At 37.6% G+C, this 136,366-nt stretch overlaps 1 protein-coding gene across 1 annotated transcript; it reads left to right on the top strand.

The window, feature by feature from the left end:
* The first annotated feature begins 23,486 nt into the window (after nt 1–23,486).
* Nucleotides 23,487–90,075, top strand: SLC26A7 (solute carrier family 26 member 7). Its single transcript, XM_040073454.1, has 18 exons — nt 23,487–23,676; nt 38,285–38,395; nt 42,071–42,243; nt 49,944–50,108; nt 57,850–58,002; nt 59,377–59,459; nt 60,969–61,116; nt 63,091–63,204; nt 66,459–66,536; nt 68,052–68,147; nt 74,864–74,970; nt 77,134–77,200; nt 80,801–80,938; nt 82,659–82,707; nt 85,367–85,467; nt 87,748–87,802; nt 87,892–87,995; nt 90,007–90,075. Exons 1-18 carry the CDS (start codon nt 23,487–23,489, stop codon nt 90,040–90,042), a joined length of 1,968 nt encoding a protein of 655 aa, XP_039929388.1. The 3' UTR covers nt 90,043–90,075.
* The last annotated feature ends 46,291 nt before the right edge of the window (nt 90,076–136,366 follow it).

The following is a 136,366-nucleotide window of genomic DNA, read 5'->3' as shown; positions in this document are numbered from 1 at the left end:
GGGGCTATGATAGGCTCCAGGGAAAAACAAACAAACAAAAACTGCTGAAAGTTTGGATGTATGCAGAACACGCTCCCTCTGCTCCTACTGTGACTCAAGGAGTAAGATGTGCTGGCAGCAGTGTGTCTGGGTACATCTGCTGGTGGCTCCCCCTCGGCTGAGTTATGCTTGGGTGTGACATTGTGTGACAGTGGGAATTACTGGAGCTAAATGCACAGGTGGCAGTAGAGTCATGGGATCGGGAGGGGCACTCCCTCTGGCAGTGTGGGCTGTGGATTTTGTCCAGTTCCTCCCTCAGCAGCACTGGTTGCCTTGCAGTTGATGGATTCAGTGGTGTGACAGTGGCTGAGTGAAGGCAGGCAGTGTCCCCTTGGTAGGCAGTGCGGGGGATCGCAGTGCACATGAATAGAGGTGTGTTCAGGGCAGTCCTGCTCAGACCCTGCAGGGGTGCAGCTCCTTCCTGCCAAAGGAACCAATGATGAATGTCCTGGAGACCATGAGTGTGGGCATCAGAATGACCCATCTGCATCACCTGGGTAATTTGGGCTGTCATCTGCCAGACTTACATAGAATTGTAAGTACAACTATTTTTAGTCCTTGAAACACAGCCTGCCTCCATCTCCCAGCGGATCTCCAGGGATGCATTTATGAATGACAAGCAGCCTGTGTTTATTACTTAATCTGTAAGAAGTTAAGCAGACTTCAAAATAGGATCTGAAACAGGGAAGGCATTTTCTGTACTTTCCTTGGCTCCAGTGAGAATGCTGACCCACCAATTCCTTTGTTTTGAGCGACTAATAAAAGCAACAGATGGGTTATGATTGATCACTAGAGGCATTATGATAGATGTATTTTTGAAAGCAACTACAATCCTTAGCCTCTGTATGTCAGAAACAGTTGTATAATAAAAAGAATTATTCATGAACAAAAATATTTGGTAAAATTCATAATAAACTGATGCAGTCTCTGTGTTGAAAATTAAATAAATACCTCAAGGTGTTAAAAAGCTTTATACTCTTTACAAGTTAGAAAAATTGGAGTGCAAAGACATATAGTAAGCAGATTAAAAAACATTCCTAGGAGCTGTATTTTCTGCAAAGGCTGCCTGAACTTCATCAGTTTTGCAAATATTTTGCCATGATATATGAAGGAGTTAGACGCATTAATAATCTGACAGTGCTCTGTTTGTCCAGAAATTAAAACCTTCCTGATGTAATGCTGTTTTATTTTTTATTGCTCTTTTTTTTCTTTTGAAGGATAATGTTATGAAAACATTTGAGCAAGATTTCTTATTTGAAATTATTACGTAAAGCTGCACTTTGGCAATTGCATTCTAGAAGGTATATGAATATTCTTTTGAAAAAGCTAAGGATGTGGAGATTTTAAACTAATAAATCTTCCATATCTATATCTATATCTATATATATCTCCTCCAAAATCAAAATATGAGTAAAACCTCAATAGTATAAAGATGTGATATTTTGTGATTAAATCCTAATAAGGCTCCAGTAAATGGGGAAAGAGTGAGGGACATCTAATGAAGCACCATTTTTCTTCTAGCTGTTTGCCGAACGTTGGAGCACAAAAAAACCAGAAACAGAACAAGGAAAGTAGTTGTGAACTGGGGATGCCCTCATGAAATGCACAAAATTATTCAGTGCTGAGGAATATTCTGGGCGCTGGTGCCTGGCTGTGCTGCATGTTGTGCCCTGGCTGGGGGGAAAGTGACTGGAGCCCCAGGCAAACACCCGAGTGTCCTTTTACACTTCAGTGTTTTCAAGGGTGGAACCATATTAATCAGCAGCCTCCAACATTCAGAGTTTGGTGAGCTCCCTGAGAGTGTTCTGTCAGTTCACTGACAACTACATTGCATCTTCTTCACTGGTTGGTGGAACCGCAGATTATGTCAATGGATTTTAAAAATTTTATTTTGATCTCTGGTATATTTATCACTATTAGACACACAGTGCTTAATGTTGCTGATTCCATTGCAGTGCTTGGTGTCTGCTTGATCTGCTGCTTGCCTCTGTTATCCAGCTGCTTCTGAACATTTTATTACAACTTTTGCAAACAACTCAAGAATTAGAGTCCACTTGGAGATTTTTTGAGAAAAACTACAGGGAGCAAGGAGCTGGAGAATGTAATGCAAGAATGCCTTAAATTCAAGTTGAAAAACTGCTGTTCAGTAAAAAACAATGAAGAGACTATTAAGGAAAATTATTCTGCTGATCTTCTAACCCTTTGCGCTTTAGACTGTTTAGTTGTGACAATCAAGTAAAAATTTTGTTTTAAATAGAGAAGAAGCTGCATGCCACACCTCTGATAGAATCTGCAAAACCTGAGTAGATGCTGTCACTTGTAAAAGAACCTTAGCTTTCCCCATCTTAACAAGTGATATGCCCCGTTTTGCGGAAGGACACATTACAAAAACTGTAAGGGTCTTTTTCTAGTTAGACCATTTGAGAATTTTCTTATTTTTCTTGAAATATTTTTGATGCTGTCATAATTATCCACATCATCACTATGTCCTACTTGTGCCTGGCTGAGAGCCTTCTGTCTACTACTCTTGCCACAGACATCACTGGAAATAAAAATAAATGTGAACTAACTTGTGTGCATACAGATTCTTCAGGAAGGACAGGCTGGGAAGGTGAGGAGGAGAGGGTTAGCTTAGTGCTCCTCTGTGGGACAGGTGCTGGATGTGTTCATAGCTCATGGGTCAGGATCAGAGGGGTGGCCCAAGTGGGCTTGTAGTAAGTCCCTGTTACACACCAACAAACACATTTCATATTTCTATTAAGTTTACTAACAGTGTGGGCATTTTGCACAGTTTGAGCTCTCTGGCCAGCTCCAGAGCCTTAATCTGAAAATAAGGCAAAGCAGACTAAATTTGAAAGTTTTTTGCTTCATAAATACGTTTGATTATGAAATATCAGTAAATCCTCTGTGTCTGAAAATATGTCTGAAATTCTGTATCTTTTCTATGCAAGACTTCTTCACACATTTGAAAAAGAACAAAGACAGGTTATTTGTACAAGAAAGCAAGTCTCAGTGAGGATTTCTGGTAATCTCACTTCACAAGGATGCGTGTACCATTGAAGTTTGTCTGATGCACAAACTAAGCTGTTATTACCTTCACATACCACTCTGTGAAGGTAATAACAGCTTAGTTTGTGCATCAAAACTCATTAAAAATGCTACATGAGTATTGAAATTGTGTTTACAGATTTCAAATGCACTGGTATGCAACAGTTTGCAGTCATAAGACATTAAAAAATCCTTTTACTTAGCCCCATCCCTAGCAGTGTTCAAGGCCAGGTTGGATGGAGCTGCTCTGAGCAGCCTGGTCTGGTGCAAGGTGTCCCTGCTCGTGGTGGGGGGGTTGGAACAAAATAAACTTTAAGGTCTCTTCCAACCCAGACCATTCTATGAGTCTATGATCATTTCAAGGACTGAAATCAAATATATATTTTAATAAGTGGAGGGGGGAAATCCAATCCTGTACTGTACACTGTAAAAATAGATGAGAACTACTGACTATTATATTAGAATCTAAGTAAACAGGCCAAGAAGAGAATGGTAAATGTATAAAACTTGCTTTTTATTTATTTATTTTTATTTATTAAAGCACTGTATATGTTAATTATATATTGTTCAGAGTAAACTCTCACTAAATTTTAATTGAAGAGCCTTAAAAATTATAAAAGTACCTTCACTTCTAATTTTGCACATAGTACATCTCACAAACATTTCCTTTTGAAGTAATGAAGTGAGGGAATAGATAATCCATAACTAAACTGGGTAAGTCAAATTATATTTTAAATTTTGAAACTAAGAGTCTGCATGTTGCTTACATGCACATGGACATACAAAAGATACATAGATGTAAAGCACATGTTCTACGTATTTGGTACTTTTCTAAAGTAATGCCATAGTTAAACAAATTTCTGATGTCAGGGCTGAATGTATCACAGGTACATGACATTCTGTTCATTCAGTTAATGGCTTCAAGGATAGTTTAACCAAGTATTACTGGCACACAATGCACATGATATTCTTTTAATTCAATTAATGGCTTCAAGAATAATTTAACCAAGTATTTGAAGAACTATACACCGAGATCAAAGATATGTATTGAATAACTTTTTATCTCTTAAATATAATCACCTGTTTTTATAATAGCATATATCAAAAAGCAGGGTGGTGTATGTGGGGTGGTGTCCTGGTTTAGGGCAAACGGCCCCTTTCCCCAACCGGTCCGGGAAAGAACTCCCTCAGAGAAAAGTGGAAAAAACTACTTTACTTAACAAACAAAGTGTCCACAAGTACAAAGAATGAATAATATGAAACAATAAACCCTCTCGTTCTGGAGTGAGATGGCAAATTGAGAAAGTCCTTGCCGTGGGTGTAGCTGGGCTCTCTCTCCATCTCTCCTCAGTCCCAGTCTCTCCGGCGCTGCTGGAAAATGCCGAGGTCCAGGCCCCGGTGGGCCGCAGGTGCAGCCCCCAGTGCTCCCCTGGGTTCTCAGTCCAGAGCAGGTTTAAACAGTACCAAAACAAACAAACAAACAAACAAAAAAACCACACCCACAAAAAACCAAAAAAACAACACAAAACCCCCACAACAGTCCAGGGAACCTCTCTGCCCTAGCCAGCTAAAACTAACTAAAAGCAAAAAGATCTCTGTCCTGCGATCCCTCCAAGCCTCAGCCGAACATCCAGTCTGGAGAAGAATGTGGAGGAGTCAGGCAGTTTACTCAAAACAAGCTCCACGCTTCTCCTTGCTCCCCCTTTGCTCCCATCACCAGTCTTAAAGGCACAGAACTCAATATACAGCACAAACACGAGATGATTGGGGATACAAGCATCATAAAGTCATCCTAGGACAGGTGGGAATATGGGTCTCAAAGCTGGGAAAAAAATACCTGAGGAGGTTATTAGTGGCCTCAAAAACATATTTAAAAACTGAGCAAGTACCTTCCAACAGCTGGTTTACAAAATATCAAAATTTGATCACATTTTTCTAAATGCAGTTTAAAGTGAATGAGTAAATATGAAGCATGATTTTCATAGAATATTTTCGTTTTAAAGGGATTTCTGGTGGTCCTCCAGACTGACATCCAGCTCACAGCAGCACTAGTTTCAGACAGAGCAAATTATTCGGTCTTTTGTTTTATGAGCATCATCTTGTATGTTTTGGAAAAAGGGGAGGGAAGGCAACCAAGAACTCCATAGACACAGTCAGAAGAGAAATGCATGTCCTGTCTGTTTGCTTCAGGCTGCAGATCCCTTGTTTCTGTGTCCATGCCAGTCAAAGGGGCCACCTCAGAAATTTTTTTTATCTGAAGGTTTCCCCAGTAGGAGCTGAGTTTTTCAGTTTCTTGAGGCTCAGACTCCTAGGTCATAGTGAGAGACATGTTTGCTTGGGGTTTTCTGATAACTGTGATTGACAGAGCCAGCTGACAGACTAGAACAGCTTTAAAGGTATTTCTGCTTATTCAGCCTATTTATAATACTGGTGTGTTGTATTCAGTGGAAGTATCTCACCTGATGCTTATTCCTTTAAGCAAGTCTTTCATTCCATCCTTATTGTTAACTCTGCCTTTCTTGTATGAGCTATCATGCTTAGTGCTTTTTGGATAAATCATTTTATTGGAAAATAGCTGAGGAGTTACAGAGACTGTAATCTCCTTCTGCTGGGAACTGTTTGAGTACTGAAGAACTGGCTATCAGTTGTTTCTTGAGACTTCTGGAGCTCTCAGCTGTGTAGTGTGGTGTTTGTGAGCACATTCCTTGGCAAAGAAATCTCCTTACCATGTTTGGGCAGATGGGGAGTAACTCACCCTTCATTTCCTGCTTGAATTTCAGTTTGCCATTTTTTGTTTGCCATTTTCCATTTCCAAGGGTTTTTTCGTGATCAGACCTCCCTCCAGTTTAGCAGCAGCTGCACATCTCATTAAAGCAGTTTCTATTTCTTGTACCTCTTTAGTGAAGGTGTTACAAGACTGAACTGGACATTACTAATGACCTTTGTCACACAGCATTAGCTATCCTTCTCAGCAGATGCCTTGAACTTTTATAATTCTCCCTGAGCCTTTCTACATCATGGAACACCAGTCCCAACGAGCATGGAGTATTTCTGACACACTTTGTTGTGGCGTGGCATCAAATACTTTGTTAGTTGGATGTAAACTACACAAGTTATTACACAAAAATTGCTCATTTCATAGGCCCTTCACCTCTTTCAAAAAGACTTCTCCATCTCAGAATAGATAATAATCTCTTTGCATGTGCAATTCTTGCTGTGACTGCCAGTAAGAGTTCCACGCATACAATGCTTTTTTTCAAAATCTGGATTTCATCCATGAGTATCTGGTCTCAGTCCAGGGAGTTAATATCAAATAGTTTGCAGAAACTCTGTTATAACTCATAGAATGCGTAATGAAAAGAGTGACTTGGAAATGGAATGTCCTAAATTCCTTGGCCATCTCCCTCAGCCATCCAGTCCTCAAGACACATTTGCATTTTATTTACTTTCTGAAGCGCTGATAGCCCTAATTTTTCCCGAGATCCTCTTAAAGCTATAGAGTTTTGGGAGTAAAAGATTTGTGTGTTGGGTAATGAACTTTCAACCCCATATGAAATGATGTAATGCAGTTAAAAACTGCTCTTGAAAGAGACTGAGGTGGATATGCCTCATGCCAAATGTGGGTGACTTAAAGAGTCCCATTATGAAAAAATAAATGGAGCTTCATACTCATAATTACTTTAGCTGACATGTTTAGCTGAGCAGCAATAAAACATACATCATCTTAATATATATTGTTAATCTTTCCAATGATTTATACCATGCAAGCTGAAATTACCTCACCCAGTTATACAGAATGAAGTCAGTGAAAAGCAGCTAAGGATAATTAAGCTAGACAAAGCGGCAAGTAAGTTTTTCATTGCTTAATATATGCTATTATAAATTTTTTAAATACTAAAAGACAACATGAAATTCCTTTCTTTTAACCGTAATTGATCCTGCTGTGGATGCGTTCAAACAAGAAAAGATATTTCAGATATTTCATAACAGTAAATAAACATGGTTTTATTTCATTTGGAGAACTGTATTAGAATATGCAGTTCTTAGGGTAAGATCTCCAACCTTGACATTCTTCCGATAAATCATAGATGCAAAGCAACAAGCAAGAAGACTTTGCTGTTTGAGGGGTGTGTCTGAATACACTTCTTTCTGTACTGCTTGGGAGAGAACATTTTTGTTGAGGTGTGTTTCTTGCAGTCTGTTCTAATCTGAGAGAAATCAGCCTGGTGATGACAGGAACTGGGAATCTTTGTAATAGAAGAAAATTATGTATTCATCTACGTTTTCTACTTTTCTATTTAAGATGACTATTCTTTAGATAAAACACATGGAATTTATTCTTATTGGGATGTTTTCAAGCACTTTAGCATAAAAGGAGAGAATTATATTTTATTGTCTAGAAATATCCTTCTTTTCAATTTGGCCCTCAGGTCAGTTTTTTGTAGCATCCTTGTGCAAGATGGGCTTATAAGGCTCATATTTTTTTTAAGTACTCCATAATGAAAAATCAGATGAACAATTTCACTTAAAAAAAAAAAAAAAAAGGGAAAAATAGAGTAGTACTTCAAACCTAAGATTTAGAGGGAAAAAAAAATCCATGTTTTTAAATCTTTTATCATTGTTATTTGTCATTTTGTAACAACTCGGAGCAATATCTTAGTCCAAGATTTCATGGTTGGCTCTTTAGTCATGGTTATGCACTTGCTTAAGGCCAACCATCACTTATGTTCTGTATGCCAGTGAACACAGGAAAACAATTCTCTTAGAAGCAAAGGCCTGATATAATAAGCTGTTTCTGGTTACTCCTAGCTTTTGTTTATGATTAAGTTGTAAAGGATATGTTCCTATGCAAGCCTAACTTTATGAGGTGTTGTGAATTAAGCATCTATGCTGTCAGTGGAACACAGGTGCATCTTTGTGCTTGTTATACAGGTCACTGATTTGCTGTGGTAGATAAGGCCATAGAGGTTAAATGTTTTGTCTGCAATATGATGAATTGTACGACAGGAAAGAGAATTGCATTACACAAAGATGTAGGATGAGAAATTGAGATGGAATTGCAAATCTCTAGGAAGCCTTTGGATGCACAATACTGAGAAACAGGAAATCCTGAACCTGTTCAGCATGAGCATAAATATCTATGAAAGCAAATTAATTTTAAAGTGGGCAAAGTATTTGGATTTTAAAACTCTTATTTTCTGGTTCTAGATGATCTTAGATAAGAGGGTTTACAGTGCTATTCATTGAAGGACTGAGCATTTGTTTGGTTTCTTATACAGCTGCTTAACTAAAGGCTTTATTCTGGTTTATAATTTATAGTTTTATAAAGCATTTTACAGACATCAAATATAAATGCATTTTGGGTTCCAGTGTAGGCAAGCAAAAGGAAGATTGATGATGGTCAACACCTCGGAAACCCAAATCTCTTAAGAGCCATTTGAACGTGGAGCTACTCCCAGCCAACAGTAACATCTGGATTTCACAACAACTTAAATAACTTTCCAGATGGATGTTACTTATATTCACATTTCCAGAGACACAGTTGACATTGTGAAAAAAGAGTGAGAAGCTTGAGGATATGTTTACAGCATCTCTATAGGGCTTACCTTGTTCTTACTGGCAAGTCATCCATTTCATGGAGCTTGAGAGTCATGGAATTGTCATGGTTGGAAGGGACCTCCTGAGATCGTTTAGCATAACTCCCTGCTCGAGCAATTTAAATCTCTTGGCATGTGTCCTGGTTTCAGCCCAGAGCAGCAGGAGGAGCAATGGCCAAGACCATAATGTTACTTGATACCAACTTATGAAACTGCCAGGGGTGGGGGAATAGGATTCTCCCTTGTTTCCAAGATGAAGGACATTATTTTCCAGTGGGAAAAAGCATGGTGTGGGGAAGAGTCAGATAGCATTTGTGTTTTTCTGTGTAATTTTTTTCTCTATCATATACGTAACGATTTTGTTATTTATATTGTTGCTGTTACTGTTTTCTTATCTCATTGCTGTTTTGAGTAAGTTGTTCTTATCTTAACCCATGATTTTCACCTTTTACGTCTCCAATTCCCAGCTCCATCCATGGAGTAGAAAGAGGGAAGAGAAGGAGGGAAGGGTGAGCAATAAAGTGGCGTCTGGTTTGGGAGAGTCCTGGTTTGGGCACTGAAGTGGGGAGTACCATTCCTGAACCACAACAGTATGTTAGCTATAGATAGGAATCACATTTGCTTTCTGAAGATGTTTTACTGAATGTTGAATAGAGGGCAATATTAACAGTGTCTTGAATTCTGAAGCGAGACATTACTGATCTGCTGGATGCATCACACAGTGGGACCTTTCCAGGGAAAGCTGGGAGAAGACTGCTGCAGCCCACTGCCAGGCTCTCTGCTGGACCCTGCTTGGTGTGCATGGCTCGAAGAAATAACGTTTATCCTTTATGTGCTCCTCTCATTTTAAAGTTTCTGAAGCAAGCTGAGGGCAGTTTGTCCAGCTCAGGAGGGCAGCCTTTGTACAGAATGGAAGTGAAGGTATGTATCAGTGTTCAAGAGTGTAGCATGAGGATTTTTAGGGTTTTGTGGGGATGGAAAAACTTCTCGGATAGCAGTGAAGGGCTGAGTATGCAGAAAAAGGCAGAACTGATGTAACTTTATCCATACTGACTTTTGGCTCTGGTTTTTGAAGTGAAACCTCCTCAAAACTTTGCTCAGTTTCAGCCCAAAAGATGAAGGGAGTAAGCAAAAAATGAAGCAGTGTGGACACTGAAGAGTCTAATGCACAAGTTCATTTTCTGACCCTCAGTTACTTATCAGTATGGATGTCTTCCATGAAGTTCAATCCTAGTTAAAATATTATTTATATTGCAGTATTAACAATAAATAAATAATAAATTAATTCTTCTTCCTAAATTAAAAATAATCTAAGTTGTTCATTTGATTTCAGAAAACTTATGTTTTCTTCAGCAACACAACTGTCCACTCCTTGCTGAGGGTCGCATATGACATGACATAACAATGGCCCTGTCTTAAAGATCTCTGCATTTAAATATTAATCTTGAAAAAAAAAATTGAGTGTAAATTGTGCCCTTGGAAGTTATTTAGAAAGCACCAACACTGTACAGAACATCCAGCAGGAAAAAATTCAGCAGTACTTGGGGTATAGATTTGTGGAAAGTAATTTTGAAAGGTTGGTGTTACACTGGTGTTTCTTCAGAAAGCCTGCAGCACCTCTTATTTTCAGACGAAAATGAAACTAAGCTGAAATGTACACCTGCTACTATAGAGAAAATGCTGTGCTCCTGCCCGGCATAGTCATGGATTGGATGCTGTTGCTGTGCCATAGAGCAAGCAGGGAATGCACTCACTAGATCTGTCAGATTGCTCTCTTTGGTATTGTTTACAATAATTGTTAATTAGTTTCCTAGGATAGTACCTCATTTGCGGTCAAAATAAAATGTACACCAGATGGAGAGAAAATGAATTCCAAAGCAGTAATCTATTCATATACATAATTATTCCTTGTAACTCTAATGGTGGTGGGTTTGGCTGTTTAAACTCCAGCAACAGACAGATCAAGCAGATGACATTGTGTAACATTATTCAGGATTTTATTGGGTAAACCATAAACAATTGATATATGATCGCTTTTTGACTGGCTTCTTTCATGTGTTTTAATTTGATATTGTGATTAACAGTTTTTCATTTAGAGACTTTGAGTTCAAATTTTAAAGTTGCAGAAAATGTTTGGATGTGCTTAAAATGTTATTTCTAATATGTTTCAGCATTTTTACTATAAGTCCTGCCTTTCCTTAGTTCTGAAACTGTCTTCTAAAATGTGATGTATAGGTGTCTTGATTTAGAAACAAATACATTCTTAAAAATGAAGATAAAATATGAGGTTTGAAATCTTTGTAGAGCTGGGGTTTGGTTTTGTTTTGTTTTGTTTTGTTTTGTTTTGTTTTTCCCCCAGAAGAACTTTAAACTTAAAGAGTCTCTTAGACCTCATGGAAAAGAGTGAGAAAGCATGAATTACATTATCTTTGGAAATGCTATATTTATCTTCTGCCCACGTTTTTATTCCTGTGGGTTATTTCATTTGGAATCAAGATTATTGCTACTTTCTTTTATGCTAAGAATCTGATCATTCATGTAATTTCTCTCTCCCCTAAAATGAGAGGGTTTTGTTATTTCTCACCCTTTTGAAAGAATCATGTTGTTACAAAGATAAAACTGGTGATGGAAACATATTCCTACGTATGTAATTAGTAAGTAATTTCAGTGGGCATCTCAATGTGCTTGAATTTAAGGATGTGACTCCTAAGTAAGTCTCTTCAACTAATCCAAATTTACTTACTTTTGAAACAATTCTAGTATGTCTACTACTTCTATAGTAGATAACTTTAAGGATAAGTAAGTCAAACTTCCATAAAGAAGTAGAGACTTTTTTCCTACGTGGATATCTTTTTTGTGCTTAGAATAAAGGATAGCTGGAATGCAAACATTTCTGGAGACTTTTGGCTCTGTGATGGAGCCTATGGGGACTTTGAGCTTGATTTTTTCTCTTTGAACAATGAAACTGGCTGAGAGATGAACTTTTATACCACTGTCCAAACTGTAAGGGCTATCTTGGCTATGCTCTAAGTATTCTGTCACCTCCCTGAATCTGAATATTTCAGTAGGATGGTGTATAATGAACACATAATTCTATTTGGGTTTTTATGTAGAATAAAAATGTAAAAATGGCATACTAAATTCATATCTCCACCCCATTAAGATGACATTAAGAAGGCTATAGTGGATACCCAAATATATGGAGATGAAAAAAACATAGCTGGTTAGAGGACTTTATTTGTGCTTTGCCTTTAAAGGTCTTTAGAAATCAACATTTTATGTGCAATCGGATTGTACTCCGAAATACAAGATCAGATTATTTTCTAGTCTAGTCTAAGATACAACATTGAACATGATATAAAAGCCAATTATTTTAAATAAGTAGAGATCCTATGAAGGTTTTATTTTTTACATTCAATTAATTTCTGTAATGTATATGATGCTTTTCCATTGGGTATGGGATAAACCAAAATCCATCTATGACAAGGAGAAAAGCATATTACTGAAGTTTATACAATGCTGTCACAGAGCAAATATTCACATGTGCACTGGCACAATGTCTTGGCTGTGTAGGAAGACATCCACGCATACAGGTTAAACATTTAGAAACCTTGGGAAAATAAATACACATAGATAATTCTGTAGAATGTTAAAAATTATCTGTAATTTAGGTACAAAAATTGTTCTGTCCAGGTTTTATTGTTAAATGTACACATTCCAGTTTACACTGAAATATTTGTTCTGTTTTCTTTTTCAAAATCAGTTTCATTACAGCATGAAGTTTCACAATGTTTCCTGTTTGATATTATATGGACATTGGTTTAAGCTGTTGGCTTTTCAAGTAACACAATTTACAAATACATGTACAAATGTATAAAGCAACATCAAAGTGGTAGATATTAATTATACTGGCAGATAGAATAAGTCTTTGGTGGCAGACAGGGGCCTCATTTATCAGTCACTGGGATCTAGCATGGCTTGAGGTAGCAGAAAGTCAAAGAAGAGCTGGAAAATGGAATCATGGTGCAGCAAAGTGGGTGCTGTCTCTAACAGCTGCCCAAACCTTTGGGCTGCAGTGTAGGTTCTCATTACTTCTTTGTAGTTTTTTCTAGTTTGTGTAAAGGACAATCATGAGACATCTCACTGCTTTATCTTCTCATTACTTACTGAGTAATATTACCTTATTCTATTTATGGATGGACAGAGAGTATCTGAAACGCAAGAGAGGATCATGCACAGAGCTCCTCTGCCCGTGGAGACCAAAATGAGAGTTATACATGGCAAATTTGTGTCAGCACAAACAGGTGAAATTAGTCTTGTTTCTTAGTCTTAATTAGTCTTATACAAAATGCATGAGTAAGCATGCCAGATTTCTTTGAAGTCTGGAAAGGCCTGAAAAGTCTCTCTGAGTTAGTCAAAGTTTCTCCCTCTAATTCTGGTAACTAAGTTTTCTGTAGAAATTGTCCTGAGATGTGTTTCAAAGCAAGTTGGTTTTCTTTTTTTATTTACTGCATCTTGGAAGAAGTTTCACTTCTCTCCAATAAAATCCTATTACAATTTCAGATATGGTCAAATTAACAAAGAGTAATCATTGTTTGAAGCAACAATTCTGTGCTATATATGCCTTATTTTACGCACAATACAAATATTGCACGTTTCAGAATGAATGATTCATTTGAGGGAAGTAATTCTAAACTGGGAAAGTGTGAAACTGATCAGTGATTAAGAAACACCCAGTGAATAATTGCATCAGTGCATTTGAGCACATGGGGACAGGTTTTAACAGGGTGGAAGGGGAATGCCTGTATGGAATATGGGAGTCAGAACAAAGAAATCTTGCATAAGAGGAGGAAAATTATTTGTAAACCAGTGTAAGAGAAGACAATGGCAACATAAGAGCTAAAAAGTATAAATTTTAGAAGTAGCGATGGAAAAAGAAATATGAGGAGGAAATTTAAAAAAATGGTTTTGTCACTTGCAAAGATCAGGAACTAAACGAAAGCAACTGCTAAGTACCTGACTCAGCAAGCTATCCAGCCATATGCTCAAGTGCATTTTTACTTAACAAAGCACTCCACAGTCAATTAAGCAATCACTGGGGTCAGGACAAATCTTTCCATAACAGCTATGAGAATTTAATCTCTTACATTTTATTCCTTTTTAATTTAGTAACATGTAGGTTTTGTGTTCCCATTGTTTATGGGATTAGACAAAATGAGGCTGAGTCAATGATAAGGATTTTATAGTTTCTAAGTAAAATTTTAAATGCATGTATAATGAAAAGCACTGTCTTCCTGTTTACTTTCCAAAAAAGTATTTGAAAAAGTTGCATCAATCGCTGGGTTTCTGTTTTGGAAGTATGTCTTAAAAATACAGGGTTTGAAGTATGTGGGAGAGAAAATTGGCATGAAATTACCTCACTTGTGTGTACTCCTTCTCCATGACAAGGAAGGGTGGTAACTTTATAAAGTTTGGAGCTATCTAGGACAAATATTGATTATTTGGGAAAATGTAAAGTTCTGCAGCAGTTGTTCAATAGCAGTGGCACATTTCTCTTGCCCTGACGAGCATCCCTGCTCCCTCGGACAGCACAGGATGGTCGATGCCAGCCATCTTTGTCAGCTGTCCTCTACCCTCTAGCTGGTGCCATGTTCATATTCCTAGGAAAAACAAGACCTACTGTGTTGTGTGATGTAGATAATTTCCTTAGAGACCTGGGAAAGGGATTGTGTTCAAAACCTTGAGATGTTTACTTAGACTACCTAATTTACTATTATCTTTTGATAAATTATCTCAGTAACAGCTGATAATTAAGAAAGCATGTAACTACTGCCTTTTCTTCATCAATGAGGTCATTAGCAATCACATCAGAAGCGAAAAAGACTATATTCTAATTTGCATGAGAAGCAGAGTTGTAAAGACAGAGTGCATTGTTCAAGGTCACCTAGAAGAGATTTTTTGCTGTAAATATAGATCAATAACAATTAGGACAGACTGTCCAAATCATAGAGTTGAGGACATGCAAGCATGTTTGTGCATGGAATTACTTTTCAAAATAGTCAATTGTATAAAATAGTACACATTTGCATAAAATGGACAAGTAGCAGCATTTGTTTGGGTTTTCTTCTCAATTCTGTAATTTTATGCAAACTAAAATGGACTGTGGTTTGGGATTTGGGGACTATGGAGCTGTGTAATGGGCATTTTGAATAAAATATATGGATGTATCTAGATGGTATATATGAATGAGCAATTTTTTTAAAAAAAATTTTTAAGTACATTTTAATGGATTCTTAAGCACCTGGCATGTGAGTCATGATGTTCTCAGCTATCCAGCACCAGTGTACCAGTGGGTTGTTTTTCTTCCTACACTTTGGAAGAAATTGTTGAAGGAGTAGCAACATTCCTGATTTCAGGACACTTGGCAAGTATACTGGGAGATTTAATTTGAATTATTTGTATACTTTTGAAATTTGTGATCATTATATTTTTATAACCTATGGATGCACGTATGGGGAAGTTTAAAATACATTCTTTCAAACTGAAGATTTTTGTGTGTGTCTAGTCACTAAGTCCCAGGCAAGGATGAGATTTTTTACTGAAGTAAGCAAGATAGTTCAGTGCAGCTGTTTGTTGTGTGACTTTTCTGAGGTTGCTGTCTTGTAGTAGTGAAGTTGCTTAGAAAATTATTGCTCTTATGTCTCTATATACCTTTCATGCTTATTTCTGGAACTAGTAAAACCTGATGTTACAATTCAGACAATTATTAGTACAGATCTTTTTGTCTGCTCTTTAATTTGGCAGCAGTGGATTTCCTGTCTACTCACTGATGATTATTAAGTCAGCTTGGCAACCAACAGCTTTGGGGAGAAAAATCATTAAAATCTTTTTAGTCTCAAGTTTGAAGAATAACCTCTTGTTTTATTCAGTATCGACAAAGCATTCTTCATGTGAAAGTTTCTGTTAAGTGTACAGACTACAAGGTAGTGGTCCCATAAAATATCTTTTCAGATATTTTAAATTATGATGAGATAAGAAAAGACTGTGTGGATATGTAAATGCTTTTAGATTATTTATTTTCAAGAACTGTTTTAGCCTTCCCACAGGCTGCATGGAATTTGCTCAGCTGTGATCCTGGAATTCTGTTAGTTAGCTGTCTCTGAGGGCAGGAAGATATTAGCTACTTAAATACTGTATTTTAATTATTACACTTCATAGGCTTTCCTTTTTGAATGGCTGTTCTTTCTGTCATGTCCTGTAAAATCTATTACCACTGTGATTTATATTATGACAGCCTACAGATCTGGATTAATATGCTGCTTTATAAATACACTGTTAACTTAGTTTCCTCAGTGAGGTAATTAAGTATCTGTTTCAGCTGGATGAAATTAAGTTAATGAGTAAAGTATATGGACACTCTAAAATTGCAGGTTTTTCTGATTATTGCTTTCACTGTCTGATGTGTCACTCTAAAACACTTTACAACACCACAGTTATAAGGAAGGGTAGAAATGAGGCACTTAGAGGTTTTTGCACAGGGAGAGAAGAGTGTGCTAAGATATTTTATCACAGGCTACAAAAGAAGGGAATTCATCTGCTGAAGGGTCTGGAGGCAAGGTATTGCTGATTACTCAGAGAGTGATATCCTCTCTCGTTAGATTGCCAGAACAAAAAACTTACTACTGAAGAAAGGTTATGTATTTTGGGATAATCTGTGATTTAGTATTCATTCCACTGCCATGAGATGATGTAAACCTTGGTAGAGAGGAATGCAGTGAGGGGGTTAAGCACAAGAACAGTTTGTCCCTCCCGAGCAAGGTCCTGAGCAATGTGATCTGGCTTTGAAGTTATCCATTCTTTAAGGAAGTGTTTGGATGAGATGGCCTTCAGGTGTCCCTCCTCTCTTAAATTATTCTATGCTTCTACGGATATCAGGAGATAAGGTCCCTCAGGAATGCTTGTTTCATGATACTAGTTCCCAAATCGTTCTCTCATGAGACGATCCATAGTAAGTGAGCACCTAAATGTTCTGTGGTTGATGACATTGTGTTCATTCGGGTACATGGTAACTTGACAGGCTGCACTTCTTGAATATAGTTACATTTTAGACCTATCTGCTGTTTGTCTAACTCACAGAACAGAACCCTGTTGCGGGAGGTGATAAGGAAACTTTCCTGTCTGACCATCCAGGAGTTACTCAAACAGTCCCAGTCCCACCATCTGAGCTGGGAGCAAGGCCCCTCCAGAGAACGGAGGCTCCAACAACCCGATGAGTGCCCTGCATGATTCCCTACACGCTCCACACTCACATACTCCAACCAGGTTTTCTAACTGGCTTGACCCCAGGTTTCTCATATCAGAGTCTTAGACCTCTGGATCCTTAAAATAATTTAATCACGGTGCAACAACAGAATAACAGCTTGTGCCAAGAAGTGGAGCCTGAATAAAGGACTCCCTGGGGCTTTTATAACCTTACTTTAGGTGTACAATTTTCTGGGGCCTTCGTGTCGGTTCATTGACTCCCTTATGTCACCTGCCCTTTGCAGTTCATGGCCTCTTGCCATGGGCTCGTGCCACCCAGAGCTCAATCTGCCCCTGGCACCGCAGCTGCAGCCCGAGCTGCCTGCACTGACTGCAGTCTGCGTTCAGCAGGAGCTCGGGTCTGGCCCTCCCAGCTGCGTCAGCGTCCCACAGCCTCGGGTGGGCCCGGTCTCAGCTCCATCACGTACAGATTAGGCCTCAGACATGAGAATCGATGTTCTTCAGCACGTGCTTAAATGGTCAGGACACACTGCTTTGAAACGAAAGAGACTTTGAATCTTATTCTCTGGAGGTCAAGGCTAGAACTGAAAGCAGTGAAGGTCTGCTTCTGTGGTGCGGCTTCTCCGTTCCACAGGCTGCTGAGCACCCACCAGTCAATAAGTTACGCAAGAGAAGGGGTCACTTGAGTTCGAATTTTTGGTTTCCTAAGTTGAAAAGTTCTCCTTTATTTGTGTGGTTTATAGGCTGGTTTGTGCACTCAATAATCAGGAAATCTGGTTTACTTTCTCTGTCGTAACATTTGGTTAAGTGAAGTAATATGAAGAAACCAATGCTTGTGATTTAAATATTTTTTCAACATGCGTTTTTTGATGTTGAAACCTTAAACAGCACTTCTTTTGCACAGACAATTCTATGTCAAGGGTAGGGGTCTACCACAAAATATTTCTGTTAAATGCCAGTGTCTGTGTATATAGATTTATATATTTTGACTATCAATATGCATTCTCAAATTTAAGAGTTCCTAAATCTGTTTCTAGGCCATTCTGTGACACTTAACCCAGTTTAAAGAGAAAAAAAACCCAAGCTCTCTTTTACTAATTTGAAGGTAACCTCCAAATAGAGAGGTTTCTGCTAGAAACGACCTTAAAAGGAAGTGAAAAATTACATTTTCATTACAGATATTTTTCATAAGAAATGGACACTACTACATTTCTTCTTGTCATTTTAGATATGATAAAATTGTCTAAAACAATCACTAATATATATATATATATATATTTAAATTTCATTAGCACATGTATGGCAATTTATTGGCAGACAGCTGTAAGGATCACATCAGGAACAGAGTTTAAGAGGATGGCTACATTATTACATTATTTTTTGGGGCCTGTTCTCCCTTTGCCATTCATAAGATGTTCTCAGAGCAGACTGTGCCTGAACATTACAAGCTCCCATGGTTCAGTACCCTGCTAATCAATCTGTTGACCTCCTGTCTTAAATTTCTGACCAGTAAACTCATTTGAAATGTAGCGAGTAAAACATTTTTTTTAATGCTACAGATATCTGATTTTCAAGGAACTGTGTTAATAAACTACATAGTTAATATTATCCAGCTCGAAACCCATCATGTCACGACACAGCATCAGATCGGAACAGTGCTCTTGCATCCTGCAGTAGCCAAAGGAAAATACCAAGCAAAGCCACTCGATGTCACTGTTGCTTCACCGAGTTTTGCCTAGCACAGCATCCTTAAAAGTGCTGAAAACCCCATTTTCAGAGAATATGTTCAAGCAGAGCCCAAGCCTTTTGAGCCATGCCTGGCTTCTGTGTTGCCTCGATGTTACTACGTCCCCAAAGTCTTATAAATATTCTGTATGACGAGGGGATGGAGATGATAGCTTTATGTGTTTCGTGAAGGGTAAGAATCATATCTTTGTCAGTTTAGGTCCACAATCAAGTAATTGGTGACTGAAATCAGTACTTTTGAAGTTAATTATTATTGAAAATGCATTGCATCTAACTGTGGGAGATGAATTGGCAAGATTTGGAGTTTGTGAATTTTGTCTGGCTTTGATGCAGCAGAATTTCAGAGGGGGAAGTTGTTTAAATATCAGTAATAAATGATTTGCATACTTACACATATGCTTCTTCTCTGCCTAGTGTTGTGGTTTAACCCAGATTTACATAATACATGTGGTTGATAACCTACTTTTTTACAAATTCTCAAAATTCAGGAATGTTGTTTTGAACAGTATGGATTTCTATCACTGCTTTTGAGGTTTTGCATTTGTCAGCACTCTGTTCTAATTCCAGTAGCTTGTATAATATTCCCATATGCTGTGTTCTGCAATATATGAACTGCATGATTTGGTCTCTCTAAATTAGCTCCTATCACCCCCTTTTTAAAATTTGACTTTTGTTCCTATCCAGTTGTGCTTTGTCAAAATATTTAAAATTTTTCATAGCATTTGTCTAACAATTTTAGCCATAGTTGCTAAAGACACAAGCTTTATGTGACCAAGGATTTTGTCTGTCTTATTCTCCTAAATATTTCATTTAGTATTACCTTAATCCTTTAGCCATACTTATTTGACAGAAACAGAGCAGTACCAAAACTGAGTTCATAGAAATTTTTGGTCAGGATAGAGGAAAAGGATGAACCGGAATTAATTTCTGCACAGAATAAAAAGGCGAGGAAAGCTCAACCATTATGTATTCATTGTATATTAAGATCTGGATCAAAAAAGTGTTTTTGCCAGTGGCCAGCCAGAAAGGCGTGTGTTGCTTTGGATTAATGATAGCATGTACTTCCCTTTACCCAGCGGTGATGGAAGGGAGAACTTCAGGAAGTGAGTTGGATCCTCTGGATGCTCCTGGGGAGCAAGTGATGCACATCAGCAGGAGCACAGTTCATACTGGATATTTGCAGATATTTAGTTAAGTGATCCGTCTTCCTGAGAAGACTCACAAAGGGCAAGTCACACTGCAGAATCACAGTGATTAAGGTTGGAAGCGACCACAGTGGGTCATCTGGTCCAACCTCCCTGCTCAAGCAGGGTTGTTCCAGAGCACATGGCGCAGGGTTGCGTGCGGATGGTTCTTGGATATCTCCAGTGAGGGAGACTCCACAGTATGTTCCATTATTTCTATCTATTCCCGTCTTAGGTGTGAATAATTCATTTAAGTTCTGTGAGCATATGTATACATAAGTACAGTTTTTGAACTTTCCTGCCAGTTTATGTGAAGTCCAAAAGCAGTTCTCATGCAAATTCTCTGTCAGAGTTTGTCAGAAATATTTCCTTTTGAGGTATAAGTTGGAGTAAAGTGTTAGATTCTTATCTTTTTTTTTAATCACTTGAGGCCAGAGAATCAAACCTAATTTCTTCACATATCCACCATGTACGTAAACTTCCCATATATGCAAAAGTTAGAATTACCTGATGAAAATACACTGACCCCACAGAGGTTTCCCCTGTTATTTTTGATACCTGTTGTAAATCAGGTTTTAAAAGCCCACCATATCTCATTTATGATGTAATAAATACCTTATTTTATATACTACCTGTATTCTACTTTTTGATTTATGGTAATTATCTTTTTATCATTGTACATAAATATTCTACTAGAATCATAATTTATGCATTTCCAGAACAAACAAACAACAATGTAATCACTTGAAGATAGGTTTTACTTATATAAGATTATCAAAAAAGCTGATTGTGAACTACCTAATATTACAAGTGCATGTGAATACACAGACTTAAATCTACAAAACTGAAGGTTTCTCATGCTTATCCTTTTGTGTTCCAGAAAATGAAGTTTTATTCACTTGTTTCAGAGCAAGAGAGGGTCTCATAGTCCTGATAGCTCAGGTACATTATGATACAATTCAACCTATGAAAAGCCTGCATAGTCTAGGAGTGTATAGATTAAAGATTTATAACTAATGAAAAACAGCCGATGGGAAAAAGTTCAATCATCGTGTGTGTGATACAACATGTTTCCATTAGGATACCGATGTATTCTAGGAAAATAGAAGGTTTTTTAATGTTTCTTTGAGATTTAAAGGTTGCAATGTTGTGTAGTGAAGTGTACACAGTATATATGAGGTATATACAAGGAGCTTTGTTATACATACCTATACACCAATATTCTCTTAAAAATGTTGATTTCTTTGTGGGTTTGTAACTGAAATGTTGCTTTGTGTCATAGCTAACTAAGGGTATTTATTAATATCAGAGTTAAAATGAAGAATGTATTTCAATAGTGATGGCATTATCGACTTCAGATTTATGGATGATACAGGTTTTTGCTTATCCAAATAATTGTTGAGGTGAAACAAAGTTTCCACAAAAATTCCACAATAGCTGTAGGATGTTTGCACTCATGCATGCACAGACCCACAGAGAGATACCATCCCTTGTTGGTGGGGGACAAAAATCTGTTGATAATGGAAATCCTAGGTGTTCAGATACTAATCTGGGATTGATGAAAATTTGTCCAATTTAACTGACTCTGCAATTAGGAGGTGGGAAAATCTCAATTACAGACTTTTTCAAACATCATCAGCATTGTGGTGCAAGAACTTTGAGTAATGGAGAATATGTTCTTGTATGTTTAGCGGTGGTTCTTTGGTTTCCTAATTTCGGGGCGGGGGTTTTGCCTGTTTCAGAATATTCAGAGCTTCTAGCAAACAATGATAAAAAAGAGAAAAGCTAGGCTCTTTTACACAAGTACCTATATTTATGTATATATAACCTACCTATGTTTTTGCACATGGATATTTATGTGTAGAAATATATTTTGATTTTTATTTCATTGTAAATATTTTTATAGTTAGAGGTACTGAACATTTCATCAAAACTAAGCAGCAACTGACTGCTGAGTTGCTCTCACTGTAGCTGTGAGGATTCCTGTCCACTTCTGACTATAGAAAGAAGGAAAAGATTTGTGTTGTGAAACACTTGGCAGACATAAATGCCTCAATTATGAAGTCCTTGAACTACACTTTCAAGTCAAAAAAACAGAGAAAACCAAACCCACAACCCACAAAAAGAAAAAAAGAAAAGAATTGATGCTTAAAGTTTTAGTTTAATGAACAGAAGTAAGATTACCTGTCTTTAAAAAGTGTATGTTGTTAATGCATGGGCAGGGCAAAGAATAAGTATGCCAGGAATAGTTATAAGTGAGGGTCTGTCTCAAGCTAAGAAATACTTTCTTTCTCTTCCTTTTTTCTTTTTACCTTTGCAATGCTATGGGACATAGTTGTGGACATCAACTGAATGTCACTCAGTAGAATGAACGGATGCATTTGTCTTTGTGCCAGTCTACCTGTCAAATCTGGAGGCAGTCTCATTTTTCTAAAGTTGTTTTGGATGGAAAATTCTGAAGTTTTATTTGCCTTAATCTAAACAATAAAATGCAGCTTGATTTATATTTTTAAAATGTAAATATTAAAAAATATTTATTTTTATTGCTTAATGCAGAGCAGTGATTGGGAAGACACTTCACCCATATGATGGATCTTGCATTTCAACTTAAATTTCTTTGCCATCTAGAGACACATAAAACCTAGAGGAAAGCTTACTGTGTCCTTGCTCCATATCAGTCAAGGCATTTAAATGCCTGAACATTTACAGCTCTTCCATGCTCTTATCACTTTGTCTGAGCACTTTGTATCGTACACAAGGTACATGACATTATTACAAGAACAAATGTTACTTGGTGAACTGTCTGTGCTGAGAGAGCCTTTGCCGAGTGGACAGCCAAGACTAGCTTTGGACAAGAATGATTGTCACAAGAATTTTTGGCACTGCCCATGTGAAGCTGATACCTTGCAGTCCCTCACTGCACATTGAGCTTGTTACTCTTAAGTTTGAGGTTTCAGCCTACAGAGAGAGTCTGTGCATGTTTCCGGTAGGACTTATTGCTACCTGATGTTCTGCATTTTCTACATAAATAAGCTTTTTGCTGTCATTTAGAAGATGAAATGCTGATGGAGCAAGACAAGTCTTCTAGCACGAGCTTTACTGAGGTCTTAATGCCTTCTGCCTGCAGCCAGAAAAGCTCCCCCCAGGAGAGGCAAGGCTGCTCTCACGGGCTTGGCAGGGAGATGCCTGCTCTGCTGGGCACTTCTTGCTCAGATTAGCATAGCCCAGCCTATATCACACACACACCCAGTAATACCTCATTTTGCCACTGGAATGAGGCCAAAAGCACAAGCATTACAGGGATATAAAGCGGGAAGTTACTGGAAAGAATCACAAACTAACGTGAGACTAGACCAAATTTTTGCAAACAGCAGAAAATGTGATTTTTCTTGCATTTAATGTAGCTGTTTATATGATTGAAGCACTTAATAAGTATTTTCATTGAGTATATTTACAGAACAGCTGCAGAAATCTTAAGGGCTTCTGTTCATTTTTTCTTTTTTCTCTGTAGATTGGAACTGAAAAATCTCAGAAGAAAACTGGAGACTGACACAGTTTCCTCAACTGTGCACCTTCCTGAGAGAGGCACTGCTTTTGTGGGGTAGGAATGATGACAGGGGCAAAAAGGACAAGAGGCACAGTCTGGAGGAAGATCCAGGCTGTTCACTTTGAAGATATCAAAGCCTGGTGTATGAGAAGGTTGCCTATCTTTAAATGGGTGCCTGTCTACAACTGGAAGGAAAATTTGGTTCCTGATACTGTTTCTGGGATGATGCTAGCCATCCAGCAGGTGACTCAAGGTACAGTTAACTCATTTCAGATTAATATTTTAAGTTTGTCTGGTCATATCTAATGTTGATTGAATCTAAATAAAATATAAGGAAAAAATATATAGTCTTAACTCATTAATAGAGTAGAAGTGCAATGTGGACAGAAATGCATTGTGATATTGTAGTAAATATCTGTGGAACTTTACTATTCATCCCATACCTTTGACAATTTTTCAAACATTTAATATGGAAGGTGAGAGAGCAGTACCTCTATACAGCATATGGCTATATATGTTTTATCAGTCAAATTACCACCTTTTTCCCTATTTTACATGGAAAACAAATTATAACTAAATTATAATTCCACTACAGGAAATGCTATTCTGGAAGAAACACATGCATGATACTAACACCTGTAAAATTACAAAACACAACAGAAAAATTCACAACTTTCTGTGCATAAAGAATGTTCCTCCCAGAGACATTATCCAGGGAGAGGATCTGTGGCATCCATAGCTTGTATGCTGATTTAATGATGTATGGCATTACCGACCATACCTCCTTTCAAACAGCAATACAAAGTAGGGGTGGAGCTAGACTCCATTCTGCAACTTAAAAAAAAAAAAAAAAAAAAAAAAAAAAAAAAAAAAAAAAAAAAAAAAAAAAAAAAAAAAAAAAAAAAAGAAAAAAGGGGAAGGAAAAAGAAAAGCTTCCCGAACCCTGCACAATGACCTGCAGAAATTTAAGTTCCAGTCATCTTGCTTTGTAAAGTGATTGCTACAAGGAAATAAATGCTTTTGTCAGTTTTTGATGTGTCTTTGATGGTGTCACTGTCTTATGACAATAGCTTGCATTTGTCTCAGACAAATCACAGCTTCTTATCTTAGATGGATTTTAAATCCTTCCATCGTATGAATGTCGTATTTGTTTCCTAACAGTCTTTCATATTAAGTATCATTTACGTTGTTAAATTATAAACACTCCTTTAACTGAATTATGCTGGAACTGGAAACAACTGATTTGTGTAAGTATTTGTGCTTTTAAAGTAATTAGGAACATCTGCATTGGCATGATTTAGCTTTAAGAACCTTAATACCGTAACTTTGCAAAGTATCTAATTTCACTGGTATGTGTGTATACAACAATTGTAATTAAAATGCTGCTAATAACAGTATGTTGAAATTCATTGAAAATGCTATGTTAACCAGCATTTCTGCAGTGTTGGCAGTTTTACCCAGGGTTTTCATGTTTGACTCTTGTACCAAGAAGTTGTTTATTGTAATAGATAAATTTAAGAAGACCCAGTGAAGACAGAAAATACAGGTTTTTGTTTTCTAGATTATTTTTAAGTACTCTAGAAACAATATTATCATTATTTTATGCTGTTTAAAAAGAAATACTTTGAAACTTTTGATCTGTTTTTTCATTCTCTGCTTGCTGCTGCTCAAGATTTTGGAATGATTTTAGGGGATGAAATAGGAAGAGAGTTAGAGACAAAAGAATTTCATCATGTTTGTGGTGCTTTAATTTGAATGCAAATATAAGCTCTTTCCCTAGTGTTGTAAGCCTGCCAGTTACTAGAACTATCCTTATATTTTCACAGGAAGACTTATGCCTGAAAAGAAGCTCCATTTGCTATATAGCACAAAGCAAAAACAACCCCAAATTTTGAGAGATTCTATTGTGACCATTTTCTTCCATCCACAACATAAACCAAGAAATTTTGTAATGCACTGCAAGGCAGAAATTCTAATAGTAGGAAAAAAAAGGTAACTGGTGATAATTGACTTGTTGACCATAGTGCCAACCTCAGCAACAGGTTTAAGCAAATTCAAGCATATGGAAATAAACCTGAGTTAGGGAAGTATCTGGAAAAATGTACAGTTGTATTTGTATGCAACAGTTTTCTGAGTGATGAAAGCTGCAAATTCCAGGGTGGAGAAAAGTCCAGTAGCTTGAGAATAATTAAGAAAGGCCTTCCAAAGGAGCTGCGTTTTCCACAATTTCCTTCTGTGGGATTTCTTGCTCATCTGGCATTGGTCATATTCAGACTATTCAGATTGGCAACTGCTCCGACCTGGTGTAATAAGTTTGTGTTCCAATTTCTAATCTAAATCTTAGATAAAAGTGCTGGTTTCTCTTTGTATAGTAAGAAAGAAAAAATGAAAGTCACTGTGTCGTAGTGAAAGCAACAAAACTGGGCTGGGGAAGAGGAGACTGAGGGATGTAACAAGATGGAAAGTAAAGGCATGGGATTGTGTTGCTGGGTATTTGTGATGAAAGAGTCATTGCTGAAACCAAGCAGTCATTCTGAAAATGTTCCTATAGTTGTTTCATTATCTGCTAAAAATACTAAATAAGTATTAATTCAGGACTCCTAAAATTCAATGCTCCTTGCCTATTGAGACAATACCTGTACTGTCTCTGTATGTATCCCCTAGTTTTAGAGTCCTTTATCTACTTCTACAGAATATGGAGAAAGAAATGTCAAAGATAATTACATTTCTAAAAATTTTATACAAATATCACGTAGGAAAAAGACCCTACAAGTTCTAACAAAAAAAAAGAGCCCTTTCAAATACACCAATTGGTGCAAAGGTCCAGCTGGACTTGCACAGTTTCAGACTGCGAAGCCAGCCACAAGTCAAAACCAGTAAAGGAAATCAGGCTTCATCAGTTGCAGCTATTTAATTTTAGTTCCAAATGTAATTTAATAATGTTGATATAGAATCCTTATTCTTACTTTGATACCTAAGGTTGAAAAAAGAATCTTTGAATCTAAAATGAACATCATGATGCAGTCTTGAAGTTTGCTATATACTGTAATAGGAAGTTAAGAAATTGAACTTTTATGATTTGGTAATCACTACATAATTTGTATCAAAAACTTTAAAAAACTCTGTTATTGATAGACCAGAGCAAGATGTCTCTAAATTAGCAAAATAAATCCTTAATTTTCTTGTTGGATTAGCATTTATTGCTCTCTTCCCTTTCCCTTTAAAACTTATGCATACTCTATTAACAATCATCCTATGAAGAGTCATCTTCTTTCCATTCAATTCTGTAGCCCTCATTCTTGCAAACAAATTCAATTTCTAGATCCATGTAGATGGATAAGTGCTTAACCTTCTTTTTCCTTTCTGAATTGAAATCATACTAATAAAACAGTGGGTCAGTTGTGCAGGTAAGTAGTTCTCAGCAAGCTGGTTTTTTTGTTCTTCACTGGTAAATGAAGACTTAGTTGATAAGAGTTAATGAACATTAAGCTATTAGAGAGCATCCAAAGGAGGGTAACGAGGATGATGAAGGGCCTTGAGGGGATGCTAAATGAGGAGCAGCAGAGGTCACTTAGTTTGTTCAGCCTGGAGAACAGGAGACTGAGAGAAACCTCAACATGCTCATGAGGGGAGGTGAAGAGGCAGGTACTCATCTCTTCTCTCTGATGACCAGTGACAGGACTTGAGGAAACTGAGTCAGGAGGGGTTTAGGTCATATGTCAAGAAAAGGTTCTTCACCCAGAGAGTGTTTGGGCACTGGAACAGGCTTCCCAGGGAAGTGGTCACTGCACCAAGCCTTACAGAGTTCAAGAAGCATGTGGACAATGCTCTCAGGCACATGGTGTGACTCTTGGAGTGTCCTGGGCAGGGCTAGGAGTTTGACTTGATGATCTTTATAGATCCCTTCCAACTCAAGTTTATTCTGATTTTATGCTTGTGAGAGGTGGTGAATGACTGCATTTACATCACCTTTTTTCTTTTCTTTTCTTTCATTCACTTATTAAGTTGTCTGTCTTGATGGACAAATTTTCTCACTTCTGCTTTTCTGGTTCTCTCCGCATCCTTTGAGGAGGAGTGAGTGGCTGGCTGGGTACTTAACTTCTGGCTAGAATCAACCCACCACAGGCATGATTCATCTGATTAAATCTAACCATCTGCTTTGTTAAGGTTGATTAATTATATTAATAAGATTTCCTCTGAGCATAACAGGGGATAGGCTCAGGTGTAGACACTGATGAGGCAGACATGAAAGTTTAGGTGCCTTACCATTATATCCATGGCATTGTGGGTAATAAAGAGTTCATATTTAACAGTTCATGGTTAAAGGCAGGTCTTATTGTTTTCTTTTCTGTAATTCATCCATCGACCTGTCACAATAGAATTATTTGTGGGGTTTTTTGTGTGACATGGGCACCCCATACTCATATAAGAAGAATACTTTGGTCAGCCTGGGTCTGAATTTTTCTTGATTTCCTTACATGATAAAATTAAGATGCGTTATGATGCAGTCTTTCCATGCAGCTAAATCTCATAAAACTGTCATCATGTTTTTTCTGTAGCCTTCAGAACATGTGCTATAGTCCCATCATATCTCATCAGAATGCAGCTGCTTAGCTTATTTTCACGGTGGTAACTTTTATTGCATGAAGCAAATTATTCGTCTTTACTTTCAAGGCCTTTCATATGTGATCTTTCCTGACATTATTTGTTCATTACCAAGCTCTTGATTCATCTACCATTAATCCACTTTGTTATCCTTTGCTCAGTCTTGTCTTTTCAAACAAACAGCTTGTTGCCTCAGGATTTAAATTTTGCAGTGTATATTTGTTGGTAGTCCATACTTTGGTATTTTGCTGTTTAGAGTGGGATTTGTGGTTTGGGGTTTTTTTTGTTTGTTTTTCTGCTTGTTTTTTTCCTGGGCTGAATTGTGCACACTGCTCACAAAGGCTGGCAATATAGAAGCCATGTAGCTAGTACCAGGACCCATCAGTACGTTTCCCTGAATGTCCCTGAATGCAACAGAAATAAAGCCAAGTTTGTCTGAAGAAGTTTGTAAAATAGACCCTCTGTCACGCAGCTGAGCTCATTGCCAGGGGAATTATTACCCAAGTTAGTCTGCTTGAATATGTATTTTAGTGTATGTAACTTATGTTCTCTATACAGGTAAGGGACACGTGTCTGAAGCATTTTAGTCATGATATGCTGTGAAATTTAAGTGCTCTGCATAACACCTGAAGCTGTTTTAGTCTTTCTGGATGTAAATTCCTAATGTAGGTACCTAACTCTGGACAATGTCAATCCTTCTCTCAGGCTTCTTCCAAGATCTCTTGAGATTTTGATAATTATAAACCTCATCTTCAAGCTATTAATGACCAGGCAGACTCCTGCTTACATAAATCTATGACTTAAATTCTTTTTTGGGTAATTTTCTGTGTGATGATAATACCTATACCCCGCACTTTTCATTATAACAATTTAGAGCTCCTTACACTGTCCAGTAATAGAAAAGTTTATGGGTAGGGAAATTAGACACACAAAAACAGTTCTGCTTGAAAAAGAGAAATTACTTATGCAATACTACATTGAGAGTTTATGGTGCAAAGAATTCAGGTTTCAGTAGTTTGCTACTGATACAATGTCTAACACAACTGAGTTAAAGCCCTCCAAAAACCCCCAAATATACAAGTGTTTTTCAGCCTTTAAAAAAATGATCACAAAGGAAAGCTATGGTAATTTCTACTGAAGTATTTGGTCTGAATAGAAGCCTCCATGCAAAATTAGAACTTTGACTCAGTTTCCTGAAGGATGATGACTTTGCCATGTTGGAAATGGTCACGCACATGGACATATAACTGATATCAAACAGAGAAAATGAAACACATTCAGATTGAAGGCTGAGATGGGTAACTGCCATCTCAGAATTCTGAAAAAAAAATTATAGGAAAGTGTCATTGCATATCTGGAAACATGCACCCTAGATGATTCTGTCAAATTTGGAATTATAGTCTATGATTGATAGTGAGTATAGTGTTGTACCTCAGTTAGAAGTCTGTATTGAAGACACAGGACTGGACCAGATGCAAGCCACAGAGTTGTATTTCTTTTTAGTAATAGTAAAAATTATAATAATAATGAAAAAATATATGCATGTAGAGCAATAAAGGACACCAGAGTGATTGATTGAGCTATGCAATTCTGAAGCAAGGCTCTAAGACAGCTGGTGGGTTTTGCTTCAGATTTATGTATGGGTTCTAAAGACAAAGCTGCTGCTGCTTTCAGTTAGAGATGGTTTTAATGATGTGTTGGAAAATAATTAGCCTATTTGGAAAAATAAAAGGCTGCTGTGTGAGTTAGGAGGTTCAAAGAAAATTATGATCACTGACAGTGATGTCTGTTGATCCATTATCACCAACATAGTGTGTCATTTTGGTTGCTTCTGTTCCTGGAAAGTGATCTTGGTAGAAGAAAAGGCTAAGAGAAGAAGCAGAAAAACAAAGATTGTATTTGGGAGAAATATTAAATGGCTCAGACAGGTTAATTAAAACATGAGAAGGTTTTTCTTTATCTGGAAAATTAAAATTTTTCATTAAAAGAGGGTTGCAGCACATGGAGAAGTGAAAATAAAGTAACAGGAATATGTTTAGATTTAAAATTTGAAGCAGTTCCAAAAATACTGTATTTAAATATTGGGTTGAGACGACGGATCTCCTTATCACATAATTCCATTCATGGATGTGCTAAATTAGAAACAATTGTGTTTGGCTGTCATAAAGGGGAGCATATCACAAGGGAAGGTCTTCACAATTTTATGCTCCCTTTCAATTTCATGCTCTCTTTTGAGCTGCTAAAAAAAAAAAAAAAAAAAAAAAAAAAAAAAAAAAAAAGTGAAGTTTTGAACTTCTGTATATATGTGAAAAAGTTAAGACAAATGTGTGGGAGTTTCAAAATGAAAACACTGCCTCTGTATTTCTGATTCTGTCTTTTCTTGCTAAGTTTGTAAAATTACAAACATTATTCTGTTCCTTTTGAAATGAACATCTTTGTGTATGTTATATTGCATGTACTCAATAGCTGCCCATTGGAAGCATGAAGGTATAAGATTTGGATTTTCAAACTTACCAGATTGCAATGATGTCAGTGTTTGTAGTTTAAAAAAAATATTTTTTTTTTTGTAGGCAGCTAGCACAGGGATACGCTTCATGTAGAACTCATATTTAGTGTAATACATTTGCTGCCTTTCCTATGACCTCTCATGAACAAGAAATACTTTGGCTCAAGTGGATTTTGGTGGTCTGTTTTTTTGGAGGGTGGAGGGCCCTTGAGACATATTTCCTCCAAAAGTTAAATATGTAGATGGCATCTGATGAAATCAGTATTGTTATTTCTGCCAACTTCTTTTCTTTTTCATTCTTCAAGCCCAATAATAACTCACTGAGCCTTGGTGTGGTTTGTATGTTTTAATTAAAGTTAATTTAATCTGGAGCTGGATTTATTGCTGAACAGCTAATTCCTTAACACTGGCTGGAGACCTTGACATTTAAAAAAATTAACTATATTGCCTTCCTGCATTCCAGAACTGGTGCCCAATGTTTTGGAAGGCATGATGCCAAAAACTTAAATAATTTTTTTCCTTAGCTTTTCATGGAGGAACCCCAGCTGTGTCTTCTGGATGGTGATAGTTGCTGGGGGTTTATTTCAGGCTCTGATCATAAATGTAGACATAAATATACTCTGAGCTGACTAACTGGAGCTAATCATTTTATTAAGGGGTAAAACTCCCTTGTAAATATATATCTGGCTTACAAATAACATGTGTAGATGAAATCAAATAGGTACATTTGGAAACAGAGTCAGAAAAGCCTCCTACAGAATGCATTGGAGAATCCATGTAGTTAATGGTTTCTGGAAGAGAGTGTCCAGTTGAACTTTGTTATAGTTCTCCTATGCAAACAGTAATGATGTAAGCTGGATATGAAATTTAACATGTTAATGAGTAAATGTGGGACAATGTTTCACACTTTACAACTTTCCAGTGGAGAAGTAAGACACTTAGGCTGCTGTGCTTGCAATATTTTATTTCTAATGTCTATAAAAATTCTTCCAAGTTACACATGTGTTAATACAGACCTGTCTAACATTGCTAAAAATGTGATTCAGCTTCTGGATGACCTCTGGCTCCCTTGGGGCCTCCTGTCCAGCTGCACTCTGGCGTACATACATTGTATGACCAGATGAGCTGCGTGGATCCCTGTGCCTTGGGGTGCCTGAGCACCATGGACAGAGACTGAGAAACCCAGGAAATGTTGATTCCTGAAGGAAGAAATGACAGCACATATAATCTTCCAGATCAGAAAACCATTAATGTTCAGATCCTTGGCCATCGATTTGCCAAAATGGATGCCCTTTTCATGGATTTCAGAAAGTCCAACTCATCTGGATTAAGGCCTGTAATCACTCATGACAGGTTTCTATTTCTCCACAGCATTGATGCTTTTCAAAAGATTACCTCATAGTTATCTGCTTGCCAGAAACTTCTGAAGGCTTCATTCTCTCTTTATTCTTACTGAAACACAGAGAAATTTACCTATAATCCACTTTCAAAATGCTTTTTTGATTCTGGAGGTGGCTGAATTCTTCAGGTATTATGGCTGACTGGTAGAAAATACCTCATGGAACTCACTGAAACAGTTTATAAAATCTTTGTGGTGTTCAGATATCATGTCAAATTCATCTTAAAGGGGTCCTAACGTTTCATCTCAGATTGTCTGTCAAGACTGATAGATTTTCTGGGGGAGCTCTATTAAAGGAAAAGAAAACACTAGAAATTTTTTAATATTCTATTTTGTATATTTCTAAACTCAATTACATACAGAAGGGTCAAGCTGTCCTGTACAGTGAAATCATAAGCAGGTGATGCCATCCGCTTTTTTCTTATACTATAATGCTTGCATATTTTCCTTTTGAACACTAAGATACCAATGCCAGGATCTGGACACCTGTAAAGCAGCAGAATAGAAGTGTTTTCTCAAATCTACCTTTGATGTGGTTGTTGGATGGTACATTGGGAGAGCTGCATTTCAGAATCCGTGAAATACTGTGAATTCAGGTACTATGGCTAGCACAGCTGAAGTGCTTAACTCTCACCAGGCTGAAGGAGACAGTTGCATGGGAAAGTGTGAACATGATTTCTCTGTCTCTAAGAGGTTTTAGCCTGCTAGCAGGTACTAATTTTTCCTAAGAGAAAATTTCTCAAGAAAGCCTCTTCTCAAAACAATCTTGGTAAATAACTATCCTTTCCCAAAACAATCTTTCTTGTGATTGGGACATGCAAAGAAATCACACGGAGATGAGAGATTTTGCAGGGCAGAGTTGTTCCTCTGAGAGAGCCCAAGGCTGAGCCAAGGCTGAGAGCCCCCCTGCCTGTTTATTTCTTACTTTTTATACATTTGTGGGTCTGGCAGTGGATTGGCTTCTGGAGTTATCACCTCCCAGCCGAATGGCCAGACCAGCTGTCAGTTACAATTGTTTTCAAGTTAGAAATACGCAAACAAAGGACAGAGAATGAAAAACAAAGGATTTGTTTATGTTACATGTGTGAGAAAAGGCAGAAACTGCTCCTAATATTGTACAGTAGCTAAAAAGTCTGACTCCATTTTATGAACAATCAAAAGGCTTAAAAAAACTCAGAAAAACCAGGGTGACAACTTCTCCAGGTGGTGTTCTGCTGTTTCTCTAGTTTCACCAATGGAATTACAGAGGTGTTGTTCCTATTCACCAATCATGTTAAATCTTTATCAGAACACCTTATAAAAGGTAGTAAGAAATAGACAATAAAGCTTTCTATACTCTTTGCCTTCTGAAATACTTGGAGTCTTTCATCCTTATTTCGTGTCCTACAGTGACAGGAAGGAACTGCACTGGAGGATGCTTCAAAAAAGAGAGGGGTTGTCAAATCAACATTGTGTGGTCTCTGAAAGATTTATGGTTCATTTTTGAGGATCTGTCCTTCCATTTTGTCTTTACATTCTTCATTTGTCTCAAACTTTGAATGACAGAAGAACCAAGGAATGATTTTAAGCTCTTGGTACTTTGTCACTAAACAAGTAAGACAGAAGGTACAATCCACTTGTGTAGCCTCATTAAGTAACAGAAGTCTTGCAAGCATCAGGTAAATGTGCATTGAGAGAACTGATACTGAGCTCCTCAGTTTTTGGGTGTTAATGACATTATTTCCAAAGGATCATTTTGTGTTAAGAGCTTTTACGAAGCCATTGCCAAAGAACCCTCCAGAACTGTAGGTTTTTGTAGGAAAACTGTTATGAAATGTAATATAAATTTTTTTCCTGTGGTAGAAAAAAAAAATTTGTTTTTCCTTCAATAGAAGTTAGCTATCCTGGAGTTAGAAATTAAAGCCTGGGATATGAGTAATTGGTTGTCTGATTTGTTAGTTCTCCAAGAAGCATTGATAGGAGACCGATTAAATATGTGTCAATTCTACATTGTAGGGCACCCTCAGAAAATACCTTTCTTACTACATAATAGAGCTTTGTGAACAAATGGAGAAGCTGTATTTTTCTGAAGCATCAGAGAGTGCCCACAACTGCAGATAGCATTTTTTGGTGGGATAGGATGAATTAGTGTCATTTAGGGTTCCATAAACCTGGGGTCTGACCATCTAGTATAGTCACACTTAAGAGTAAAAGGTTACATTTACAGAAAGTTATTTGAATATACACTCTATCAGAAAAACTTCTAAAATATATAGCTTTTTACAGTAAATACTAAATGATAGTAAAGTTGATATTCTTCAAATTAATTATAGCTTAATAATTTTCCTACTTCTTAATTTAATTTCTGCTTTGCACCTAGTATTTCCAAAAGACATGGTAGAGTTTTCCTTCGAAGAGATGTATGTATCATGAGCATATTTCCGGATGCAGAAAATAGTAACTAGTTGACTATACTCGGGCGATTCATAGCTCTTCTTATGGAAAATATATATTTTTATTGCTGTAGTTTTGTTACTAATCTAATTAGCAGAAACTTTCAACTTAAACGGAGACCTTTCTCCTGTGGTAGGAGATGGCCTTGTTTCTCTTTGTATCAAACTTGTTATTTTGCAGTTACTTGCATTTGACACCAAGCAACAGTGCTGAACATCTCTTGCTTTTCAGCGTTGGGGTTCCAGGGGATTGTTAAGCCCCTGGTGTGCTAGTCACAGGTCTTGGTTTTCAGTGAAAGTCTGTCCCACAATGTTATCTTATGATAAGGACGTAGTTAAAACAAACAATAATAATGTGCTGTATCTGGACTTACTGTTCAATATTTGTTTGCATTTCTTTTAATGGAATTTATATTATGAAAACCTTAATGTCACTGCCATGGGGGCTTCTCCATATTATAAGTGAAGATTATGTGAGATCCTTACTTTATGATCTATTTCTTTTAAGTATTACTGTTTGGAAAAAAGGATAAAATAATGCTTACTGTGTTTTGACAGGAAAGTTCTTGAGCAAATAGAATGCATTGCAGTTAATTTTAATACAAAAATAAATAAGCTGAAATATACTACTGATTACATCTTGAAAAGCATTTGCAACTTCAGAAAATTTTATACCTAATCAGAAAGCCTGAAGTCTTTACTGGTTCTATTTTATAGTGCCTCTCTGTTCTTACACACATCAGGAAGCAACATGATTCAGTAATGGGAGTAAAACCCTAACAAACAGAGCCAAGACTCAAGTCAGAGGCTGGTAATTTTAGCTCTGTCCTGATTGCATGACCATACCATGAAAAAAATTACACACTGCTTCTAGAAACTTAATACAAAAGAATGTGAAAGGTCTAGGCATGAAATGGAGAACAAGGGCTGAATTTAAGTTCAGATCATCTGCCTGTAAACAAGTGGTCTTTATCATCAGCAGATCATCTGGATTTATAACCCTAACCAGGATTAACAGGCTGTCTTGGTTTGAAATACAGGTATCCGCTAGGGAGAGGCAGGATCTCACTAGGAATGGGGAATTCCAATCCCCTCCCTCCAAGTTATTATGATTTAGAAGATTAAAGAGGCTTTTCAGGCAGGGCCATGGGGAAAGGAATAACAGTTCTTTACTAATAAATATAACAGGACAAACAAACAACAACTACAGCAATAACAATAATAATAAACAGAACCAAGAACCTCTAGGGGCTTTGTCTCACAAGTCCCAGGCAGTCCTATCTCTTGGGACCCCGAGAACACTAAGTCCAAACAGTGGAAAAAACTCCAGAGCTGGAAATGGTGGATTGTCCCGGCAGGCAAAGTGAGCAGTGCTGAAGAAGCCACGACGGCTGGACCGGGCCTGACCCAGCTCCAGCAGGGCAGGCGAGGAGCTCCGAATTCCTGGGCGTTCCTGCAGACGATAGAATTCCCAGGACTGGACCCTCCATTAACAGCGGACTCCACGCAGCCAGCAGTTGCCCGACCCTCCTCTCTGATGCTGAGAGCAGGAGGAGCGCACCCTCAGCTCGCGGAGCCCCCGAGCCTTTCCCTCCCCCAAATTTAAGTGATCTTCCCCCATCCTCGGCACTTCTTTTGTGTGGGTCAGGCACCCTTTAAGCATCAGTATTTAGTCTCTTAGAAACTTATGGGGGGGGAGAAATTTCTATAGGGAAAGAAAAAACCAAAAAACCCCTAAACCTAACCCCCAACACAGGCTCTTCCCAAAAACCTTCCAAAGTACATATCTGGCTCAGCACTCAGTACTGAATCTTGAGTATTTCCCTTATGCTTGTCCACATAGACAGGTCACTTCATTTAAATTATGTTGTTATAATTAAAACGAGACTGAAGGTCTACTGATTTTTTTGAAGACTTTACTTTTTGCAGAGTAAAATAAATTAGCCTAGCATAATGCTTTATTGCAAGCCTGGAATATCGGTGTGAGTAGTATTTGACTAGTGAATTAATTCCAAATTTTTTGTTTCCTTTTAGTTTTGTTCATAGAATGGTCATAATGGAAGAGCTTTCCAGTGTTAAACAAGCTTTAAAAACTTCTTTTTCCTATTCTCTATTCCATCCCCTCCTCCATGTTCTATTTTATCTGGATAGGGTCATGCAGTTCTCTCCTGTGATGTTTTTATTCTCCTCAGGTACACCCTTCTGCGTTGCTCTTGGGTCAGAATCTTCCTTTACCTCTATTGATCATGTGAACATGGACATTGCATTACAATTTCAAAGAGCTTTCTTGTCTATGATAATGCTGTCCTGAGAGAAAAATGCAGAAGTGACTATCAGTAGATACACTAATTACAAGGCTGAAGAGCAACCAAGTCCATTTCTGTTTAAAAGAAGTTTAAACACATTTTAAAATATCTCTTCTCCAAGTCATAGCTGATAGCGCTAATTTGCTGAGCACAGTGTGGATGAAAATGATCCACATAGGATTCGTCTCAGCAAAATCTTCACTGTGAGGTTTTGCTAAGAACAGATGAACTGCCTCACTGAGAACTTGACCCTTCTGATATTTTCTCCTTTTCCTGCCTCCCCCCGCCATGTTCACTTTGTTACAGACTCAAATGAAAATTTAAGAAGGCAATTTTGAATAAAAATGTTCAGAACTGTTTTGAAAGCCCATAAACAAAGACAATCTTCGGCAGTCTCCATTTCATCAAAGCCCCATAACACCAACATTTCAGATAGAGAATGCTTTCTGGAGCAGTTAGGAAAGCTTGGTGAGAACAATTAATCCTGCAGGTCTAGTTTTCTTTGGGGGTTTCAAGTGTACACAGAAGGCAACTCCATTCCACAGATCTGAATCCCCTTTATCACAAACCACACATGGTCACTCATCCAGTGCACAACCATCTGCCCTAGGATTGTGAATACACTCAGGTTGAAGATGGACTTCAGAAAGGCATCTTGTGTGCGTTACACAGGCCAGTCTTTTCTTCCAGACTGCATGATGAGGGATTCACCAAAATTTACAGAGCAAGTGTGCAAGGCAAGTTCTCCTACTCTTAGTTTCCAGTAGTAAGGGCTGTGAAATGGCTGTAGAGCCCTCTTTTAAACTGAAGCACGATCTGGGGAGTATCCTGATGACTTGCAAGAAGCCAATGCAGTATGACTTAGCTATCTCAGGTTGAAAAGCAAACACATCTGCTGCTTTGCAGGAATGTCTCTGTTAAGAGATGAATTTCTGTCCAAGACTTTCTAAGAAAAGGGTGGATGCTGTCCTCTATAGCTAAGCAATGAAAGTAATTAGTAAGTCTATAAAGTTAAACCTGAACCAATTCAGGTCATTCTCCTTCTCAACGTGAAAGTCAAACACTTTCTGTTTCTGAACTGACAGCTTTACATGATAAAAGAAATGTTAATATCTAAAGGTTTAAAAACCCCAGGCACCTAAAGAGGATGAACTCTGGAATATTTTTTTGCTTAAGAAATTAGAAGAAAGCAGACTGAAGGGGCTCCATCCAAACCAAAATTACAAGTTTTGAAATATTTGTAAGAAATAATTATCCCACTGCCTGGAGACCTGGCAGTCTCAAACCCATGTTTGTGAGGGTGGGGGTGAAACGATGCTGCCTCCTCCTGTGAGGCCTGGCTATTAAAAAAGGTTTGGAACCACTGATGGAGACAACTTGGAAACATGGTAGAACATGAGGATTTTGATGATGAAATGAAAAACCTTTCACAGCTACTTCTGATCCTTATTGTACAGTAGTTCACTTACACTCTAGGTTTTAATAAAGGAAGGTGAGGTTTTTTTCCTGCTCTTAATAAAACTGTAGACATTTCTTCATAAAAGTAAAAAAATAAAGCAAACAGAACAGTTTTATCTTCATATAGTGAAGTAATTATCTTTAATTTTCTATAGGGCTAGCTTTTGCTGTTCTGTCTTCAGTCCATCCAGTTTTTGGTTTATATGGATCTTTCTTCCCTGTCATTATTTATGCCATATTTGGAATGGGACGTCATGTTGCAACAGGTAAGTGTCTGTTTGCTAAAGTCATTTTCAAAAACAAGGAATCGGATACTGAAGTTTATTCTTGTTTAAAGGTCAATGGAAGGAAAATTATCTATGATTACACAGAAATAAGATGTTTTTTGTGCTTCTCTTTACAACTATTTTTTGTCAGTTTAAGTACTTTAAAGAGCCTCATTAAGAAAATATTTGAGTTACTCCTGCCATTATAATTTAATATTGCACTTCCTTTGTAAATGTAATTTAGTAAGAGCTTTTGTATTTTAACTCTGCTTTAGGAATCTGCTTCAGGCTAAGCGTTTAACAAAGGGCTCTGCCAACAAGATGTATGTAAATGGAAAAGAAAAAGGTTCAACTGCCTCTTAAACCATAGAAAACACACATTGCTTCTCACCTGTCTAAAACACAAATCCTTCATTTCTCAGGAAAAGAAAAACAAAAATGACCTTCTGAACCCATTACCTGCTTTTGTACTAAAGCTAGAGACTCTCCCAGCGAGGACTCTTGTCCTCTTGCAGAGTGTTGGGTAGATAGTGAAAGGGGCCGCCTGGCCACTCTGCTGGTAGTTACGAGTTACTTGTTTACCCGCAGCAGAGCCGCAGCAGCTGAAGAATTGAATGGCTTTGTGCTCCTAATAGGTTGATGAATGCTCTGTTTCTGAGCCCAAAGAAATCAAATTATAGAGGGCAGCTGGAAATAATACTCATTAGATTGAACCACAAATTCTTGCTGCACAGAAATGGGCACTTGATGGCCCCTGAAGTTTGCAAGAAGGATGAGATAGGCCCAGTAGCAGGAAACAGCATGGCTGGGAAAAGGGAAGCAGCCCCTGTGGCTGTCAGAAGATTTAAGCAGGGAGGAGGTCTCTCTTCCTTAAGAGGAGAAAAATCTCCTGAAAGGAGAAAAGATGGTTCTGGATAATCACACTCAAAATGAATTCTGCAGAATCTGATTGCACAAGTGTATGCAATGTTCTACTGAGAAGTTAGCAACACATTTTGAACACCTTTTTTGATCAAAAGTATTCTGTTACTTTATTTAAAAATAAAATTTAAAAAAAATCCGAAATGCTATAAATTGTCATAGAGGAAAAGGAAAGCTGAAAGTTTGTTTTCCCTATATATACAGAAAGTATTTGAACCTTTTGACATCCAAAAAGGATCTGTGGATGTGCTAGCGTCCTAATGTTGTAATGAGTAACTGTACTCATGTTTAAAGTGGAGCATTCAAAAAAAAAGGTGGAAATTTAGAATTTAGAATCTGGAAAATAAATTTTGCTACTGAATACAGATAGATTAAAACTTTAGCCTATATTAAAAAGCTGTTCAAAACTAAAACCTTTAGAAATGTATTGTCAGAAGTTTGTTTGTGTAAGATTATTAGGAAGACAAGAATCAATCATATGTAGGAAAGTAGATGAATAAGCAACTGGCTGACATAAATTCTAGTAATGAAAACAGACGATAAAATAGGTAAGTACAAGTTGTTAAGTCTGGTGTTTTATCCTTGGGAGGGATACTGTTCAGGGAATGACTTGCTGAGTTCCATAGATCATGTCTGCAGATTTCTGAATGGTCCTTGGTGTGGAAACTCTTTTCATTCATAATTCTATTTCAAAATTTAATATCAATTTAAAAAAAAAAAGGCAACAAAAGAGTTTTCTTGCACACATGGAATATTTTTTAATTAATAAATTTGAGTAACATATATTATTGATTTTTTCAGAAGGACGGTCTCATGCACTTGTTCCCCCAGCCTGAGTTAAGGGATTGTGTAGCTGAGTATGTAGGAGCTATACTGCCTGCCTCAAATGCTCCATAATTCCTTAAGGACATTGGAGACAATCTCTTCACTTACCAGAATTTTCTGTAATATCTGTGATGCTCTCTATATGTACACAGCTTGTAAAAGTGTTCTATGTTAGTGAAGGCAGTCATGTTAATATGAAATGGAAAATCCATTAATGGCCTTGTTCTGTTAAATTTTATTCACTTGAAATGTCTCTTCTTTGAAATAGCTGATCTACTTAAAAAGATTTCTCACCTGAGCAACAAACACATACACCTTTTTCTTGACTTTTGTTAATATAATTGATTTTAAACTATCCTCTGAGAGAGCTTGATCTGCCATAAATAACACATACAAGTCTTTGATTTAATATAGAATTTCATGTAAGCTGTTTTAAAATTTAATTTTATGCCAACATCTCACAACCATAGAATGGCCAGGTTTGGAAGGAACCATAAAGATCTTCTAGTTCCCACCCTTCTGTCATGGTCAGGGACAGCTTCCAGTAGGTGAGGTTGCTCAGAGCCCCATCCAACCTGGCCTTGAACATTTCCAAGGATGGAGCAAAAAAAGATATGTATAATCAGACCCTGTTGGAGAGGAGTTAATGTGACTTCTGTAAAGGAAAATCCTACCTCACTACCTTCTAGACTACTGTATGAATGTCAACAAGTGCATGGAGAAGGGATATACTTTAAATATAAGATATCAAAATGGTCAAACAGCTACTGATAAGGTTCCACACCAAAGGTTACTAAAGAAACTAAGTTGTCCTTGTGATAGAAGAAAAGTCCTTTTATTAATTATTAGCAGGTTGAAAGATATGAAGCAAAAGGCTGGACCTCATGGTCATTTTTCTGGGTGGTGGTATCCCTGGTGGGTTCCTGAGGAATTCACGCTGTGAGCTTTACTCTGTGAAGGCCAAGGGGAGGGCAGGACTGTGTTCACCCGGTCCTTCAGCAGTAGGAAAAAGGCGAGTTCAGAGAGAAATTGCTTTAAAAGACTTTTGAAGCATAGATTAAAGAAAACAGTTCAGCAGATGCTGAACTTCCACACTGCTCTCAGAACACATTGCAGAAGGAGAAATTACAAGCAGGTTCAGACAAATCTTTGACAAAATCATAGATGCTAGTACACAAAGAAAATCAAAAAAAAAAGGCCAGCTAAGGAAGCACTCCTCTAACACAACAGTGACGGATGCTGGCATTAAGGCAATGGCTCACAGAAAATGGCCAGGCTTGTGTGCTTTTCCCAGCTAACAACTCTGACTATCACAGCTGGAGGCAGAGTACTGGGCGTGATGGGCCACTGGTCTGACATAGCAAGAGATTCTTATGCTCTAATAGCCCTGCATGTTTGTGTCTTTTAATGTTGAATTGTTGTCATTTATCTTTGTGTCATTAAATGTGTTTTACCTCCCTCAGCAAATAAATGCTTTTGTCATAACTTGCCTTCATTTATTAGAGTGCTAGGTACTATTTAATGGGCTAGGAATTATATATATAATGTGAATTAATTTCCCTAGAAATTTGAAAGGTGAACACTTGGGATTCTCAGACAAACAGCTGTTTGATCACATCCAGTGTGAGTTAAAAGCATTTCTGATAACTTGAAATCATTGTAAATTGTTGTATTTTAATCTCTTTTGTAAACCTGTCTTAACGATTGTGCTAAAAAACCAATTTACATTTAATTTGCCTGTATAAGTGGTATTTTATGGGACGAAATGCATGTTACATAGAAAAATTACCTTAAAAATTGTTCTTATGACGAGAGGAATGTACAAAATGGCACTTTTACTCATAATGGCTGTTTTGAAAAAGAGACCATGAGTGATGAGTACAGACACATACACAATTATTGTTGATTAATGTGTGGCTTTTTTTACAGGAACTTTTGCTTTAACTTCCTTAATATCTGCCAATGCAGTTGAGCGTCTTGTTCCTTCAGTCAGAACTAATTTCACTGCAAACAATAATTCAGGAATTTTGGGTTTGTCAGAACTTGAAATACAGCGGATTGGAGTTGCAGCAGCAGTTTCATTTCTAGGAGGAATCATTCAGGTTGGTGGTGATCACATTTTCTCTATGCTACTCATGTACTGCCTTTGTGACAGCTACATTTGTAATACTTTGTATACTTCTTTGAGAAAAAACTAATGAAAACATCTGCTTCCATGGTCATAAATGATGAAACTAATGTGCTTTAAGAATTTGCTACTCCTTTGTTGAGATGTAGTAATTATCTGTATACATGCTCCCAGTGCTTTACAATATGAAGCAAAACCACATTCAGTCAGCTCTACTAGAACATTCACTTGCAGTTGGTGTCCCCTTTCCTTCCCCTTCAGAAGCAAACATGAATCAGCTCCTGGTAAGCACTGATATGCTCCTGAGGCTTTCTATTGCCCTTGGCTTGAAAAGCAATATGATACAATATCCAATAATTAAAAACAGTAGGGAAAATTTTAAATTCTCTTTAGAGTTTGCACACCCATCTTTAAAGTGAAATAGTAAAACAGATGTCTTCAAATTATTCTCTAAAGTTTATTTAAATGATCAGAGGTCTTTTGAATTTTTTCTTTTTTTAATTCTGGCTTAAAGGCCCAACTTTCTTTATCCATTGCCAGTTGCTTAGGTTTTCAATGATGCTTCCCTCTTTCCTTGTAAATAATAAAGTGGAAGTAATATTCCAGCATGTGACATTCCAGCATGAGACATTGCAACACCTCTTAGGTACCTGAGCTCCTGAAAGAAACCCAGACCCCTCCACCTGGTGCTTTGGATCGCTCTCCCATGCAGAGGATTAGCAAAGGAGCCCAGAATAGGATCTTCAGTAGCCTACGTGCTTGGCAGGAGCCAGGGCACATACTTATGTTTGTCAGTAGGGAATATCAAGAAGCATTGTTATTTCTGTTGCATTTTTATAATTCCTTTATTGGTTTATGATGAGGATTCTTTTACTGGATTATGACTTGGGGTAGGAGCATGAGGGACAGGCTATGGACAACACAGAAAGCAGAGCTGATGCAGCTTGTACCTGGCTGTGCCTGCATGTGCTGTCCCAGTGCAGCAGCACGTGCAGCACAGCACTATCATATGCAGGGTGCTTGCAAGAGCAGATCATGAATGGAGCCCTTCCTGCAGGAATCCTGTTCTCACAACTTGGAAATCTCCTGTGTCACCCCCAGAGAGGCCAAAATGCCTCACATGGGAAGCTGGTGCCAGCATTCATTTGATGTAACTTCGAAATCCAATGCAGAAATTATTTTGCTTGATGGCTGCAGAATCCCACTAGATGCGTAAGTCCTCTAGATCGCTTTCTCCTTCATCCTGAAAATTCTGCTTTTTTGTCTGCCTTTGTGGTGTCTCTCTCTCTCAGAGGCCCCCAGCTCCATTTTTGCTACAGCTAGCTTGAGAGACAAACCACAGTTGGAAGGACTTTTCCCAGGACCTGAAAGATCCCAGAACAGCTGTGAACATTTTCCTTTAGAGAGAGCAGGCACCCGCCGATAGCAAAAAGAAGGGTCTGCACTTGATTTGGGGGGAATCAGGGCTTTATTCAGTCTTTCTTCTGTGGTCCTGGCGCTGCAGGGTCAGGAGCCCAGTCCCAGCCCCTGTCCCCAAGCCAAGAGAAATTTTTCTTTTTGTTTCCTGGCTTTTACCTAGAGGGAAGGGGCTAGCGGCGGGGACAAGCCACTACCCAATCAGGGATAAGGTGGGAGTGGAACAGAGTTGGATTACATTCCAGTGTGGGAGAATGGGCGAGGAAAAGGAGCTGGGACAAATTTCGGGATGACACATTTTCCAGGGGAACAGGGGGTACAGAAGAAACCATTACAAAACCCAATATGAAAATGAAATACAATATAAACCCAAAAAATGCACAACAACATGCCTTCAACTGCATTAGCTGATTTATCTCAGCCTATGCCCTGATTAATCCTGAAGGGAATGAGAAGAACTGGTAAATCCTCTCTGCATCCTCAGAGCGGGTCTGGCAAGGAAGTGCGCTACGTGCATGGGCTCCTCTCTCAGGTCAATAATGCCACTTGCATTAGAATCATACTAACACAGCTGCTGCTTGTCATGCTGTCACTAGTCCTTTATATGAGTTTAATGGTTGGAGACCAGAGTAAAATTCTTATTTCCTATCACTTGCTGCAAAACCCAGATAAGGTGACAGAGCACAACTTGCTCTCAATGGAGAGCTAAGTCAGCCACCACCTTCTATTTATCAGAATAGATTAGTAATTAACTACCAGCCGGGAGTTAATGTATGTCCTGGGACAAGAAGAATTGTGTGATGCGTTTTGAGGCAACAACTTTTCATTGAAGATGTCCTGAAATACAAAAAGAAGTTGTATCTTCCATGTAGCTAGTATTTGGAATGGTATTGCTCTGGAAACGGAGCAGACCTGGGTTATGTTATCAACTATACAACTTTAATTTTTCTGAAAAATAGTCAAAGTGCAGTTTTCTAATCTGTCACTAATTGCACAAAAGCAACAGATGCTGTGACTGATACCTTGGGCCGCCTCCAGATGAAGGATGAAAAGTCCTAGCCAAAACAGCTGTTTCCTTCTTGGGAAGAGTAGTTAAAGAGCTGAACACCCTTGGCCTAAAAAGCAATTTGATGTTATTTTTCCAGGAGCCTGGCTAAGTACTCTAATCAGCAAATAAAATTAAAATAAAAGGGAAAACGTACAAAATAGTGACTAAAGGAGGGAAGGCGGAGGGGGAGATGTTTTTGAGATGAACTGCTGTTGGCTATTTTGTGTTTAGTGCAGACCACAACTGTGCATTTGTGTGTGAGGCAAACTCTGAGCTGGCTCTGTGAATTTCAGTGCCATCCAGACATGAAATAATTTAAAACAGTTTTCTGATCGTAAGACAAGCATAGGTGGAGCTTATCATAATTGAAGTTTGGGGCTTAGCTGCTTACATTATTCTGAAAGTAATAAATTTCAGAGTCCTAAACTACTTCTGATATCTAATGTTTGAAGAAGTGTTCTTAAAAGAGGAAAGATATTTAGTTATCTTAAGAGTCATTCTGATGAAGATAAAATAGTGTTAAAATAGAAAATGTGTAAACATAAACCAAAAATGTTAATTACCAAAACCATTTAATGTAATGCATTCATTCTTTCATATTTAAAAGCAGACAGGAAGGCATAATGAAGATTTATTTTTATGTTTGTGTAGCTGCTCCTCTATAAACAGGACATGGAAAACAAATCAAATTAATAAAATTCTTCCTGGATATTAAATACCTTGGAGGTATTGATGGGGGGAGAAAATGATGGAACATAGCAGACACTCATGGAGTAGTTTTGTAATTAAAACTGGATGCTGCCTTTATAACATTAAAAAAATCCTCAAAAGAGCTTTTGCGTAAGATTTTTTTTTCCCCTATTAATATCCTATATGTGCAAGAAGGCTTGCATAAATATATGTGTCTCTAAAATAATCTCAGCATACTAAACTGAAGTTCAAGATTAAGATTTGCTGAATAAATAGAGGAGAGCTCCTTGCAGATCAAACTGAAAAAACAAACAAAAAAATAACCCCCCCCCCAAAAAACTAGGAAAAAACCTTAATTCTCTTAAGATCACAGTGTTATAGACATCAGTTGGGTTATTCTTCCACAAAGGAGAAATAGCTGTTTATTGCATTCCAGTCTTGTATCATTTTTATTCATAAGTTTTTCATCTACTCTATTTTAAAAACTAACATGTAATTAGTGCTGATATACAATGTTGGTAATAAAAATGTTTCTGGTTTTCAGGAGAACAAATTTACACAGTCTATTATCAATTTGCTTAATAACAAATGAGCACATTTGACTAAGAAGGGTATTTTTGTAAGGCAATATTCTTGACCAAATCTTTACTACTCTGTGGGAAAAGTGATGCTGCAATAGTTTGTTACACATAGCTCAGCATGAGGTAATAACATGAGTCTAACATACAGTGATAATCAGGAAAAAAAGTTCATTTGTTTGTTTGTTTGTTTTTGTTTTTGTTTTTGTTTTTGTTTTTGTTTTTTTAACAATGGAAATACCTTATTGCAGGCTCATATTCTGTATTTTGAAAGCTACAAGTAGTCTGGGTGGGAGTTCTGGTTCCCACAATAATGGTAGAGCATACTATGTGTTAGTACAGAAAGACCATAGAAAAGACTTTTTCAGGTCCTGGAATGAGGACTCTGCACACCATCAGAATCTACCAGACACTCTCAAGACACCCAGAATAAACCATAAGAGCTGCAGCTCAGAAGACCAAAAGCTAGTGGTCAACCAGGTAGATGCCTGTTGAAACAGGCCACGGGAAATTGGCAACTCAGCCAAGCTGAACTGTGTCTGACTGCTGTCTCCAGAGGGTCCATATACGTCTTCACTTTTGCAACCTTAGATTTTGAGATAACCGATAAAATGTACTAAATGAGAGGCTCACAGTCTGTAGTGTTTCCCTCCAAGAGGTGTTCCCCAAGTCTGGCTCATCTACCCAGCCCATGCAGCAAATGATCAGAAAGGGCACCAACCACCACTTTGTCTGCTATAACAGCGAAAAACCCCTTCCAGTACAGTGCCGTTTTGAGGGGTTTAAAATTCATTCTCCAAAGCTGAATCTGTGCAGCAGGTAACATGGTATCAGACTTTCAATTTCTGTGGACAGAAAGTTTGACATTAGTGATTTCTAAAGAGCTGTTAAGTGATGAAATTTTTACTGGCCATGAAGTTAAATTGACTACATGTTGAATGGAATTCTAATATAATAATAATAATAATAAACTGAGGATGTTGTCATGGGAAGAAACTATTGAAAGTGGACAAGAACCAAAGGATTTGAAATAATGAACATAGAGGGCTTTGCTTTTTGGAATTGCTCATTTTTCTTCTCCTGGCTAAATTCCCATTCTCTTATACTTGTCAGAGTAAAATTATGGAGCAGTAAAGATAGCTGCAAGAAAAGGTTCCCTTTGGATTGTCTCTCTCCCAATATGAACTTTGCTTTTTTAAAAATTTTTTGAGAAATTACATCTTCCACCACTTCTGTCTAATCACTTCATTGTATACCTTGTTTCCGTGCATATTCTTTCTCTGAAATATGCTTTTATCCTCTAGGAATTAATTTCCTAAAATTTAAATATTTCTGGATACAATTCTAAAATATGTGAAATTTTTGTTTCTTTTACAGTTTAAGAAAATCCTAGTATTATGACCAATAATACAAGGAAAAAAAAATTTTTTTCCTGTTCTAGCACTTTACTAGTGTGTAGTTTGTCCACATCAGGAATGAAATCATAAAATATACCAGAAAATAAAGTGCAAGACCTGCAAAAATGAGCATCACAAATGATAGCCAAGATAAAGCATTAAGCAGATTGTTACACATTTCTTTAAGAATATTAAACTTTCTAAAGTTTGGTCAATGTTACTGGGTGAAAGATTTTATGACATAATGCAATGTAATGCAATTGTGCGCTGTCAGCTGAGCTCAGTTTCACATGGTGTTTATTCAAAATGCAGTGGCAGCCAAGCTGAAATGGCTGTTGCCCAGCATGGAGGGTTAATTATAGAGTTGATCTGGGCCTGTGTAAATGCTAATAATTTTATCTGTCAAGAAAACACACATGCAACTAGATTTGGGAGGCTTGTTTCAAGCAGTTTCTGTACATTACTCATGTTGCAAGGACAACATGAGGTTCCTATACCAGTTTATGCTAAAAATTACACCCAGAATGTTTCCTGTTCTGGTTGCTTCACTTCTAGATGGAAGATGTATGGGTGCACATCATATTTATTGAACTATCATGTAAATAAAGAGTAGGATGTTCATGCTCATGAGGTACTGCCTTTGTTTCTGGAAGTCCTGACCTACCTTCTGCAGTAAGGAGAGAGGACCAAGTGTAGGCTGTTGCTTGTTTAATTGAATGGCTACAGAAATTGTCTAACTGAAACCATACATGCAAACATGTTTTGCATGTATTTTACATAGTCTACAGTTACATGCAATCAATAAAACCTGTGTTTGAAATGTGTTCCTTTAGTTAGTACCTGTGAAGCATCCTCTTAAAATGCTGAAGACTAAAACAAAAAAAAAAAAGTAAAAGACCCCAAAAAGTAGATCTGAGAGTGGTGCTGAAGTCTCTAAATTCAACAATCATTTTTCTCTAACTCACAATAATAACCTTCTCTGAAATGCTAATAGTAACTAATACTTCTCTGTGATATTATGTAGGACAAAGAATTGTCTCTGTGGTTTTTATTCCATAGCTAAATAAACATCCAATTTCCTGGAAACTAAGCTGTTACACAGTTAGAAATTTCACATTCAGACAATAGAAACCAATTTTGGAAACAAACAAAACTTCACTAGGGAAGGCAGAATTTAATTCTTACTGATCTTTGCTACTGTGAACAATGTTTTAAATATATTGGTAGACACGCTGTTAGAACAAACAGCTAAACAAAATATCTGAAATTAGTAATTATCAGTTTTAGGCCTGACTGACTAAATGACTACTCACTGAGGGTATACAGTAATTATCATTATTGGAGTCCAATCTTGAACGGCAATCAATGTTCCAATTGCTCATAGTAAAGAGCAATTTATATGCTATTAGTGGGACGTAGAAGAAAAATCTTAGATTTAATCTCTCAAATGGAAGAGGATATTGCTCACTAGAGGTTTTGTGGCAAATTAAAAGCCACTTATTTTGATATTTTTGTTTCTTTTGTGGTACTATGCTCAAAGGTCCCTGCATACAGATGAGTTTTATGGTGAGAACAAGAATGGTGTTCAGGCATAAAGAATGATAACTTCTGAGAATGGTAGTTTTAGCTTCAGGGGAAAAAAAAAATAAAAGAAAAAAGCAAGGGAGAATTATATATTCCTAAATGATAATATTTAGTACGGTAAACACAAAATGAACCTCTTAACCTCTTAGAAAGTATTGTAGCAAACAACTCTGTGCCAAGAGCATGCAACTTTTCAGGCAGAAGAACAGCAAATGAAAAAGGCCATAGAAGTAGGAAATTGCAAAACTCATTGTTGAGGGGAGCTAATGGAATGTAACTTAAAGTGCATCAGAAAAGGATTGTTATGTAAACCACAGTAGCAGCTGAAATAATGTAACAACTTTGTTCAAAGAATTAAGAGATACAAATCTCATACCTTGGAGGGAAAGAATGTTTGAAGTCCAGGATAAGGGAAGAAAACAGTTGAACACAACAATACCTACAATAGTTGTAGATCCTGCTGTAGTTTTAATTCCTGGATTAAAGGTGTCACCACAAGAGTCTCTATAGAACCTTATAAATTTGGTATCTGTTGAAATTAGTAGTGCTGGGAATCCTGATAGTGACATTATGGCAATCAGTTAACTCGACCAAGACACAGCTCTTGGACCATTTAGGCTGCATAGTAGTGGAGCAGGAATGAGTCTCAGAACCAGCCTCACTTTTTGAGTTGTTGTACTTCTTGTTGCAGTGTTGAGTTGATGTTTTTATGGTGCTTATTGCGCTCACATATTTGAGCAGGAGAGCATATTTAGAGTTTCTAGTGAGTAAAATAGTGCAGGTAAACCCACAGAACTTCAGTGGGTTCCATTTCCAGCTGTATTTGTCTTCCAAAGGACTTTTTCTTTGTATCTTTAGCTCATTTATCTTATAACTTATTAAAAGGACTGTGGCTTATTGTTCTATCACCAAGAAGCTGCATTTTATAATAATTGCTGATCCTCCTGCCTTTGCCTTTTAGGTAGCAATGTTTATGCTGCAGTTGGGCAGTGCCACTTTCTTGTTAACGGAACCTGTGATAAGCGCGATGACAACAGGAGCAGCTACACACGTTGTGACTTCACAAGTGAAGTATCTGCTGGGAATGAAAATGCCATATATATCAGGACCACTGGCATTTTTTCATGTGAGTTCAGTGAAAGAGATGGGTTATTTCACTAGTTAACATTTTATTATATGCACTCTTTGTCTCTGTGTAAGAATATGGAATTTGTTATGCACATGTGTGAAGGAACTGAAGATGAACTTTCATCTTGCTTTAACTGTTTGTAAGAAGATATTTGGAAAACCTGATAGAGAACTAGCAGAAATGGTTACAGTAATTAATTTAAAATATGTTTGTTAGGGCATCAATAATTCCATTTATTATCGTGAACCATTATACACTCATACAGGGAGGGTAATCTCTCACTGGGTCAGCATGTGGAAAGAGTATAAATATAAATTTAAACGTATTTTCTTCATATGCTGCTGAATGAAATCTGACCATCATTTTGGTAAAAGGAAAATGACCCAAGATTTGTGCATCTCCTATGCAAAAATCACTCTAGATATGTTATTTATTATTTTATGACATGATACTACTTTGCCATAAACATGGCAAGTGGACAGCTTTAAGGTAATTTTTATAAAATGCATGCAGCATTTCATGCGCTATTGTTGCAAATGAGTGGTTAGGCTGGTTAAAACATCACCATCAGAGGTATTGTCAAAAAGCAGGTATGACCTTAATATGATATGAGTGTGACTTTAACACAGTTCAGTGGCCAGATTCACTCACTTACTCCAAGGATGAAGCATTCATAGGAAAATTGTATTAGTATCAATTTAGAATGGATTACATGGAGACTGAGGATGAAAAAGGGTAAGGGTGCAAAGGGTATCGATACAAAAAATAAGGTGTGCAAAAGGGTTTAACAGAATTTCATCATGAGTAATTTAACATTTATGAAGTGATCATTTTTTTAAAAAAATAACTATAACAGTGACTTAATTACAGTTTTATGATAACAACATTCACCCCATAGTAATTACCCTTGCACAGAGGCAAAGATGTATACACATCTGTCTGTGAGTGTAAAGGTGCTTATCAAAAATTCCCCTTGGCTTCAGGGAAGTACTCATGGCAAATGCTTGAGTGTTTCTCACCAGGCTAGGGTTGCAACTCAAGGAGTGTATGTGTGTGTGTATGTGTGTGTGTGTGTGTGTGTGTGTGTGTGTGTGTGTGTGTGTGTGTATATGTGTGTGTGTGTGTGTGTGTGTGTGTGTGTGTGTGTGTGTGTGTGTGTGTATCAGCCCAGCCTTGCTGTAAGTGATGGTCTTTCAAGTATCGAAGACCTGAGGGTTCCCAAGGTCTGAGAGGTGCTGCCACAGAGAGGGAGGTGCTGGCACAGCCCCTGTGGCCCAGAAGAGCTCAGAAGGTCTCACTTAGGCCTTGTGCAGGGTCACAAGGTGATTTGCTTTAGTCATCAGTTGGTTTCCATCCTGGCCATAACCCACGTTGGCAACTACTGGAGTTTCCAAAACATTTGGAAATTGTTTCCAAAACTTCAGCAACAATGGTGCTGTTCTACCTGGGCTCCAGTTCAGGTAGGGAACGTTCCAAGGCTGTCTGGATGACTGATCACCCTTTGTTCCCCACCTCAGCCGGACAGTGGGTGTTGCTGTTTCAGTGTTTTCCCACCTGTATCTTGTGAAAGCACCTGGTACAGTCAGGGACACATCACCACATCACCGCCCCGCTGGTTTGGTCAAAGCCAGGAGGCGATGCACCAGTGTCATGGTTACAGCCCTCGGAAAGTACATATTTTTGGCTGAAGCCTTAAAGAACAAAGCTGTAACATCTTATTACACAGAAGTCACAAACATATTCTTGATGGTAACTTATTCCAGCAAGCCCTGAGTTTTGGTGCTGTGAGCATAATCTCTTGGCATTATTATTGTTACAACGGTACCTGTCAAAATGATATTTTGCTCATAATAAAACTGCATTTACTTGCTGAGGTGATATTTACGTTGCACTGATAGTGAGACTTTATCTAGTCAGCACTATATTAGGATATCTTATTTAAAATCACTATGTCTTTATGCCCTACTATGTGCTTTATTTTTCCCTATTATTTAGAAAATTTGTTAATGTGAAATCTTGATTAGAAGATGTTGCTTTTTAGAATTTTTTTCATTGTATTTTATAAATTTGATAGCTTTTCATATGGATAATTAATTTGTTAAGTTTTTTACAGGACCAATTTGTTAATGAAAATTAGGAGCATGTAATAAACACAAGTAATTTATCCATTTATCTTGTAGAGATATACCTAAAAGTGTCATAGCTATTTTTATGAGTGGTCAGTTGGCTTATTAGACTACTAAAAATGGTTCTTCTTTTTTTTTTTTTCATTATTTAAAAACCTTTTCATAAATGATTCTTAATATAAAATGTGAATAGCCTCTTTTTCATGGTGTTTCCATGGAGACTATGCTTACATATAGGAATATTCTAATCTTGTAGAGATGACTGGTGTTAAGTACTGCAGCCAAGGCATAATCAAAATATACATTATGAGCAATAATAAAGAACAGCAGTGATATGAAAGAAATATTTCCACCTTGGTGTGCTGATGATATCATAAATGAGGTCATTCAAATGCTTTGAAAGAAATCTATTCCCTTATCCCTTGTATTTTTAATGTATTTGAAACAAGTTTGTTGCCTTTCTCTTTTGAAATCAAACCCCTTTGAACATATTCCAAAGAAAAATTTTCCTGATTTTTTAAAGGTTCTGAATTGCTCTGTAAACTGTGTGAAAATAAATGACCAAAAAAATCCACTCTGTACAACTTGAAAGAATAATAAAAAAGGGGCAGTTTTACTAAAAGTAAAATACTGTAAGTATTTTTAAATATTTCTGGTGTCTGTTCAGACTTACAAATTGCCTTAAGAAGGTCCAGTATCTCAGTCAAAAGCACCAGAGCTAGACTTTAAAAACAGATTTCTTCTGTGGTTGTAGTTTTACGTGAAAACTATAATAATTAGATATAAAGTAGTTTGCACATGTACCTAGAGATTGAAAGGCAACTTTGACATGTCTCTCTGGACATGTTCTTTACTTCAAATTCTTAAAATCCAAAGACTGGTACTTTTGCTTACTTTTTTTTTTTCTTCGTCCACTCCAAACACCTCCCACTCACAAAACCAACTGCTTTGCCTCAGGCAGCCTTTGGGTTGGCAAAGCAAGAATAAGAACATTTAATAAAATGTGATAGGAGAGTTGCAAGCATAGCAAGCCAGTGAAATGAATTCTTTATAGCATGTGAGATCATGGTTAAATAAGTAGAAAGGAACTTTGCATATGGAGAACAAATCTAGTACACTGGCCTTGAGCCTATGGTATTTCTGTGTTTACACATAGGTTATGTAACTTATTAAATTTTGTTTTCCTGTACACAGTTTGTCACATTTCAGTTGAGCTGCACAGTGCAGCATCAGCTGGTATTTTGCAAATGGAAAAGGAAACGTGAAGGTGAAGAAGAAAACCAGTGAGGGAATAATGCATGTGAGATCTAACTTTACAAGGGAAAAGTGTCAAGTTTTACTCAGCATCTGAAAACTGAAGAACATACTCGCATTTGCCCTTTATTTATGTATAGATATATTTCTCTTTCCACGTTTCTGAGAAAAGACAACACTGCAAAATGAACTGCAATGTAAGAAACTTGGTTTGCAAAATGGGGTCTTTTGTGGCTGTGTGGCAAGTTTGTTGCAAAATCTTTCTGTGGTTTTGCTGCAATTCTGAAAAAAACCCCAAACCTTCACATTCTGCTATCAGTCCTTTCTTTTCACCCCTTTTTTTCTCAGTTACCTATACAGCTTACAGTATTTGCCTGTACATTTTCCCTCCAGTGTGACATATTTAAAAAACATGAGAATGAAATATTTTTGAAAATGAAATGAAGTTGTCCACTCTTAAAATGTATTGTGTTAAATAACGTGTTCCTTTAACTACTTTGTTTGCTTCAGCCTCTGTACACATTTTAGAGTTAATCTTTTGGGGTTTCATGTAGACATTTAAATGACCAACACAGAGCATTTCATTAATACGTCCAAATAAACACCCTTTCTGCAATATAAACCATTACAATGCTCAATATCACCTCAAAACTGATGGTTTCCCATGAGACAAGGAACATACAGTGTCTGTCTATATATATATGTGCAAAGCTCGAGTATTGCTTGTTTCACTTATGTCCAAATTTGCACTCATTACCAAAAAGTCCACTGATTGCTCAGAATATTGTCACAGAGGTTCTATTAAGAATCTTTACACAAAACTGGCAATGAAATGAAAAACACAAGCGGCAAACAGCTCAATATATTATTGCTAATTTAAAAAACATTTTAAATAATATAATGACAAAGATTGCTTTGTACATTGCAATATCAAGCTAAATTCTGCTGCATAATTTCCAAATTATTTCTGTAAGTGGATCATCTAAATATGTGAAATTCTGAACTTATAATTGCATTTTTGAATAAAACATTTGTAAATTCTTCTTTGAATCAGATGCCAATGTTATTGGAAACTTCTGCTTTATGTACTTAGAGTTAGGATTTATAGTTTGCTCTTGGATGAGTACAGTAACTGACTGGACATAATACCATGTAAAATGTACAGTTTAAAGAAATATCTATTGTGAATGTTAATTACATTCCTGTTAAGAGCCACACGCTTTCTTTCTTTCTTGTGAAAGGGTCTCCTCATTTTACTGTCATACAATGAATTGAATGGTTTTAGGTTTTCAGAAAATGGTTACCCAGGAACCAACTAGTCAGTGGAAGCTCTTTAGTCTAATACAGTAATTAATTTAATATTAATGTATATAATAATATAATAATGCATATAATAATGTGTATAATGCATATAATAATATAATAATGTAACGCCAGAATTGTTTTAGTGTACCACAGGCACTTTGGGGATAGGGCTGTTTGGGTTACTGAATTTGAATGAGCTACAAAGTGCTGGTAGTTCCATTATTTTTCATTTATTGGCTGATGTAGACTACAAACAGAAGGGTACGACTTCAAAGACACACCAAAGGATGTACTAGGCAGTTTATATAAAGATTTTGTTGCAAAGTCTGAAAAACTTATGGCAAAGATTTACAAGATTTAGATATGTATTTTTTAAAATTAAACGGAAATGTCTTTTTTTACTCAATTTGAAAGACAAAAATTCTTGCAGCTTGTGTATTTCACTAAAGTCTTGTTTATTCACTCAGTCTTTTGTCTCACTTTGTCTAGGCAAATTAGATTTGATGCCATGAACAGAGATAGCTAATGCTGGCACTTTAACAGCCAGCACTCACTTCAAAACAAATCCCACCTCTCTGACTTCAGCAAGTAGAAATCAACCCATTTCTTCCTTTTCTTGCCATTCACTCTAGATCTAGCTCAGTTTTTGGTGAGTTTGTGGGCACAGTTTTCCAGATTGCCTCATTTTGCCTTAATTAGTCACAGCTTCTGTTTGGGCACTGAGCCACGTCCTGTGCCCTCTTGAAAGTGCATTCTTGGAAAATTATGGGTACAGATCTAAACCACTCAAGATACAATCCACATATCTTCTGATTACAGTGGGGCAATATGTTGTTAAAAAACTGTGGTTAATTGCCATTCTTCAGATTTGCCATTCTAAGACAAGTCTAGATCATATTACTTAAGAAGTTGATTTTAAAATATTTTCCTGGTTTCTGAAAAATGTTTGTGCTGGGTTATATTGTGCATCCTTAACTGAAACTCCAAGGGCTAAATTTCTTCTTTATGAGGGAAGTTACTTTTCTGAAACCATCTTTAGGTTTGGGGTTTTTTTCCCTTTATAGATTATGAAAATATTATCAGAGAGAAAAAATCAGGAATTTATTTTAACTTAGCCATTCTTCAATAGGAGCATCACCTTTTCTATGCACGACAGAATCAGAACAGTAGAAATAAATTTTATCATGATATTGACTACCTTTCTGCTAGAACAGGGTTCTTTCCTAAGATAATTTTTCTACTACTTTTTCCTGTCCAATATAAACGTATATATTTAACCTGCAAACTGTCAAAACTTGTTAGCATTATACATTTACCTGAGAATAAGTTCTATGGAGCAGAAAATTATTAATCTTCATTTTCATAAAACTACAAATGTCACTTTTGATTTATTGTAGTGGTCTTCTTAGTCATTGCCAGAGAAAATACTTTTTAAAATAATATTAATATTATTATTTCAAGCTTCACTTGCTTGATTTTATTATCCTTTAAGTTGGGGTTTAAAAAAAAGTTACTTGTGATGATGCCTAAATCTACATCCTAATCTTAACTTATGTTCTCTCCATGGTTTATATTTCAGGATGCACAATACTTCCCAGAATTTAAATGCAGAACTCCAGGGACTGAGCCTATCTTGTTGTTGTTGTTGTTGTTCCTTTACAGCTTTAGTAAGCATGTGTACTGTATCCATTGTTGTTCTTTTAGGCAATAGACTATTGCTTTTCTTCTTCATGAGGCCCCAAAATAAGTTGTGATAAGGTCTCATGAATTCTTCATTTATCAGGATAGATATTCTCTCTAACTTTCTTCACCCCTTCTAACTGTTTCAGCAAACTTCTAATTTTTTTCATTACTTTCTGTTAATCTACTACCATGCCTTATTTTGTGTACCCACAAATTCAGCATAGAGCAAGAATTAGAGTTCACTGTGTCATCTGTGCTGGTGCAAAGGCAGCTGCATTCTCAGTCAGTTACTTACAACACTGTATTCTTCATTGAAGAACCCTGTTTCCAATCACTATTGGTCATTCTACTCCTGTTCCATGTCTCTATTCTGCATGTTCCTTATAATTCAGCATCATATTTCCTTTGTTCATCACAGATCCAACTACCTTTTTCTAACCTGTTTTACAGGTTATTGCAGTATATATTAACTGCTGAAAAGCTGAAGGACTCCTGTTAACAACTCTATAGTTCTGTCCTGGTGTCCTCTTTTCCTTTTAACCCTGCAGTCAGCAGAAAAGGAAACAAACAGGGCTAAGCAAATAACTTTAGTTATTTAAATAACCAGTAACATATGTATATAAGCTTGGCAACTATTTAGTGTGTGCAGCATCTGGACCTAAGCAAAGCATGCTCCATGGAGCACTCTGTAAGAGGCAAGAGCAACCAACAGGGAGACTGAGGATGCCCAGCTGAAATTATTCTGGAAAAATGTTACTCTGGAAAAATGACCCACAGATTGCAGAGGATGCCCTAAAGAGGATGTTCATCTTGGAAGATTCCTGTTGCGTATTTTCCCATCCAGCCACTACTGCATTTTTCTTTCCCTTTTCTTTTTTCCTCTCCTTCTCTTTCCCCATCTTTTCTGTCTTATATTTTTTTTCTTTTTCTCAGAAATAACTTCTACTGCTAGAGTTGGTGGATGTTATATGCTATGGCCACTACAAATAAACCTTTGTGCAAGAAACTTTTCTCAACATTTTAATGTGACACTCATTTATCTCACTGAACCTAATGAGTCTGAATAAGAAAAAGAAACTTATCACATTTATTGGAATTTTATATCTTGCTTCTACCAATAGAAATTTGCAAATTAATATATATAAATATTCACTGCATTTATTTTTTGAGTTTTTGGAAGCCCATAGGAGTGGTAAATTGATGATTTTCTTCCTTGTAAAATCTAAAATACAAGCAATAAACTTGTCCAATGACTCAGCTCCTGCAGTATTGATTCAGCTCCCACTTGTTGGATGTTGTGAGAAGATGCCGTGGCGTGTGATCCAGAGTATATTTTTTGATCTGTGATTGTTATTTGCTGTTCACTGTAGATTTATGCCTATGTGTTTGAGAATATCAGATCCGTTCAGTTGGAGGCATTACTTCTCTCCTTGTTGAGTATTGTGGTACTTGTTCTTGTTAAAGAACTGAATGAGAAATTTCACAGAAACATTAAAGTTGTCCTTCCCATCGATCTGCTTTTGGTAAGTACAGAATTATATATCAGGCTTTTTCTTACAAAGGTTTCAGTGGCTCAATCTGCTGAAGTATACTGTGCTGTCTATAGTTACCCACACTCACACCTGCCTCTTATTAAATAGACAGCTGATTTTCATGGCTGTAAGTAAATTATAAAACCAGGAAATGGTTTGGCTTAATAATTAAGAAAAATTACATAAGCTCCCAGTTTGTATAATATTTTTCATCTGTTTACTACTTTCTACATAATCACAAGAATACGAAGCCTAGAATGTTAAAGTGCAAGAAGTTTGAAATAGAAAATAAAAAGTAACTGCCATATTGTAACTCTAAGTAAGTCTTGAGCTGGGTAGTTGTGCCTTAGATGTTGCTTGTGATTTATCTACAACAAAGTTAAATAGCTATGTTATTCCTTTCTGTCTTTTTACTAAGTTTTCCTTCAATATAATATAGACTAAATTGAACTTAGCAATTGCATTAAGGATTGAGCTGCAGTCAAATGATCAGCACCAGATTACCATCAGAAAGTTTCTGTTTTTCTCTAAACCTCTAAAAGAAAATGCTAAGTATGAAGGACAGTTGGTTTTCAGGGTGTGTTATTGCAATTACTTTTCTGTTGCTGGAAAAAAATACTTACAATGGCAAGATGCTGGGAAAAGAGGTAGTATGGTCCTTGCCTCAGTGTTACGTTTTTAGAAATATTGGATAAAATGTACCAGCAAACTAAGGATTGCAGACTGGAAGCCTGTTCTATGGAGATTTGTGTGTTCATCTCATTTGAAAAACAGGAAATCAGTTTGAACCTCCTCTGGGTCAAACTTTCTACTCCCTCTGCAAGATTCATAACTACTAGAACATAAAAACAAGAGGCAGACACATCTTCTGCTGTGTTCTGTGCTGAAGTCAACACTGCCAGTCTGGATTAGATGCTCCCAGAGATCAGCTGAATCAGACTACTCAGGAAGACCTAAATTATGAATTAATTTAGGCTGCTCACCTGAATGGTAGTGCTCTGGGGCACATGCTGAACAGAGGGACTTTGGGCACTGCCACAGTTCCTGAGGCTTTACAGAGAGCCATAAATGTACAAACTTGCACCGTAGTCCTACTTCATTTTTGTGTTCAAATCTTAGTTTCTTTTGACTCTCTTCCACATTTGCAAAAAACAAACAAATAAACAAACAAACAAAAAACAAAAAAAAAAAAAACCCAAAACCAAACAAACAAAAAACCCCATAATAATGTTTTATTATCTTGTTTTACTGGATTGATCTAAGGATAAATGTATATGGATAATGCCACGTGCTTAGGTATGGCAATAATAGGGACCATGTCAGAAGCAACAGAAATGTAACATCTTTTTTTGTTTGAATCACTAGATAATTGCTACATCCATTGCTTGCTACTATGCTGATATGGAATACATCTACGGGATAGAAGTTGTGGGAAATATTCCTAAAGGGTAATGTGGGCTTTATTAGCTTGTGGCTTTTAAACATTTTTATTTCTGAGAACAGTCTCTGAAAAGGTCAGAGCAGTTTCTGAAATAAGAAATTGTAAAAATCTACTTTGTTTCCTGTCCCCTCAGATACTCTCTCACAATTCAATCCCATGTTATATGTGCATAGGTATCATCACAAAAATGCATTCCTGTATATTTTCATAGGTTTTTCTTGCTTTGTGGAATAAAAAGTAGTTACTAAGTACTTGATGATGTATGACAGGAGGGCAGGACACTCTTTACAAGATTATCGCAACCTGGTTTTTCAGAGTTCCCTTGCATTATTGTAGCAGAAAGGATTTACAATGAGATAAGATTTATGCATTACTACACTTCATTCCTTTCCACGCATATAGTAATTTTAGAAAATGTGGTTTCTGAGAAAATGTAGAAGATTTAATTATGCTTAATCTAGAAAAGAACTTTATTACTATAGTTAAGGATATAATTTCCTCCATGACCTTGAGAAGGCAAAAAAAAAAAAAAAAAAAATCCATATAATTAGCTAGAAAGAGAAATTAGATTAGTTGTCAGGAAAAAAGGTTCAAACTCTACAGGTTGGTATGGAAGAACACAGCTGTTGTGTAATTTCCTGCTTCAATATAGCAGGGTTTCCCTAAATTTCACAAAGTACAAGTCCAAAACAGCGTGAGTGCATGTGTGGCAGCTTGCAATGAAAGAAATAAAATAAGGGAAATTTCTGAGAAAGAATATGATTTTTAAGTTTTAGAGCATGCTGTGACTCTCTAAAACACGTCTGAGTGTGCCCCTTCTATGTGTAATGAATAAGTAAAATGTGTTTATGCAGTTTTAATAATTCCTAACCTCATACATGTAGTGTGGAAGAACAGAAGAAAAGCCTGGATCATTCCTGCATGTTTTTAGGCATTTGCCTGAAATACCTAACTGCCTTGTCAGTGCAGAGCATCAGAAACCTTAAGAGCACAATTTAGTTTCTGGACGGTGTGATTTGTGCTCTGGAAAGACCATGGTCTTTTTGAAAAAAAGTCCCCATTAGATGGAATAAATGCCTGTACTATCAGTAACTGACAGGAATAGAAATTTTTTTAAATATTTAAATTTAAGTTTTCAGAAAAGCCAACTATATCAAAAAAGGAAAAAAATATACAGTAGTCTCTTCTACTGAACATTACAAAATTAGTGAATGGTTGCTAATTTTATTTGTTAGTCATGGAGTTAATTTATCAACTTCTTTTTATAATTTATCAAATTGAAGTTTTCAAATTGTATACTCCATCTGAAAAAGTTTCATCTTCTACAAATTCTCTTCTGCTGCTCCCAACAGACTGAGATCTTATTCATCTAAAATACTGAAAATGTCACCTTACAAGTAATCCAAAAATTAGCTGTTCCTGCAGAGATTGTTTCTCTGGTATTCACATAAATTGCAGGCCATATAGAGACCATGTATCAAGTTTTGCAAAAAATCACTGTCTTTATTTTTTATAGGTTGCCATCACCAAAAGCACCACCCATGAGTGTCCTGCCTGAAGTAGTCACTGAAGCTTTTGGAGTGGCACTGGTTGGTTATGTAGCCTCACTAGCTCTTGCTCAAGGCTCTGCTAAAAAGTTTAAATACACTGTGGATGACAACCAGGTAAAGCTCTTTCTCCTTAGTGTCATTGAGCCTCTAAATCACTTCACCATTTGGGGAAAGTGTTATAGATGTATGCCCAGTATCAAAAGTTATGTTCCATATAGCATCCTGACACCTTCTAGTGTTTACAGTAACACCCAAATTTTGTTCAAATTATCTCTGCAGAATGCCTTCATTGGCTGAACTGCTCCTTTTGGGGAAGATCATCCTTCAGGATAATCTTGTAATGCTACATTCAGTGCAGCATTTGGGTATTAACGTATTTTTCACCGCTCTGAGACAGCTTCTCCTCTGGCAGTTAAGCTCTTATAGACAAATTATGATGTTAAATCAGTTACCAATTAATGAAACAAAGCAATTCTAAAACAAAACCTGTACCAGGTACAGGCCCAGGACTTGTTTGATGTTATAATAAGAAATTATTTATACTTACGCAAAGTAGAAGTCTCATCCAAAATAAAGGTTTATTTGTATCTAAGAAGCTGGGTGAGTTCAGAGAGTGCTGCCAAATTTACAACCATAGGAGCTTTCTGTCCTGAGTTCCACTTTGCAGAGGACATGTTTAAATAAAAGTGGGCCATCTCTACACTATTATATTGCTTGTCATGGTGGGTGGGTAACTCCAAGCCAGCAAGAAATCCATGGAGATGCTAATTCAAGCACTGTGGTAAGAAAGGCTCAATTTCAGATAACTGACACTAGTACAGTGTGCTGCAAATGTTGCCTCCACCTTTATGGTAAGTGGTTTGGGATAAATAGCATAGGGTTGAATGAAGAACAGTTGTTTTGCAGCTGGAGGTCTATTTGAGCGGCCTATCTAGACAGGCTGGTCTTGTTACATCAGGTCCTGTTCTTTACAACTCTTATGTCACTGGAAAACACAGTAGGAACATTCTTGCCTGTTCAGGTCTCTAAAATATTCCTCAGTTTGAATACATTGGGCCATAAATTTCTATTGATGCTTCAGAGCCACGTTTCTATGGAGCAGAGGGAGAATGCTTTGAGCTTGGTGCAGGTCAGACCCCAGGGTGACATGCTGCTTTGTTTCAAGGGACTCCATGGAACACAGCAGCTGCAGTCTTGGAACCTCTGTGTAGGTCTGCATCGAGTAATGGAGCAAAAGAGCCAAACCTCCATGAGAGGTGGTGTGGCTGTACTGCCGGGGGGGCAGGCATGGTGCTTGGCACGAGGGCTTGTGGGTGTGTGAGGCTGCCGGGTGAGCTTTAAGGGGTGCTGTTCTGTGCTGTGAAGACAAACTCATGAGATGGCTGGATACAGCACCATTTTCCTACACATTTTCCTGGGCAGGCCAGCTTGCTCCTTAAAGTCTCTGATGCTGGGTGGCCATGGCAGAACACTTCCTCAGGAAACGCTGTTCTTCTTAGGATGCATATTCAAGGCGGCTTCTCCACTTTCCTTCTATGAATCTGTGTTCAGACATGTCTCTATTTTGACTGTAAGCAAACACCAAATACATTTGTGATGAAAGACAGCATGCATACAGTGTGGCTACCACACTTCACTTTGACTAAAACATGTACTAAAGGAAATCAGTGGCTGTTTTTTCCAGTGAGCCATAAACCAGAAATACTCTGGACAGATTCCAGACACCAGTACCTGGGGCTCTGTCCAGTTAAAAAGCAGATGTAGATCAAGATGTAAATAATTTGGTTGAACTTAATCTTCAAAACTTAGCAATGGCATTTATTTTGTGGACAAAATGTCCCTCCTGCTTTTGATGAATCTGCTTCAATATCTCTATCATTCAAATTAGTTCTGAGTTGTGAGAAGATCTGTTCTGTTGGGAAACCCTTTGTCAGGTACCTGTGTGATTTTTTCCCTCAAAAATGTGTCCGTCCTTTATCATTGCTAATATTTACATAGGGGACTCCTTTGTTGGCAAGAGGCATCGAAGTGACAGACCAATAGGAAAAAAACATCTAAAAAACCATCTTCTGTTTAATGACTTTGCAGGAATTTTTGGCTCATGGGCTCAGCAACGTGATTCCTTCATTTTTCTTTTGCATACCAAGTGCTGCAGCGATGGGACGGACGGCACTTTTATATAGTACAGGCGCCAAAACACAGGTAACAGCTTGGAGTGAAGTACATCAGAGATTTGAAGCTGTGATACTGCTCACTGCAATTTGTACTGATTTATCCATTGTATTTCTCTAGTCTCCCTTTCCCTCTGTCCTGGGAATGACTCTGCCCTGTCATTTTAAACAACCTGCATGAAATTGCATGTGAATAGTGATGTCTTTCTAGGAAAGATAATGGGTCCATTTGCTAATTTTTACCTGTTTCATTCAGTATGAACTGTAAGGTCTATGGCAGCAAGGGAGTTAGGAGTTGTGTGTTCTGACTGCAGGAAAATACATAAAAGCCCTTTCCATTTATGTGAATTTGTCACCATTGTAACAAAAGTGCCCTCTAATGGTGTTTAATGGATTCATGGTGCCGTCTAAACTGAAGTTTTAGGAAAAAAGAAATCACATTTCTTTAATCTGTTTTAATTTATCTTCTGTCTGATTTTCAAAATAAAATGTAAGTAACCTTTAGAGCTGTTTGTTAAAAAACCAGAAGTAATCTCCCAGCTTCTGCCTCGTGAAATGGTGTACTTGTCCTATCCCTCAGCGTACACTGAGCCCACAGAGGTGACATTTAGATTTTTGAAGATGTTTGTTGCTATTTCCTATTGTAGGAAGTGAAACCCACAAGCTGTTATTACAGTAGCTCAGGAAAAGAGGGGACTGTAATTGCTGAAAATGATAATTGTGACCCTGTCAGCCTGTCATCTGTCCAAATTGTACTTGTGAACAAGAGAGGTGGCAAACCACTTGGGGCACCCCCACAGCATTGCCTTCTCCTCTGAAATTCAAGAGCCCTTTGGTGGCAGCTGGACACCTGCCATACCAATGCCATGTCCTTTGGAGTTTGCTGCTATTCTCCCAGGTAACAAGTGACAGGACAAGAGGAAACACCAACAAGCTGAGTCAGGGAAGGTTTAGATTAGATATCAGGATTTTTTTTTTTTTCATGGAAGGGGTAGTAAAGCATTGGAACAGATTGGAACAGACTGCCCAGAGTACTGGCAGAGTCACCATCTCAGAAGTTTTCAAAAATTGTGTGAATATGGCACTTGAGGACATGGTTTAATGGTGAACATGGAGGTGATGCTGGGCTGACAGTTGGACTTGATGACCTTAAAGGTTTCTTCTATCCTTATCACTTCTATGATTCAATGATTCTATTTTCATTTTGTAGCTGTTTCTCTTGCCTGCATAAAGGACATTAGCTGCAAGAAAAGGGTTTATGATGTATAAGACTAAATACAATCCATAGGTATTTCTCCTCAACCATGTCTTAGAATTATTTCTCATGCAGATTTCACAATATTAAGGAATTATACAGGGCTTCAACACTCCACATGTTAAATACTTGCTAATTAGCCGCAGAGTACTCTTAACTCACTTAATCATAATAAATAATCTAACAATAATCTTGAAAAGTATTTATATGCAAATATTTTAGTTACCACTTGGCTATTAATTATTTCAGTTATATATTTTAGTTGAATTTGATGTCATACAATTCCAACTCACAGACATCCTCTTCTGTAATTTGTCAGTGTACTGACTGTACAGTTTACATTTGTACTGCATCATGTTGTACTGGCTTTTCCATGGAGGATTTGAGGTAACCTGCAGACCTATAACCTGAAGGCATATGGGGTATTTGAGCACATTGGCTCTGGTACATGTAGGGAAAGTCCTCGATAAAAGGTTATTCAATACATGAAATGGAAAAAGAAACCGCTATACCATGATTTCAGGACAGCAAACACACAATAAAAATCTGCTTGGTTCATCTATTGATTTCACAGTATAGCAGTGCCTGTGTCTAAAAGTTAAGAGTGTGGCTATGAGTTAGCACTATGGCATAACAATCCCTCCCCTGCCTTCTTAGAAAGCAACCTATTAGCTTAATGCTCTCCTTTGTGGCTGTCCAGGCAGAATGAGGAGAGGAGAAGATCATCACTTATAAATACTGGTCAGGTCAAAGGCAAAATGAAGCCTTTCTTTAACGTAGAGAGAAGTCAGTTTGGCATAGGGCATGGAAGAAATGTAAAGAGCCTTTCAGTGGCACAGAGCAGCCCTTTTTTCCCAAATGGCTATACCTGGGTTGCAGTTTTGTCATTTGTTCCTCAGTGATATATTTTCCTGGGAGAAAACAGAAGTGAGGAATTCTATCATGGACTAGAAGTGTCCTTCAAATAGAATCAACACTTTTTTTCTTGCTCTTCATGAAGGCAGGAAGAGGGAAAAGTTCCTTGTGATTTTACCAGCAGATTTTTAACCCCTTTTTTATGTAAACACTCTGTCTATCCTTCTTGAGGGTATTTTTAAGTACACCATGACTTTAATTTTCTAGTGTTTTAACAACTTGTCTGGTTTTGTTTTTAACAACTTGTCTCTTAAAATGAAACCTAATTATTTTAGTAAAGAAACATATTATCAATATAAAAATAAAGTGAGCATCTGTCTACTTATCGTCAAAAACCTTCTGTGAATCTGAACTGTATATTTATGAGACAGAAGAACTCAGTGAGCACTTAGAGCAGAATAGGACAGTGCAATTTTACTGTAGTTTTCCAGTATCAGATTAATATTATAAATACTGTGAAGAAATATATAATTATTAGACCATATTTTTTCTGAATTTCTATTACTTGCATTAATTATAATCTTTAATATATTTTTTAATGTTTTAGCATTTTCTTAAGTAAATACACTGACAATTACATGAAATTATTAGTGGTTTCTGGTTTAACAATAGTTTTCTTCTAGTGTTAATCCCAACAAAAGAAGTTAGACTTCTTCTCTAATGGAAAAAAAAAAAAAAGATAGAATATATAATTCTTGCTTAATGCTATGACAGATCTGTTATTTAGTACAACATAGGGTGCATGGCTATAAATAAGTTGCAGAATGGCAGTGGGTGCTGAGAAACTTCTGGGATGAGATATTACACACACACATTCCATTTAATACCCAAGTGTGTAAGTGATACACTGATTTGTGTCAATGTGCTGGCAGCAGGGTCAAGCACAGATGTTGAGATCTGGCACTATGTTCTCACTGTAGTTGATTAAAGGTAATAATCAGAGATTAAAATTGAAATCTTATGCAACTGCAACGCACAGATTAATAGCTAATACCTTCATCATCTGATTCTTGACTTTGTCTACCATATTTTATAATTTATCCTTTTCACAATTTCTTTTGTTTTTTTTGTTGTTGTTAGACTGAATGATCTGCAATTCTTGTTTATTGTTTTAGGTGGCTTGCCTTATCTCTTGTGTTTTAATTCTTGTGGTAATCTACACAATTGGACCTCTGCTCTATTGGCTTCCTATGGTATGGTACTTATCCTTTTGAAAGATTAAAGATGTCAAACATTTTCTAATGACAGCTCCTTTCAGGGAAAGACAGTGCAACTTATAAAACAGCTCTACATGATTTCAGTGGCCAAAAGAATAGTAAGGACATGACAAATCTTGAAATCATAAAATACAGGGGTGACAGCATAAGAGATACAGATTTTGGATATACGTAGTTACATATATAGCCTATCATGTAAGCATATAGAAGTGAATTTCTCTTCTACTTACTTTTGGCATGTAGTTTATGAAAAATATACACCCAGGTTGCCATGGATTTGTAAACTGACAAAGTGCGGTAGAAATTAATGAAGATTCATGATAGTTCTCCAGATATACATATGATATACAACTTTGCTTTTCAAATAAATTTGACACAAATTATTTTAGATCATGATATAAGCTTAATTACCAGAAGATTATGAAGTATTCTGATATCTCTGTCATACCTCTATGTAAGACTCTATCCATCTATGCTAAGACTCTTTGAAGCAGTGTGACATCTTTTCACATAATCTATATCTAGCTTTCGGTATTACAAATTAATAGTTGATTTTAACTACAGGCATGTCAAAGCTGCTAAATGCAGCTCCAAAATTATCCACAATTCTGCCATGTATGTACATGAAGTTTTAACTCAACTATGTTTTAAAATTGCTTTGTGCTATTGTTTACATGGTGTCATGAAAGTTCTCACTTTTCAAACACAGATCCTTTTATAGTTTATTTTAACCATGCAAAGTAAGGACACTTGAAGAAGGGTGTGCAATATGTCCTGGTGTTTTTTTGCCATACTCCTTCCCTACTTTAATTTGGATTTATATGGATTATATATAAATTTTGACCAGTCTCCTGTAGGCCTTTTCCCCCATATTGTAAAAATACTTTTTGGTTTTTTCTTTCTTGATAATTTATTTCTCTTCTATTATGCTTTTTCAGCCTGTCTATGCACTGTAAATCCATTGGTTTGTACTCCATTCTTTTTGGCTCTAGATGATTTCTTCATCCATCTCCTCCTCCTTCCTGAGTGAAAGAACTAAATTTTTTGTTGTTGTTGTTGTTCAAAATTAATGGACTTTTGCCCTAGAGGCTTTCTCTAGGGGAAGGGAAGCGAAGAGAAGGAAGTGAGGAAAGGGGAGTTACAATTCTTCACTGCAGCAAAGTTGAGTGATGATTTGCTTTTGAGTCCTTCAGACTGTGGAAGAATATATTTGGTTTGGTGATGCATGGAAGAATCTTGGGTAGTCCTGAGGTTTCTGTTGTTTCTCTAACAATTAGGTAGCCTGTATATTGCCTTCACAAAAAAAAGGAGACAGGAGGGTTATTGCTGGTAGCATCTGTCACAAGGATGCCTGTGCTCATCCCATTTTCTAAACACCTACCAGTTTGTTTTTTTTTTTATTTAGTTATGACATTGACTGCTTAATTGAAGAAAAAGCATTTGTTTTCACTAACAACTCTGCAAATGGATTTTGTGTTTATGTTTTTGCAGTGTGTGTTAGCAAGCATTATTGTTGTGGGCTTGAAGGGGATGCTAATGCAGTTCCGTGACTTAAAAAAATATTGGAATGTGGATAAAATAGACTGGGTAAGTAAAACTTAATCTAAGGAGGTTTTCCTTATTTTAACAAATGGTAAAGAATCAAACCTAAAGCTAGAGATGTGTATACAGACAGATCAAGTTATTATGAGCAAATATGTGTCTAATTTTTATGTATTTTCTGTCTGTTTAACATGCTTTTGCTACTGTAGCATTATTGAAGAGATTTTGGTATCATTGTCCTCTGGGAATAGGGACTCACCGCATAGGTCAAACAGAACTGGAAACAGTAGTGATGCAGAAAGATATATTCTGAGGGGTGCTGTAGGTAAATTGCCTCAACTGTTTCAGATTTTGCAGAGTATCTATGGTTTGAACATAGAGAAAGATTCTGCACTATGAGAGGAAGAATACATCAGAAAAAGTAGATTGGTGAAAGGAGACATAGTAAGAAAATCTGGTTTAACGCAAAGTCTAAATAGTCTGACAGAATTTGCACAGAATTCCTAGCAAATAGTAAAGAGGAATCTATGTGTAAGAAGACTCCTGGATTTGTCTTTTGTAGGAGATTTTGGGTGCAATGGCCAATTAGTGGAACCAAAATTTCTACGCACTTAACATAAATACACACATGCTGGCATTCCATACATTTGAGTTAACAATATTCAGAAAGGTATTTTGGCCACATAGTCCTTTTCTGTGGCAGGAAATACAGGTAATTTGAGTTACTATCGGACTTTTTTTGAAATCACCAGTGACTGAGTATTCTACAGCAGTAATGGTTAAGCCTAGACAGAATAAAACTTTTTTTTAATAGAGCACTGGATTTTAGTATGGGAAACAAAGTAAACAACATCATTGACTGAGAACTTTTGCACTTGCTTGCAGAAAACTAGAGGTTCAGAAAACTTGTTTTTTGGGGTTTCTTTTGTATTATCCAGAAAAAAAGCTCTGTCTTTCCTGAAATCTTTTCTTCCTCGAGCAGTAAAATTCTGGAAATATTTTCTATCTCTTGTTTTGTATTTGACTTTCAGCTTAACCCATATTGCCAGTGACAGAAATTATGGATAATGTGGATCAAGAATTATTTTGGGAACAATGGACTTAAAAACATTGGTAGTTATGAGAGATATATCTTCTCCATCAGTTCATTGAAATAATAAGTAGTTACATTTTCCAGCAGGATATTCGGGAATCTCACTAGATTTGACAAGTCTTCACAGATAGACTAACCTGACTGATTTTGCTTTTCTGGTTTTGGCAGAAAAGGTTGTGTGAGTAGTTACTTATGACATCTCTGACATCTGTCATAATTTCTAAGAGAGGTTATAGAATGGGGGAGTTTGCTGGGTTCATCTTTTTGACTAAACATACTTCAGCAATGATTTATCTTCAAGTAGTTTTACCATCAGTCCTTAGCTTGACAGGATAAATCATCTTGCCTTGAATAGCATAGTTTAAAGTAAGATTATAAACATTGATCTTGCGTTGCTGCCTGCTCTGAGGAGCCCCACCAAGCCCAGTGAACTATGTAACTACACTGGTGTTATTTTGGCTAGAAAGGATTCACCCCAGTAATTGACAGAACACTGGAAATGAATAATTCCATCACCCAGGTTATCCAAAGTGTTTTGAAGATAGAAACCCTAAGAAAACATTTGGAAATAATTAGCAGTTGTCCTTTCTGGAACTGATTCTTTGAAGGGTGTGTGTCATGTAGCATTGAAGTCAGATTTGTTTTGGTTACAGGTCTGGCAAATGATAGTGCATGGAAATGGAATATTATGGAGTTTGTTACCTTGTTCCTTCACACTTCTTTAAGCATCTCATTAAACACAAACAGGATGAATAATATTTATCTGTTGATTAGTTCTCTATAAACATAATCCATTTAAATGTAGAAGACACAATATTGTTCAGGGTTTGAGGAAATTCATTGGCTCCTTCCATCAGAGGATATTCTGTGTTTCTATGCAATCTCTTCTTTCAGCCATGGGTAGCTTTTTCTTTCAAGTTTAAATCCCACCTCTCAAATCGCATTTGGTTACTTTTCAGCTATTACCCCATGGTCCTTATTCCAGAGGTCTCTTTCCTGCCAGTCATAGCATCCATATGAACTTCAAATGTCTCCTGCTCTAGTTAAGGTCTTCTGTCAATCCCTACACCTCGGTTGGATGACTTCAACAATCTCAGAATAATAATTGCACTGTTCCACTATATATGTTATATGCACAACTGAGAGTGATTTGTCTTGATATTTTTTCCTGCTTTGTCTGAGAACAGCCAGGTAGCTAATCGGGCCTTGTCTGTAAATATATCTCACTTCTCAGGTCCTCAGGTTAAAAGGTGATTTCCTTGTTTCTGTAAGCCTAATTTCTTATGCAGGCCAACTTGACTAACCTGCTGGTTTTATTCTCCAGCTTGACAGGGCTGGTGATACTAGTGATACTTTCCTAGTCTTACTAAAAAGGCCAGTGAAGTTCTTGTTAACTCTTGATTTTAAGGCTCAGGATCACAGATAAGACACTTTTTAAGACACGCAAAAACTACTGCCTGGCAATGGACTGCTGAAGAAAAATGTTTTATTTGCTGTTAACAGTTGGACTTAAAAGTAACCAAAGATGGGGGGAAATACCTCAGAAGGTGATGTTCTAGATGAAAATTATAACAGATTAAGTATCATTTTAATGAATTAATTATATAGCAGGGATCTGAGAAGTTCAGCAATGAAATACTCCAGCATTTAAAGAGAAAAAAATGTTTTAAAGTTGCACATATGTCTTGACCAGAAAATGACCACAGCTGAGACAAAGCCAAGTTGCATGCCTGACTTTTAAAGCAGGAAGAATGGCAAGAATTTATGGTAAAAATTACACATTCCCAATATGGTGTTGTGATGAGAAGCAGTTATGGATGCATGAATTGAAATTGTAGGCATATATATTGATATTAAAGTATGTGAGGAATAATACTAATTCAGCAATTAAAGTAGATCCAAGAATGAGGGTCTCATTTTTGACAAGTATCCTCCAAGATCTTGCCATTGTGAATTTCTGAGACATGCATCCCACACCCTATCAATCTATTTTGTCAAAATATTGAGAGGAGAGGGCCTATAAAGAGTCCTCCTTGAAATCTGGAGCTCATTAGTGCATTTTCTTGGGGTTTTTAGAACTTCTTCAGGTATTATCCTCAGGAGGAAGGTGGCACTTTAATTTGTTCATCACACGGGGGTCCTGATACAGGAGAGTGCTCTGAGAGCTCTCAGGGCTCAGCTATACAAACAATTTTCTACAAAGCAGGAAACCATCTCTTCTGTGAGAATAATTTTACATCAATGACTCCATCTTATGACATCCTAGGGAGATTTTCTATTTTTCATGCATTAGTGAATATGCTAGTGTGAGTTATATTACTTGTGCTGTAGTTGGTCTCAGTGGGGTGGGAAGGAATTTGTAAATGCTTAATCCATTGAAAGCATGATTACCATATAAATTATTTTTAAAGAGTACTATTTCTATCAGTCCCTCTGTTTCCAGAGCTGTTTGCAAACAAATTCTGTTTCAACCATTGTGTATGTAATGCCTGTGAAAAATTATATCAAAGAACTACCATACCACTTTATTATTATCATAGGATCATTTAGGATGGAAAAGACCTTTAAAGACCATCTAATCCAACTGTTAAACCCAGCACTGCCAGGTCTACCCCTAAACCATGTCCCTTAGTGCATTAGGCAGTTCCTGATCTATGGCTGTGGTGGGCTTCACTTGAACCCCAAGTTTTGATGAAGAGTGTGCTGAGGATCAATGCACACATTATTCTTTTGTCTGCAGAAGGATGTGGGAGCATGGCCATATCACTCAGTCCTTAAGAGCCAGAGCTCCCTCCAGGACTCCAGCATCTTCTGCTGGGACAGTTCCTAAATGAACAGGACTTTAATAGGATTCTTCTTTTGGCTGTATGCTGGGGGGCCTCTATTTAAGCAACTCATCACAGCCTCACATTATAGACAGCACAGAACTGGTCACTTGAGTCATATTCATCTTTTCCTCCACTAAGCAACAGCATAATCAGGTAGGAGTTAGATGACTCCTTCCTAAATTTTCTTCATTCTGATAACCAAATGCATTGTTTACATTCGGAAACTAGACAGCTGTGTTGCAGAGAGTTACATATGAGGAACCCTAGACATTCAGGCAATAGCCGATTATCTTCTCAGTCTGCAATGAAACAGGGAAGTGCATAATCTGGTTTCAAACTGGTATAGAAACATTTATTATCACTATACCTTAGCATTGTACTGTCTAGCCCTAGGTTCAGAAAACATATTTATATACTTTTTTTCCTTACCAAGTAATGATTTTAGACTGTCATCAATGGTGGATCATTGGACCCTATGAAATCAAAAGTCTAGATGGAGGCAGCTGCTACACACAGTCACTGTACCTCTCAGTGCTTCTGATACTTTCTGATATATGCAGGAGTTGACATAAATCCATTTCTTCTGCTTGTTTCTTTTCTCCCTCTTTAGAGTTTTGTCTTTAAATTAGTGCAGTACTTTGAAAGTAGATTTTGTTTTGATTTTTGATATTAACATGTGCCTATAACACATTATTGCTAAGATTTGAAGAGTGATTAGATTTATCTGTCCTAGAGTATGCAATAACCATATTGAAGTAAGCTGCCAAGGAAAAATTTGATATTTTTATGACTTTGTTGAACTTTGCAATAACTCATGAATTAAAAAAAAAAAAAAAAAATCTATCAGATCAACATAACTTCTTTCTACAAGTTTGATGCCACCCTAATTAAAGAAGAACTGATTCCAGGCCAATGCAAAGTACTGAAAGGGCGATTGACTAATGAGAGTATGATTGTTTTGGCTCAGCCTCTGGAACAATGGCAGTCTCTGATTACAGTTAAGATGTAAGATACTAGGCTGCTGGAGAGGCACTCAACTAGGTTTCCCAGTAGTCAGCAGTACTTAGGCATTTCTGGCTTTGATTCTTCCTATGCAGACTTTGTTTTGCATTTTTATGCATTCTGTTTTCTTCTGAGACATAAGAATTTTGCAGGTCTACAGCAGTGATTTAGTTAGATGTGATGAGGTTCAGGTCTGCAACTGAACTGGATCGCACTGGAGTGGATTCAGGTGTTGTCAAGAGTTCAGCCTTATTAAGATAGTCTAATGCTTGATCTCACCGATTTTCAGGTTTTTAGTAGTTCTGTTAGCCTTTTCACATTCAGGTGAGCTTCTTTATAAAGTATAATTGACTTATAAATCTTACTCTTACTTTCTTTTTCATTAATCAGAACTCAATATCTGTTGCTCATAAAGGTGGTCTTTGTAAATATTTGCACAACAGTTTGTATAAGATGTCATGTTAAAATACAACTAGTGATTGAGGATGGTTTCAGAGGGTGAACTACCTCCTTACCTAGCATCTCTCCTGTTGAAGAAACTGGAAAGTCTTTTGCAGTAGTTAGGAATCTTGAAGATGAGGGAGGAAAAGGTTTCTAAACAGAGTCATGTAACATTCTGTCCTCTGTGAAGCACAAGTTAGTATGGTATGACTTACATTTTATAATTCATAAAATAACAGTTCTGAAATCTGCTGTAGCAAAATTCCTGTGGTTGGGCTGAAAGTATTCTATTGTCTCTGGCTTTCGTGAGTTAAGTGAAAGTATCAGAAGGATAATCTTAACACTGATTGTGCCATTGTAATGTGATCTGTTACTCTGCAAACATGAACAAGCTGCACTGTAGTTCTTGAAACGGGCACCTGTGGGGTTCAGTATATCCAGAGGAGTGAAAATACTTTCCATTCTTTTTCAACACCTTTTTTATAAAGAGTAGATGGCAGTCTTTACTTAAGGCTCCCTCAAGGAAATAAAGATGTGCTTTATTATACCAATTAGGTTGGTACAAGAAATCAAGTAATTTGTACTTTTAATTGGAAAATCTGCATGTCTTTTAGCTGTACACATCATTATAGCATGGAAAGAAAAGCAATCATTTCTGGTACGAAAATAATTAGGGAAAAATTGAAATGTGAAAGTTTTTAAAGGTTTTTTTAAATTTCTTTTTAAAGTGACTGTAGCTTCAGATATGCTTCAGAGTGTTTCTTAAAATTACATTTAAAATTATCACAAGTTTTAATAATCAGATGTTGAAAGATAGGGAAGTAATATGAAATCTCACCATTTCTATTGGAAGGAAATAATTCCCCAGTAATTTTTATTTGTCATGGAGTTGTTTTAGTCAGCTGTACCCTGATAAACGCCACTTTTAATCAGCCTCCTTGCAAATTATAATTCCCACTTATATGATTAGTGGGAGAAAAGCTCTCTGTATGCGACCTCATTAGGGCACCTCTGTGTGTGAAAGGAAAGAAGGATTTAAAATCTATGCAGTGAAGAAGGTGATAAGAATTTGCAAGGTGAAAAATAACATAAAGGTTTTCCAAAACAAGTGGGTTTATTCTGACTTAAGCTGTTAGCACAAGCACAAATGCTATTTTAAGTAACCCCGGAAGGAACCTCTGAGCACTGGGATGGGCTGTGCTATGCTGCAAGTGGTCTCCCATGGAGAGGCATTACTTTAATTGCTAGTTCAGTCTTCAGTATTTGCCAGTTCAAAGATCCAAATGTTCGCATCTGAGAAACTATCTTAGTTTTAAAAATCTTTATTTCTGATTCATAAAGCACACATTGCTATAAAATTTGAAACTAATCACTTCTTTTTTCTCTCCTTCTTAAAGAGCATATGGGTTAGTACCTATGTGTTTACAATATGCTTTGCTGCTAATGTGGGACTGTTGTACGGTGTTGTCTGCACTATAGTAATCGTGATTTTCCGCTTTCCCAGGTAAGGAACAATTTGAAACAATTGAACAATTGTAATGTTCTACTAGCACTTCATTATGTATTTGTTCTGCATATTACTTCACAGTCAGTGTAGACATAAGGTGTACTAAATTTAACAACTAAACTTCAGTTTTCTATTTGTGGAAAATTGCAAGATAAAACAATTCAAAAGGAAAAGTCACATCTGTCCATTTACCAAAGAGTAAGGAATCTCTAAAATATTTTTTAAAATGGCATTATTTTGTGATATCTCTTATCACTACACATCTGTAGTATTCATTATGTGAAGGTAGCATAAAATCAACAGGAAGATTAATAATAGTTTTTTTCCATTAAATATTTATTTGCTCCTTAAGGAAAAAGTACTTCTGGCAAGCTTTAGTAACTAAGAGCCTTTATAAACTCCTAGGTACTATGTTGCACAAGAGTTTCTAGTTGACAATTCTATCGCAAATATGGATTAATGAACCATAACAGTACAACTATTCTAATGTCTAACAAAAAGTATAAGTTCTGTGTATGACTTAGAAAAGTCAGCACAAATAAACTAGAACAATCAGAAGTTGTTGGGTTTTTTTGTTTGGTCTTTTTTTTTTTTTTTTTTTTAATATAGTACAGTTGCTACTTTGGATTGTGAGTAAAGGGAAATATAGCTGAGGTTCATGATTGATTTTTGCTACAGAATTAATTCACAGCTCACCAGTTCTGGAAGTGACTTGCTGCTTGTATGCAGTTGTTTGCATGAACATTGAATCCCACTGAAATTAAGTGCAATATAGACAGCTTAATTAAATGGTTGTTAAAGTTAATGGTGTTAGACATTTGTGCAGAGCTCTATCCTCATAGAATTAGTTGCAGAACCAGCATGAAAATAGTTCAGAATTTCAAGGCAGTTAAAAATTATGGGAGATAGCTTCTGCTTGAATCAACCAGTACTTTTGTGACAAGATTGTGCTACTCAGCAAACCAAAATTTTTGTAAATTCTGGCAGTAAAGCAAAAGGCAAGTTTTCATGTTGTTTTTGTCCTGAGCCTGGATGTTAGAGGTTCTCCAGCAGCAGAAAGGGATGGATATCTAACAGAAAAGAGCCTGATCTAGTGGAGACATCAGTCTAAACCTGCACTTATTAGTGTAAATAAGACTCTTCCCAGTGATCTCTGTGTTCTTCAGTGAAGCTGCTCATGATTGTCCATACCATCTAAAGGCATTGAACAAGGTAGCAGCCTCAAAACTGGTACGGCACAGATGGGGTTAACAAGAAAATGTGTAGTAAGCCATGCAGTCATGAGCAAAAGTGTTAGCACAAGTGAAGCAAGGAAAATACCATAGATTGTTTATTGTAAAATCTCTGTTCAGATGTCGGAGTACTGGATGTGGTATATGTTATGTATCAGACTGTATTAAAACCGGCATCAGCTACAGCTTCATTAATGCAAAGATGAGAGAAGAGCTGATGCTTCCAAGGCTCATTTATCTGTCCTCAATACCTGCAAATACCCCTTGTACATTGGTGCATCTGTCTCAGAGGATAGATAGTTCCACAGTCTTCTGCAGTTATATGTGTCCCTGTAAATGACATGTTGAATCAGAAGATCCTACGCTGAGCTCCCTTTCCAAGGCAAACTTCTCTTTTCACTGTGTAGAGAGCATAGGAATACTGGCCCTTTCCAGTAAGTCTTGCAGTTTGACAGCTGGAGTGCAATGTTCTGCTTCATCATATAAAGATGTGTCCATTTCAATGACAAATAAAATATATTTGTTTTTCACTACCCACAGCTATTCTACATATTTATTTTCCCTTTCCTTGCAATAAGATTTTGCAAGTAAAAAATATTAATTAAACATCTTTATTTTTGAAGCTATAGATTATATATGAGCTACCTTGACTTGAAAGTAGCTCTCTGGCCAGCAAATGAAAATTAAAATTTTCTTCATAAGAGAATCTAATTATTCCTATTTTCAAAGTGATCTCATAATTCTGACATTTTTACTCTTTAAGAGGATGATTATCAGAAAAGGTCTGTAATCACAAAAATATTCACAGATTGCACTGTCGGACCTTTAAACTGCTATGCTGTAGTTTGGGGGGTGTGTGTCTTTGTTTCTGCTCAAGACTATTAATGATTTACTGTACAATTTATTTTTCTATATATATTGGTTACAGAGCAAAGATGCTGAATTTGAAAAATATGAAAGAGGTGGAATATAAATACAAAGCAGAAGATAATTGTGTAAGTTAATTTTTTTTTAACTTTTTGTTTGTGTGTGTTTCACTTATTCAGATTTGTCTGTTTTCTCTATTAGTTACCAGATTGTAATCAGGGAGTCAAGTGAATGCTTTTATGACATGCACACTTGAAATCCAAAGCCAGAATAATATAATAATGACAAAACTGGTTGGCCATAAGAAACTGGAATATTTTCATGGTTCTGCTGCTAGTCTGCAAAGTGAAGTTAGGCAAGTCCTCTTAGATCTATCTATCTTAGTTTATTTGTCATTTTTAGTTATGAATTGCTCTTTTTCAAAGTTTCCTAATTCCTATATTTAAGGAAATATCTTGCCAGGAATGGCAAGGGCAATCTGAGCAGACAATAGCAGTCTCTGTATTATTATGACTTTTCTTAAAAGCCCTTTGGTATTTTCATCATCCCCAATCTCTTTTCTGAAACCGTTTCTGCCCCCAACCCCTTGTGACCAGATTGTCCCAGAGGACCACAAAATTGTCACAGACTTCACTAATATAATCACCCTGTGCACGAGAAAAATGGATGGAAGAACTCTCCTAAAGACTCTGCCTTTAAAATTTGGCTTCTTACAAACTTAAACCAACCAGTCAGGTTATTTTGGTTACTTTCATTGCAAATATTGTCAAAGTTGCTTTTTGCTCAGGTCTATGGTAAGAAGAGAAGGGTAATGACCCAGAGAGGTGAACTCCCTACTCCAAGATGAAATGGTAGGTCAGCAGCCATGAGAGAAGTAGAACCATGTCTCCTTTCAGCACAGAGTCCCATCACCTGAACATCCTCCCTTCTCTACTTCAGCAGTTTCTCTACATCCTTTTTCCTTTCCTAGTGCTGATGAAGGGTCTTATGTATCAGTAAATCACATGCTCAGCAATTATTGCTTCACCATTTAGCAGATCTTCTTTAAACAATTTATTATTTCTGGCAAATATCTTCCATCAGAGCTATCTTGGGCTAAAAATCTGAACTTCCAAGGGCTCAGGGGCATTCACCATTTTGGCATGCTGAGCAACGTACATAAGAATGGGGAGAACTCTGAAATGTGAATTAAAAATACTGTTGTTGAGGCTGTCAATTATTATATCACTTTTCATTCTTAATAAAAATGTTGAAGTAACTTTGTCAGAGATGGGTTACCAAAATTTGATTTTCCTGATATTTTTCATATCGGTTCATTTTGTACAAATGCCTATACATTTTTTGTCTTAGCTTACTGCTCCCTTGATTTTCTTTCCCCCTAATTCAGTAAGATTAACGCCAGTAACCTAGTAATAACAAACTAGTGTCTGCAGACAGTGGGGAAAATAACCTTATTTTAGTGAAGCAAATTGCTCAAGAGCTTATTACACAAAACAAAGAAGGAAAATATGCCTTTAATTTAATTTAGAGTCACTGGGTTGCAGCAGGCATTTAGGGTAATTTTTAATGTATGAATGTCAGAGTGATCCAAGTTTCCCTGGTAAATAACTGATTAGATATAAACAACAGGACTTTTAAACATGAAAACATGCAAGCTTAATGATCTACCCCGCCTTTAGGTCTGTGGATTTATAGGGGTTATTTCATCAATAGGAGAAAAGACACTTTAATGTGGAAAAAATCAAAGGGTATTTAGAAGCTTATGTGAAACACATTTCATCCCAGGCATTCATTGGCACTGAACTTGCGCCCGAGCAGAGCCGGTGCTGTGCAGAGTGTGCAGGGCAATCACCCGGAGCCTTCTAAGTGGTGGCAGGGACAGACATGTGAGATAAATTTCCTGCTTTCTTAGCAACAAAGAGGAAGTTCATTTTTCTCGGAACAGTTTTTGTTAAGAAAGAATCAAACCAGAGCCAGGGATAACTGGCTGGTCAAATTTAGGCACAGTTAACCTCGTCCATTCTGGACAAAAACTATACCTAAGTCTGCCATCTGTTCAATCTGGGCTTATGATTTGAGCCTTTTGTACCTTGTACTTATGGAAGCTTGATTATCACAGGATTTGATCTTTGCACATCGGCCTTCCTTTTTTTCTTAGCTTCTATCTCCTACTTTACCATGGCACTGAAGTGTCCACTTGTCTCCACACCAAGATGTGTACAGCATCATTTGTATGGGAATCTGTGGGAAGTCAGAGCATTTCTCCATTCAAGCATATACCATCCTCTGTTTTGTCATAATTTTAGAGCTCTATTCTATACAAACTGAGACATTTTGAATGCTAGTTGAGCTTTGCCACTTGTCTGACTGTGGCATGTTGCTGATGTGGTATTTACTGCAATCACATTCATAGGTAAATTGCGCAAAGTCCCTACACAAAGTCTGGGGTTCTTTGCCTCAGTCTGGGATGTTTGAAATGTTTCCTTTATTTCATGGTCACTGTGGTGGTGTCTGAGAGATCATCTCATTCCCAGAAGTCTGAACAGCAGTCTACAATAATGAGACAGTTTATGTGGTTTGTGGTGAAGATTTCTGTTCTTGTTTTGCTTGAAAGTCTGTTGGGAAAACTGCATATCTTCAGTGCAATCCCAAACAATTTTTAACTGTTTTAAAAATGGTCTGGGTCAGTTCCACTTACTTGTGTTTGATTGTGACCTTGTTACATGACATTTGTTCAGAAGAAGAGACTCTTTTTTGACTTATATTCTCTGGCAAATTCTTGATTTTTACTTCCATTGTCATACAACCTGTGGAAAATTGGGAGTTCAGTAGAATTAACTTAATTCTATCTCCTACAAGACCAATCTTTTAGCATGTCTTGCTGCTATCCAATATATTTATATATAAATATTAATTTTCCTACTGGCTTTTGAAGGTGTTTTATAAGTACACCTTAAGAGTGAGAGAAATAGCACTAGTTTTGTGCAAAATGTCTTGCACTTGTACTTGAGGGTTTCTGAACATTATCTGGTGTCCTTCCAAAACTGTTCTGCTGTGTAACATTTACGTTTTGAGCTACACAGTCTGACTGAAGGTGCTGGTAAGCTGGCTGTAGCTTACTTCAAAGAAGTGAAGAGATAGGCTCAAGGGCGACAGATGCTCGTGTAGATTATTGTATTGGCTGTAGAAATGTGCTGCTGGTAAAGCTTTAAATGTGCCACTCGAGGTTGAGCTGGATCCACTAAGTATTTTCATGGAGAAGTATCTCTGTACTAAGGTAATCTTCAGATGACCAAGATGAGTATTGCCAACTTTCCCCAAACCACCTGCAGTGTTTGCCCTAAATCTTTGTGTACTTTTGTTTGTTTAATAAAATATATTCCCTGTCTGCAAATATTACCTTGCCTATGCTTCGGTATCATGCCAACTAAAAAAGTGCTATTATAATGGTTAGCTAATAGTTCTTAGTATTATGCCTCATAATGTGTATGCTTTTTTTCATGCTAAATATTATAGATAATTTTTGTTATATATTACTTGTGTTTCCATTCTTACTTCAGTTATGTGAAGGCTGATCAGTAGAATTCTCTGTTAAATCCTTCTCACAATCCAAAGCTCCTCCTCGGTTAATTTAAAGGTATTTTCAGGATTTTTAAAGAAATGAGTCTGGGGTTTGTTCTCCAAATCCAAGATGAACTTTTCAGCATTATATTTATTTCATTCCCCAGGAATCACTAAAACAGGTAAAAATAGTTTCAGTCAACAGCCCATTAGTCTTTTTGAATGCCAGAAAATTTCACGCTGACCTGTTAAAGATAATCCAGAAGGATGGCATAAGCAGCCAGGTATGTGATACTGTAAATAAGGTGGGATGTGCTTTACACTTCAGTAATCACCATGACTGGGTTGAAGACCATGTTTGCATTCCTTGCATTTCTTAAAGAACGCAATCAGATACTGAAATAGGTATAAAAAAGCAACATTAGAAATGACTCATTTAGAATAAAGATAATCCTAATTTTAATCAGATTCAATATGGACTATTTTTGTATTATTACTTGAAAATAGTATCTCTTCTATTTTCGCATGTAATTCTGTAAAAGATATTGAAGCACTGATCTAAAACTCCAAAATTTCTAAAAGAACTGAAATAACCTCAGCTGATATAAGGCTGGGATTTTAGAAAGACAATGAGTAGATACAAATACGCTTGAATAAAATGTGATTTTTATTTTTTATTTTTTTTTTTTAGAAGTCCATGAAAGATGGACACTTCATTTCTAGCTATAAATATTTTTGGGAGAATTAGAAAGAAAAGGGTTACTTTTTTCTTTAATGGTATTGTTTCTTTTTCCTCTTTTTAATTGATTTTATTAGAAAAAGAAACAGTATACAAATTACATAAATCACATTTTTGGAGAATATCCCTGTTAGTATAGTATTTTCCAGATTCATCTGCACATAACTACTGCACGTTCCTGCAACACTTCCTAAAGGGAAAAGATAAATTATCATTTTTCTATCCATACCATGAAGGCATTCCAATATGATACAATGCTTACTGTGGACAATTTCATTCAGTTTGGCAAATTGGGCTGAGAAAATCCCAGCTGTGTCTTAGATGGCTTGTAAAGACAGCAACAAGTGTCTACCACCCCTGCTGTCCCTTGACAAAGAGTTGTGCTACCCATATGCACTTAGATGGGTGGAAATTCAGCTCAGAAAACGTGATGCTTTTTTGGTTTTGCTAGGCTGACTGATTTGGATTAGTACAATTAAAAGCCTCCAAACAGAGAGAAATTACTAAAGATTTGCATGGAATTAATTTGAGTCAATTTAATAAGTTAATTTAATATGTTAATTTCTATGTTACTTATAAAGGAGATTTTATCTTTTGTCCCTTCTATAAAGTACTCAGCAGTAGAACTACCTGAAATACTGTGCTTTTAATATTTTTTTTTTGTTGAATAAATGTCTTTCTGTAGCACATAATGGGTGTGAAATAAATGCTGTTTCAATTTTGTTTCTGTGCAGTTTCTGGTTTTAACTCATGTTTCTACTGAGAACTTACATATTGACATAATTATTATAAAAATTATCCAAAAAAATGTATTTCTTTAATAAATTTACACATCAAAAGTGTTCTTACTAAAATATTAGCATAGCAGATAAGATTCCAGCAAGTAGAAAATTAATCAAAAGTTAATCTTATAAAATCACTGCCAAGAATTTTTCTTGTCAAGAACATCTTTCCCATCTTTTGACCACTTCTTAACTGTCCCCTGCTTCCCCAAAAGCATTTTGTCCAAAATATGCTTTCTAGTGAATCCAAACTTGACAGAGGTTGAGTCAGCCAAAAAGAAATGCAAATTATCAGTTTGAGTATGTATCTCAGTATTCTTCTAAAATTATAACAGAAAAAATTATATATCCAACAGGCTGTTGCATAGGACATGATTTTGGAGAGAATGAGTTAACTTTGATACTGAGAAACAGAATTCTTATGTACTGCATTGATTTCCTCTCATTAGTGTGCAATGGACTGGTTTTCCTTGGTATGTTAATCATTTGTTGTTTTTATTTCAGTGTGAGCAGAACACATTGCTCTGTTCATTTTCCAATGGAAGTTGCCATGGTGAGTTTATTATCTACAAATGGTATTAAAACCAAGATGGATCTAAGTGTGCAAAATAGCTCCACATTTTTCTATATATTTCTAGTTGCACACAAGTTTTGTGGAAAAAAATATTTTCAGTTAGACCAAACATTCAATGAAGCATGAATGCTGAACAGTGTCAAACTATGTTAACCTTGGCCTAATAGGTCCTGGTTTTCATTCTGTTTTTGACTGACTTTTTAAGATTTGAAAAGCAGGGAACCCCTTAAAAAGGCCTTTTCTACAGGAGGGGAAGGTTCTAGTGGAAGTCTCATTGCCCGTCATATGAAGGATGGAACTAGATGATTTACGGTCCCTTCCAACCCAAACCATTCTCTGTGTCCCTGCTTATTGCAGCGCGATGAGTGTGTGTGTGTGTGTGTTTGTGTAAAGAGACAGGTACATAATGGAGGAAACACTTCCCATATTTCTGACTGGACTGATCTTCAGGCCAGGCTGAAGAGACTGTTTTGCTAAGCTCTGGTCTTGGGTTTTTTTGCATGCACGGAGTTGAAAAATTAGCATGAAAAAGTAAAAGTATGATTAGAACCATGTTAAATCTTTGTGATCATTAAAAGCACATAGGAGAAAATCTCAGAAAATGTCAATTTAATTGTTAGTGACATGATAACCACCAAGGTTATACAGTATATCAATACAATATATAATAAAAATATCCTAAAGGTTTTCTTTCAATTAAGGATTAAGCTGGAAACGCCACTCTTTCCACATTTTGTAACATTTAAATCAAACCAGAACACACATTCCCACAGGAGAGCTGCAGCAACCTTTTGCAGTGGATACTTTATACAGATGACTTCATTGTGGGTAGAATTAAAACAGTGTTTATTTAAAACACTTATAATCATTAAGGCTGCAGTATAAAATCTGATTTGGAGGCAGTTGTCTGAATGTTTGCATTTGTTAACTAGACTAGAGATATTTTTATGGTACTACAGTGTTTAGTTAACTTGGGGGTGACACAGTGCTTTGCTGTAGCATAGAAACCTATGAAAAATGGTTGTTGAAGTCTATATTGTATTTTATTGACTATATTGTAAAATACTATGTTTGAGAATATCTTACCAGTACATATTTCAGTTATCTTGAAGATGAACTTGTTTCTCAGATTACAAATGTGACAGAAAGCACAAGACCTCTTTTCTGAAAGCCTAAGTCCTGCCTTGAGGACTTAAAAGCTGTTGTTACTTGTACCAACCAGTTTACAGTGATTCTTCATGGGGCCTTTAAAAAAACAAACAGACAAAAAAAAGAAAAATCCCTTTAAAGAGAAAAGCAAAGTGCAGAGCGTAGATTTTCAAGAAGGAGGAGAGCATGAGGACACAATCCTTAAGCTTTATGGCAGTTGTCCAGGAAAGCATGGAAATTTATGTGTTTTTCAAAATCTTTCCTTTCTGCCTTTGGGGAATACTGTCTGTGTCAGCACCAAATGAAACAGGTGCTGTTGCTCATGCCACTGGTCCAAAGAGGGTGCAGGTCTTTATCCCTCCATTTAGAGGCCAGGCAGCCTCTACTGCAATTCAGGATGCAGCAGGGAATTATTCCACTGAGCCTAGGAGATCACATGAACCCTGTCTGGGTTTCTATCACAGTAGCTTTCAGGAGGTTCCCTTTAAAGCTCTAAATTTTTGTTTGTATGTATCTATTCATGTATGTTGGACAGTACAAAGACAGTAAATGTCTGGAAATGCAACTCCAAAATTCTTTGACTCTCAGAATATTGTCAGAAAGGAATTACCACCATTACAAGTTTGCGTCATGGGGGAATTCCAAGTGCTCTCAATAGTTTAAAAACTTTATCTCTGCTCTGTCAAAGCCATTTAACTTAACTCATCTTTACAATCAGAATTCCTTTCCTTCATATTTTACTTTGTTTTTTTTCCCCAATTGCATGCATTATGATAACAAGCATTTGTTCACAGAACAATGTAAATAAGATGTGCATTATTTTCTAGTTTTCACTTTATGAAAGCCAGGAATCATTTATCTATGTGCTAGTTCAGGATGCATTTTGAACAGAGTATGTTTAGATTAAACACAAGATGGACTGAGGTTGAAGAAGGAGTATAAGAATCTTGCAAATCTCACCAACATTTCTTCTCCAGCATCAATGTGTCATTGTATTAAATGTAAAAAATTTAACCAAGCAAAAAACAGCATAGTAAAGCCTTAGGGAAATTAAATACTCCACTTTACATATATTTCTTCCTTATGGCTGAATATTAAGTAAAGCCATAAGCAGGTGGAAATCAGTGTCATATCAGAACTTAAAAGAAGAATAGATTTTCTGTGTATCCCATTAAAAATCTTCCAAAGCAGCCAAGCTAAGTCAATGAGAAATTCAAATTTGAAGAAACAATTGCTTAATTCTTGAGACACTACTGCTGCCTAAAACATCTCCATTAATATGTTTTGTCTGACCCCACTTCTTTCCATTGTCCTAAAGGTTCATTTGTTCTTCTAAAATAGAGTATTTGCTTGCCTGATACCCCAGTACATAACAATAAAAAATTTATTGTGATAGGTTGGGCTTATTTTGTTGAGTTATCATCATTCTTATACCCATTTCTTGAGTATTCACCTTTTAATTAAAGTTTTTCATTTGTCAAATGTGTAGGTGAGTTGGTGCAGTCATGTCACAGTGAGCGACATGTTTTGATATTAGACTGCAGTGGACTGAATTTCTTTGACTACACTGGAGTGTCAGTGCTTCTTCAGGTATTCATGACATTAGAAACATTCTGTATACGTTATACATATAAGTTACTGGGGCCAACTAATAATCATTCCACCTATTTCAGTGGGTAAGTATTTCACCCATAGAAAAGATGATAAATATTTCACCCACAGAACATAGATTTGGTATTAAATTGTACCGTGTTTTCATATAAAATTACATTAAAATATTTCTAAATATTTTGGGTAACAGTGCAAATGTATGTATCTATATGTGATGAAGATGAGTTTTCTAATTATTATTATTTTTTTTTTAAGTTGGTTTAGGTCATATTTGACCCTGCTATGTCAGTTGTAGAGATGTGCAAATTTACCACTTTAAAATTTCATCTCTGATTCTGTGATTTTATCTGTATATTCTATTGTCTCTTAAGCCAGAGGTCAAAACATGATCTCCATCCTTTCTCCTGTGGGCAATACACCTTGCAGACTGGGTTCAGGCATTGTAGGAGTTCCAGGATGCTCTTAGAAGACTAAATCCAGCAGTCACTGGTTACTGTGGTGAAGGGAACCCCAGGCTGGCCACAACTGGTGTTCCTTTGGAGCCAGTCCTGTTTAATTTCTTTGCTGTTTTGGACAAGGGGGTTGAGTGCACCCTCAGTAAGTTTGCAGATGACACCAGTTTGGGTGGGAGTGTTGATCTGCTGGAGGGCAGGAAGGCTCTGCAGAGGGGTCTGGACAGGCTGGATCAACAAGCCAAGGCTGGTTGTGTGAGGTTCAATAAGGCAAAGTGCCAGATTGTGCACTTGGGTCACAACTACCCCAGGCAGTGCCACAGGCTGGGGCAGAGTGGCTGGATAGACATGGATTAGTGGTGGACTTGGCAAGGCCAAGTTAATGCTTAGACTTGATAATCTTAAAGGTCTTTTCCAATTCTATGAGTCTACAGTTCTGCATAATAAGGGGTTCTATATAGTGGATAACAAATTATGTTCAAAAGATGGTTCTTATATTTTCATCAGGGAAATGTAAAAGTTGTGCAGTGAATACAAAGTTAAGTTGATACAGAAGGTTTCATTTGCATAATTTTTCTGAGTAAGGTAGAAGACTTGACTTGGCTCTTCTTGCCCTAAAAATTTTCTCAATTTACTGCAATGCTTGCACAGTGAAGTAAGCGTTGTCTTAAAATATTTTAAATTAAAAGTACACATATAGTATATATGAAATATATATAAAATATTGTGAAAGAAAACTGGAAAAATAAGGTTACTGGAAGAGATTAGCTATCCCTTTGAAATATAGTGTATTCAATATGGTATTAGTTAAAAAAATTGTGAAACTGATTTCCAAAAGGTTTTAGAGACCTCAAAAATACAAATTATGTCAAAGAAGGGTTTGACAAATTTGTGAGAGGTAAGTATGGCGTGGGCTATGAAGTGCACAGGTTGATAGTGCAGCCTCTGGATAAATGGTTGGTCCAAAACCAAGTTACTCTTCCTCCTACCAAGAGGACCACACTCAGCATGTCCTTGTTGTTACACTCCTTCCCAAAATATCGTCACTGATGTCAGTGATGGAGAATTTTTGACCTGAGTAAGATTTTTGCTTTAATTTAAAAATAGAATATGCTGTTGGGGTTCTCAATGAATCTCTTCTCCCAGATTTTTTCTACTTCACATGGATTATTTAAACCTTTTTTTAGGCAGTAACTGCTTTGGATATTCCCCATTTAGCAGGAAAATGCCCTACTTTGGTTTTAGAGTTTTTGTTTGGTTGGTTTTGGTTTGATTTTTGTTTTGTTTTTATTATTTTTTCTCTATCTTATTAATATTTTGTCTCTGAGGAGTTGAAAACTTTCAAAGAAAGAATAAAGAACAACTTAAAGAACAAGTTAACTAAATGCAGCATGATAGTTATGGTGCTTTTTTGATAAAAGTCTCAAAATTTCCTAGATCTGAGTCCTGTCTGTGTGGACTGGTAGTAAGCATATAGTAAGGAAATGGGTAAACACGCTAAGAAAAAAAGAACTGGAAATAATACCCCTAAAAATTACAGTCAGAAATTGCAAAATTATTAATCAGATTCAGTTTCAATTCTCAGCAGAGCTGTAGAGTACTGTGAAGAGGTGGTAGGAAATAAACGTGGCTTGGTGAGGTTTGCATAATAGAACGGCTCGCTCTGGTGGCTGCTGGCAGTACAGCTGCTGCAGCAGCTCTCCGGGCTCTGCCTACCTTGAATGCGGGCTTTTTGTCCACTTTATTCTCTGTTGGTATTTAAAGCAGATTTTGGTTTTTTAAATTTTTTTTTTGTTTCCAAACATAGATTTACATGGACTGTAAAAGCAGATACATCGATGTGTTGCTAACACAATGCAAAGGCAAGTATCAGCTAAGAGTAAAAATTTTAACATGATGGTTTATATATCCTCAGTACCTTCTCAGTGCTCATGTGTTTGTTTTATTGCAGCTTCCTTGATAAAAGCAATGCAGTACGGTGGAAATCTTGACTCTGAAAATCCTGTATTTTTTGAATCAATTTCTTCAGCAATTGATGCCATTCAGATTCAAAGGGTAAGATTTACAAGCAAGAGTAGGTGAAGCCTGGAGGGGTTCTTGGATGCTACAGCAATTGCTTGAAGTCTGGGAAAGTCTTTTTTACCCAGTGAACATTTTATGTAGAAATCTTTTATCTGTCTGTACTCTACAACTGGTCCTCAGCCTGAGGAATGCAGTTTTCCATTGTTTTGCTGCTAGCACTCTCTTCCCATCGCCATGTCTCCTTTTGAAACAACAGCTCGATCTTCTATGATAAATCCAGAGGCGCTGTATTGTGGTGCTTTAATCTGGGCTCAATTCTCCATTGGAAAGACTTATGTAATCTAGAAACACCTAACACAGCCTCTCAGTGAGACAAATCAACCCACAGCCAGTTCTGCATTCCTGAAACTACACTTTCTCAGCCTGGGATACTTGAAGCTATTTCACACACAATAGCACTGGTCTGAAAACCATCTAAAATGGTTCTGGATCCCCAGCTAGTTTGGTTTGAGTTAGAAATCTTGTCTCTACCCTGCACTGTATCATGCATGCTGTGTTGGCTCACTGGTGGAAAAAGAATTGCACGAAGTGGAAGACGGAACTATGGGGGAGAGGGCAGGCTTGAGTATCTATTTACTTGTTCAATGATTCTTGCATTCCTTTTTAAAAAGATTGTAAACCTTGTTTTTCCTCTTGAAGTATGTGATCCTTTTCCACTGTCACAGCAGTGTGAGTGTGCATTAAAAGGAGTGTGCTTTCCTGTGGTTTTATTTAAGATTCAAACATGGCTAGAGCTTGGCTCAGAGCCTTCTCCAAGATATTAAACTCATCATGGTCTGTGGTTTGGTTGTTTGTCTTTTTTTCTTTACTTTGTATTTTACTAATTAAATTAGACTTGCCTATGGACAAAACCACTTTCCATTGACTTATCCAGATTAAGGTGTGTTGGCACAGTTGATCTAGTGAATTGACCAGAAAAACATGTTCTCTTCAGCACTTTTCAACATTTTTCATTATGTTGTCCTACAAAAAAATAATTTGTTGAAATGGTAACTGCAGGGCAAAAATAATGGGGTTGGCTATTGTGTATTTTGTCTGGGTCTGATTAGATGAATTAGAATGATTGTTGTGTTATAAAATGTCTGCATTTTTTATCGACATTATTAACTTTCCCAACATTTTTTTAGATAGTTATGTACTAGCATTCCCATTTTATGGAACTGGGACATGGATAGGCCAGGACAAATGTTCATCATGAAAAGGAGGAGTTAAAACTCAAAGTCCACTCTTTAAGGAACTGCCTGCTTGTTTCTACCAGAGCTGCTAGGCAAATCAGACCTCTTGCATAGTGGCTTTGCAGTTTAGTCTAAAGGCTTGCATGCAGCCTTGACTTTTAAATGTAATTATGAATAGTGTATATATACTGCCAATGCTTCTTCAGAGTCTTCATCGTATGTGTTTCACGGATTTTTATGTGTTCATTGTGTTGAACACTAGAAGATAAGGTGGACAGGAGTGAAAAGGCGGGATGACTGCAATAGCAGCACTACACCATAGCGACCAGTCTATATACTCCTCCTGTGCATTTTTAAGGTGCTGAGGTCAGTAGGACTTTTGAGTGTAAACATGACAGAATATGCAGAATAGGATAGGAAAAAAAAATATGAGGAAAGAGTTGGATACTAACAAAAAGTGATTTGTTCCAATTTACATTTCAGCTTCCCCATATAGCAGGAAATAGTCTTCCTCTGCTAGAAAGGCAGAGGGCTTTATGATTCATTTTCATCTCTGCTGCTGTTCAGAAATGCAAAGATGTTCTTACCTACATGTTCCAATGAATATGTTGTGTCATTCTCATTTTTATGTTTATAAATTGATAAGATACTCGCCTATTACATTATGCAGTTAATCATAAATAACTTTTTAAAATATTTGTTTTTATAATGGTGCCATTTTCAAGCTAGCACTCCTTCATCTCCTAATTTTACATTATATTATAGAAAGACATTATAATATTTTTCTTTTTCTGTTTCTCTCAATTTAGAATTACAGCAAGTTCAGTGAACAGAGTGAAGTGTGATGCCCACCCATTGAGCACAGCGAGTCTCATCTGCTTATACTCAAAAAGAACTACATCATGGCTTCTCCTTCACTTTTTTTTCCAGTGGATGTCATAGATGATCTTTTGTATACCATATATATTTAGTACATTCAGTAACGACAGATCTGCCTTTCAGAAAGAAAATCTTTCAGATGCAATCACTCAGAGAATTTTTATGTAATTGTTCTATAGTGGTTTTATAAAATATTTTTATATACATTTAGATACAAATTATTAGAAAGCAGACACGAGGTACTGTGTTTGCCAGTTAGGTGTATTCTTTTAGGTATCCTCTATTGTAACATTAGTTGGAATATGCATCTGTAGTTTTGTGTATGGAATAGAGACATTATGAATTCTTGAAAGAGTATGTTATAACTGATACAGTATCTGCAGGAAGACATATATCAATGCATACTTTTTCTTATGGCTTTACTTACTCTTTCCCCTGTTCAAGACAGACATTTGCAGTAACAGCATCATATCACAGCCATCATATGCTTCCACTTTTTGTACTTGGTTTTGTAAGCTTTTTAATGCCTGCCCAGATCAATGGGATAACTCGCAATTATATGCAGAGAAGGCACATGCATGTTGACTGAGAACATTAGATTGCCTCCATATCTATTAGTTGTCTTGCGCTGTTATGTTTTGCTACATTTTCAAAGCCACAGGTATTTTTTAGCTCAGACTGAAGAGGAAAAACTGGTAGTATTTTTCCAAAACTTCTTTTTCCAGTACATTTTTTCCAGTCTGCATTTCCAGTTTGAGCTGTGATTTGTTTGGTGTTGAAATCTTCAGCTGAGGCAGCTGAAAGGTGATTGTAGTGACACAAGGTGTGTGCCACATTTCAGCCACAATCCTGATGTGCAGTATATTGTGTGAGAGCACACAAAGTGAGCGGAGGAATTCACAGGTTGAGTATTTGGTTTGTATTTATGGGTTGTCAGCAATCATATTAGATTGTACTATCACATCGGTATCATGGTCTACAGCAATGTACTAAGGCCTTCCAGTACCTGAAGGGAGCCTACAAGAAACATGGAGAGAGACTATTTGCAAGAGCATGTAGTGATAGGACAGGGAGGAATGGCTTCAAACTGAAAGAGTGTAGGTTTAGACTAGATATTAGGAGAAAAATACTGTGACAATGCTGAGGCACTGGAACAGCTTGCCCAGAGAAGTTATGGATGCCCTCACTCTGGAAGTATTCAAGGTGAGGTTGGGTGGAGCTTTTAGTAACTTGTTCTAGTGGAAGGTACTCGAACCAGATGATCTTTAAGGATCCTTCAAACCTAGGCCATTCTATGATTCTATGTATGACTTTTCGCTTCTTGCCTTTGTTCCCTTATGTGAACACCAGCAGTAAAATGTGAGTTGAGCAAAAAGGAAACAACAAATTAGAAAGATAAGGAAGCAGGGTTTTTTTGTTTTTCTCATCAACTTAAAAAAATCTATGGAAGCTAACGGTAAATGAATATGGTACAACCAAAATGGCCATCTTACACTACAGAGAGGAGGAAACTATAAGAATGCTTTGTGCAGCTGACACATATAGGCAAAATCTAGTTCTAAGCATTCTGTTTTCAGCAGCAGTTACATCTATATGCTTGTCTGGACCCTCCTTGCCCTGTCTGCCCAAAGCTGCTGCCTGCAGGACATGAGGTGGCTCATGCAGTGACTTTTGCATCTCTGCATAGTTAAGACACTGATTAGCTTTTCCTCAAGTCTTGGTCATTCCACACTAGGATGGGAGAGAGCCATGGTTATTTTTGCCCTTTCAATTATGAGTGACTCTTGTACTTATTCCCTACTTTGTCCCACAGAGGACCAGAAATGTTCTGTATGAGTTCTTCTGAGACTGCTTTGGTAATTACTATGCAAAAGGTTGATAAGTAACTGTGAGAAACTCATTATACACAGGAGAAATAAATTCTGTATATTGTCCCAAGCACATTAATTTCAGATGCTGTAGTTGATTGCAAATGGCTCATTACATCACTGGATACAGTAACAGGCTATAACATTTGATTAATATTTCCTGAAATAGTTTTAGTAATTTATTAACACTTTAGAAACTATTTACAATGTACTTTAAGCATAGAAGCATCAATTTTATGTCACAGCTGAAAGGATATTTCTACTTAACTGCAAACTGAATAAATGAATAAATGGTATCTTTTCTACTAGGTTCAGCATTTGTTCTTTGTCAGCTAAATGTTTGCATTTTTTGGTTTTCTTTTTTTTTCTGAAAATTTTTAGATCAGTTGATTAATTAAATTCTTAAAAATAGTGTCGTTAGCAAAGATAGCATTTTTCACTTTTCAGGAGACTTTCACTTTTATTCTGATGATCTTGTAAATGGAACAATACAGATATTTTTAAAATTCCTTCTAGTATTAGCCTTTTAAGAAATCTTCTGCATTAAATAATCAATTTTGTAGTGCTTATTAAAATAACTTCTAATTTTTACTGCTTTCAATAGGAATAATTTTTGCCCAGTTAAATGACTGTTTTAGGGATGAACATTTATCTCCCATTAGCTCCAACTTTCCAACACTGGGTTTTGGGATAATATTTTTGTAATCTATTGTGCTATATATAATTAGTCTAAATAATTTTCCATTTCTGAGAGAAAGCATTGTTAATTATATTGCCTGTCCGGCAAGTGGCATCACTTAGGATAGTTGTTTATCAGCAGAACAGTGTTTTAAGAGATATGTGAAGACAGCTGCCCTTTCAACTTCTTCTAAAATACCTGTACTGAGTTTAAGCTCTGTCAAACCAGCTCTATAGAGCTATGGGCTGTGAAGGTGGAAGTGTAATTTCTTTTTTACTATTGATTTGGAAGAGCAAATTGCAAATTACAATACAGTTTCCATTTCTCCACCACCCACCCTTCTGAGCTACTGATGTTTACTAAAACATGTGACTGTACATTGCCTGTCTTCAAATGACCAGGATGCCATTGCCATCAGAGCTCGTGGACTGCCAGATGGTTGCTCTGCTGGTGGGATGGGAGTTACTTCATGTCCTCCCTGAGTTGCTCCCTGCAAATCCCTGTGATGGTGTGTTTGTGCCTTTCACAGAGTCAACTGACAAATTGCTTAATTCTTTGGTGAGGATTTAAGGAAACACCCTAAACCTTCTGGATTAGGTTTTGGAGGCAATTCCCACTATCAGTTTCAACCCTTCCCTTAATGCTTTTTATATAGACTGTCCACTGGCTTTCCTCTGACTCTCAGAGAGAGCTTCACTGGAATGGAATGGAATTAAATAGAACAGAGTAACATTTGAAAGAAATTAACAGCCATCATCTAGTCCAACTGCCATTATTATAAAAGAATATCATAATTAGAATAGACCACACTTACTCTTCTGATCCAGGAGGGTGAAGGGAGCCAAATTCATCCTGTAGCAAAGAGCCTGCACAAAGTCTGGGCATCCTTATGGTTGTGCAGGCCTGGCCACACTATCCCCATGGAGGTGAACTGCAGTCAGGAACAATAAGCAGTTTAGTTTCTTTGTGCCCTGCTGAGGCAGACGTTCATCTTTGTACCTTCAGCCCTATTTACCTGAACATCCCTGGGGACTTTTCAGAATAAGGCAAAGTTTTATTAACTGTGGTTACACCTGTGAGCTTATGCAGTGTTAGCAATAAGAGGAAACTGTGGAGTTCCCTCTGTCCTCAGTGATTTCTAAAGTTGCAAGAAAGAGACTGCACCTGCCAGCAGAGGCTTGAGGAAGTCTCATTTACAAACAGGTTTCGACTAATAAAACTAATGAATTTACTACTCTTAGTAAGCAATTCTGAAAATCTAGCCATTCACTTTGATTCCTGTGTATATACTTAAGACGCTCATATTTTATCTTGCAAAATTCAGTATGTATGAGTCACCAAGCTTTTGAAAATCAGTGGTTCAATTCTGCACATTTGGTGCATTCTGTATTTCACAGGATAACTTTAATACGAGATTTTTGCAGAGATGGTTCAAAGTTATCAGAGATGATACATATACTTGGCATGTTGAAGATTTTTAGCTATTTTTAGGAACTTATTCTACACTTTAAATAGTATGTAATATGAATAGAGTTTTTCTCAATATTTAAGATTTGCTAACCAGAGTATACTAAAATTGTTTTCTTAAGAAGAAACTTATTGTTTTCTTCTTCTTCTTCTATGCTTCTTATAGAATTTGTTTCATGCATTCCAAAACAAAGCAAGTAATGAGGAAAAAAAAAGAGAGCAAACTGATGTTAAAGAATGAATATAATAGCAATTAAAAATTAGGCATAAAATATGTAATAAGGAAAAGACTGTTAACATTATATTTATGCAAATTAAATGTTTCTAATTCTTGTCAATATGTCTTTCATTTTAAAGGTTATTTGCCCTGATTCTATGATTCAAGTGTCACAAGGTCTGGCTGTAGCTGCTTTGACATAATTTATTTGACAGCTCTGTGTGTCATAAATGTATAATGTAACAAGGAGAGGTACCTTCACTGTTGAATGAAAACATTAATGTGTCAATACTGTGTATGAATACTGTTTGACATTTACTAGTTTCAAAAATAAAACACACAGTATGCCTTGAAAATATGGTATTCCTATTTTTGGAAGATACTTTCTTTGTCTACAGGAACTCATAAATAAATGAAGAAGCGCAGTTCCAGAGTGCATGCTAAATGATGCCTTCATCATTCAGAGAGATTTTACTAAAGATCACATAATACGTATGTTTCCATATGCTTTATTTTTCTTCTGATTCTGTGTATTAGCATATGCAAGAATAAATTTATACTGAAATAAATTGGAACTTGAGACAATTTGTATATAGGAGGAAAATGCCCTCATTATTTCAATTCTTTTTTTTACATTCTGTACAAGCCACTTTATTATGAGATACGCTGCCTTCTCCAACCTCAAAAGGTATTAAATCTTAACAATGAAAAAAAAAAAAAAAAAAAAAAAAAGAAAGAAATTGCCTTACATTCGGAAGTTTTATTTCCTCACAGATCTTACAGGAGTATGGCATATAACAGATATTTTTACCTCTATAAGAAATACAGAAATCTTGGTCCAATTTCCTTACTATTGCCTTTTTGCATGCACATTTGTTTTAATATGTCTTTTTTAATTGTCATTTGCATCTACAGATGGCGCACCTCACATCCAACTGGCACATACCGATGGCACTGCTTACATATAGTCTGTGGCTTATCCCAGTAGAGAGGAAATGATGGGCAAATCTTCCCACCACCTCCCAATAACTGTAATAATGGTAATGAAAAATGGATTGACAGATCTTTAAAAATTTGGCCTTGAAAGTAGCAGCTTAATTTTTCAAGCCTGGCAATTTATGAAAGCATTTGCTTCTACCAAAATGAATGCAACCACTACATTTTTGTTTTGTTTTACAGTGGTATGAAAAAGTATAAACAATTTACAGTGCCACAGACTCCTAGATGCTAGACAGCTAAATATTCTTAATGTTAATCTCAACTATTTTCTAGAGCTAGGCTATTTTCTAGAGCTATCCTTTCCAATTGCACTCCCACAATAGCAAGGAAACCTCCACCTTATCTCACTTTAGAGTGAGATGACTAAGAAAGTATCATTATTTTTATTCCTAGAATGGGCATGTAGAAGCCCAAGATGAGCTCTCAACAGAAACTTGAAAGGAAACTTGAAGTGTAACTCCTTCCCTACTGGGAATCCTCTGCTTCCACAGCAGTTCTGGAGAGCATGACATGCAAAAGCAGAGAAATGGCTGCTTGGTTAATCTTGTTCTCATGTGTTTTCCAATAAAGAGGTCTTTTGTGCTGGATACATTCAGGTGGTTAATACTTAAGAACCCAGAGAATGGTTCGTTGTGTTGCTCTGACTGACTCAACAAATGTTTCTCATTCCCATTGTGCTTTGTGATAATGTTGCAGTTTAAAAATGTAGCAAAAACTTAGGAAGTCCTGCAAAATCTACGATGCTGAATTAAGCTGTAACCTGTACATTCACTTAAACCCCACAAAATATCCCACTAATTTGGACACACAGTTTTATATTCCATTTCAGAGACAAATGTATCTGCCCCCTTAATTGTTATTTGCAACTAATATTACTAAGATTTTGGGAAAGATGCTTTTCTATACATTTGCTCTGATTTGTAGGCTCAGGTAGTATAGTAAAAAAAAAAATGTTTGCTGCTCATAGGCTCTGGAAATGAGGTCTCTCAGAGTTCACAGCAACAGTACTGGAATTGTGAGTCGATACTACAGAGTAGGTAGTTAATACTCTAGTATAAATTAATAATTTCAAAAATTCTCAGCATTTTGCTTCAAGTTCCTTTTTATCCTCTCTCTCTCTGTGACTGTTTTTAAATCTCAGGAATTTCATTACTTTCTGGTTTAACTTGGTTCCTCTAGCCAGATTCTTAATTCAGAATACCTCCATAAAGGAAGATGTGTTTTGAAAGAACAAGAGCAATCCTAACTTATCTGTTAGGAAATAAAATGCACTCTTTTTGGTTCTGGAGTGCTTCCAGATTTGAAACATATTTTGGAATATTATGCTTGCAATCTGCAATTTGGGATCATTTTGATCTTATTTTTAGTAATTGAGTTTAAATCTGCTGATCACAGCTGAGGTTTGGTGCTGGCCTGTCTCCACCTGATTTCAGAGGTCTCCAGTATACTGTGTTTTTAGTTCCTAATCCCATGAAACAGAGATGGTGACTTGTAGGTGACCTGTGATGCTCTGCAGACCTGGGGACTGCTCCCTCCACTTCTTCCTTCAGCCTCTCTCCTAGGAGGAGACTACCTACTCTACAGACTGCAGAGCACTAGTGGCTGCAGAAGTGATCAAAATACAAGTAAAATGCTGCAGATGCCGAGCTGGAGACTAGGGCTAAGATGTTTGTGGGCTGTGAGACTGTCATGCGTGGAACTGGAAGGAGAAGGATGCTGGGGTGGACAGCAGAACATGGAAGAGGCTATACAGGAGAAAAAGACTCAATTGTGATATTGTACATGAATGAAAAAGCTGAAGAGCAAAGGTGCAGGTGGGATGTCAGGCTGCATGGAGGTACTAGATGAAAGGGAGGCAGACCACAAAAATTTGAACCAACTCCTATTGACAGGCCCTTGATCAGTACACAAGGCCATTTTCTTCCAAAGTGCAGTTTGCCTCACACAAGGATAATTTCCTCACAGTGCGATTGATCCTGTTAATGGCGTTCTAGCAGCATTTCAATTACTTCATATTAGTAAGAGTGAATTTTTTTCTGGAGTCAGACATAATGCAGCATTTATAGGTGTTTCATTCCTGTAACTATGAAGTACACATATTACAAAGCTCACAACTGCCTCTTTTCAGCCTCACAGACTACACCTTTTCAGGGAAACAGGTGGTTGATAAAGACTAACAGGTGTACTCCAAGTATTGCCACCTCCATGTTATGTGCAGCCCTTGCAAACACTGTGCTCAAAGAACTTCAATCGTTTCTCCATCATTTTCACCATTCAGATACTTCACCAGGATCCACCTACGGTAGGGACAGCTCCATTCAAGTCATTCATCAAAGAAAATTTAGCACAAAACTAGAAGTGTGCAACAAAAAGAAAATTAAATGGGAAATATTTTTAGTTGAAAGATTAATTCCAAGCTAGGATAGCAGGTTTAGAATAACCACTCCATTAGGACTAATCAACAGTTAGCTACTGGCAAGGTTGGTAGAGTTTCATGGGGACATGGTGCCTTGGTGAGTGCCTCCACTCTGTCTGTGCAGAGAAAGGCCAAACCAGGTAACACAGTAGTCTTCAGTGCCCTCAGTACTCTTCAGAGCTCCACTGAGATGCACGGCCCTGGAGATGTGCAGTCACTACAAAGGGGACAACTGTGACCCACTGAGCACCGGACAACCAAGTGTTAGTGTAGGCAGAGACATTATTGCACCTTTAATCAGGAGAGGGACATCCATGTGGCTTTGGATAGCTGCTGAATCTGTCTTTATTAACATGGTCCTCTGTGGCTTGTCTCTCTCACGGAGCTCCTGGCTCCATTCTCAGCCCAGCTAGCTCGAGAGAAAAACCACAGTTGGAAGGAATTTCCTCAGGGTCCCAAAAGCCAGGAGGCGGCAGAGAAACTTTCCCTTAGCACAAGAGAGTGAGATCCCATTGACAGCAAAGAAAGGTCTGCACTTGATCCGGGGAGTGAAACCAAGGCTTTATTCAATCCTTCTTCTGTGGTCCTGCCCCAGCCCGGGTCACGAGCCCCATTCCACTGTCCAAACCAAAAGGCCCTGACCAGGAGTCCTGGATCAAGAGAGAGTAGGCTCCCTGGTTCGTGGCTTATATCCAGGGAAGGGGCTAAACGCGGAGACAAGCCAAGCCAATACCCAATCAGGGATAAGGCGGCAGTGGAACAGGGTTGGATTACATTCCAGGAAGGGGACTGGGAACAATGTGTGAGATGGGCTGGGGGAAGGGCAGGGATAGACTTCAGGATGTTACATTTTCCAGGGGAACGGGGGTGTACAGAACAAACCATTATAAAACCAATGATAAAATGAAAGACAGTATGAAACCAAATAACACACAGCAACAGTCCGCAGCTTAGAACGGCATCATCCTGGGCTGTGCGCACCAAGCTGTGCTCTGAGATCTTGAACCAAGTATTTCTAAATTGCCAAAATCTACTGAGATGACTCACCTCAGGAAGGTACCTTAACTCTTTCTATGATTTCTCCTTCCTGTGGACATTACCCAGCTGCATAGAAAACAGGGCAACAAGATTCACGGATGTCAAGGGCAAAGACAGTAGAGGGCATGAGCTAGTGATCTAAGTTCCTGGGGTCTGGTCTTCATAATGGTGGTTTAACATTAAATAGATATATTGTCCTAGGAAGAGGGAATGGTACCCAGAAGTTCCTCACTCCTATGACTTCCCCAGGCACTAAAATACAGTGTCTCCTTTTGCCAGGCAGCCTAGTTAAGGCTTAAACTCTTTCTTGGCATAGTTTTGTTGTAAAGTATCCTCACCCACCAGTAGAAAGGTTATTACCCTCAAGATAAAATGATAGATGAGAATTTTGCCAGCCTGAGAAGGAAGTTGTTTCTGGATTTCTCAATTTACATGGCAAACCCTGGGCTATTGTATTGAAGGAGCTGCCCTAGCTTATGCCTGAAAAGAGGACTAGCAATATGTTAGCTCTCTGCTGTCAACACTGGCAAAATCAATGAGAAGCATCTCTATATTTCTGCAAGGGATAAGGGAAAGGCCTCACTGCTTGGTCTAGTCACCTGTGGACAATCTGGTGCCACCAGAGCCTCAAGTCTGGACACTAGGTAAAAGCAAATAAAGTGTTCTAACACCTAAAGTCATGAGCAACTGCCAAAACCTTTTACTTAGTGTTGGAGGTATTTCCTCTGCCCACACAGTTGTCAAAAAGGACAAAACAATAACAACAACAACAACAACAACTAGAAAAAGGTGATGTTTAACTCTGTGGTATGTAAAATGTTTCTGCATCAGTGATTTCTCCCCCATGGAACACAGCAGGTAAGTCTTGGTGACAGTCAAGCTTAAACTTCTTTTCTTCCCTTCAATTTCCTGGCATTTGCAAATATAAGATAGGTCCTTAATGTTATATTAACATAGATTTTTATGTGTCAATTAACAGATAAATTCATTATGAAAACTCATTTAGGAAAGGGCTGACACCAGACAAAGCCTTGAGGCATCTGTGGAGTGCTGGGATGAAACATCTGCTCCATCAAATTGCACTCAGATGCTCCCATTTCTCATCTGTTCACTCCTGCTCCACAGCATCTCAACCAGCCACTTACCTCCTCGGGACATACAAGTTCGGACGCAGACCCACACAAAGGCCAAATGTCTCCATCAATTCTTCCTGGCATAACCAGCTAAAGAAAGTTGTCAAGATATGCAACCCTTTGACATCATGAAAGAAAAAAACCTGTACAAGCTACATGCCATGTTCATTTTTCATGTGAGATTTGCTTTTGTTGACTTATTTACTCAGTATTGAATTTGACAGACACCTCAAATATTGAATCTACTTCTGAAACCCACCTATTTTCTATGTTATGGGCCTCATTCGTTATTTTAGCTAATGCAAAAATGCCTTCCATTACTAGCTGTGTTGCTTCTCATGATATAATAGAAATTGACTCAGAAAGTAGCATATGCTTGTTATCACCCATAATAGATCAGCCACATCTCAAGGATTGGAAGCCAAAATTACCATTTGGCATGTCTGCAAATTCAAATAAAACGTCTGTCCCAAGTTGGAAATTAATGGAATTTTATCTATTTTATAGGTATATATCAAAGCTTTCACTACTGCCACAAGAGACTTTTCATTTAGTATTTGTGTTAAAGAAATTCTCCGAGGCCGTTTAATGTTGTTGAAGAGCTCATCAGGCTACAATTTGTAAAACACATCTCCTTCTGCCTCTCTGCAGATTGTTTCCTCCACTTTGAGGCTCAGTGCTTCCAGAAACACAGAACTGGGAGAAGGTCCTGAGAAGCTGCTTCTCTGTCTCCCTGTCCCAAGGCAGGCCCACTAAGTAATTTCCAACAGTTATTTCTCAACAAACTAGAAGGCAATACTAAAATATTATACACTTATACATACACACATTCCTTCATACATGTGTAGTGTACATGAAAAATTCTTCCCTATTGGTTGGTACTATTTACGTTTAGTTTTTAAAGGGCCAATGATATAGAAAAAGGAAATTACTGAGGATGAACCTCATCTGAACACTTTCAGGATAGAAAACTCCCTGACAACAGTCAGATTTCCATGCACATACATGGCAGGATCAGACCTTTCATGAGTAACTCATTTCTTACCTGTAGCTGCAGTGAATTTTCAACCAGCACACAAGCTCTGGTGGGAATTTTTCACCCAATTGTACAGACTTTTTTTTCATCCTCTGCCACTTGTGTTTTTGATGAGGATTTCTTTTCAACAGCTATGGTTTCTAAAAGGAACAAATTATGCGTCCAGTTCTGCAAACCTGCCTGCAATGAACGCCTTTAGAAATCAGTGGAGCTTTCACATGGCAGATGGCTCCTAGGATTGAGCTCTACATAATTTTGCGATATTTTAGCTGGGGATATTTTAGTGGCTTTTTCCCTATGCATGACAGCATGATTTGCTAGCTGCTAGAAAATGTCATCAGACCCTTTCTCATTCCACAGTGAAATCTTTGGATTTGTTTTGAACAAGCAAAAATGCTTTCTTTCCCTGTTGTACAGGACACTCCTATCCGATTAAAAATATTTCCAGATAAAGAGAGTTACACTAGAAGGGTAGAAGGGTAAACCATCCATGTTGTGATTAAAAATAGACGTAAAGCCAAAAGAAGAGGGAAGAGGTTTTGCTAAAAGCCTTTAAACAAATGTTCTATTATGGAAAATGGTTCCATCCCCTAAAATCCTTGTAGAGGACTTTCTAATTATTTCCTTTGTGGTGTCATCTGATTTCTCCGACAACGCAACAAATGCAAAAATATGATAAATTCACCAAGTTTAGCTTTTTTGCATTTGTTCAAAAAGGCTGAATTCAATGATTATTTCATGGCAGTCCACATCTAGACTGCCTCCTACAAAAGCACAGCAAAAGCAAAAAAATTGTTGCTTCAAACCTCTCTGTATTTTGCCAGCATTTCTCCCAGTCCCAGAAATAATGAATTCACTATCCCTGGCCAGGCCCATATCTGCACTTACGAGACTGCAGTGCATTATTTTACACTAGTTTTGCCAATGGATTCTACAGGGAACATTCTCCTTCAAGCTGGTCACACAACTGGTTAGGGGTAACGACATGTTCTAACCAGCGACTATAGCGCTTAAAATGGACTTCCATGTCCAGCTGACATTTTAAATTCAAAAGACCTGTCCATGAGTGAAGTAAAGGTTACCTGGCTCCTGGAGCAGTCCACAGAATGAAATAGGAGCCCTATTTAGATAGTTTACATTTCCCATTGTGTCATTCCCGTAGAAGATATAGGTAGTTATCACTTACCATCTCTGGCTAGTAAGACTGATGCTACTGTCAACTTTTTTGCATTTTAAAAAAAATCTAAGCATACATGTCTCTATTCTGAAGCAAAGCAGCTGAATAAATCTCACTCCATCCTAGAATTTGTAGTGTGTAATATCATTTACAGCACAAAGAAATACACAACTCCTTTTTTTAGTTTTCTCCATTCTGATCTTGTGACTAGTTATTCCTTTCCAATGTTTCCACTTATTTTCACAAGGCATTTCTTCTTCTTTGACCCTTCAGGTTGATGGCTGTTCAACAAAACTAAAATTAATGTGGCTTCCTTGTTTCCTTCTTTATACAAACAGTGTAATCGATAATATCATCTGACTTCTGGAGACAGGAACTGCTAGTTAACCTTCCTAGCTGCTCTTGGCTGAACAGTTGCCAGGCATTGCAGCATGTAAGACATTGCAAATTACAGAAAAATAGTGGCTATCTTCAAAAATATGGTGATAAAGCAGTCATTTTAACAGCAGGATATTTTCATTGTTCACATTCACTGTTCACATAATAAACACTTCGGGATTTGAGTCTGGGCTACTGAAGAGGTGGGGGGTTTTTTTAGTTCAAAATAATTCTTAACCACTGTATCAGAAGCATTCTGAGCCAGATACTTGATCAGAAAGGTCTGGAGCCTCGGGAGACTTTCAGATTCCTACCTGAGATCTCCATGCAAACTTCATATGCTGTTCTGCCTGAGCATGGAAATACAAACGGGAAAAAAACTCACTAAGAAAACAGCACTAGTCATGGTAAGGGATCATGGGGTTTTTTGGGGGTTTTTTTGGTTTTTTTTTTTTTTTTTTTTTATGATATTGTACCAAATGGACAAGAAAAAGTTTTACGAAATGAGGATGAATATCAAAGATTTTGCTTTGGCAGTTGAGAATCATGAATGTGTCTTGCAGCTGGTAACCAACACAGCCAGGGAGGAAGAGTGTTCATTGTTGCACTGACAAGAAGTCAGTACATGAAGAGTTAATAGAATACATTTAGAAAATTAGAGAAATGGGACCTTAAGGAAGCACTCTAAGGCAAAACATTCAAAGCCATTTTTGCCAATCAAAGAGGCATTGCAAACTTGGCTGACATTTGCTGCAGTGAAAAGATTTTCATTTTTGTCCAGCACCTCCACAGAGTTCAAAACTGTGTAGCTGAACCCTAAACTGTCTAGTATTTTGTGTTGAAGGCCTGAGCTTTTTTGTCAACAAAGAAATCAACAGATTGTGCATTCCCATTTTTCAAACTCTGTTCAGAAAGTGTAGGTGAGCTCTTGCTTAGTACCAGATTCGTAGACCCTACATTAGTTTATGATGAAAAGGGAATTAATTTGACTCTAGGATTACAACATCCAGTTTAACATTCTTTGTACAAACTTACTGAACTAGACCAGTAACTTCCTTTATATATTCACTTCAAAACATTCCCATTTCTTCAATATACAAGTGCTCCTCTCTATTTTGGAGGAACCTGCTTATTGTCATCTAAGTAGAAATCTACACATACACATGTACAATGTTCTAGAAAGAGGCAGTCTCTTGCTCACCTTCTTTAGTCTTAAAGATAAATTATATATTGGATTATAACTTTAAAATTGATATAGCCATTTAAGTTTTTCTCTGCCAGGGTCCTTAAAAAGTTTAGTTAGTCTAACTTAGATCAGAATTCAATCACAAAGGAGAGAAAAAAAGGTATACTTACTATCAGAGGTAATGTTTTTTGAAATTGTCATAATTTTTATTACAATTTTTTTTTTGTAGAGTCACATCTGGAATAAAAGCAATAGTGTTGTCTTCTCCAGTCAGAGATTTGAGGGAAAATAGGTATTACTATGGCAAAAAAGGCAGAGCATCCCTGAGATCAGTTTATCTGCCATCAAAAAACATAATCAAAAAAGACATGAATTTATGGGTTGAACCCTTAAGAAGAGTTGATGTGCTGATATATTTGCTGCCTTGCCTCATAGGTGAATTTCAGTAGTACCCAACAGCGTCCCAAACCAAAGCTGGTTAACGAAAGGGTAAGTACATCAGAACAAATTAATTCTTATATTTTATTATGGAAAAAAAGTCTTTATTTTCATTCTTTGAGAAGGGATTGAGCAGGGGAAAAAAAAATGTTCAGATTAAAAAAAGCCCTTTGTTCCACCAGTTACACTGATTTGGTACCTGAAACATGAAAGTGAAGTGCTTTGCATCCACTGGTAACAGAAAAAATACTTAGTTTTTATTTGAATTTTTGTACCATTAATTAAAAGAATTAACATTTTTCAATTATTTTAGTAAAATTTCATGTTAATTGCAAAATAGATTTTCACTGGGGAAAACATCTTGATAGGATATTGCCAATTTAGCTGATGTAAATGAGACTTAAATCCTTCCATACTGCTAGAGAATGACCATGATGTAAATGAAATGATAATCTACCAGGAAGAAGCAAGTTTAACTTACGGGAGATAAGAGCCTCAGTGACTGTTCAGCTGAAAACCCTTAACACCCTTCCAAATGCTCAGTCTGAGTTGCATCCAGTGTTTTAGCTACTTACAAACAGATTTTAATTCAGAGGACGGACCTGTCTTGACCAGAACTTCTCTGGTGTTGTGTTTCCAAGTTGTTATCCACTCCAGGAAATACTAATACATGCAGACTGTGAATGGCTGACACCCTTTTAATACTTTGATGCTGTTCCATGAACTTAAACTGAGCTGAGCTATTTTTCTTTTTTTTTTTTCATTATCCATTAATGATAAATAGCAACTCGATTAATTAATCCACGTATTTCATGGACTGTCAATATTGAAAAACATTGAGTTTTGGTCAGTATTTTTCACGTAATTCTTACTAACACTTGAACAACAGACCTGTAAAGTTTCTCTGTGGGCCTGACATTTCTAAGTCTGAAGAGATTTTAGCCTGCTAGCAGTGCTAACTGTTTTCCAAGGGAAAAGTTCTCGAGAAAGCCTCTTCTCAACCCAATCTTGGCAACTATCCTTTCCCAAAACAATCTTTCTCCAGGTGGTGTTTTGCTGTTTCTCTTGTTTCACCAGTGGAATTAGAGAGGTGTCGTTCCTATTCACCAATTATGTTAAGTCTGTATCGGAACACCTTACAGAAGGTGGTAAGAATTAGACAATAAAGCCTTCTATACTCTTTGCTTTCTGAAATACTTGGAATCTTTCGCCTTTCTTTCATGACCTACAGCAACATTTCTCTACTTTTTTGGTAGCGATTTTGAAGAATGATATCCTTGAACTCTATTACCAGGAATGAATGCAAAATAAAAATGCTCTTAACCTAAGAATAGAAACAATGCTCTGTTTACACAAGAGGATTATAACAATCATATTGATCATGTAAACAAGGCTATCATTATTGATTGCAATAATTTGTTGGAATTTAGGGAGATTTCTGCTGAAAACTCTTTTAAAAGCTCAACTAAAACTGAATAATGAACTTGATAGGTATTTCCCCAATTAACCAAACTTGTGACTTGCTATCTGTGAGAAACAGAACACAATTTTATGAAACAGCTTCCTGATAAAACTGCAATTTTATTTTTCTCAACATATTCAATTTATTTATTTTGAGCAAATGTACGGTGAAAAAAGCAAAACCAAAATTGATTTACTCTTTAATTGGTTTAGTTTACTATCCTATTCAAATGCATTGAATATCATGGTATACGTAAAGGAGATTTTAATATAACATAAAGTCCAAACAAAATATCAAGAACTATAACTGGAACCTCAAGAATTTTTACAATTTGAAATAGAGTGATTTTTATTTTTCTAGACTGATATTATCGAGATTTGACTACAGTAACACTAGATAGATTGCCAAAACAGATTGCTTCAACCAGCATGTACTAAAGATTTCTGGATTTTTTATACCAGAATTTCAGCTCTCCTCTTAATTTAATTCAAAGGAGAAAAAAAGAGAAATTATTACTCAAAAATTTCAATGGCACTGTGTAATAACAGAAATGAAAAACTAGGCAAGTAGACACTGGGAAAATCTTTGTCTATGAGGTTGTATGAAGACTAATATTTCTTATTATATTAACAAATCTGTGTATGTGAATATGATAAATAAAACCAAGGATTTTGGCCTGACAGTTTAAATATTTGGGGGTTCACTGTCTGTATTGTCTTAACTGGTAGAGTATATTTATCACTTTTATGAGGGCACATAATTTATACCTACTCTTCACTTAATCTGAGCCACTGAGGATTACCATCAGTTCAAGTCAGTTTCTACAAAGACCCTTTTCACTGCTCCAGCACAATAACCTAACAAAGGCCTCACATAAAAGACTTTATAGTGTATTTTTAAGATACTTTGTATAATTTTGATCCACTTCAGTATACTTTGCATACCTTCTCTCTGTTGATATTATTTGAGTTTTAAGTATAATGAACTTTGTATACAGAGGAATGAAATAGGGAATTAAAGCAAAAAAAGAAGAATCCCTTCAATGCTTTCATTTGTGGTCAGTCACCACTGTACTCCCTCTCATTTCTTTTGAGATTAGTAGCCAAGTCGAGATCTATGGCCATCTGTTTTTAATCTCTATTCAGGATGACATTCTGTGGATCAATGAACTCTAGCCACAGTCTATAGAGAAACTGCAAATCTTTTTGGGATAATTTCCAGAGGATAATAATATTCACAAGAGACTTCTTTTGCCTTCCTTATCTCCAACTACAGTTTTTCATAAAAGAATGGTATCATAGCTGCCTGTTCTAACAATTGCTTCTATCATGATGCATTATTGCCAGTGAGCTAAACAATTGAAGTCATAAATCTTTGAGCTTTTACCTCCGCTACCACGGCCCAAAAGAGATTTTGTAAGACACAAGTAAGCTAAATAGAGTCAAGTGACTAAATGCAAAAGGGTGAAATGGGACAGAAAAGCTTTCCTTCTAATATATTGTCTGGATTTTCTTGCAAGAAAACACAGCATGAAATAAAGTTCCTTCACAAGAAATTAAACATGGTGCACTTACTTCAGTTAATGCCCATCAGACACCAACCATACTGAGAGAAACAAATAATTCTACTAACTGTACATTACATTGAGAAATACACACAAGCAGAAAATAATAAATGCTAGTTCCTGTCCTGGTGCCCATTGACTTGGCAACTGCTGAGGATAAAATGCACAAATGCATATGCTAAGTGCCAATCTTGCTGACTCTCGCACGGTTCAATGCTTAGCACTCCCTTACACTCACACTTCTGTGCATGACCTGCAGCCACCCTGCCAAAGGCAGAAAATACGTGGCTTTGTAAACCCCTGACAGGGTCTACACTGCTGCTGCTTCTCCCCTCCTCACACTGAGGAAAAAGTGGAGAGAGTATCTGGGACTGAAGAGTCCCCAGTCCCAAACTGAATAAATGACTGGACTGGTGGACAGCACGATACTCCCCCACAGAGTTGGCTGAAATCACCTGCCTCTAAAGGGTCATTACCACATAAGCAGGTCCATTTCTCACAGAAGGGCATGAGGGCATGAAGAATCAGCCTATCAAACTGCTCCAAAGAAAAAATAAACAAACAGCAGTACTGAACCATTAGCTCTCTCAAGTTGCTTTGTTATATCTTTCAGAAATCTGACCAAAATGAAATTGGCACAAACTCAGGAAATCCTTTCTGATCTGAGATTCAGGCCTCTTATCTGCATTGCATCACTGCACTTAAAAATCACATCCTTGTTGACGTGATTATCTGTCTTTTCAAATTGTTGTTCTCTTTGTCATGTAACTTGCAGCATTTTTATCTCTCTTGAGAAAAATCTAAGCTATTTTTTGAGATTCTTGCAACATTTTCTTAGGATGTTGAGATTCTACATTTTAAATATGAACAGCTGAATTCTCCCTTTAGATACATAAATGCAATTCCCACTGAAATCAATTAAAGCTGTCTTGAAATCTCATAGAGTACCCTTAACTTTATATCCAGTTATATCTTGAAAGTAATTGGACATATATCATGTGAATTGTCTAATGGAAAGATGAATCACTCCCAGTTCACTATCTGGAAGGAGAGTTTGGATACTTGATACACAGCTTTTCACTTCCTGTAAATTTTCAGAATCACAGCTTCTCTCTACACCTCCATTTGTATAAAGTATTTCAATTTCATGGTGCTAATCTTCTTTTTTTGTGAGCCTTATTTCGATTTCCTGCCAAGAAAGGAAGAACTATGGGAAAAAAATAGTTCTTAACTGAGTCTACTCTCATATAAAATATTTCTACTCTACAATATTATGGGGAACATTTTAAAACAAAAAACATACTTTATAAGAAAACAGCAAGGTTATGGTATTAGCCTGAGAAATTTTTACAAGGAAAATTACTACAGTGATTTCAGATGTTCCAGGCTAGTACTTACCCCATCCAAGTCAACAGATTTTTTGCCACTGATATCTTTGGAGCATGTGAGAAAAAAAATTAAATGGAATTTTCTTGAAAATATTATTTCAAGAGGCCATAGAAACACCGATAAACATGTTGCTTATTCTAGAACACTTCTTAGTTTCAAACCATCTCTAGTTTCCATTGAAAATAAATATAGCATTATACAAAGTACTCCATATTAATTGCAAAATATTTTTTCTTAAGCAATTTCTGAGGTATTAGTTTCATTGTTTAAATATAAGAATTTTCTTGGTTTTAACAGCTTTAATTCTGACTGAAATAAAGTTAGGCTAGGGCAGAAAATCCACTTTTAAAGACATATCTGGCCGGAAGATATAGGTACAGGTCAGAAGCTATCAGAAGCCCTTTCAGATAGCCTGTGTGAAGCATCATTCTTGGGAATGGGAGTGTGAGGATAACTTGGAGGCAGCATCTGGAGTCAAGGATCAGGGGAAGCAGCTTTTCTGTCTTCCTTCCATTTCTACCAGAGACCTAGTTAGCTTTAGCTTTACATAGGAAATTGCCTTCCTGACCATACTTTTAATAGAAGAGCGCCATAAACTTTTAATTAAAAGGTAATCTGAAAGAAACAGCATATTTTCATACAGTAATAGCCTCTTGCTGGTGACAGACAAGGCGTTTACTGAAATGAGATTTATCTTCAAAGCAGAAGATATCGATCATATGCTATTACAATCACAGCACTATTTCTTTTACCAGGTGATGGACGGTGAAGCAATGATCTTGACTGATGGATGTCAGTACACAGGAGAGACAGTGGTTTAATGCATTTTTTCAACAGCAGACCTCTGAACAGTTCAAGTCATAACAACCCCTTCTGGGGGCCAGAAAACTAGAACAAAATTGAAAGAGAAAATAATGGATAATTCTTCCATAGAACAAATTTCCATTTGAAATACCACGATTAGTCTATTTCTTAATCAATGGGCTTATAACTACTCAATTACAGTAATTTTAAGTGATTTCAGTATTTTTTCCTGGAAATAAAACTATTTCACTAATAAAGTATAACAGAGAACAAAGAATACTTTTTTTTTTTTACATTCAGCCTCAGAGTTTCACCCAAGATCCATGAAGTGTTTCTATGAACACAGAGTATTCCTGCTGCAATCACCTGCTTGTGTATTTTTGGGTGTTGACCATTTGTCCACAAATTACCGACTGGGACTTCTGGTTCCCCTCTCCTGTGGCTATGAGAATCTTAAGATCAGTGATTAATTCTGTGTGTATCTTAAGAGGTGAGGGATCTCCCTTCTAATCTCTTTTTGGGGTACAGCCCTGCCTAATCCTACGTGGTGAACCATTTGCTCTTTAAAAACATCTACAGTTCATCCATCCTTTCTCAACATATAAAAAAGTATGTAAAAATACAATTCTTTAAAGAGAGACGAGAAGACCCAGGTTTCTTTTATGTTGGCCATTTTGTGTTGAAAGCTGTAGGCAGGATATCTTATTCAATAAAAATGGTAAGAACTCTAGCTATGGCTTTCTCACCCCTTTTCATTTTTTTTCCATTTCATTTTATGTCTTGCTCCTGAGAACTTGTTATATCTCACAAATCATGGGATCTGCTCTAAATATTGTGGCTTATTAGCTTTCCAACGTTCCGGGCCTTTCTGCCCTAATGATGATACAATAATATTGGGTAAAACTGATTTTTACATTTATTTCTACTTATTTAATTAATTTACTGAGGATTTAGAAGCTGTAGAAAATTTTTGTCTTCCTGCGGCCTGTTAGATGTTATGGTGAATTGGGAGCCTTTCAGAAGACATGAGAAATTACACTCACCTCTGTTTTACCAAGCCTATTTGGTTGGCTTCAAATCCTTTGTACTTTCAAAGAAATATAGACGTAGAAATGAATAAAGCATTTTTTTAAGTCTGGAAAAACTATTTTGCAAATAGGGTGCATGATAGGTCCAGCACTGCCTGCCCAATGTAGATTTGTGCTGCGGGTACTTAACGAAACATTGCTGCTAAACTCAGTGCTCACTATCCCTTAAGAGGTGATGAAAGTAAGGGGCTTTGAAGACCTCCAGAGGCAGGTCTTTTCTGGCAAAGTTGAGGCATCTAAACGACCTCCTCTCTGCGGGCTTGAAGCGGAATCTGGGGTTTCCTACTGATCATACATGATACAAAACAGACTATGCAGTTTAGGTTTCCCCTCGCTCAAATACTGCGTCCCTCCTGCTCCTGCTGTAAGGAAGGGAGGACAAGGGCAGGGACTTTTGGCTTTCACTAGGCATTTTCTTGGCTCGTTATCTTGCTCTCTGGTTCTACTCTGGTATCAACCCCAGCTGTCACGGGCTTGTGTTGCTGGTAGCTTTGCTACCATGGGATATAGGGATGGATCGAAGTTTGGGCATGAAATGAACAGCTGGGATACAGATGAGAATGAAAATGGAACTTGCCTTCTATTTTTACACCTGTCTTTGCCGCCTTGCTCGGTAGGATTGGCCATGTCGGTGTTTCGGGGCCCCACGGAGCGGCTGGAGCGGGCTCTCCCGCGGGCTATTCCTCAGCAGCAACACGGACGCTGCTCCTGCCCTGGGGTTCGGGCAGCTGCCGAGCCCCGGAATGCCGCGGTCACCAGCACTCCCGGCTCCTGCCACGCCCAAGGCTGTGTGCCAAGGCTCCGGGACGGGAGCCCCCAGCTGCCCGGCTCCCCCGGGGCGGCCCTGGCCCGGCTGCCCGGCCGCGGGCCCTTCCTGGGGCCGCCGGGAGCCGCCCCCGCTCCGCGCCCGGCCCCGCGCTGCGGGCCCGCTTGGGCCTTCGTTTGGAAATAAAACCGTCATCAAAACCATTCGGGTGAGTCAGCTATTAAACCACTTAATTCCCAAATCCATACCATGGGTGATTTAGAAAGGACAATTAAGAAGCCAGCGGACGCTTTCTATGGATTTTATTGTGAGCTTCATCAGCCCGGAGTGCTGCCTGCCATCCGCTGCATCGAAAAAAACCTTGATACACAAATTGCAATGGTGTTTCATAGGTGCCTGCTTGGCTTCCCCTCCTCTGCCCCAGACTGTCAGAAAATGTTTTATTGGCTATGAATCACTATTTTATTTTATTTTAAATATAATTTTACATTTAATTTTAGTTCATTTTTATTTTATTTTATTTTATTTTATTTTATTTTATTTTATTTTATTTTATTTTATTTTCTCTGACTGTAGATTTAGGGCTGGATTGAAAATAATCAGAAAGAGAATGGAAATGAGACAATCACTTAGTGTGAGATCAGCCCTGACTTGCTGTGAGCTTAACCACCCTTCTCCTGGGCAAAGTAAAGGAGCAGCAGGGCTTGGGAATGAGCCAGCTCCATCACAGCTCTGTTATTATGCCAGCAACCCTAGAACATAACTCTCCTCCAGTCTGGGACCGAGGGTTCAACCTCACCTTGCCTGTCAAAGCCAAAGAAGATAGAACTTGCAATTAAAGTGGATGCAATTCTGCTTTAAGATCTATTAATTCTGGAGTAACAAAGCTACGAGTATAGTGACAAAACAAGACTCACTGCATGATTAACATGAAATTAATTGTTTGTTTTTATTTTGTCCTCCTGGCTACTCAAAAACAAGCTAAAACCATGTTAATGTTCCTTTTAATAACAGACACTGCATGAAACTTGCCTGTTCACACCCAGCAGTATCTGAACAAGAACCTGGCCCAGATCGTATGTTCTGCATCTCCATCTGTGCTGGTGGGTCAGACTGCTCTGTGAAAAGAGCTCTCCAATAGCTCCTGGTATTCAGCTAAACTAGTGAGAATCTGAAGTGCCAGGGATTTGGATTGAATTCAGCTTTCCTTTTGATTCAAAAAAATCCAGGCAAACTCACAACTGAAAACCTTCCTGTCGTTCCCAGGTTAAAAAGGAGGGTGAGCTTGACTAGTAGTTGAGATGGCCTTTGCTCTCTCTGCTGGACCAAAGCAGGGCATGGTGCTAGAGCAGCAGATGTGGAAGATGCCTACAGATCCCCAAAATGGGGATCTAGTCCACAACAGTGGTCCCTAACTGCACCGTGTCCAGTGTGTGAGCCTTTGTGAAAGCACTTTCTCTCTTGTTCTTCACCCCAGACAATTCATGATGCTCTCTGGATAGCATTAATGGAGTTGTGTTTCCTTGCATTTTCCACAACTGCCTGTTTTTCTACTTGTCTCCCTTTTTCCGTTTCCGTTGGCACTGCATCCTAAACTCCTAACCTCTTACACACATGCACTGGTTTTTTTCACTTGCTGGGGGAGGTGCTGCACAATGAGATCCATGTAGTGAGAGTTCAATTGCTACATGTCGGAGCACGGCATATGCTAGCCAGTTTTCTCACCCACACCCCTCTCCGTGGGATTTCTCAGCACATTTGCTTCCCAGCTCCTGCACTCAACATGTGCTGCGAAGTGTAGTGGAATATCCGGGTCTGAGGCCCTGCAGTGTACAGGAGGACTCTTCCTGACTTGTATTAATATTGTTGCCAGTGAAATCTGTGGCATTTTGATTGCTTTGGAGTTCCAGTGCTGAAACGTTTTTCTTTCTGCATACCCATATGACTCTCCTTTCAGCCTTTTGTCTTCACATGAAAGAAGGGGGAAAAAAAAAAAGAAAATCTTTTGATGTTTTTTGAGAATATTGCAAGATATTCTCATGAAAACACCATTTCATTTGCTCAGGCTCTTGTTCATACAGACTTTCATGACTTCCAGGATTGACTATTTTAATTTGTTCCTGGTGGTGTTCCAGATTGTTTGCTAAACTGGCTGCAGATGGTTTTGAATGTTGCTGCTGCCAGAATTGTTACTAGGACTTGATCTGCAGATCATATTTCTCCAGTCTCACGTTCCCTCTACCCTGGTGCCTGTTAAGCAGCATATGGCTTTAAAATTCTTTGCTGACTTTTAAAGCTTGCACTGGCCCTGATTCTTTTTACCTTCCTGGCCTTATAACACTTCAGACTTTGGCTTAGGCTCATGGCTTATCTGATGTAATGGCCACTGACAGTTCAGAGGCAGCATCCCAAAACCAGGGTCGAGTACTGCTTTGGATTTTGCTCGTCATACTTTTTTTTCAGTGAAGTGAAGGAAGTGAGTAGACTTTTTGCTTCTATTGCCTAATATTCTAATGATTATTCCAAGCTTTACACTAAGCTTTTCTGTATAGATTTACACACAGATCCAGACACACACAAAGTCAACATATAAACAGTATGCTCCTTCTTTAAAATTCAAAAGTGCAAACAAAAGAAGCTTGATTCCCAGCTGATGTACAAGAGAACTGGTCTAGTAAATTCTGGAGAGCCACTTCCTGATGACACTAGGTGAAGGGGGATAGGTCCTTGTCTGAGCATGGCATGGAAGAATTTTTGAACATCACCTTCTCTTATTTGCCTGCCCTTCAAATGCTTTGATTACTGAAAGCTGAGTGTCACTCTTAGCTGTCTATCAACTTTGTGTTGCCTCAGCTGAAAAGGAGGTATGCAAGGACACTGCCTTGCATGTGTCTATTTTGTCACACAATGTTTGGTTCTCCCCCTAACTAGTGATACCCTGCTGCTGGGTTTGATCCCTGCCAGATGCAGAACAAAGGACAATAGGAGGGGACTGGGTTATTTTCATCTGTTACTGAATGTGCTCATAGAATTTTTATTAATGGTCATACAGCACAAATGCACAATGGGTGAAATTTTGTATTTACTGAAATCTATGGGAATTTTCTTGGTGGCTTTATTAGAGCCCAGGCTTTAAGGAACTCGTTTTGGAAGCACAGTTGGATTGTATTGCAAGGTTGGCACATGCATGGAAAGAGTTCTTGCTGTCAGTAACTTAAGTGGGGGTTGCTCTGGGGGTCACTGAGGTGCAATCAGGGGTCGCCATAGATCCCATTCCAGAAAGTCACTCTGCAAGCCCAAGCACTGGTGCTTATTCTTCAAGGGTTAGTTCAGGGAGAGTTCCTGTCCTCTTGCTATCTTTGAGCCCCTCTGGACACTGAGATGTCTGTCTCCATCTGGAAAGAATTCACAGTGCTCCCTTCTGCTTCCACCTCAATCTACAAGACCACACCAGCACCCCAGTGTATCCCACTCCTTTACCTTCACTGACTGCAGTGCAGTTGTTTCTGAGAAGATATTTACAAGTTTATTTGCCCTGACTAGTTCTGAGTTTACAGGTTTTTTTTTCTTAGCCTGTCTGTTGGTGAGGTCCTATATATTTTGTACTTATTCCTTTTTATTCTTTCAACAAAGTAGAAAGTAGAACACAGGTTCTACTTTATCTATGGAAAACCATTCCAGACTTTTTGCTTCTTTCATTTATTTCAGAGTTAGAAATAGCTGCAGATTACATAAATTTCTAGAAATGAAAATTAAAAAGAAAAAAAAAAAAAAAAAGAGGGATGGGGAGATAAAATTTGACTTGGGAAAAAGAGGGAAATAGAAAAAATAGAAGAATTTGAAAACTTACATTCACCACCATTTAATTTGAATGTATTCTGTGTGATTTTCTTTTGTGTTGTTCTGTCAAAAAAAAAAAAAAAAAAAAAAGGTGGGGGGGAAAGGGAAGAACATATGGACATATCAGCACTTCTTCATTAAAATCCTTTTCTCAAGAGAGTTGTATATTTTATGAAAGAAAAAGTCAAAGTTCAGATTACTTTTTGGATCTTAGAATATATTAAATTTATTCCTGTGTGGTAAATTTGTCAAGGGAGAATTGTAGGACTCTATAAAAAGTTGAGTGCCCTAGTAAAGTTAGAAAGAATTGGAAAGCAACTGTACTATAAGGCAGGGAACACAAGACAAAGGACATGGAAACTCCTTAAAGTTCATGACAATTTACTACCATGATATTGAGGCCAGATGACTCTCCAGGTATATAACCAGGTCAGTGATAAGTAGAAATCAGGAGTTACTGTTCGCCTGTGTGTGCATTTTAAGACTTGTATGAGAACATGACACATGGGACTGCAGTCAGCTTTTTAAACAAGATGTTGAGCAATTAGAAAAAAAGAGTTCTGGAAAATTAGGAAAAGGAGTAAACAAAATTATCTGAGAGCTAGAGAAGTTACTTCCCCTTCACAGACTGGAAGCACAGTGAAAAGGTGAAAGTTGAAGTAGTCTCTAATCGAACAGATATGGCCAACAGCAAGAGTTAACGGCTGGAAGCTCTGACCAGATGAAGTCAGAAGGAAACATGAAACAGGCCCTGAGAAGCAATGGCAACAAACTACTGCAACACAATACAATACAATACAAAACAAAACAACAAACCACCACAAAAACAAACAAACAAAAAAAACCCCACCAGTGGTACTGCCTAAACAAGTCTGAATGCTTTTTTGGGAGACTTGTGTTCACACAAGTTCTACTTCAGTCACACCTATTACTAAGCTCACTCACTTCATGGACACTGGATAAAATGCTGTGCTCTGGGATGTTCAGGAGAACAGACTGAAAGAGATGTTGGCTCATCTTTACCTTAAACTCTCGCAAACTGGGAGGGGAATTTCTGGATCAAGCCAGGTTTCTGTTACATCTTGCTTCACACAGAAAGGTATAACAGCAACACGAAGACATTACTGGTCTTTGTATTTTAAGGGGGAAAACCATGAATATCAATGTTTTTACAGAACTAGTTAAAATGCATTTCAGCTGAAGCTTGCAATTCCTTTGACCGAAGTTAATTTTTTTAACAATTCCAAATAAAATTATTTAATTTTGATTTATTTACTTGAACATTTTGAGCTTAAGACTCAGAAGGATTTTGATTCCTCACGGGAATTGTAATTCAAATGCGGCATCCCCACGTTTCCTCGGTGGTTTGGAGTCCCCATTTCAGTTATACCTGGTCTGATATTTCAGCTTCAGGTCTATGGTGTAACTCAGACAAGGAAGCTTTTGCAAAAAAGAACTGGAGCATGTATTATCTGAACTAAACTGCCATAAGACATTTCTTTGACTTTTGTGACCATGAGGTAAGGTCTAACTGATCTGGTCTGAAGTATTTTAACCAGACAAAATGTTTTTCTTGGAGTCAGTGCTGCCCAGTGAAGATTCAGAAACTTCAAGAAATATTATTGCTTCCTTGCAGTAAAGTTCAGTTTTGCAGAAAATACATTTTATATGAGAAAGCATTTGTGAAAATTTCCTGACTAGTTTTATTTAAGATCTAGAGAACCAGCTCTTAATTGAAAGGGGGAGAGTGCCAAATATTAACACCCCCAGGGGCAACAAAACTGATTAAATATGTGTCTAATGTTCTGGTTTTAATCCAAAGGAAACTGCTTCGATGGCATACATGTTGTTTTAAGTTTTTTTTCATTTTCCTGAAAAAGTGTCTAAGTGAAACAGCATGTTCTTTATGCTGGGGTCCCATTCCCTCGGGTTACACTCATCGTGCTCACAGCGCATAAGTGCTGCTCTTTCCCCTGAGCAAGCAGATGTGCCAGCAGCGTGAGGGCTAGAAACAACAGTGAGGAAAACACTGCAGTGATCCTGGGGTGTGCCTGACTAACTGCTGGGTCATGAGCTGCTGGGACTGGAGACCTGAGCTTTCTTAAAATTGCTCTACATTGATGTGTCCCTTCCTGAAGTTACAGCTCTTACAAACTTGATGATTAAAATGAATGGTGGAACACTAAAAATTGACAAAGTTTTCATCTCTTTTCAAAATCACAGATTCACAGATTGGCTGAATTTGGCAGGACCTCTGGAGGTCATCTGGTTCAGTTCACCCCACTCAAGCAGGGCCACCCAGAGCCAGTTGCCCAGGACTGTGTCTAGATAGCTTTTGAATGTCTCCAAAGTGGGAGACTTCACAGCCTCTCTGGGCAACCTGTGTTAGTGCTTGGTCATCCTGACAGTAAAAGCGTTTCCTGCCATTCAGAGGGAACCTCCTGTGCTTCACTTTGTGCCTTTTCTTCTGGTCCGGTCACTGGGCACTGCTGAAGAGATCCTATAGTCATTGATAAGGTCCTTCTTTGAGCCTTCTCTTCAGGGTAAACAGTTCCAGCTCTCTCTGCCTTTCCTCATAGGAGAGATGCTCCAGATGCTTAATTATCTTCATGGTCCTTCGTTGCACCCTCTCCAGTATGTCCATGTCTCTGTTGTACTGAGGAGCCCAGAACTGGGCACAGCACTCCAGATGTGGCTTCACTCAGGTGAGGTTCCACTGCTAAGTAGAGAGGCCAGATCACCTCCCTCAACCTGTTGGTAATGGTTTGCCTAATGCAGCCCATTAAAATGGGTAGCCCATAGACTACCATGTGTCATTTCAGCCACAAGGGCACATTATTGCCTCATGTTCAACTTGGTGTCCAGGAGGGCCCCAGGTCCCTTTCACAACACAGATTTCTAGCAGGGTTGCTCCCAGAATGCATTAGTGCGTGGAGTTGTTCCTTCCCAGGTGCAGCACTTTGAACCTGCCCTTGCTGAACTTCATGAGGGCTTCCTTATAAACTAGGTGTTACCTGATAATAATCTTAATAATTGTCTATTCAGACTCAAATTACATTAAAATAGAGTGGATAATTAAAATCATTCTGATCTCTTATCAACACTTACTGTTTATGTATTCACCAGCAGCACTATCAGAGCTATTAAAGTATCCTACCTCCTGCCATACCAGATCCACCTTCTCCAGAAAATATCCATGTTGTTGATCAATATCCTTTAGCAATGACGAAAATCTAGTGAGGTGGAGCTATTGAGGCTACTCTTAACTCTGAAATAACATTACCAAACCTTCCAAATCTCTGCTGCCAAGAGAAGAAAGGAAACATCTTGATTTTTATCCCTTGACTTACTACCATTGCTGCACATGCTGAGAGCACAATGTTCCATCTCTGAGAGAAAACTCACGTGTCTGCAGTACAAACCCTTCACTTACAGACTGTGATCAGACGGCTTCTTGCAATACATCCAGGTGACTTAATGAGATATGGATCACAGTCAAGGTGGCCTTGGTAGCTCTAGCTTTTCAATGCTTTTAAGCTTGTAGGATGAGTTGTAGCAATTTTACTGTAATATCATCTGTTTTAGTGCTCATTAAGCTACATCAGACTGCATTATTTTTCTTGAAAAACATTGCATATGTATATGTATGTGCATATACATTTTTTTAAAATTAAATTTGTAACATGAGCAGCTGATATAAATCTAGGTGCAGGGCCACACACCTTATGGTACTTATTTCCTGGAAAGGCAGATGAATAATTGTAATTCTGGCAAATATTTGCTCAGGGGACTCTAAGGCTGAAAGATGTCTTTATAATCTGGTGTTAAATACCATTTAAGAAAAAAAAGTCTCATCCAAAAGTCATGTGCAAATGTAGGCAAAGGTTAAATCAAATTTGAACCTCTTTTACAGGACAGAAATCCAGAGCTGAGGTCACATTAAACCACAATCCAATTCTGTAGACAACATCCTGAGAAAAGGCAGAAATTCAGAGAAAAACTCATCCATGCATAACAAGCAGGTTCTTCTCATCAGTGAACACAAAATCAGAGGAAGAGAAAAGACCAACAAAGCATTCGTTTACTTTGACTACTAATTTGTCGATGGCTGATTGGAGATGACTGTGTAACAGCAAGCAGCAAAAGCTTAATGTTTATATCAAGTAATCCAGTGAAATGGTCAAAGACAAGCCAAATCACTTACAGGAGGCTTTCAGTGTGGCAAAGGGTTTCAGAGTGGCTTTGCCAGTGTGCGGCTAAGCTCTGCTGGAGATGTTGCATTTAACTGATTCTTTGTGACTGATCCTGGGCTCTGGATGCAGGAGTAGAACCATGTCTGACTGTATGTAAAAAGTATTAGGTTTCTGGCTGCTGGTAGCTCTTAGATTGTTAGGAACATGGAGTTGGAAACCCCTTTTGGGAATTCCAAATACAGTCTCTAGAAAATAAGTGCATTAAATATACCCTTTCATAGAGGCACTGTTAAAATATGACATAGAGCTAATAAATTTTGAAATCACAATAAATTAAAATTGGGAAAGGTGGGAAACCTTTTGAAAAGCCATGTTACAAAACAGATAAATATAAGAGTTCAGTGTGTACAGGTAGGAGTTCATCTCTGATCTGCAATGCCAAAGACATGCCTAAGGGAGGAAGCAGAATAGTGGTGATTGGCACTTGTTTCCAGATCTGCTCCTGGATTAGATTAGGACTGCTGTATTTGTGACAAGGGTTTCCTGGCCATAAGTATGTGTGCATGAACCACCCATGTGGCCTACATATGAACTGGAAGTGCATCCCAAGCTCAGCATGTCTGATGTGCTCTGCATGTGCTGTGCAGCTGTGCACACAGTCAGTCAGATGGATCCAGTACACACTGCGTTTACCCTGTCTGTGCAGTCTATAAACTACTGGGGGAATCAGGCAAGTGACACATGTACACAGTGTAGGATTTCTGGTTGCTTTTGGATTTCCTACATCCTAAGATTCATTATGGAGGTAAAAAAAGGACATGTCTGGGACAACCCAGAGACATGGGGAATGTTCTTTCTTACATATGATTTACCCAAAAGGTGATTTTTTTAGAAGTTGTAAAATACCTGTTGTTCATTTATGGACTGGGACACAGTATTGTATGAGCAAAACCAATGCTTTTTTCAGCCAGTGAAAGAAAGCAAGTGTTTAATACATGACTCCTGGACCAAGCTGAGAATGAAATCATATCAAAGCAAAAATGTACCATTCAAGCAATGCAACATAGCTCCCATATGCATAAACGTTTGGAGTAAAATAAAACCATATGATCCCCATTCATAAAAGCAGCCTTTGGTGGCATTTGCTCTGCCTTTGGCTTGCAAACATTCAAGTGTGAAAGCTTTTGTTCATGAGGATATCTGCAGGGATGTGAATACTCCTACACATGCACTGCTGATATTAAAAAGTATATAGGTATACAAACCACTGTGTAAATAGGCATCTCCTATAGTGATTCTCTTTAAAGCTTCTCTTTATTTTAGGAGTCAGGAAGCAGATACTATATGGTTTTAATGAGCAAAGTCAGGCTTGGAAAAACAGACCAGATAAGCAGTTCATGTAAACTGCTATCATACATAGGTATTTGAAGAAATGCATGAAAATCAATTCTGTGCTTTGGTAAAGCACTGTCTGGGAAAGGGAATATAAAGGAGATGATGCACTGCTTATCCTGATAGGTGTGCACAGTTTTCAGCTATTTATAAGGTAAATTTTTATTGTTCACAAGGAGAGAGGCTTGAAAGATTTACAGAAAGGAAATTCACAATAAAAGTGCAGTGAGTAATTTTGCCAATAGCAGAACCTCATGCAGACTGTTTCTTTCCCTTGTCATTTCAATTCAAGACCTAAATGTTATTCACTGACACACAAACTAACAATGACATTTTAAAGCTTGCACAGTGCACATGCATCCAGCTCCCCTAGGAAAAGTCAGGCAAACACCTGATGCCTGCTGGGAATTTCGCTGTGGGTGCCAGACAGCTGCTGCCCATCAGTGTTTCCAGGTGCGCTTATTCAGTTGGGAGGTCGCTCCAGCTGCAGACACAATCATAGCAGGGACTCAGGCAGGCTAAAGAGACAGAGGACATGCTCAGATTTTGCTGCTTGGGCTGCTTTGGTTTTGCCCTGATTTAGAGCACCTGGCTTGTTTCAGGATGCAGATGTTCGCTCTGTTGCCCAAGAACCAGCACTTCATTCCCTTTATAATGAGCGCTGTGACCTGGGGGAGTTATTAAATCTCTGGTTCAAAAGAGTCTAGTTTTTCTATCTTTTTGTTTCTCAGCTGACAGTCTAAAGTTCACAAACAGATTAGTGGAAGGAATATATAGAAATTAAAAACTTAATTTTCAAACTCCTCTGAGTCAAATCTAATTGACAATTTGAATTATAGCCTGTGCTGTTCTTTGTTTCATTTTTCTTTGGGGAAATCCCTGCTTAAGTTTTGCTTTGTCCTTTACCATAATTTTACAAGCCTATATTTAAAAATTATTCTGAAGCAACTTCTAGAGGCTGAAGCAATTTTAGGACTACTGCAGTGCTGGTGTGAGACCATGCAATATTCAAAATTGAAAAGATTATACCTTACTCAGGAGACTAGGTACCTTTTTTAAGACCACCAATTTAATTAAAAAACCCAGGCTCTTATATTAGCAGCAAGCTTATGGATCACCATATGCCAGTCAAACATAATGAAATACATGCAAATGCTAGGTGGAGTATTCTTTTGTCTCTGAAATTAGCAATTTCAGTGAACAATTTCTGTGCTGTATGTGGGGATTTACTTTTTTTTCCTTTATATTTAAAAAATAGTGCCTATCTGAGTACATACCTTATGAATGATAAGAAAGGTAAGAAATAATATATTGTCAACAACGCTTTCTTTACAGCTTAAGGCTTGGCATTCTTGTCTTCTGTCATGAATGACTGCATCATGCACAACATCGACATCACATTGAGGTATCCTCTTTCCTATAAACACATTTCTGCCTTTGGAATTTGTTTGCATTGAAGGGGAAAAAAGTCATGAAATTGAAGCCCTGGAGAAAATCACTTATGCTCAAGAAACACATTTCAGCCTTTCTGTCTGAACAGGTTTGTTTTCTATTCCAACTTCATTCTTCATCACTGTCACCCATCCACTCGGCCATTTGTGTTTGAGAAGTCGGGAAAGGAGAATGTTTGCTCTTTGTATTGCTGCCATAGTCAAGAGCCATGACAGAAATTAGGGAGCTGTAGTGTGACAGCTCCAGGGGCTGTCTTTGAGAATCTTAATAAAAGCAAACTAATTTCAAGTACTAATTTTAAGGGACAACCTCAGAGCTAATAAATATGCAAATAGAGCAAAATATATTGGGAAGAAAATCTATACTGTGAACCTGATGTGAAGACAACTGCAGAAACAATCTTTCTGATTTATACATCTGATGAGAAGATAGAGTCTTAAGACACGTTCTTCAGGATGTCACCAGCATATCACACACACTAAGTTTATGCCAAAGGGAAGGAGTTCTGAAGTTCTTTTCTTCTATAGAAAATTATTATGTTACTATTGCAAGGCCTTTGTAAAGTTCTGTTAGTATATTTTTCTGTACCTTATCTGAAAATGGTACAGCTCTGTCTAAAGATACTATTTCTATCAGTACAGGGTCATCAGGAGTTCCATAATGACCAAAATAATGTAGTGTAAAAGGGTCTCATGAGTAAATCACTTTTTAAATCAATATGTCAGGTTTATTTTTTTTCCCCTTCGTTAATATGACCATGCTTTGCTTATTACATTTGCTGGTGCTCTCAGCTTACCCTGGAGACATGTCATCATATTGTGAATGAAATCTATTCCTTCAAATACATTCTGGTAACAGTGATGATCAAAGTATTTCCAAAGACCAAAAGGTGCTTATGAAAGAAAGGCATAAATCCTAGGTCTGATGAGGCTTTGTTTATCAAAAGCCACTTTTCATACCTATTTTTAAATATTTTTCTAAGTTATTTTCTTTTATTATTATTATTACAATTTTAAATAACTCTATTTTGATTAACATGAAGCTAAAATGTCACATTTATTAAATGTCTTCAGTATCTTCATGCCTGTAATCCAACATAAAACAGAAAGATTATTGCCTAAGTAAAGTGCTATCTATTCCTTTTTTTATATATATAGTCAAAACTTAAATTCTATTCTTGCTAAGTTATATAGAAAAAGAAAATACATCCAAGAAAGGGTGGTGATAAAATATATGTTTTTACTATAGTTGAGCCACAGGATGTCACTGTTCCTCTTTCACAAGAAACAAACTTCAGCCGTGAAAGTAGACCAGATTCTTCTTAAAATTACAGAAATGCACAAAAAATTACATAAAAAGCACAGAAATTAAGTCAGACATTTCTTTTTGTATGTGTGAGTCAATCTAGGCAATGTGTTGCCTATGCAGAATAACAATTTAATATTCAATTCAGTCTCATCATGTACCAAGATTGATATATTTTTGGTACATCCCTCCAGACAGAACTGACACATATCAATATGTCCCATATTGCATAAAGAGTCAGGCAGAGCTGAATAGAGTTCAGGCGAAAGTTAATGTAAGACATTAAAACTTCTTATAGCCTTCTCTAGTTAGCACTGAATTTCTAAAATTTAGCACCTTTTGCAACCACAAAGCTGGATCTTGACAAACACATGCTGCTGCTAGAGGTTTAATGCGATCCCTCCATAAGATCCTTGGTTGCCTTCATATATAGAGTTCCCCACCCTAGATGTCCCAGTAGGATGCTGGAGATTAGCTCAGAGAAGCTTTAAGATGTCAGTGTGCTTCAGGCAGTGTTTTTCATCTGAGGATATTGCAAAATAAAGTCCTTTTCACATGGTCATCCTGATGCCTTTCTTCACACACTTGGATGTATCTGTCTAAAGATACTATATCAGTACAGGACCATGAGAAGTTCTGTAATGACCCAAATAATGTAGCGTAAAAGGGTCTCATAAGGAAATTACCTTTTAAATCATTATATCAGATTTATTTTATCCAAGTCTTTCTCATGGGACCACTCCCCCACTCACTTAAAATCTCTTCCAAAAGTACCTTTTTCAAAACTCCAGTAACATTGATCTGCCAGCTCTCACAAGCCCAAATCCAGTTTTTTAAATTACTATTAGCTACGGATTCCACTTTTAGACTTCTTGCATTTTCATAGGGAGTTATCTTGTTCTTTCTGAATTATTTCTCTGTCCTGAGCACACTGATTACACACGCTATATGATGAAGGAAATGGATTAGTGGCACAGGTTTTAAGAAATATTCTGTGTGGAAGATGACTGCTCCTCGGTTTTTCTGGAATGGCTTGTGTGAAATGGAGGCATTTTGGCATATTTTACTCACCTCTTTAGTTTCTCTACTCTTCTCACAGTTTTGGTAAAATGGACTCTTCTATTTTCATTTCTTTTGTGGGAAGACATGTAAAAAATATGGAAAATGTGTAGGAAGACTTTTCACAACCACCAATTTCATCCCTGCCGCCCACTGAGATCTCGAACAGAATCGCACCCCGTCTTCTACATCTGAAATAATTTCCATACTATTCTTTTAAATGGCAGCCAGGAGTCAGTGAGAGGCGGGTGCAGAGACATAAAACAGAAGATAGTGCAGTACCTGCAGAAATCTTTTTTTTCAGAAATCAATGACTAGATCATCTGGCATCTCTGTCTGAAATCTAGATTTTCCTATCACTGAGGAACTCCTAAAAATAAAAATGCTTTTAGTCTTCTTTATAAACAATGAGGGTACTTTGCATGAATCTGTCTTCATAGATATTCTTCCAAAAAAACCCAGAGGAGGTAGCAGTTTGGGGTGAAGAATTGTGTGGTGGTTAGCAAGACATATGGTGTGCAGCATAAGCACCATACTGGATGCAACTCAAGGCAGTAGCAAAATTCCCACCCACACCACCAGATCCAAACCTGGCCCATAAACATTTTCTTTATTTGAGAAACCATAGTATAAATGACTTTCTATTTTATAAATGGACTCTGTAATTCCCCCTAAATAAAGGTTAATATGAATGCCACTGAGCTCTCCCATGCCAATGACATCTCATTGCCATAGGAGCTAATACACTTGAAATGTGGGGAAAATGTATGAAGATTAAGAAGGATTTGTAGGACCTAAACTAAATATGTGGTGACAAGCGTTTCCCAGAAATATTTCAATATTTCAATATTTTAGGGAATATTTAGCTGAATAGCACAGAGGTAACCATAGGCTGAACAACAGGGTTACAGTATTTCATCTGTTGATGCAAGTTGGCTGGACAACACATTTGTTCCTTGAGCTTCCTGTTTCCACAAACTGCAAAGAAAATTGTCTCCAAACACTAAATCTGTGCTCACATGGGTCAGCCCATGCTACTCTTGCAGAGTAACTGGGTATCTGACAGAAGTGTGTCATATGCATCTTGAGTAGCCTCAGCAGGGCTAAAATATAAATAGCAGTGTGGAAGATGTGGGAGCACGACTATCAGCACGGGCTACCCACTAAACACTCCTCTTGTGTGACAAAGTGTAGCTCAGGGTCTCAGCTGCAGTGTTCCTGGGGCTGGTGAAACACGGCAACTTTGCTGCAGTCATACCCTGTGGTGCAGTAATAAGTTTTTCTGTGACAGCACTTTCATTGGAGCTTTTCTCCATATACACTGCTGGTAAAATATGCAAACAAACACACCAACAGTCCTAATTCACAACAGACACAGTTATGGCAGCAATATCTTTTGCCTTTTCCAGACCATGTGTCAAATTCTACGTTGCTTTGAATGAAAGCATAATTTTCTCCAGAATAAAAGATAAGGGAGATCCCATTAGGTTGAAGATGAAACACCATAGGGAGAGTGAGGGGGTTACAAAACTCTCCAGTGTCTTTTTTTTCAGCTGTATTGATTTTTTTTTTTTTTTAATTTCTATTTCATTTTAAATGAATAGAAGTAATTTGTAGGCCTTAGGACCCTCAGAGGTACTGAAGCCTGCAGCAAACTTAAGCATGCTTACCACTTCAAAGTTAGCTGGGCTTTCTCTTATAGCAGGCTAGCTGCATTTCAGGGGGAAAAACTCCTGGGTATTTCTCACTGGAGATGAGTGTGGAGGAAATGTGCTTGAATTCCAGCAGAAATAAGGTGGTTTTGAAATGTTGCCCTTTTTTATATTGGGCAGTTCCTTTTAATAACTCCTTAATCCTCTCTTGTCCAGAGAGTCACAGCTTCAGTCAATATGACCTGCACCATTCAAATTCTCTCCAAATCTGAGCAACTCAGAGGCACTCTGAGGGCTTTCAGATCCAATGAGCTCTGTTTTTGATGATCTTAGGGAGTGTGTGGAAAGCTGTTCTGATTTGAAGGGACAGTTACTATAGATTTTTTTGATATGTTGTGGCTGGACTAGAAGATCCCATTGGAGATGTGTGCCCAGCTGTGCAGTGTGTCAGATGATATTGCATATGTGTTCTTCGTCAGTAAGCAGATATCCAAAGAACATACTTAGTGCTTTCAATGTTGTTGGGGAAGAGCTTGGATGGAAATTAAGAGCTTGGATAGAAAATCATAAATTTGATTCAGAGTCTAGCCAAGAATGATGGCTGAAAAGAAACAGAAAAAAAGTGGCAGAAACTGGAGGGCCAAACCCCATTTTTTGGAGCTGGAGCATTGGTAACCAACCCATGGAGGTCACAGGAGCTTTATTGCTGCCTCCTTGGGAAGTTCTGCCAGAACGTCAGAGACAGAAATTTGTTTGCTGCTGATGGCATCTTGGCAATTCCTAGGGTCAGGCACTTAGTATCCTCAGTACCTCAGGCACCTGCAAGCTAAAGCAGCAAGTGAGGGGAGTAGACATAGCTGCCAAGTCCCTTCCTGACTCTACCTGAAAATTTCATAAGTAATTTTTCCCAGCTCCTTTTTATCCAATATCAAGAGTATGTTGGATCAGTAACTGACGTCTTAAAAACAAACAAACAAAAAAAAAACACACACACACACAGAAAAAAAAAAAAAAAAAAAAAAAAAAAAAAAAAAAAAAAAAAAAAAAACTACTCTGCTTCCATTTTAAATCTTTCTGATCACCTGAAAAGTGGCATATCGATTGTGCTGAATGAGGTCTGTTCTCAACTGGGTACAAATAGCAAAAGAACAAAACATATACCTTGGTTCATTTCAAAGCCCATGATGAAGCTGCATCAACACTTTTGCATATTTCTCTTCCCTCAGAAGTACACAGGCTACATTTTTGAAGATCCGAGCTTCACAGGCTTCCTGAAATAAACAGGGTGGAGAAGAGAAGAGAAGAGAAGAGAAGAGAAGAGAAGAGAAGAGAAGAGAAGAGAAGAGAAGAGAAGAGAAGAGAAGAGAAGAGAAGAGAAGAGAAGAGAAGAGAAGAGAAGAGAAGAGAAGAGAAGAGAAGAGAATAATATTGTTGGCTGGATACTAATGTCCTTCTTGCTTAAGCTAGCAGGTATCATTATGGTTTTGCATCTTTCAGCTAACTGAACAAAATCCAGCACTCAGTGATATTGTGCTCATTTATTTTGTGGGCTAGATCTCTATAGGCTTATAAACCACGGATTGGATAATGTTTATTCATAGATTTACTACATTTCATTTTTCAGTACAAATGTACAAGAAAATACATCTAAGTATTTCAGACTTCTTTGTCCTAAAACTAAAATAAAATCAATCTAAACCACAACTAATTTCAGCCATCAGCAAAACATATTTTTCATTCACCCTTTCAAGGCCTTTCCTGTAAAAATCTTCAAGTCTTTAAAGGCTAGCACTATACTGGGAAGATCATTAACACTTTTTTTTTTCTTTTTGACCAAGTGGAGGAAGCAGGTTCAAAGAAGGCTTCCCACAGAGAACAAACTATCCTGTGAACATTGAGCTACTGGAGTCAGAGTTTCTACTAAGCTATGTCTTATGATTGAGTTTGGTATCTAAGAAGGTGCTATTTTGATTGACATTTTGGGGAAAATTGTTTCTTGCTTGTCGGGTTTTTTTCCCCCTTCCCTACCCCCCTGTAATGTTAAAATCATGAAGTCTTTGTCTAGAATAGATTCTTTGGTTGTTTTCACATGGCTGTCTTAGAGAGGCTCTCTCCTTATATTCTCATATTTTTTAAAGATGTTAATTACCTTTGAATCCCTACATCTGTGTCAAATTTGATTGAATCAATCCAGAAGGATCAAACCCTTTGTGTTTGTGTGGGAAGCTGGATTTGCAAAACACCTGCAGACTCTATTTTTAGGAAACCAGATGCTTTAATAATCTCCCTTTCTAAGTGATAAGAGATGACCATTCTTTGCTGACGGTGACTAAGGCAGTATCCCCCAGGTGTGGGATCCCTCCTCTCCACAAGCATGGTATGAACATGACATAGCTTGATGAGCTATCCAGATACAAAATGAGAGGTGACTTGCAAGTAGGATCATTTTACATGGGAAGGCAGATTTGCTGTCAGTTACATTCACTTCCTTTGCCCAGTTGTGGCTCCAAAGCTGACTTCAAAGGTAGCTCTGTCAGTGATCCCATCCCAGTGATTCCCTGGACTGAATGGTTTCCTTTCCCATTGGGCACACTGCTAAGTGACTCAGACTGTGCAAGATCCTTCCTTTTCAACTACATGTTGCCTTTCCTCCTCACTCATCTCAAGACCATCTTTGTAAAAAAACCTACTGAGTTTCCAGATGATCAAGCAGAAGTTTTCTCTTCCCAGCCTCCCCTGCCCAAATATCTGGTTTGAAATCTAAGAGCAAGATTGGCCTAGAGACATCTGTCTTCCCTCATGGTGCAGCACCACCTTATAACTGATGGATAGAATTTGACAACACTGTGGAAGATCCAGTAGTTTATTCCTTTTATTTTAAAACAGGGGGAAAAAAAAAAAAAAAAAAAAAAGTGGTAAATGAGCAAATAGAAGGAGGAGGTAAACTCCAGGAGGATCACCTCAGGGCTCAGATTGCAATTCTCTGCTCTTTAAACCTCATCCAATCCAGAGTGACTTGTTTTGAAGCACTTAAAAATGCAACTGAGTGGAAATTGCTGAACAAAACATGTTATAATGAACGTGGGAGTTTCACTACAGTGAGAGACATGTTGCACACTGTTTTGTCTGCTGACTAATGCCATAGTCTAAAGGACAGGCATCACATTCAAACAGAGGAGAGCAAGAAAACAGTGGCAACCCCAGCTGTGCTCTCTTGGCTCTGTACTGAACATGGTGATCGTAGTCTGGCAGAGCTGTTGTAGAAAATGAGGTCTGGAACACTTAAAAACATTTTTGAGTGAATTCTGCTTATTAAACACCACTGAGACCTTTTATATCAATTTTCAATCCTTTCAATAACTTGTTTTCCAACAGCACTAAATCACCCACCTCTTCTTCAGATCTTAATTAGGCCACCAATTAGGTAAATCACATCTGCTTGTCCTTTTTAGCACAGTTCCCCATGTACAGTAGCTCTGGATATTTTAGAGTATACATCCATGTTGGCAAGGCAAGATTGGCACTGCTCCCAATGCTGTTGCCACCCACCCTCTGTTTTCACAAGGGTGCACACAGATGCAGCAGGGTTGAGGATCACTTCTGCTGCAAATGAGTTGGGTCTGAACAAGGGAGTTACTCTTGGCTGAAAACCCCTTAGTATAAAGAAGTATAAACAAAATCAGCAATAAACGTGATCAGTTTGCATGACTGTGCACTCAGACTAATGATGAAATAGTTGCCTGGGCTTAAGCGGCTTCCAACTGCTGTCACTCTGCATATTCCGCGTTGCGTACAACTTTTCCATGGCATGGAGAAGGGGGAACCGTTTCAAAGAGGATGCAGGTGTTGACTCACACCTGGCATCTAAGGAGGACGTACCTCTTTCACTCTGCAGGCCCACCATACTGCTGGCAGATGGAGCGTCAGGAGCTGAACAGCTCCCCGTGGCTCCCCGGTCACACGAACTGTGTGCAGGGTGCCAGGGACATTCCTGCGGGCAGGCTCTCTGTCCTGCCTCCAGCCCTACTGCACCTCCCTCCTGCCATTTCTGTAGGCACCGGCTGTTTATCTCCTTTGTTCGCAACGGGGCTGAGCTCACCCAGGGCTCTCCATTGGTTTATTAGTCCTGAGCAGACTCACATTGTGAATCTTAAATTCTTGTTGGTGTAGGTGGTATCAAGAAGCCCTGAATCCTCCTCTGCCAAATCTCTCTCACTCACCAGATGGCTTTCACTTCAGTACCTCACAAATTCAATTTCTTGTCATACTGGACACAACTGAAGAAAGAACATTCAAGTGGGTGAAGATTGCAAAATCTGTCTTTGAGATTATAGGTCCTGACTCTTCTCATCTGAGCTCCTCACAGTCATTGCTACTAAGGAAATACAAGTATGGAGTGGATGCAAAAAACTACTACTTAAAACTCCCATGTCAGAAAGAAATGTACTTACTACACTTCCCACATTTGAACTACTCACTAACATAAAAGGCAGTGTCTAATTGGTCCTTCACATTTAATTTGCTTGTGGAACATAATAATAGCATGCATATTACCAAAGAAAGCAGATTTTACAAGGACTCATTTAATAACTTTAAATCGTTGGATGAGACATTTTAAAATTATACTAGGTCTTTCAAAATCCAAAAAATAAATTTCAATTTTTAGGCTTCAGAAGTTAAAAACTTCTATATTAAGATTGCATCTGAGATCATTTTGTTGCACTGTGTGTGCACTTGGAAGATGTTCCAGTTTCATGATGCTGCAGTGGAGGAGGGTGCCATTACCTGGAAAACCCTTGTTATAGAATTTGGGAATCTGATTGAATGTGTTGCAGCAAAGAAATTATTTCATGCCAATTCAATGAAATGTAAGTTTAGAGAGCTGGATCTATGGCCCAGGATTCCTCTGTGATGCTAGGCAAGCAAAATATAACTTTATTTTCCTCTGAGACTCACTAACCTGTTTGCTCCTTGCTTTCTGGCCTCCTAGTGCCAGTTTCTTAAGGCCAGGCTAACAGATGCAAAGTGCTCACAAAGGTAGAACTGATTGATTGGAGCCATGAGAAAATGGGTTATATGCTAAAAATTGCAGTATCATCAGAAGTATCAGGACCTCATCATCTGCAGTGTTCATCCAAAGGAACAAGTTTGCACTTACCTGTGATGCAGTTCCTGAGAGGTTAAATTGTAGAAGTGGCAGGAATGCCATATAACTGGCATTTTTAATGCCTGTGGAAGAAGCAGAACTAAGAGCTCTGTAAGAACTGAAGATGTGATCAGTATCTAATTTGAATGATGTCTGTTAAAGTAGTTGTGGGTGTGCCTGGCTGTGTTCTGAATGGGGAACACTGAGGAAAGTACTAATGGGATCCTCTAGGATGAAAACAATGTGGCTGCTCCATCAGTGTGCTAAACCTGTGCAGTGTGTGTGCAGAAGGGCATGTCACACCTTCACAGGCAAATCAAACATCCTTGGTGTTTCCCTGGGCAACATCTACACCCCAAATTCACCTGGCCTTTATTGAGTTAGGAATATCTAAGGCATTACTAAATTAATCTTTTTGGTGTAAAAGAATGTCACGTATATGACATAGGCCAATCACATCACTCCACAATCTTCTGGAAAGCAGCAGGTGGTACTGCAATGAGGGAATGAGCTCTACTGGAAGCTACTGTACACTAATGGTTCCAGGGCTCATGGCAGCATAATTTTGGCAATTAATCAATCTCTCATTTTCTTCCATGTTTTCTGTCCTCTTATTTATCACCCTTCAGTCTTCCCTCTCCCCTTTTGAGATGGCATGAATCACAAGAGCAGATATCACAAAGGCATCAAAAGGGCCTTTTCTTCCTCTCCTCTCAGCAGAAGAAATGCATTCCCAGGAATCCTTATCTGTCTCTGAGAGGGCTGTTAGGACTCTGGGAGCATCCTCCTCTGGGGATTTGACTGCCAGCCCAGGGCTGGCTTAGAGACAGGGCAGTCTTGGCTGGTCCATTCCTTTAGGAGGCATGGGAAGGTGGTCCTAGACAGCCTAAGCTCCAGTCCCAGCCTTGGCCACCACTTGCCCCAGGGAGGTGGCAAATGCCCAGGGCTGGGTATGCCCAGGCTGCCCCTGTCCTACCCTGTCCTGGCTGGGACAGTGGGGCATGACAGGCTGTGAGGGACCCCCCAGCCCATGCAGTGTATTTACAGGAAGAGAAATAAAAAATTATCAGAAATAGCTTGCTCATCATTCCTTTTGATTTTTTTTTAAATCATTTTCCATTTTAAAGTATCAGCAAGAAAACATTCTTCCAAATTTATACCAATACATATAATGTATAATTTGGAGTTAAGTGTGACTGAGAAAATAATTTTTGCACCCATATACAAAACCAATGCACAAAAGTTGACCTTTTCTGCTAAAATTAAGTCTTTTTTTCCACTCTGTTCTCCTGACCACAGCTGTGTCTGGGTGAATTCTGGTTTGCAAGGCTGGACACCATGAGACCATTTATTCTTCTGATGAGGACAGCATCATCTATCTGTGGATTGCCACAAAGGGTCATTGCAGCAAGGATCAGTTGAGCCACAAACTCTCCCAAGTTAAACCTAGAAAACTGCCCTTTACTGGAGGGAGGTGCAGAGGAATTCTTTCTCCAGATCAGGTCTTCCCTGATGCCATTTCACACAGTATTTTTAAAAAGGCACAACTAGTTTTAAAAAGTTTCCACCTTCTTCCCACCAGCCTCTTGTCCACATCTGTCTGCCTGCTTGCCCTCATTTATGCTGATTTAACAGGTTGTGAGAGAGCAATATCAAACAGTCAGGAGACGGATTCAGGACTCAGACACACACGACTTCCCTAAAAATTTTTCCGCATTTTTTATTAAACTCAAATTCTTCCTTTGGATCCCAAGATGGGAAAGCTGGCTTCAGTATAATCAGGATCACAGCCACAGAGGTGGTGTTGTCTGTATTGCCTTGAAGCAGATTCTGCCATCCTCAACTGTTTATTGCCTTCTGTGGTTGTGTATGTGACAAGCTACTAAAATCTATTTTAAACATTTCATCTAGGTAATAATGAGAAAGATCAGGGCTATATAGAACATTCAGAGGAGTACTGCAGAGAAGTACTACCTGTCCTTTCTTTTAAACAATCTTCCTTTACTAACTAGTTATGTGCCCAAGTCTTTTTCCTCCCTTGTCTCTGTACTTTCCAAGTGCTTGAAGTTACAAGTTGCACAAAACCAAAATGTTTCTCCAGCCCAGCTGCTTGAATTCTCCAGAGGTTTTTTTCCTGGCCTTTCTCAGCTGCAGGAGGGAAGACTGCCTCTCCTTTAAATTCCCAGATGAGTCATGATAAAAATAGTGTGGCATTTATATTCATACTAATGCACCTGCAATATCATCTGTCTCCCAGCTATGAGGCTGCAAATTTCTGCACTTATCAGTGCGTAAGTTGAAATGGTTATAAGTCTCTGCCAGTATAAAACGTCTCTAACTGTGCAAGCTCAGCAGAAACTCTGCAGAGAGACAGAAGAAGGTGTATGTCCTGAACAGTCTTGACCAATGGGAAATTCATACAACATGATACAAGTCGTTCAGATTCACATGATTAGATTTAGATTTAAATCATGTGATTTAAAACTTTTTGGGCTAGTCTCCAACATTTTTTTTATGCTCATGCAATGTTAGTTCCTCAGCAATATGTTAGTTTCAGTTATTCTTTTTTTGACTTCACTTGCTTTGTTCTAGATCACCTTTGTCAGTGATCTATAAACTAGTTCTAGTTCAATCTCCAATAAAAGTATTTAAAATTTAATAATTTTATAACATTTTTAATTAATTGTCAATCTACTGTGCCACACTCTCTAGTCAATGACACGCCTCAACACTGTTCTTGTTCTTCTCCCACCCCCATGGGCTCAGCCTGCTGCTTATGGTTCTGTTTGATTCTGACAGCTCTGTGCGGGTCTGTCCCTGGACCCATAAGCAAACTGTGGCTTTCAGTCCCAATACACAACCTTTGCTTCCGCTGCTACTTCTTGCTAACTTAAAAGGCCTACTGATTCTGGGACATATTCTGAGGATATTTTCAAAACCACCACAAGTTACTTTTGAGCCTCAACCTAAACATGAAAAAGAGTTAGACAGTTTTGAAAATTCATTTCCGCCTTTATCTTCTGCGTAACTTTATCATTCAACTGCTTCCCGTTCAGTCATTGAATCTTGATACACACAGCAGAAATGCCTGTGGAGACACTCAGCTGGTGGATTCAGTAAGTGTGGATCCTGCTTGCATAAATGAAGACTCAAGGGGGAAAAAACCTGACCAAAAGCCCCTTTAGGGACACTTAAAATGTATGTCACGATCTCCCAATCTCCTCCAAGTTAACAAACTGTATTTTAGAACTGCGTTTGGTAATTATTGCATTCATACCTCAGAAGCAAGACCCAGGCATTATGGTTGGTTGGAATTCATCTGAATAAATAGCAGTTTGCCACATTCTTAACAAAAACATTATTCATTAGAACTGTTACGTATTAGCAGCCCTGAATAACATTTGGCAATTGCTTTGGGTCTGTGTTACTAAAAGGTCCACAGACGCATACAAATTTCTCAGTGCGCTAATATAAAACAGGAGCAGTAATGAAACAGTAGAGTGAGTATTAAGCTCCAGGACTGCAGTTTTATTCTGCAAAATGTTCCTCTTGCAATTTGTAAACATCTTAGAAACTTGGGTGTTTTTAAGCTATTTAATGATTGTTAGTCGTAGGACTTGATTTGTGTTTGCTGCCTGTTCCTCTCCATCTGCAAAAGGCATTAGTGGCAAGCTGAGTTGGTCATACGCTTTTCAGGCATTGCAACAATAAGCCTCAAGTACTTCAGAGGTTTTAGAACACAGATTCCTGCAGGTGGCTATTGAAAAAAAACCTCTGAAGAAAGTGGACAAATGGATGCTATGGTAAGTAGTGCTGACTGATAAGATAGAAGGAAGTGCATAGATACAATGGGAGACTTGTCAAGAAATCAGACTTGTAAAAGAAATCAGATCATATGTGACCTCTCTGCCCCATGCATGGCTCTAGATTCTAGGAAAGGAAGACACTTCTAATGGGACAGTAAATGACTACTCTTTCAAGAAGCTTACATTATATCTCACTCTGAAAAAGTGTAGCCAAGAAGAAGAAAAGAATTTCCTTATCCTACACATATTGCCACAGAAAAGGAAAGGAGGCTCCAACAAAAGAATTTCTGGGATGTCAGTATAGTATCTGGACACTTCTGGACCTTTAGAGAATTTAATTATGAACACTGCTGTAAGATTATTCTGCTTCTCAAAGAACAGAAAAAGCTAGACACAATTCCTTAAAGATCTTGGAAGTGCTTACATTCTATATCAGACTAAACTGCTTGCTCAAGATTTTTCAGAAAACCTCTGAATGAAGAAGCTGAATTTTGTTGCTTCAAGTTCTATGGTTTATGACTCCAATTCAACCTCTTAAATCTGTACATGATCTATTAACCAAATAAAGGACCCTTCTTTTATTGAAATCTAAATGGTTTCCAAAGCATCTGCTTCCAGTTCTGTCAGCAATCTGGAGGATACATTGCAATTACCTTAAGGAAAAAGTAAATCTCAACAGCCATGGATTTATATGCGTTACCCATCACTGTGACAATGTATGGGAAATGAATCTCCAATGTCACCAACTTGAAAAGTTGGAAGGTGAGAGGACGAGAGTGCTCCTTCTTGTGCTATTAATTTAAAAATGTTTTCTAGAAAGGCAAGACAACAGCTTGCCTTAAACTGATCTCTAATTCAATGGTATGAAATATTTGAGTGAAGAAAATGACTAAAGGAGGAAACAGGGAAGAAAAGCATATCAACATCCAGTTGTTTCTTGTATTTCTTGGTGATAATAGTCTGAGGGTAAAGACTCATGGAAAAGTGTTTGGGAGAACAAAAAGTGCCAAGAAATGAACCTGAACAGAAAGTGCAAAATGGTGTCAGTCTTGCTAATATCTGTTAGGTTGCTTTCAGGGCAACCAGGATTCCCTTGCTTTTAGAAGCAATGCGACACTGGGGCTCTACTCCAGATCAGTTCAGAAACAGTCATGCACATGAAAGATGATATTCATGACAAATACTTCCTCCTTAGTATTGGAATTTTTTTGCTCTTACCATCAGGAGGAAAACATTGTAAATGAAATGTTTCTCTGTTTATTGCTGTAATTCCTTTATGCGACTGCCTTGTTTGTTTGCAATCAGTATTTTTGGAGATTATCTATCAGAATCCAGAAATT

Source organism: Hirundo rustica, chromosome 1, assembly GCF_015227805.2.
Source record: "Hirundo rustica isolate bHirRus1 chromosome 1, bHirRus1.pri.v3, whole genome shotgun sequence".
Classification (NCBI taxonomy): domain Eukaryota; kingdom Metazoa; phylum Chordata; class Aves; order Passeriformes; family Hirundinidae; genus Hirundo; species Hirundo rustica.
Note: the sequence above shows the minus strand (reverse complement) of the source record. Positions and strands in the feature narration are given on the sequence as shown.

What these genes read in the sequence shown, in the direction of transcription:
- SLC26A7 (XM_040073454.1), top strand. Translation starts at nt 23,487, where the DNA reads ATGACAGGGGCAAAAAGGACAAGAGGCACAGTCTGGAGGAAGATCCAG. An exon ending in GTGATTTTCCGCTTTCCCAG is followed by an intron (nt 74,971 to 77,133) that starts GTAAGGAACAAT and finishes TATTGGTTACAG; the next exon opens with AGCAAAGATGCTGAATTTGA. An exon ending in ATGCCATTCAGATTCAAAGG is followed by an intron (nt 87,996 to 90,006) that starts GTAAGATTTACA and finishes CTCTCAATTTAG; the next exon opens with AATTACAGCAAGTTCAGTGA.